Source organism: Ochotona princeps, chromosome 20, assembly GCF_030435755.1.
Source record: "Ochotona princeps isolate mOchPri1 chromosome 20, mOchPri1.hap1, whole genome shotgun sequence".
Lineage (NCBI taxonomy): Eukaryota > Metazoa > Chordata > Mammalia > Lagomorpha > Ochotonidae > Ochotona > Ochotona princeps.
The window spans coordinates 16,029,628-16,173,806 of NC_080851.1; the positions used below are offsets into that span (position 1 = coordinate 16,029,628).

At 42.4% G+C, this 144,179-nt stretch overlaps 4 protein-coding genes and 1 pseudogene across 7 annotated transcripts; 3 read left to right on the plus strand and 2 right to left on the minus strand.

The window, feature by feature from the left end:
* The first annotated feature begins 9,671 nt into the window (after nucleotides 1–9,671).
* Nucleotides 9,672–10,639, plus strand: LOC131482794 (taste receptor type 2 member 9-like). Its single transcript, XM_058678280.1, has one exon. It carries the CDS (start codon nucleotides 9,709–9,711, stop codon nucleotides 10,603–10,605), a length of 897 nt encoding a protein of 298 aa, XP_058534263.1. The 5' UTR covers nucleotides 9,672–9,708; the 3' UTR covers nucleotides 10,606–10,639.
* Nucleotides 10,640–14,303: 3,664 nt separating this feature from the next.
* LOC105941669 (uncharacterized) lies at nucleotides 14,304–29,866 on the plus strand. Of its 4 annotated transcripts, XM_058678122.1 has the most exons (8): nucleotides 14,310–14,503; nucleotides 14,728–14,824; nucleotides 20,036–20,484; nucleotides 23,230–23,314; nucleotides 24,826–24,971; nucleotides 26,205–26,284; nucleotides 27,693–27,724; nucleotides 29,723–29,866. In XM_058678122.1, exons 3-7 carry the CDS (start codon nucleotides 20,068–20,070, stop codon nucleotides 27,721–27,723), a joined length of 759 nt encoding a protein of 252 aa, XP_058534105.1. In that variant the 5' UTR covers nucleotides 14,310–14,503; nucleotides 14,728–14,824; nucleotides 20,036–20,067; the 3' UTR covers nucleotide 27,724; nucleotides 29,723–29,866. The 4 variants fall into 4 exon arrangements, with proteins under 4 accessions (XP_036349599.2, XP_058534104.1, XP_058534105.1 ...); XM_058678121.1 differs by lacking the exon at nucleotides 27,693–27,724 and having other exon boundaries at nucleotides 14,305–14,503; XM_036493706.2 differs by lacking the exons at nucleotides 14,728–14,824; nucleotides 27,693–27,724 and having other exon boundaries at nucleotides 14,304–14,487.
* A 13,371-nt stretch (nucleotides 29,867–43,237) lies between these two features.
* SCIN (scinderin) lies at nucleotides 43,238–96,063 on the plus strand. The gene is made up of 16 exons (XM_004582346.2): nucleotides 43,238–43,696; nucleotides 49,812–49,966; nucleotides 54,538–54,699; nucleotides 65,978–66,127; nucleotides 73,868–73,960; nucleotides 77,560–77,692; nucleotides 78,452–78,540; nucleotides 79,236–79,451; nucleotides 80,291–80,412; nucleotides 82,799–82,889; nucleotides 87,357–87,527; nucleotides 91,106–91,283; nucleotides 91,474–91,595; nucleotides 93,302–93,379; nucleotides 94,828–94,888; nucleotides 95,472–96,063. Exons 1-16 carry the CDS (start codon nucleotides 43,375–43,377, stop codon nucleotides 95,594–95,596), a joined length of 2,268 nt encoding a protein of 755 aa, XP_004582403.2. The 5' UTR covers nucleotides 43,238–43,374; the 3' UTR covers nucleotides 95,597–96,063.
* Nucleotides 96,064–100,442: 4,379 nt separating this feature from the next.
* Nucleotides 100,443–115,564, minus strand: BLVRA (biliverdin reductase A). Its single transcript, XM_012926129.2, has 7 exons — nucleotides 115,266–115,564; nucleotides 110,051–110,172; nucleotides 107,479–107,598; nucleotides 105,388–105,485; nucleotides 103,721–103,828; nucleotides 102,913–103,084; nucleotides 100,443–100,807 (listed from the first exon to the last, which is right to left on the minus strand). Exons 1-7 carry the CDS (start codon nucleotides 115,413–115,415, stop codon nucleotides 100,549–100,551), a joined length of 1,029 nt encoding a protein of 342 aa, XP_012781583.2. The 5' UTR covers nucleotides 115,416–115,564; the 3' UTR covers nucleotides 100,443–100,548.
* An 11,798-nt stretch (nucleotides 115,565–127,362) lies between these two features.
* Nucleotides 127,363–133,321, minus strand: LOC131482709 (gamma-secretase subunit APH-1A-like; annotated as a pseudogene).
* Between the last annotated feature and the right edge of the window lie 10,858 nt (nucleotides 133,322–144,179).

Sequence of the window (144,179 nt, forward strand, 5' to 3'; positions counted from 1 at the left end):
TCTAATTGCTAATCAGCAAAATGCTCAGTAGTTTAATACAATTCCATCAGTTTGCCTATTATTCTTCATGCTACAATATAATTTGTTTCAGATTCAACGTTCTTGGTGGAACCCAGCTTGTTGGTACGTCTAAACCATGGATAGCATCCAGTGCTAAGGAGATCGTGTGGTTCATGCATCTTCATCATGTCCTCTTACAGACCCAGGATGTGAGATTCATGTACACTACTTGATAACTACTCTGTATTGCAATAGGCATTAAAACATACAACTGATCCTTCTACCACAGCGGGAAGCTGGAATTGAAAGCTGGGGTGGGAAATCCATGGATTTCATAACATTCGTGGAAAATGAAATTCAAAGATACAAATAAGAAATGTAAACTATTTCTCAACATAAGCTCCCTCAGGTTTAAGAAACTTTTAAGCAGTGATACTAAACATTAAGTATATCCACATAGTTGCATGAATACTTCTCTTTCCTTCCCAAGGGTTATGTGGTATTTCAGTGCACTGAATTAATAACTTGAATAGCAGATTTAAATTATAAACATTTATTTATGCCATTAAGGAAAACAATAACAAAACTAACTCCTCTGCTACCATGTTTACTTATGTTTCCATAATAGTTTTAACTTTTCAATGTATATTTTCCACAAATATATACAAAGATAATTCATATAAATATGCATTCCAATAAAGATCTATCATCTTACTTATTTCCATAGAACTAAACTCACGTTTACCTATACAGGCGAGTGACTCAACATGTACAACCACACAGTAGCAAGTACAATCTCTGCCCATGTAAATTGTGTCACTTTGTATATACAAACTACATCTATAACAAAATGAAGATTAGATAAATAGGATTGAAAACTATGCTGCACTACTTTGTCTTTAAAAATATATCCCATATGCACTCTCAAGTATTATCTTAAGACTTAAAAAAATGAGTAATCATTTTTCTACATCAAAGATTTAGAAAATTATTTTATGATTCCATTAATAAAGGTTAAGTAATATTATTTTGTTAGTTATAAAAGAACTATAATGTAATTAAATATATACAACAGCTATACCCGGATGATGGATCACAATGAAAAAGACTCCAGTGGAAAAAAAAAGATACATACTTTACCCACTGGTATTCAAAAAAATATGATAACTAGAAAGTTGTCTTTCAAAAATACACAACAAAAATCAAGATATCACAAGCAAAAACACACAATAGGCATTCTTGTTTTTGTTTGTTAACTCATCTCAAGTGATCAATAATGTGTTGCTTGAACCAGAAAAAAATCATCTGCCTATTGAATGTAGATCCATGTTCTGGTCTTCCATTAAAGCTAAATTTTATTGAGTCTGGCACAATGGCTCAATTGGCTAATTCTCCTACTGCAAGTGCCAGGATCCCCTATAAGCACTGAGTCATGTCCTGGCTGCTCCACTTCCCATCTAGCCCCCTTCTTACAGCCTGGAAAAGCAGGGAGGATGGCCCAAAGCCTTGGGATGCTGTACCCACATGGGAGACACAAAAGAGGCTCCTGGCTCCTGCATCAGGATCTGCTCAGCTCTAGCCATTGCAGCCATTTAGGGAGTCAGCCAGCGGATGAAAGTTCTTCCTCTCAGTCTCTCCTTCTCTCTGTAAATCTGCCTTTCCAATGAAAATAAATCTTTTCTTAAAAAAAAAAGCTTAACTTTATCAAATAGTGGACATTGATAATTTCCTGTGCAAAAACTAATTGGAGAAGGTATTCCCTGGAAACCAATCTGGGCATTCCCAGCTGCTTGCTTTGGTGCACAAAAACACTTTTTTAATACCCCCAAAGAAAAAGCTATAACCACTTCTCACTCAACTAACACTAGCTTGAGTCTTACAAACATATTTCAAATTAAAATTAACCTTGAAAACAGAAAAAAATATGCAGTGCCAGCTAAAGGAGTTTTTAATCAGATTATCTCAGATTGTGGTTTGAATGCCATGTTTATTACGATTATTCTCGCTTGATGTTCTTGGATGACACACTTGCCTTACTTTTCCTAGGGAACTGTGTTTGGCTTCCATGTAGTTTGGTGTGGAATTCAAACTTGTAACATACTTAGTTTCTTCAGAAAATAGAGATGCAAATGGTATTGGTACTCCCTTCTTCTTGACCTCTGCAACCAAATGATAACACCCAGAGTGAGAACACAGACAGGTTCATCTCACTGCCTGAAGGTGACTGTGCTCATTAGTGACTCATTTATAGAATAGACTGAGACCAGAAAACCACAGCTTCAAAAAAAATAAAGTTAGTGACCACACGGTAAATCAACATCATTTTATGAAACACTGAAACATCTATAGGAAAATAATTTTTAAAATTGTTGTTTAGCTCAAGCAACAGTGATTTAAGACAGCTTTTAAGTTCAGATGGTAATTTTCCTTTTATATAATCTGTGTAAAATTCAGTCAAGAGGAAACTATTAGAAAGTGATTTTAGGGAAAGAAAAAAAAGTATGTCACCTTCATTTTATCATGTTGGGCAAGATATTATTTCATCATTGTAAAATTCTCTGAGCTTTCCTATAAGGGAAGACAGAAGCTATCTGAAATAGCTGAGGCTTTTTATAACTTTTCTGTCACTTCTTCATAAAACTACTGCCTGAAGCAGAAACATATAATCAGAAATTAGGAAACTCTTGAATAACTAGTAGTATTAGGTTACTCAACTATGCTATAAAATGTTATTGATTCATTCAGGATAAAGTTTTGGAAGAACGTTTTACACACGATAAATTGCACAATATAATGGAAAAAGACATAAGCTGCCGTATCAACAATTCAAATTATCTATTAATACACACAGGATCCCTTTGATAGTACAAACATAAAATAATCAGGACAATTGTTTTCTTTATAAGATATTGAAAGTTCATACAAGCATGGTTCTAGAGTTAAACTTTTGTTTATATATAATTTTTAAAATTTTATCAGGCTTACATTCTTAGACTATCGACCTTTGTCAAAAAAACACAGTTTTCAATTGAAATATTGACAGAACATTTTAAAATGTGTTTTAACCAATGCCAAAATGCTGAAAATTTAATTCCTGCATCGTTCGTCAATGTTCTTTACTCGGGAGACAAAACAAGAAAGATGGGAGGTTGTGTTGGACTCTAGAAAGCAGAGGATGGCTACTCCAGTTCATTTGGAAGGCAGCCTGGTGTAATGGGTGAGTGAGGATCAACACGGTTGGAGGGACAGCCACTCTAAGTCCTTGGAGAAGGAGAGGGAGGGTAGTGGGATGGCAGGGCCTGAACCACTCATTAGTGCAGAAGTCTACTCTAGAAAAGCATTTTTTAGTAAGAGTAGTCTTACTTTCAAGAGATCAAAGGTAGGAAAAAAAACCAGTAGTATAAGATGATGCCAAAAAAAAAAAAAAATACAAAGCTGCTTTTCTTCTTTTTCTGGGCTGGTATAAAACAAGTTTTAGTACTGCTGACCCACATATAAGATATAACCTGGGTTAGATACTTATTTGCCAAATTAATGCAATGGTGATTACAAAAATGTGATGATTGGAGGCATACTATGCAAATGTGGCCCCAGGGACTGAATTAAGAACATGGGGAGACCTGGAAGAATCTCCTGATTCCTGGCTTCAAATTGGTTTAGCTTCAGCCATTGTGGCCACTCAGAGAGTGAATCAACAGATGGAAGATCTGTCTCTCCTTCTCTCTGTAAATATGACTTTCCAATAAAACAAGTAAATAAATAAATCTTTAAAAAAAAAAGAAGTCTTTGTACTAAAAATTTTACATCTCTCCACTTGGACTCATCAGGATGAAATGACAGCATCACTGTAGCTACGCATGGAGATTTTTATTTTCTCTAAATGATGTCTCAAGAAAGCATCAACTGGTTTTCAAAAGAGGAAAAGCACACTTCACTTGAACATTTGTAATCTCTCAGATTGTAAGCAACTGATCTTCAGTCCAGCTAGCCTAAACTATCATAAAAGTTAATGATGAAGTGTGCTGGTAGAGTCCCACCCAAATCATGGCTATTAACTTCCAGTTGCTATCAATCTTTCATTGCAAAAAAAAAATCTCCATAAAAGGAGCAGAAAAGTAGCATTGAACATCTTCTTCCAACAAGTCACTCCTTCTTTTCATTTTGAATCTGGACTGCCTCTAGAAGCACAAAGCCAAGTCATGTCAGAGACTGTATATGGCCACTTTGAATATGAAAGCATATGGAATGGACACTAAAAATAGATATTGAAAATAGCCTATGAAGAATCATTATCAAGACATTCAAATGCTGCGTGTTTATTCAAATTCACTGGGGCAATTTGATTTTCAAACCGGGCTAATAGAAGCCTTTCATAATGTTTTTTAGATTGATCATTCTGAGGTGTGTTATAAACCACAAGTGGAAGTCGTATTATTATTGTATTTCAGAACACGAAACAGCTCTCTTACAGAGGAACTGTGGCTTACTGTTCAAAAGTAATCATTATTGTGCATGGAACTCAAAAGGTATCTCTTCTTCTTTCATGGATTCTTTGATTGAATTTAGGTAAGCTCCCTAATATATTAAAACTAACTTTTTGGGTCTGCAAAAGAAGTAACTCTTTCTTCTGTAGATATAAGGAAATTTAATTTAAGTAAACTGTCATTATTTAGTTGAAAACGTATCATTTAATTCTACCCATTTATTTATTTTCTTATAATATCCCAACTTGGTGCAGTATTTTTATGCTATTCTGCAGTAACTGTATCTTCTGCTATCAGTTTTTCTGACTAAGCAATTTCATGAAGAATGCTATATTCCTGGAAGTGGAGGACAGTCTCTTTCAGGTTGAAGATGTAACACAATATGTGCTGTGTATCTACTATTTCAGCATTCTAAGTACTTTTCTCTGATTCTTTGGACTAAGTCTTTCTTCACTCATTTGCTTTGTCAGGTTTATTTAGCATTTTCCCACTGAAATGAAAACACTTAAAAACGTAAATGCCCCTCTCTCAACTTTGTCTCATCTGAGTATTTTCTTAAATATGTATATGTTATATTCAACCAGTTAATATCAACTAATTTTTATTTTGTTTCTTTGTGCTGCTTTCAAAATACTGCATGCTTCCTCTTGGTTTAAACTATCCAAGTGAATAGTACAGGTGAGTTTTTAATAAGAAAAATGTAGAATATCTTAGTTGTACAACTTGTAGGGAATTGAGCTTTTTCTCTTGTCATTGATTAACTGAGAGTCATTTTAATTTGTATACAAAGTCTTCAAAATAGAATTACAAGAAACATTGTGCTATCAACTGTGATTACAGTCAGGAAGCTGGCTCATAAAGAGGACATTAATACAGTAATCACTGGATCATGAAATCTTGCTCCTAAGTCATGCAAACGCACCTTAGCTGCCTCAAGATCTTAGTAGAAGATACATCTGAAATGCTGACAACGTCAAACTTTCTTTCCTTTTTTCCCCCATTTTTTCTATACATAAAAACACCCACACTTATTTTACCTAAAAGGAAATCCCAGACACTGGATGTGGCCTATATCAGTTCTGTTGACATTTTTTTAATCTTGAATATGTCATTCAACCTTTAGAACTCAAAAACGTCTTTCTCTATAAACTGGAAATTTCCGTAGTAAATTCTGACTCTTTTCTTCCAGCAGTAAGCTTATGATGACTCCTAGCAGTCCTGCTACTCTCACACGAACTTAGTTGTGTCTCATTTTCCATAGACTATTCAATCAATACTATTGATTGAACACTTACATATTATATTGGTTATTTGGTTCAGTAGTTCCTTATCATCTAGATATAGTCATGAATGTTAACAATACAAGCTCAAAATTCTACCACTTATGGATATTATCCTAAACCAAGTATTATTTTTCCTATTTCTGTATGTATGGAAAAAGGAATTACAGTCATTAAACTGGGATTTGCGGTTGACTTCCTGTGTTTGTCTCTGACAATTTTGATGAAGCAACTTTGATAGCACAAGATCTAGAATATATATTTAAAATCACAAGTTTTTCATTTAGCAAACTAATAACAGTTAACTCCAATGCAATGATCAATTTTCTCCAAAACTTATCATTTAAATTTTATGCCTAATGTTTTTCAGAAAACTTCTTCATGAGTGCAATACAAGATGTAGGAAAATCACTTTGGCAGCTGGGTTTATGAGCCTCGTCATCACCCTATTTGAATTTTGTTTCATCCAAGTGATACTAATACTAATCGGGAAACTCTAGTGCGGGCTCAGTCTACATTTAAAAACTATATCCAAGGTCAAAATTAATAAAGATGGACTGTTAGCATATTGAACTAAACTCAAAGCCAAAGGAAAACCAACATGAACAGCAGCCGAAGTATGTGAAGGTAAACCACCACTTCTCCAGTGACCGACCACAGCCTGGTCTCCGCCAGACAACTGAGGACAGAAGGCTGCTGAGGTACGAGCAGAGTCTGTCTCAAACCCATGTAGACTCCTTCTTTTGCTTTTTTTCTTTACTTCAGGTTAAAAACAAAACAAAACAAAACAAAACAAAAAAACAGATTCAACGGGACCAAAAAAGGAATCAGTTAATAAAGCTGACTGCAAACTTCTTAGCAAAGCCAAGGGAGTGAAATTACCAAACCAAAGTACTTCTCTCTCTCTTTTTTTTTAAAGATTTACTTATTTTTCTTGCAAAGTCAGATATGCAGAGAGGAGGATAGACAGAGAGGAAGATCTTCCATCCGATGATTCACTCCCCAAGCGGCCCCAACGGCTGGAGCTGAGCCAATCTGAAGCCAGGAGTCAGCAGCTTCTTTCAGGTCTCCCACATGGTTACAGGATCCCAAGGCTTTGGGCCATCCTTGACTGCTTTCCTGGGCCACAAGCAGGGAGCTGGATGGGAAGCGGAGCTGCTGGGATTAGAACTGGCACCCATATGGGGATCCTGGTGCATTCAAGGCAAGGACTTAAGCCACTAGGCTACTGTGCTGGGCCTTCAAAGTACTTCTAACTGAAAGTAGAAAAACCACTCGCAGTCTTTGTCAGTGATCTGTAAAACTAGACCTACTCACTGGCATATGGTAGACCATCAATGTGCTTTAAAAAATAGGTATTTATGTAGTTACCACCTGTAAAATCTAAACAAGCTGCTCTCTGTGCATGGGAAACATCTGGTCACAAAATAACATGTAAAGTACATCCTAACTGTCCAAGAAATTTGGAAACATCATTTTAGAGTAAGAAGATCCCCATTACCATATTGTTCAAAGCAGAAAAGAAAATGAGTCTCTGAAGGTATGTCAGTCATCAAGTAGTGAGTATTTTAAAATAACATTGACCAGAAGATGATTAAATTCAAACTAGTTTAATGAATTAAAAGTCATCAGTGCGTCCTGGTAAACATTATTTGTCTTTTAAAACAAAGTCATTCTTTAGTAAAACTTTCAGTCATTGGGTAATTTAAAGATAATCTCTCTCCATTTGGCCATTCCCCATCCCAAATCTCTAGCAGCCCTATGTGGTAGTAACTTCAAAAAATGTCCCTTCACATTAACATTTCCTATAGCTCAGAAAAGGTCATTTGCTAAAAATTCTGTTTCCAAAACCAGATTCAATACAACAAATACAGAATAGTTCACATAGGATAGGAAAATCACAAATGCAAATACAACCTAATTAGGTTGTAGCTTAATGTCAATTATAGTTTTAGAATAGATCTTTGTAAGCACTGATCTTTCTCTCTAATTAAATGATGGACTTAGAAGGCAAATGAGAGCCAGAATCCAGATTTTCAAATTGAAATAAGCTCTGGATAAATTCAAATGTCATACAGAATCATTTAGCCCTTAGTGCATGAAGCCAGCTGCAATTGCCCATACACAACAAGTGCAAGCTGGTTTAAAACTAATCCAACAGCTTCTTAAAACACTTATCAGCCATTTGCATGTTTTTTGTTGATTTATTTTATCTAAAAGGTAGAGAAAGAGATGAGAGAAGGAGAGAGGATCAGAAGAATGGAGACAGATATCCACCATCTTTTGGTTGACTGCCCTGAATGCCAACAGCGCCCTGGCTGGACAAGCTGAGGCCAGGAGCTGGAGTCCAGGGTTCCCACATAAATGACAAGAACCCACCGACTTGTGCTTCCTTCCACCTGCTGCCACTCCACACATCAACAGGCTGAAAAAAAGAGATAAGCCAGGATGTGCGCCCAGCATGTCCTGAGGGCACAGAAAACATCGTTTTCATTTGCTAGGCAAAGTCATGGCCCATAGACAAGAAAGACCAAGACCAAAACCGTGGAAAAATGAGTAACAGGGTGATTATACGCATCACAAAGCCTGACTTTACACAGTATGAAGATGAGGCCTGATGCATTTTGGATGTGATGTGCAGAGGGCGGGAGAAGGTGATGATGCTGGCAGCAAGTGTCTCACAGGCAGCAACGACACTTGTTCTCACTGCTGGTGGATACTCAGTCCAGGAGATTCCTGGGTGATCTAAACACCATCAATGTGGACAGTATGTGGAAAATGCAATTGTTTTATTATTATAGTTTTAATCTTGGTTGTTAGTCTTTTTGAAAACATTTCTTTATAGAATCGTTCCTTTTTTGACACATAGGTATTTAGTAACACTTTTAGCAGCAAACACTTGTGGAAGGCTTAATGCTATCTGCCAAACGCGTTTTATACCGTCTTTTACTTTATGAAATAGCAGTTTATTACAACTAGTAGGACTGAAATTCAGCAACATTATGTGAACAACTCTTTGTAATCAAGAGTTTGGTAATGCCAAGATCAACTTCCCACCAAGAAGACTGTGAAAACATATACCAAGGGCCTCCAAAACGTTCATGCAGGGCAGCTGATTAGCCAAGCATTTAAGAAGTCACTTGAGATGCCTGTATTCCATCTCAGGGTGTCTGGATTTGATTCCTTTGGCTCCTGACTCCAGTTTCCTGCTGATTGCAAGACCCTGGAGGGCTGCAGCGGTGAGTCGAGTAACTGGATGCCTGGATCGCGTTCCTTGCTCCTGCTTCAACCCAGCCCCAGTCCAGTCGTTGCAGGAATCTGGAAAGTGAACCAACATGTGAGAGCTCTCACTCTCTCCCTTTTCTCAAAATCAGTAAACAAAAAAATACTTGAAAAGCTCATGGAAAATTAATTTTATGAAAAACTGCATAGACTTCAATAACTTTTACAATAAAATCAATTTATATCCACGGTTGTAATAGGCTTTATGAAGTACTTTCATAAGTTTGGGGAAACTGCAGATTCTTATTTAAAAAGTTACATCCCTGTAACAAGTTTCAGAAATAACTTTCTGTTCTAAGGATATAACTCTTAGCACAAGGGGAAAAAATAACTGGCAAAATGAAAACAACAGTAACTTAAATGAAACATAATCATATTTTTTGCAATACTTAGGAAGAAGGTGAGATAGTGTCATTATGGCAATTTTCCCTAAGATATAATTAGCAGGCCTATCCTTTGTATCCTTGGATTTGTGTTCCAAGTTTCATTTGAAGAGCACCAGATTCAAAGAAGTGTCTGATTTTCTTTCTTAGGAGTAAAACTAATATAAGGCCATGACCCAGGGGTAATCAGAAGATTGGATTTCTTGTTTCCGTCGGCAGTGTTTGGAGTTGGTATTTAAGACCACACACAACGAAGCACTAGGAGTCAACATAAGAAACATGGCCCCCTCTTTCGCAATTCTTCATCTCATCATCATGTCAGCAGAATTCTTAACAGGAATTACAGCGAATGGTTTCCTTATCATCATGAACTGCAATGAACTGATCAAATGCAGAAAGCTAATACCAATGCAAATCCTTTTAACATGCATAGGGATGGCTCGATTTGGTCTGCAGGTAGTGCTCATGGTACAAACCTCTTTGTCTTTGTTTTGCCCTGTGTTTTATAAAGAAAAAGTATATGGTGCAATGCTGGTAGCTTGTTGGACATTTTTCAGTTCTCTCAGTTTCTGGTTTGCCGCTTGCCTTTCTGTATTTTACTGCCTCAAGATCTCAGGCTTCCCTTGGTCCTGCTTTTTTTGGTTGAAGTTCAGGATTTCCCAGGTCATCCTCTGGCTGCTCCTGGGTAGCCTGTTGGCATCTGCGAGCATCGCAGTTCTAAGTGCTGAAGTCTTCTTCTCTACAAGTAGCAAGGACGATGTGCTCAGAAACACCACAGCCGGTAAGACTCAACTCAAGGTAAGAAAAATCAGTGAGATACTTCTTGTCAACTTGGCATTGCTACTCCCCCTGGGCATATTTGTGTTATGCATTTATATGTTGTTCATGTCTCTTTCCAAGCACGTTCAGCGGCTGTCTCATGGTTTTCGGAGTGTCAGCACAGAAGCCCATGTAAATGCACTAAGAATGGTGATAACATTCTTCTGCTTCTTTATTACATATTTTGCTGCTTTTATGACAAATTTAACATTTTTAATCCCATACGGAAGTCAGTGGTTTTTTGTGATGAAGGACATAATGGCTGCATATCCCTCTGGTCATTCAGTCATCATAATCTGCAGCAATTCTAAGTTGCAACAACCATTCAGGAGGATTCTCTGCCTCAGAAGGAAATGACGGAGATGAGGACCAACATGAGAGCCCTCTGGTGTGGGCTCACGGGCCGCACAAGCTTTGTGTGCTTTCTCCCTCTCTGTCAGTCTCCTGTCCATGCTCTACCTCCAGGACACATGAGGGGAATATAATGTTAAGATTGGCTGCATGGAATACCTAGTTTTCTCGGGCTTATATACATACAAATAAGATGATGGCAATATATTTGATTAAATAGTTTTTCTCTTGAAGTACCAATTGTGTTTTGAAAATTAACACATATCAAGACTTCACTTGAGTGGCCAAGGTAAAGACAATATCTCGAATTAGTCCAAGACTTGGCGCAACGTAGAAATGTGATTACACCTAACTGGTTTTCAAATAGACTCTTTAGTACAATGCAAAACATTTGTTCAAAGTATTATCAGCCTTGTACTGAAGCATAGTGGGTAAGGTCGAATGGGTAGGCAATGGGTGCAAGTTGAGCCAGCGTTCATGAGCAGGCATAGACACAAAGTCTCCAGTGTCTCCACTTTTGAAAGAAGTATTTTTTCAGCTGGGCGAAGTGCTAAATTCACTCCGAGAGGGAATGTGCAGGAGACTGCAGATAAAGAAGTCCTGACAGGTGTCTTAGCCATTTCCCAACCTGGAATCTTCTGTGGGGCATGGCAGCAGTCAACATTCTACAGACCTAAAGTAAAAATATTGAATCTGGTTGCTAATTTGAATGAACTCTGCTACTCAAGTATGTTACATATGCTTGCTTTGGTGAAGAAAAAAAATCAGAGTATCTTACTCATGAGTTTTGAATGTGTTCAAATAAGGTGTTTGAATCTACAGAGTTATTTTTGATTCTTTAGCAAAAAAAAAAGATACGGTATTACTTTATTTTTTAAAGATTTATTTATTTTTATTGGAAAGGCAGATTTACAGAGAAAAGGAGAGACAGAGAAAAAGATCTCCCATCTGCTGGTTCACTTCCTAAGTGGCCACAATGGCCAGAGCTGAGCTGATCCAAACCCAGGAGCCAGGGAATTCTTCCAGTTCTGCCATGCAGGTTTAGGGTCCCAAGGCTGTCGACCATTCTCTACTGCTTTCCTAGGTTGCAACAAAGAGCTGGAAGGGAAGTGGAGCAGCCAGGACACGGACTGTTACCCATATGGCTTCTGAGTTTGGATTAGCTCAGCTCTGAACTTTGTGGCCATTTGGGAAATAACCAGCAGATGGAAGAGCTTTCTCTCTGTCTCTCCTTCTCTCTGTAAATCTGTTTTCCAATAAAAATAAATCTTTTAAAAACTACCCACTCTGAAAATGTGCTGTGTAACAGAATGTACACAGTGGAAAACACCTTGAACTGTGCCTGATACACGGCAAACATCAGGTAGGCCAAATTTTGTAACAAATTAAACTTTTCAATTACCACCATACGGGAATCAAGAAATCCATTTCATGTAATTACACTTTTGAAATTGGACAAATAGGGCCCAGCGACGTGGCCTAGCGGCTAAAGTCCTCGCCTTGAACGTGCCGAGATCTTATATGGGCGCCGGTTCTAATCCCAGCAGCTCCACTTCCCATCCAGCTCCCTGCTTGTGGCCTGGGAAAGCAGTTGAGGACGGTCCAAAGCCTTGGGACCCTGCACCTGCGTGGGAGACCTGGAAGAAGTTCCTGGATCCTGGCTCCAAATCGGCACAGCACCAGCTGTTGCGGTCACTTGGGGGGTGAACCATCGGACAGAAGATCTTCCTCTCTATTCTCCTCCTATATATACATATATCTGATTTTGTAATAAAAATAAATAAATCTTTTAAAAAATTGGACAAATAGAAATAAACTTTTGCATTAGCATTTTAGAGGCTCTAAGGGTAAACTGAGGCATTTTAATTTTTCCACATCAAGTCTTAAAGCATTTTGTCCCTCAACAAGTTTGCAAGTAGTAATACTTCATTTCCCACTTCCCATACTTATTGCTCTGATATGTAACTCAAATGGTTTTATGAACCTGAGTTTAAATAACTGTTATTTTATGATCATCTTTCTATATTAAATGTCAGTTCTTTCCCAGTCATGTTTGCTATTTCCAGTTTGAAAATCATTCCCTTTGATAGAGAAGATAATACATCAGGTGGTAGATTATTCAACTACATAATGGTATCAAGTTGATATCATTCCTTTTGTTCAAAGAAACACTTTTATTCTTACTTTCATTCCCTGAGCATAATTTAAAGCCAATTTTATTTCCTCTTAACTTACAGAATATTTCAAACTAGTTACCTGCTATGTGGCAAAATTATTATAGAATGATTTTTATGTAACTTTATGTATAAATATGTTAAGTAACATTCAAAAGTGTACATAGTCCTTAGGTCTAGAAATACAAAAATCAATATTGAGGCTTTCACTGGCCATTAATTTATACCCTTCCAAACTTGGCAACACTGAAAAACATACCCTGTGCATCTCATAGGTGCTGTGTGCAGTTGAGTATCTGCTCACAATGATCTACTCTAAGGGAGAGTTCTAGATGATTCGACCTCTAATTTGAGTCACTTAGCAAAGCTGCATTTCCACATCAGAAAATTCTGAGGATGCCTTCATGAGACCATGAAAGAAAATTCCAGAAGGTTGATTGTACTGTTCATTCATCCAAATGCCCTTCACTTTCCTTTCCATTCTGGTGCCTTATCATGTGAAGTACCATAGGCTTGTTAGCTTTTTAGTTAACTGGTTATAATATTATGGAAACATGAGGCCAGGCTACTATAACAGTTAATCAGCGTGAGCTAAACACAAATAAGACTTGAATATTTGTTTTTCATAAACAATTATTTGTGTTTCCATGCACAATAAAAGGGGACATAACATAGTGATGGATTAATCTAGTTTAAAAAGCTGCAGGAAATTTAATCAATTCAACTTTACTGTTACTTTCAGAAGGAATAACCAGTGTAAAAATGAACACTGGGAAAATTTTTGCTTCTTAATGTATATCCAGTAGGACAAATTGATGTGCAATACTACCACCTAGTGGCAGATATTTCACAAAAGTATTTATGACAAGGGTATCAGCGATGTGATGTTCCTTTTTCTAAATACTGTGATGCTGTACACATTTAAAAATAAAAAATATTCTTAGGAGAAGTAGCATTCTGAAATAACTGCTGATAGTATGAAGGAAAGAGCGAGATAAGCCGGGGATCCACATCAAATTTGGTGAAATAAAGTTGGATAAAGACTGGCAGTGTATTAAACTCAATGGTGGTCACAAGTCAGTCTGACCTTGTATTTTTGAATATCACCAAGAAGTATGTGCTGAGTGAATGTGGGGTTGATAATAAAAACATTTATACATAAATTACATTGCAGAAAGTAATGGGTCGAGCCATAGAACTTGGAAATCTTCATCTGTTTCATGAAATAAATGGAAACTACTCAACCTTTCTAGGATTCTAGCAAAAGCTGAATCTACTTCTTAGACACATAAAACAGGAAACATCACCTTATGATAAAGGAGCTTACTGCACCAACATCGAAGGTAACTTGCAGCACTTCTTCGTACAACTGAAGCACAACACAATTATTTTGTCTCCGTGTCTCTCTTTTTTTTGAGTAATATGCTTGTTTATTAAGTTGACTTTCCAGGCTAAGACAAAAAGAGGGTGGGATTCACGGCCTTGTTGCTAGGTTTTAGGCAACAATCAGAGGGCCAAGTTTCACTTTGTTTCCCTCCTGTGACTTGAGTCCTCTGAATGCCATTTCCTAGCAACCCAAATGAGTTAAACTTACATGTTGGTTTCTCTTCTGACACAGAAGAGAATGTGTCCCTCTGTTCCCCTCAGCCGGGCAGAAAAGATCTGCTAAAATACACTCCTCTGGAAATGCTGCAAAAAGCTCCAACCCCAAATGGTAAGTGAACCTACTGGTTTTCTAAGGAGTGCTCCTGTTTTTGTCTTTATTTGGAAGTCTTCTCATTTCTCAATTTAATGAGCTTTCAGGAATCTGTGTACTCTCTGTTGAGCTAGATTAGGCAGGGCAAATAGTGTGGGTGGTTAAGATCCCTATATCCCTTATCTGAGTTCCCGGACTCCATGTCCATTTCCAACTCCTCATTCCAGCTTCCTGCTAATGCATTGCTGATGGTTCCAGCAACTGGATCCCAGCCACCCACAGGCCCACATCGAAGATCAGGACTGAATGTTCAGTGCCAGCTGTAGCGTCAGCCCACATCCATTGGCACCAGTAGGCGAGTTAGCTAGCAGATGAAAGTGGTCTCTCTCTCTCAAATCGATGAAATGATATTTGAGACAAATTCACTTATAAGAGAACCAAATTATTTTATATAAAATTTTGAAAAAGTCCATAGGTACTAACTCTAGCTTGAAGAAAGAATTGTATTTTCCTTTATACAACTTTACAGATGTGTATGAATTTGTAGCCCAAGGGGTTCAGTGTCAACAGCAAACTATTTCATAATAAGTTTTTCTTGTACTGGCAACATCTATGCATGAAGTGTACCCATCTATCTCTCAAATATTTATTGTCACAAATAACCTCATATATGCAAGCAACAAAAGCATGCACTTTTTCAGTCCGCAGAATTTGTGTTCATATATGAAGATTTTTTTTCCCAATGCTTTTGAGAAATAGTTTAGAGAAAGCTCCCATCCACTGACTGGAATGCTTACAACAATGGCAGCTGAGCTGGGCTGGGCTGGAGCCAGCAGCTGGGAATTCAATCCAGGTCTCTTGCACGAGTGACCAGAGTCAATTGCTTGAGCCATCCATCATTTCTGCCTTCCAGGACCTATATTACTAGGAAACTAGTCAGTTGGCAAGGCCCAGCATCAAACCCCAATATTCCATAATGGGACACATAGGCCACGAGACTAAATATCCAACCCCTAAATAGCAGATTTTAAAGTAGATACCAAAACTATTTTGTGATTTTATAGTCAAAAATATTTAAGAAATTCAAATGGAAGTTTATTTTATGGTGGCTTGTCATTATTTAGAAAAATATGATTATATGTTTGGGTTTTCAGATTTAGTTTTCAAGTAAGAAATATAAAATTTTCAAAAACTGGCAAACATTATCTCTTATGGTTGAATCATATAAAATTAGGTTTTGTGAGGTTTAAGAATGGTTGAACAGTAACAATTACAGCTCAACCTAAAACATACAGATCTGTGCATACACAGAGCTCCTTATCTGTCTTAGGGGTTTAAACTAAGGGGTTGTAAATACTTAACAAAGTACAATTCAAATTACAGCTTCCAATCCCATCATTGTATTCAGAACAAAAAAGATGAATATCTGAAAATGTCTTAATAGAATATTGCCTTTGAACATGTCCTTAAAGTACGACTTCATAAAACAACTGTGCTTACTGAAGGCATATTAAACCATCCTATTATTCCCAATAAGTCATCCTGCATAAAATACAGCTTCTACAAATCAATATTTACCATTAAATCTTTGACTAATAATAATATCACTATTTTCCCTTGATCTATCAACCATTTGATCTTGTATTTCTTTATACTTTTAGTTTTTTCATATAAAGTGAAGCTTATGCCTCCTTCACAGGCTTCACTCACTCAACTAGACTTTCTGGTGATTTATTTACATACAGTAACTGCAAAGACAGGCACTAATGTATGATTCACATAGGATAAAAACTGAATTATACAGGTAATGGCATGTCTTTGAGAAAGTTAATGAAAGTGAAAGTATGCCAGGATTTCATTTTGGTATTAAAATAAGTTTATGTTTTAATTTCAATACCATGGCAAAATAAAGTTGAGGTCAAGTTGAAACACTACAACACACATTATTCCTAACAATAGTCAACTATTTTTCTTCAATAAGCTTTTGCCAATTGCTACAAAGTTCTGTTTTATTCTTAGAGTTCTCAGATTCTCACAGGTCTTTTCTGAAGTAATCCTAATTGCTATATGTGGAGTAGACTTCTGCAGAGACAGCTCCTCCCTTCTTCAATGGCTAGTGTTTGGTTTCCTTCAAACAACCTGCCTCACTGCATCTAACCCTCACTACCATTGTCACACGGTGACTGCTTCATCAGTGTTTGTGATGCTTGCCCTTGTGGCCCACTGGCTTGGCTACTGATGTTCCTACTCCCCTTCTAGAAAGATCCTTCCTTATGGACTCAGCTGCTCTTTTTATCACTACAACTGAAAAATCCCACTCACATTTCTTTTTCCATCAACGTGCTAAATCCTACTGTTTTGCAAAGCTCCACCCACTTTTTTCTTTAAGCTGAAGAATTTCACCCAGCGCATCGCTTCAAATGACATAGGAATGACTTTAAAATTCCAATCCAGAATTGATCTTTCATTCTTCTGCCTACGCGTACATACACACTCACATATTCACATACAGAGACAAGGGGTCTGCAAGAAGTTTATACAAAATCATTAGAAAACATGCACAATAGATTTCTACATGTTCTTGAACCAAAGTAAACTGATTTTTAAAATGTTATTTTCATTTGCTTGAAAGGCAATTGAAATAGAGATAGCTGAAGCAGAGAAACGGGATCTTTCCATCAGCTGGTTCATCCCCCACAAATACCCAAAACAGCCAGGGCTGGGCCAGGCTGAAACCAAGAACCTGGAGCTCCTTCTGAGTCTCCTACATAGGCAGCTGGGACCTAAGCACTTGAGCTAACCCTGCTGCCTCCCAGGATGCACTGTCAGAAAGTGTAATGAGAAGCAAAGTAGCCCAAACTTAACTGGATATCAAATGTGGGCTCTAGTGCCCCCAGTGGCAGCTTAACCTACACAAGTTTACCTTTCAGCTCTACTTGCCATGAACCTTGGAAGAGCTCTCATATTATTATTTTCCTCTCCAGCTGCTGTGGGACTTCCTCTGTTAAGATTTGCTTTGTTCCATTATATATAAACATGTGTAACACATTCTCAATTTTTTTTAAGATTTACCTATTTTTATTGCAAAGATTAACAGAGAGGAGAGACAAAGATCTCCCATTTGCTGGTTCACTCCCTTAGTGGCTGCAATGCCCAGAGTTGAGCTGATCTGAAGCCAGGAGCCAGAAGTTTCTTACAGGTATCTTACGCCAGTGCAGAATCTCCTGGCTTTGAGCCATCCTCCACTGCTTTCCATGCCACAAGCAGGACTCTGGATAAGAACTGCAGCAGCTGGGACACAAACTAGTGTACATATGGGATTCTGGTGAATGCAAGGCAGGGATTTTAGCCACTAAGCTACCACACTGGACGCCCACAATGTGAATTCTAAGGACAAGCCTTAGCAATTACTGGATGGCTTCTCTCACTTCCAGACTTGCCTGACACTTTCCACAGAATTGTGTGATTCAGTCAGCCACTTCCTCCCCAACCTGAGCTGGAGAAGGAGACACCAGGAACGAGCTGCCAGAGTTAACCCACAAAACTGAATTTGAAGGCAGAAATCTGTTAGCACAACACTAATGTATCAAAAGCTGGCTAACTCACAGGGCTTATACTTCCAAGTGTGTAAAGAACATGCATTTTGCTAAAATCTGCTATATACTGTGACCCATTTCTATATCTGCTTGTCCTCCTATATTCGTTTTTGTAGGTGAGGAGATCAAATTACGTTAGCCCCAAAGCCCAGGGTATTAGATTGGATGATTATCTCCTAAGAACTCCTGCTTTGTCTTTGTTTAGGCTTCTGTCATCTCTTGGCTAGATGATGGAAATGGCTTTTCTGCCAACTTTTATTTCTTTACTTTGAGTCCACTTCCACATTGCTACTATCGTGACCTGTGTGTTTAACACACACACACACACACACACACACACACCCTGATCATGTCCTATGTAAACTTCTTCATTCATCCCTTACCCCTCTCTGATAGATTTTAAACTCCTCGGGAGTGTGGCATTAAAGACTCCCACTGGTACAATCCCACCTGACTTTTCCAGCTTGGATTCTCTCAGTGTGGCATGGTTCTCTAAAGAAGAAATGTATCTACTTGAATAATTACAAGACAATTCATAACTTTTCTATGAACAATGATTATTAATTTCTACAGGTTGACACCAGTATTAGCTTCTTAGTAGCTTCCTTCTGTTCATAAATTCAGTTTACTAAATATGAGCATTTAGAATTTGAAGATCCTCAATTCTGATACAATTTTAAAACAACACCAAATGTTAGCCTAAGGCAAAGCAAAGCATCTCTGTCTCAGGGAAGCAGCATTGTAACACAGCTTTCACTTTTTCAAACATATTCTAAGAGCTGGTTATTCTTTCCAAGATTTCAAACTCAATCGCATTGTCCAATAGCACATTGACAAAAAATCCCAAAAGCCTGCCAATAATTCTCTTGTTGCTGAATATCTGATCAGTAGTAATCAAATCCAAAATCTTCACCCATAGGTTGTTATGGCAGTCACTACTGAGTCTGGGATGATGTAGACAGCAGCTCTGTAGGTCCAAAGGAAATAAATGATGGTAAATTACACCCTTTCTATGTCTTAGTAAAATGATTCTTCCTCCTCCACTGGGCAAATCTGCTTATCCTTCAACATCAATCCAAATGACAGCTTTTTTTAAAGTAAAGATATATTTATTTATTTGAAAAGAAGAGAGATCCACCCCTTGCCCCAATCCCCGCCAACAGCCAGAGACAGGCCAGGATGCCTCCAGGGCCCAGAAGCACCATCTGGATCCCTCACCTTGTGGGGCAGAGGCCAGAGCGGTTGGGCCATCACCTGCTGCCTTCCCAGGGTGTCAGCAAAGACTGAACAGAGGCAGAATAACTGGGATTCCAGCAGCCTTCAGCCTTAGGATGCCGGTGTGGCAAAGGCAACCATTTTTCCTCTGGTGTTATTTCTATCTTCCTACTGGAGTTGACTTAATCCCTTCCCTTGCTTCTCATAATAGCACTGTGATACCTATCACATCACACAGGTTCATGTTTTTGTTTCCTTCCTGTCTCTTTAGAGGCTTCTCAGCTATTTAAGCACAAGGGGTTTAAGTCAATCATTTAAAGATGTATTCAGCTGAGAGGCAGAGTTAGAGAGGTGGGAGAGAGAGAGATTCCATTTACTGGTTCACTAAGCAACACGAGTCATCGTCTATTGCCTCCCGGAGCACACATCGGCAAAACACTCAATCCAAACTGGAGGTAGCACTCACTCCCAGGCACTCAGTAAGGGATACAGGTATCCCAAGAGGTGACCATCTCTGTGCAGCACGACAGCCACTCCAAGTCAATCCCTTAGAATACCTCCTGATCCCTGGCGCAATGACTGCTGCGACAAAGGCCTCATAGAAACACCCTTCTTCCCCTCTGCACACACTCCCTGCATTTCTGAGCTTTATTCGGCCTCATACGTCTTTCAAAGACTGCTCTCACCTGGAGAGGAAATGTTGACTCTGCCATTGCTATAGCAACAGTCTTCGCTGATTTCCATGTCTGTCACAGATCTCTCCATGTAGTGCCACAGCCCCAACACCATGAACCCTGACTCCCCCGGGGATGAGAGCGACATCGCAAGGAGGCTGCAGTGTCCCTTACAAGATCGCAACTCCACACGGGGGAAATCTGTCCAAAGACCTGTGCGACCTGCCAAGAAAGTTGACATTTGGGAAATAAAGCCTCCTGACTTCAGTTACAAACTGTACACGTCCCTGCGGTTGCCACAAATACCAACACGGCCTACCAAGGAAGAAAAAGGGAGGAATCAAAGCAAGTTTCCAGAAGCCCAGCTTCAGTTGCCCAGCATAAGAAGTCATCCCAAGAAGGCCGCATCTCCCAAGTTTGTAACCAGATTTCCACATCCAGATTTACAGAAAGCAAAGTTACTGTACGTGAGGAATGGCAAGTTCCCCGCAGGTGTCTACATCAATCCCAAACCACACGAATTCCGGCAGGTACAAAAGAGCCTTTGATTTTTTTTTTTAAGTCACAAATACGTTTTATTTCCTTTTTACTTGTTTTTAAAATTAATTAATTTTTCTTTTTTTTTAAGATTTTTTTATTATTATTGGAAAGCCGGATATACAGAGAGGAGGAGAGACAGAGAGGAAGATCTTCCATCCAATGTTTCACTCCCCAAGTGAGCCGCAACGGGCCGATCCAAAGCCAGGAACCAGGAACCTCTTCCAGGTCTCCCACACGGGTGCAGGGTCCCAAAGCTTTGGGCCGTCCTTGACTGCTTTCCCAGGCCACAAGCAGGGAGCTGGATGGGAAGTGGAGCTGCCGGGATTAGAACCGGCACCCATATGGGATCCCGGGGCGTTCAAGGCGAGGACTTTAGCCGCTAGGCCACGCTACCGGGCCCAAAATTAATTAATTTTTCATACAGTTCCATAGGCTCAGGGATTTCCCCTTCCCCAATTCTTTTCCCCCCACTGATTTCCTCTACAGTATTATAATATTATAATATAATTATAATATTTAAAAACAGTCCTAAATTCATCATGACATGGACTTAAGTGTGTTATGACATTGTAGGTATAGACAATGGCAGAAAGTCCAGCATCCTATCATCAAAATATACTTAACAGTTTCATTAGGAGTTCATCTTTGATTCAGGAATAGAAATGCATACCGCATTGTACCTTCACTTCTCTATATGACAATCTCTTACATAGTTCCACTCTGACTATACATACTTGCATGTCAGATAAGGGTCTGTGTGCACTACTTTTATTCATTTCTTAATTGGGACAGCTATTATATAAACCAAAAAATGTATGTGTATAAGATAGGCAAAACTCTATTTCCTTATTTCTTATGACATTTCACAATTCAGAAGCAGCAAAAAATAAAAGAGAGGCAAGGCCCTTGTTATTGTTTCTAATGGGATTTTATCTGCCAGCTTTGGCTGGACCTGCGTCTGAGGAGGACAGACAGATAAAAACACAATTAAAAAGCAAATGTCAGTGACCGGGAACTTACAAGTTAGTATAAATGAAATATATCCATGGAACCAGTGGATGAACGAGTGAAAAAGGACAAAAGTGAAGATTTTATTATTTCAGTGACTCTGCTGATAGAAAATAAATAAGATATGAGCAAGATTTACAAGAATTTTAAAAGAATAGCAGGAAATATGTAGACACAAAGGAGGCCAAAAGAGAACTGCAATAAAAATCAGTATTTTCCACACTTTGGCCTATAATCTAGCACATAAATATGACTCTTTCAAGATAAAGAGATAAACAATAGGCCCAACACACTACCAAAGCAAAAATAAGAAAAAGAATAGATTTATTCAGGTGGAAAAAAGATCGGATAAGGGCTAAGAGTATGGCTTCTGTGTCATATTATTCCTGCAATATTGATGTATTCAATGAATGTAAGCTGTTAGGATCTACTGAGATTACAGTTAGCAAATTCAACAAGCCATAATGAGTAACTTTCTTCACTGGATCAGGGCATCTACGACTTGCAGCAAATAGATGATACCTTTTGGAGATAAGGAAAGTCAATTAAATATGAAATGTTATTGGCATATTAAAACATTTTTTGCTAACTTACAGTTAGAATTACAAGACTATGTACGTGAAGTGTGCGGAAAGCCTGGCATTTATTGTTTTAGCTAAACTAATTTGTTCTGAGTGAATGGAAAGCAATGTTATAAACGGTGCAACCGCCAGGTGTCAGGATTGTTACAGAACTTTAACAGAAGGTTTTTTTATATTAACTTGGCCTCATATAATGTTGTTAATTAAAGATGGAAAAACCTTGTACTAGGAGTTCTTTCTTTAAAACTTTTACTAATTCTTTCACATTCTTGTGACCTAGGATTGTCCATTAAGAACACAACTTTATCAGCTTGGTATCCTTAAATTCACTGCTTAGGTCACATTGATCCAACTTTAGAGACCTTCAAGATGTTTGCTGGATCTGCTTTGGCAGCACACACATCCTATGTCAGTTCCTATCGCTTCCACTAAGAGCAAAGGTGTATGTGGATCCTAAGAACCCTGTGTCTCCCAGTAGAACACCTGGGTTTGGTAGGCCGACTCTGCGATGCAGTAAAAATGGCGAAAGTAACTGGACCCCTACAGGCCACATGAGACCCCTGGACTGAGTTCCCAGCTGCTGGCTTCAACCCCAGCTGCTGCCAGCATTCAGAGTGAGCCAGTGGATGAAGCTCTCCCTCTCTTAGTCTCTCAGTCTTTCTTTTGCTCCCAGTACCTCTTTTTAAAAATAAAATAAATACCATCTAATGAAACTCTATTCTGTAGTACAGCTTTAAATGAACAATCAATATTTGCTCTCTTCTAGGCATGATAAATTATTAACTTTATTCAGCAATTTTACTATAATGTCATTCTTGAAATAAGTTCAGTGCCATAAATAATATGTAATGCTAGTAAAGCTAAGCTGATAAGTATTGAGTGTATTTTCTTAATTACATATGCTTTAGCTAATTCTGATCTATTTATACAAGGACAATTGAAGTATTGCTGTCTACCAAGAAAAGAAATTATCCATATAGTTTTGAATTTTATTCTTTCAAAATTTTACATACAATTTTTAACTACTACAACAAAAGCCTCAAAATTGTCTTTCACCAGTGAGGTACTTAAACTGGAAAAAATTAAATTCCAGTTACAATAAAACTACTTATTCATAATAGTGCAATCTTCTCTTTATCCATCTAGTACCAAAGTAAATCACCAAACTTTGTGACAACTTTCAGACGGGATCCTTTGGAACTAAACCTAAAGTCACAGCTCTTAAGTACAGGTAAGCTGTTACAAACTTATGAATAGCACAGAAAATAAGCTTTCTGCATTATACAGTAGTAAAGACACTTCAAAGGCAAATAACTAAAAAGATGGGTTTATTAACACTTATTGCCTCTAATACTTTGATAAATCTCAGTGTTTTTTAATTAACTGCAACAACCAATTTATTACCCACAGTTTTTTATAGATGACTGCAGATTGATGAGTTTGTCACTCCATATGTGATGTGGAAAAAAAAAAAAAACAGAATAAAAAGCTTAAGGGGTTGACTCTGGAACCAAGCTGTGCAGCCCTGAACCCACAGTTTCATTGCCCGAGATGGCCTAACTTGCCTATCTTTTGGGTTCCCCAACTGCACCTGAAAATATTAATAGTTCACTTTACATCAAAAAATTGTTGTAAGCATTAAATCTGCTAAAGCCATAAGAAATACACTTAATAATTTATTATATGTACATGATAAATGCACATCAATATTATTTTTAAGGAGTCATTTGAATAGTGTTTTTTCCAGAATTAATTTGTACTCTCCAACATTCTTTTTTTTTTGGATAAGGTGAATGATACATGTGTACTTTATTTTACATATCATATGTCAATTAAGCAATAACAAATCAGTGGTTGTCACTGGATAACAGAATTGAGTTTGTCGTTTTCAAAATGAGAATCAAATGATGTTATAATTGCAAATTTAAGATAACTTATTTACAAACTGAATACATATACTGGCATGACTTTTGTTATATAACCCTTATCTAGATGCAATTAATTGAAATAGAATACATCAACTTTCCTTGCATGTGTTCTGTGTAACTTATTACAGAAGATGTTAAGACTCAGTCCTTGACCTCAAGAACCTTCTAGGTAAAACATCAGGGTAAAATGTAAAAAAAAAAAAAAAAAATCAAGTTACAAAATCTATTTTTAAATGTATTTTTATTGGAAAGACAGGTGAGGTTTACCAAGAGGAGAGACAGAGAGAAAGCTCTTTTGTCTGTTGCCTCATTCCCCAAATAGCTGCAATAGCCAGAGCTGAGCCAATCCAAAGATAGGAGTCAGGAGCTACTTTTGGGTCTCCCTCATGAGTACAGGATCCCAAGGCTTTGGGCCATCCTCCACTGCTTTCCCAGGCCACACACAGATAGCTGGATGAGAAGTGGAGCAGCTGGGACATGAACCGGTACCCATATGGGAACCCAGTGCTTGTAAGGTGAGGAGTTAGCCACTGAGCCATTGTGCCAGGCCATAAAACCCTATTGGTAAGGCACATTGGAACTAGGCTTCCAGTGAAATAAAAAGTACCGTAAGAATCAGAGTTTGAACAGGGATAAAATTAAATCCAGCAAAAGTGACAAAGGGATAAGCAAAGTTTTTTTTATTTGCATCTATAAATTTTCTAGTAATTTAACATCCTTGGGTTCTAATCTCCCAGAACCCTTTTCTAACTCAGAGATTATGAAAAGATGCATGTGTCATTGCTAAGCTTCTCATTTGTCTTCGCATGTCTAGTACCATCAGTAGGCCAGTTACAGAAAGCTGATCAACAGAAGGACAGAAGACAACAGTTTATCACCCACAAGTCTCCTGAATGCAGCTGGGATGCACGGCTAATTTTATCCAAACCACCATGGCCCATTAAATCAGCTTCATTCACGGTAGGTTTGATTCTTTCTCTGTACTTGTTGGGAAATACTTCTATCACTGTTGTCAGTGACTGCTCTGGGGCAGGAATTTCTAAGCTGTTGTAGCATACATATATATGATATTTTTATCTTTAAAAGTCAAACATACAGACACCTCCACTTTATCTTGAAATGCAAGCAGTGGGTTATCTAGCATTTTAAATTTCCTTTTTGTATTATAAAAATAGTTGGTATGGTAAATAGAAGCCTGAGTAATTGTGAGAATTTTACCCAAATTTTCTTGTAATATCACCTGGAGCCCAGAATTTAAGTAACAAAGTATGATAAAGAGGCTCTGTGACACATTCTCTCTCTCTCTCTCTCTCTCTCTCTCTCTCTCTCTCTCTCTCTCTCTCTCCCTCTCTCTCACACACACACACACACACACACACACACACGAACACATATTTTTACCATGACTGAAATTCTACCCTATACTAACAGGATTGTGAGCAATGTGTGTATGAGCAGAACAAGATGTGGATTTGGCATTAAGATAAACTATTACAGCGATGATTTTTAAATAGTAATTTAAGCACAGACACAGGGGGCCTGGAGCCAGTGTTCTGGCACAGTGGGTTAAGCTGCTACTTGTGACCATGACAGCCCATATGAGCACTGGTTCAGGTCCTGGCTGCTCCACTTCCAACCCAAATCCTTGCTAATGTGCCCGGGGAAAGTACTGGACTATGACTATGCACTTGGGCCCCTGCATCCACGTGAGAGATCCCAGTGAGATTCCTGGCTTCAGCCTGACCTGGCTCAGCCCTGGCTGTTGCAGCCATTTAGGGAATGAACCAGTGGAGGAAAGATTCTCTGACTCTGCCTCTCCTTCTTTGCCTTTCAAATAAATAAATCTTTTCAAAAAAGAGAGCGAGAGCAGCAGGTGTTTGGTGCTTGGTCTAGCAGTTGACCTCTGTGTTCCCCACCTCAGTACCTGAGTTCGATTCCCTACATCCACTCTTACCTCATTCTTACCAATGTGAACCCTGGAAGGTAAGAGTGAAGGTTCAAGTAATAGAATTCCTATCACCTTTTCAACAGAGTAGAATCCAGTTCCTGGCTCCCAGACCCAGCCTGTTTTGTTGTAGACATTAGAGGAGTGAACTAGTGGATGAAATCTCTCTTCCTTAAGTCAATTTTTAAAATTTAAAGAACAAAACAGTAATGAATATTCACATGTTTGCTTTCACTAACTCCCTTTAGAGACATAGGAGGTGCTGTGATGCCTATAGTGCATTCCTGGATCGTGTGGAAGAAAAGTGGGCAAGGACACACAAAAGCAGGTAGGCCAGAAATTCAGGATTTGTTCTTGAATACTTATATTAACTACTTTGAATTACCTTTCAATGACTTTGTGAATAAAATACATCTCACACCATATAATAGGAACTATAAATAATTTGTCTCATACTCAAGAGCCTAGTAAGTGAGGCCTTGAAGAATCCAATCCTTCAATCAAATAAAAATTTTTATTTCTCCTAGTTAGAATGAAATTCTAGAAAACTGTCAGAAATGACATCAAGCGTCAGTGTTCACAGACTCTGCAGGGGTTGTTCACATCCTCTCTTTATCACTCCAGGGCCTTTCTAACTTCCCATGGCCAGAGTTCGCGTGCCTTTGGCGCAGAACCTTCTCTGGCAAGTGCAGTTGCCTACTGCACTTCAGAACAACTGGGGGGTTAGCTCTCCCAGCAGAAGCTCTCACAGAGATATGGACATCTGTTCCTTCCTTTCTTCCTCAGTCACCCGAAAGGATGGGTTGAAGACCAGCAATCCCTGTAGCTACTCACAGGTCATTAGCTTTCTTCCGTTCCAACCTCAGCAGCCCAGATTCTATTTTTGCTTTAAGGATCACCTATGCCTTGACCAGGGTCCACTTCTGGGGACATCTGAACTAAGGCACCAGAAAGCAGCTCCAATGTTCCAAAACACCAAAAGTCTCATCCTGACCTCCAGCCTTCCCATGGAACCTTGGGCAGGTTGCTTAGTCTCTGCGATGGTCCTACCCTAGGCAACGGTGAGAGAACTCCAAGCCACACTGCAGCCTGGGATGTCTCCCATCTCCCATGGATCAAGTGTCCTGTGTCATCTCTGGAAAGGAAGTACAAATGAATACAGTGAACAGAATTTGGGCTTGGGCTCAGTCAAAAGTTTCAAATTCTACATAGCTCATCTACAATTGACTGATACTGGGTGACTTGTTTACATCTTCTGAGCCTATTTTCTCAAGTTTTGGAGACTTACTGGAGATAACATCTATAAGAACAACAAAAATTGCTGTGAAAAAAATGCAATTAAAATGTGGAGTTATTTTGGTGCAAAAAAATTGAAATTTATATTATTCTCACCATACACATTTTTCCATGAATTTTTTGGGGGGGCCCTCCTATAAACTGTTGTCCTGTTGCTACAGCCACTCATGCCATCTTGGAGCAATTATTTTGGATTACGCTTGTTAACAGTGTAATACAGTCACATGCCACTTCATGATGAGGATATGCCCTAAGAAATGCATCATTAACCAAGTTTATGGTGAATGAATATCATACAATGTACTTATGCAAGCTAAGATCAGATAGCCGACCACATACCTAGGCTATGTCATACATAACCAAGTGCTCTCAGGACCAACACGAACAAGCAGTACCCATTGATTCTTGCTCTGCTTTATTTCCCTTGTGCTGCCGACCAGAGAACTAGAAGGATCAAAGGCAAAAGCCTGAGGTAAGAGAAATTGCTACAATCAACATTAACAAGAACTGATGTCCCAGGAATGACTACTTATGAACGACATTTTTTTTGCATTCATTTCTGTCCTGGATAAAGAACTCATTTTGTACAGTCCTTGTAGGAGGACTGATCTTCCTTCTCTGCCTGCCTCAGCACACTCCTCTTAGAGTCTAACCTAGTCCCTGTGCAGGCAGCCTTCTTGGTGGGATGACCCATGAAGTGGCTGGAATCTAGGCGTCTGCATTCACACGACATCCATTCATCCTCCAAATGCTGCAGGTACACACGACCCTGTATCATTTTTCTCCTTTCCCTGATGCCGTGCAACAACTGCCTTTTACACTCTGAATAAGAAGCAGGTGTCATTCTCTATGATCATGTGCATTCTCTTAAAACTTCCTGTGGCCTATTATGAAGTCACATGGCCACCAGGAGCACCCACCCATCACAGGCTGAGAGATAATATAGGTTGCCTTTGTGTGTCCTGCAGCTCAGTGAGCATCCATGCAGAGCACAACAGCTGTTTTCCCTCTCTTGTAGGCACCCCCCCAATGTTGCTACGTGATCACTGCGAACACCCAGGAGCTGACTTGGCAGGGACCTGCATGTGTCCTTCACAGCAATCAGAATGAGTACTCTGCAGAGCGTTCACACAGGGGCCAGTGTGTCTACTTTGCAACCGAGAAAGCTCAGAGCTGCAACTGCTTACTTTAATTTGGATGGTGTAGAGGGTAAGGATAGGAGATGTTAGGTTTTGAAAAGCCCTGTAGAAATACACATCTTTTAACAGCTTCTCTATGAAACATAGGAATTCCCATCTCCTAGTGTTAGCTTTAGGGCTTTGCCTTCCTCTTTTATTAAAAGACTTGTTTATTTGAAAGGTAGAGTTACAGAGAGAAAGAGGAGAAACAGTGAGTCAGGATTCCATCTGCTGATTCACTCTCCAGTAGGATGCAAAAACCAAGGCTGGGCCAGGAGCTTCATCCAGGTATCTCATGTGGGTTGCAGGGACCCAAACACTGGTGCTTCTTGGCTGACAGGAGCCCCTACTTTCCCTCACCCAAGCCCCCATAATCCTTCTCTGCACATCTCCACTCTTGGGGTGTTTACAGAGAAGGAGATTTTGGGCAGCATGATGCAGGATGCACTGGGTGTCCTTGACTGTTATGTCCATTAGCACTTCCATAGAACTCAACAATGTGTAGTCACTGTCAGAGGCCTGACTTGCCTCAGTTCACTTCAAACCATGCCATATCTAGCTAGGTACTGTCATCATTATCATCATCATCACTACTCTTCATTTATAATCTAGAAAACTTAAGTCCTCAGCAATTCAGTGTTCACAGCACTTATTGAAGCTGGCACTCAAAACACTCACACTGCAGTTGCAGTGTTCCATCATGGGCACAGTCTTTCTGCCAAGCGTCCAAAACTATATTGACTACTTGGCTAACAGTGTAATTCTCACTCCATACCCTAGTTGTCATGTTCACTTTCTGACATCATTTCATTATGAACTTGATAGTAGATATTCCTATAGTCAAAGAGGATGGAGCAGATGACATCCACAGTCAAATTTCTGGCACCAGAAGCGACCTAGCCAGATCCAGCACGGTTGCCTAGCAGCTAAAGTCCTTGCCTTGTAAGCACAGGATCCCATATGAGCACCGTTCTAGTCCCAGCAGCCCCGCTTCCCATCCAGCTCCCTACCTGTGCCCTGAGAGGGCAGTGAAGGATGGCCCAAGGTCTTGGGACCCAACACCCACGTGGGAGACCTGGAAGAAGCTCCTGGCCTCAGATCAACTAAGCTCTAGCCACTGCTGCCACTTGGGTAGTGAATCAGTGGATCAAAGATGTTCACCTCTGTCTCCCCTTCTCTCTGTAAATCTGACTTTTCAACAAAATGGGTAAATCTTTAAAAAAAAAAAAGTGACCTAATTGGTAAGCTGACTCAGTGAACTATGCTCTCACGTTTCTGCTTTGTCCATTTAGATGGTTGATGGAACAAAACAACGCAGAATGTCCTGCAATTTCCCCTGAAGGTTTCTTAATGAGAACATTGCTGAATCTGGGTGCCATCTTGGATTCCAGAGAAATGCACTCTCCCTAGAGGCATAAGAAAGCTCTTAAACCACACATGGTTTCAGACTGAAGTTACATAATTTGAAGCTCCCTTGTTACAACATGGGAGACCATTGCATCCAGCTTTTAATATTGTGTGTGTGTGTGTGTGCATGTGTGTGTGTGTGTATGTGTGTGTGTGAAAGCCGATCTTTCAACTGTGAGTGGAAATGCTGATAAAAGTTGTACTTTCTGTTTATGCCAAAAAAGACATTCTAGTTTCAAGTTCAGCTAATAGGAAGCAGACACCTCAGAATGTAATGTCAACCACCACATTTCTTCCTTTAAGGCAAGTTCTGGAAATATTTTCTGTTTGTATCCATTGCGCAGTCAAGGATTTGCTCTGTATAGCACACATTCTTGTAAAGGACAACTATTATACTGTGTGTGTGTGTGTGTGTGTGTGTGTGTGTGTGTGTGTGTGTGTGTATGAGAAAAAGAGAGAGAGAAAGGATAATGGTTAAAGGTCAAAAGAAATTTTCCTAAACAGAGATCAATGTAGCAGAGCTGAAGTACACCAAATACACAAATCTTCATGTCTAAGACTTTCAAATAAACATCCCCTTAGCACTGCACTCCAAACATCATTCCAGATTCTTAGATCCTGACCCACAGCGATCTTCTTGAGATCTCCCCATAATATCTAACCATCCTCTCAAATTTGCCATATCCAAAAACTCAACCCTAACAGTTTCCATCCCCTTGGTCTACCTAATTTGAATGAATAGTAACTCCACTGCTTATTTACCAGGCAAATAAGTTAACTGTAATAAAAAAAATTGTAAAAATGTATAATTATCCTTGTCTCCCTTCTTGTAAGTCCAAATACTTTTCACTGCTTACCGTAAGAACACCAGACCGAAGCCCTGCCAATACGTGCCTGAATTATTACAGTAGGTTCATGTCCCATGACCTCTGGGAAGCCCACACCTCTTTCAGATAAGAGCAGTTTTTGACCCCTTTACAAAGCAGCTCCTACCCTGCCCTCTGTTCAAAACCCTCCAGCCTCTTTCCATCTTAGGCCAAAACCTCTGGTCCTTCCTTATTCTGGTCATTTGCCCACATTCATCCCCAACCACTGTCTTCCCACTCACCGAGGACGTACATGAAGGCGGGGACTTTGAGATGTGTCAACTGCTATATCCCAGTTGGGCAATGCCCATTCAACAGCTCAACGAACGGCTTCAATGAAACAGTCAAAGAGCTGCCTGAGATACAGATGCACCTCACTTTCCACTCGCAGGAGTCCAAGACCAAAGTCGTCCACTAGCAGTTGAGGAGATCAAATCGGGACTTCCAAATGAACATGGCTGCTTTCATCTATCAAGCATGTTAAAAGTTTAAGATACTTGCTCAGAGCTGCTGGCAGTGCTGCCTGGCACTGGTTTGAGTTCCAGCGACCCCACTCCCATTCCAGCTCCTAAGCTGGTATAGCTAGAAAGCAATGAAGGATGGCCCAAGTGCTTGGGATCCTGTTGTGCAAATAGAGCTGAATGAAGCTCACAGGCTCTTGGTTTAAGCTTGACTCAGCCCTGGCTGTGACTGTTTCTCTCTCTCTAATCTGCCTTTCAAATAAATGGATAAATCAAAAAAAAAATCTGCTCATTGGCTCATTGCACTTGCACTTGAAGTGAAGTGACCAAGTTCTGTCATAAGAAACAAAACATTTAGGGAAAATACTCGCACTTAAAATATTGGCAAATCTGTCTTTTCATCAGAGTCAAATAAAAACATCAGCTTAAGCTTCAGGCTTGCAGAAAACACTAATGATCAAATGTTCAAAATAGCATGACAGATGGCCCTACACATTCACATCTGTCTTTACATACTTGCACTCACTGGAAAATGACCATGCTTCAAAATTCTGGTGTATTTCTTACATTGTTGCTTAATGTGAACTGCAAATATTCCTTTTTGAGAGGAAAAATTAGGTTTGGTGCAACGTTAATTTTATTCAAAAATCAAATATGCATAAGCTAGAAAAATAAACCTAAAATACTTACATTGTATTAGAAAATAATTTTCTCCATATTTTTATGTATGTCTACAATTTATGGTTTCTTTAGCAGGTAAAACGAAACAATGCTGATAACCACATTAATAAAAATTAAAACCACCTTTTCAAAAGACATATTAATCATTTAAAGTTTTTCTCCAAATTTGCCTATTCATATTTTTATATACACATACATAATTCATTTATACACATAAGACGAATCAAATAAAATATATTTTCCTACATAAACATAGCCAGTCAAATGAATATTTGCATGTACAGAGGATATGTAATGACAGAATATTAAACTTCATCATTTTGTGAAGTGAGTTAAGCCAAATAAGAAGCTGCAGAGGCTTTCTCAGACAGAACTTAGAAAATATATATATAAATATTGATTATTATGTATTTAAAATAATGTTTTGAATGCCTATGATTTCAGGGAAAGCCAAAAATATTTATAGGAGGAAACTAAGCATGAAAACAGTGCCAGCTACTTATAACTCACTGGGTGGGACACAAAGATTAGTTACTCCTCACTGGGGTATGGAAGATTTCTCTGCACACCCCTCCTAAACATGCTCACCTAAACAGTTGACATATATCCTGTTACAATTATAGAGTTAGACCACCTGAAAAACAGCCAGGTTCAGCGAAAACATGCTTCAACGCTATAAACTGCTAAAGACTAAAATTAAAATAGGCATGAGACAGCTGAATAGCAATCTATAGCCATTTTAAGGTGTATAGAACACGGTTGAATATAAACCAAAATTGAAATGTCTATGAAGAAGTCACAGGTTGTGGTTGAGAACCTGCATTTTCCTAGTAACATATTAGTTAATCAATACCATGTCAATTAATGTCACAATGTTGTAAATGGTTGGAAATATTATGTTGGGGCTTTTAATTGATTGGGATGATACTCTGCCGGCTCTACCTTCAGACCAGAGATGGTCTCACCAACAAACCATTGAACTTACCAGGACAATAAGATGCTGGACTTTATGTTTGGTAAATACCTCCAATGAAAGAATGTCAACTGAATTTGAATTATGGAAATGCAACAAGGTGGAGCAATCTGCCGTGGGGGGAGGGTGTGGGGAGGGGCGGGGGGAATCCCAGTGCATAAAAAATTTATCACATAATGCAATGTAATTAATTTTAAAAAATGAAATGCAATAAAAATATGTTTAAAAAAGATTTCAGCTTACTTTAGTATTTCTCAAAGACAGTCTTGTCTGTAAATTAAAAGCTTTTGAGTATCTAAAAAAAAAAACAGTGCCAACCACATTGCTTAATGCAATGCGGCAGCAAACTGGCACCAAATGAAGCAATTTCAGACCAATCACCCACCCTTCACATTCTAATTAAGCTACCCTAACCTCAGGGGTTTTCCTTGGAGGACCTTCGTTTTCTCAATACCAACGGGGGACCATAAAATGAATAGTTTTTAAAGGTCTATCTACTTGTCAATTTCTGTCTGATTTTATATGCATTTAATTGGCTATCCATGTACATAAAACAAAGCTATGTATTATAATCACTATGTACAAAATCACTTTATATGTGGACTAAATAGCAGAAGAGAGAAGGTAAAGCCATAAAATTATTAGCAGATAATATGAGAAAATGTTTCAAGTTTAGTGTGGAAAGGGTAGCTAAAGACACACGGACATACTAGGCAAAATATCTGTAACATCTATTTGAGACAGAGTTAACATCTTAATTCTTTGTAAATTTTGTTTATTGGAAAGGCACAGACAGAGACTGACACTGAGACTGAAAACAATGTGGCCCAGTCATGCCGTGGGTGACAGGGTTGGAAGTGACTTCACATAGTTGTCTCCAGCACGCGCGCCTCTTGGTCAGCAGGAAGGCGGGGCCTGGGCTCCACAGTGTTGCCAAGGTCCCAAAGAGTGTAAGTCTCTCCCTACCCCATCACTATGAGCAATTTTAGGTCTCCTGATGCCTTTTTAATAAAGATCGGGGCTCCTTTCCTTCTCCAGCCGGAAGCAGTTGAATTCTAACTTTGATCTCTGCCCTGTCTGTGGCATCAAATGCAAGGTCAGTGAATTTAAAAGATTAAGATCCTATTAGATAAGAATAACATTCTTTCGGGAAACCATTGACATTTGAATGTTGAGAAAGTTTTTTATTTATCAGATTTAATTATGGCCTTGCTGAGAATATGAATAAAGCACTTAAAGCAATGAAAAATGGTCTTCAGTTACATAAAATTATAGAGCAATTATGAGCAAATTCAGCAGTTGATAAAAGCGAAACCTGCTGGTTCACTCTCCGAAAGGCCGCAATCCCCAGAGCTGGGAGAGGCTGAAGCAGTCAGCCAGGAGACCCAGCGAGGTCACCCACTCGGGTGCGTCCTCCATTGCTTTCCCAGGCACATTAGCAGGGAGCTGGCTTAGAGGCATTGCAGCCACAACTTAAACAAGTGCCTGCTGTTAGCTCTCTAGCCGGCAGTCTAACCTGATGTACCACAGTGCTGGTTCTGTATTTCTGTTTATGAAGATTTTAAGCATGTTAAAATTTGAGAGAGCTTTCGGAAAAATAACTCTAAAAATATTAAATGATATTATTGTCAGAGTTATGTGGAGACTATCAGGCACTTGTTGTAGAGTAAAAAGAGCAGTGTTTCTCAATGCTAATTCAAACCAGATGGAGTTAAAATCCAGAGGAAATAGTTTCCCAATGAGAAAACTTTGTATTTTTTGGTGAATTTTAAGGGCAGCTTTCAGAATCCTTTTCAGTTTTGCAAATACTTTTCCAAGAAATTTTGTTCAAAACAGTCATTGTGTCAAATTCACCGCTCTACACTCTAAATAAAATAGAAAAGCTCTTCCAGAGCAAGTAATAACAGCTTCTCTTTGAGCACTTTCTGCAAATGTCTACTTACTTGTTATACACATTTATATGTAGATCAACAATGCGCTTATCTTGTAGTGAATGCATTTGATACAGATTCATCATCACGTTATTGGTGGTTAGGTTGAAGAAGTTACTAATTTACCCAAACCACACAATTTATAAATGGGGCATCTGGAAATCAAACCCAGGTATGGGGGGTTTATTTGTTTGTTTTTTGCCTGCCTTCATTTTGTCTTTTGATTTTAGAGTCCAGGTTCTTAATCACATGCTTAGGTCCTTTATAATTTAGGCATGCCAAGGATAGATAACAGGTTTCAAACGGTGTTTAGTCATAATTTTTTTCACTGAAATACCAGCTCTGCTAAACATGCCTCCTAAATTACTTAGTATTTTACTTGTCTACACAATTTGGTGAACAAAGAGAAATATACTTTTATTCTACTTTTTCAGTTGAAGAATGTCTTTCATTATGTTTTCTGGAATCAAAGAACATCACAAATCACAGATAACTCATCCTTTCACACAACTGCACAAAAACATGCAGTTTGTTCCAATAGTTGGAACATAAAGTAAAAATATTCAGATTCAAACTATTTTTCTTTTAATGAGACAGACACTTTTTTTTCTATTTTAGTGCTATTTTCAAAACTTTTAAGACTGTTTTTAACAGCCGGGTAGAGCGCTTTTTCGGTAGATTCACTTTAAATCTGATAATTCCAAGAACAAAAGGTGATGCTGTTTAACCTGATAATCTGCTTGAGTCCTGCAAATGAAAGATGAACTTCACCCTTATCTAAAAAATAAGCTTATTGTAATTGATAAGAGAGGTGAGGTCTGAGAATTACAGCAGAACTAGAGTTATGAAGCCTCCCACACCAGGCGCCTCCAGAGTAGCTCACATTGGCCTGCCAGTCTCCTAATTTAGATTTTAGCTTTCATAATTTGAAATGCTTATATTGTCATGAACTATCATCGTACAAGTAGAAATACAGGTTACTAATTTTATTTTTGATAATATTTGCATAGTTGATCAGGGTGGGAAAGATCGAGGGTTAGGGGCAACTGGGTGAAACTGTTGTTTCCAAATTTTCTTTTTCTTCCTCCTACACCTGGAGGAACAAGACACAAGTGGAGAAATCCCAGCCTTCCAACTGCCCCAGTACCTGGGGATGGGGAACGGCCACCCAATATCAACCCAGGGTCCCTAATGTGGAGCATGCTCTTTGGGTTTTGCTTAAGTAGTTTCAATAGTTCTGGAATGCTGAAGATCCTGCCGATCCAACAATGAGGAACACCTTCCTAGATCCATTGGCTGATATAGTCCACCTTAGAGTCTCCATTCTCCCAGATATTTGCTGTCATCTCTCGACTGGGGTAGTTGTCCAATTTGTTCTGCCCTCTTTCCTCTACTATGGTACCAGATGCTGTCTGCAGGCCCCAATGGGTTGCCATATCCTCCATATGCTGGACATGCCATTCAATGCTTCATCTTTTCCACGAGGAGGCGCAGTTCTGATACAGGCACTCTACGGTCAGTCCACCGATACTGCAAATTGAGTCAGGGTGGGTGTGGGTTCATCAGGCTGACAAGTGCTGGGATGAGGGGCTAATCCTGTCAAGTAGACTGCAGAACCACCTGGAGTGCAAGATCCAGGAATAGGCGTGGGCCCAGTAGGGAAACTGTAGGCACCTTTCTGATGGGCTGCAATTCCCATTGGTGAGTGGGGTTGGTTGGGCTGAACTAGGCTCCAACGCCCATTGATGTGCCCAATAACTGAATGGATTGTGGGGCAGATTGGACCAGTCCACTGCACATGCTGACAAGCACAGGAGCTGGGAGCAGACCTGGTGGGGATTACCAGGGGTCACTCCGACTAGGCTGCAATTCCCACTGGTGTATGTCAAGGCTGAGTGAATAGTGGGCTGGGTTGGTCTGGGCCACAGCATCCATTGGTGTGCTTAAGAAACGGGGTTGGAGACAGAACTGACCCAGCAATTACAGGTTACTAATTTTTAACATAGCAAGTATTTTAATATAGAAAATATAAACATTTATAAAGTTTTATTTTTATTGCAAAATCAGATATACAGAGAGGAGGAGAGACAGAGAGGAAGATCTTCCATCCAATGATTCACTCCCCAAGAGACTGCAATGGCCGGTGCTGCGCCGAACCGAAGCCAGGAAGCAGGAACTTCCCCCAGGTCTTCCACGTGGGTGCAAGGTCCCAAGGCTTTGGGCCGTCCTCAACAGCTTTCCCAGGCTACAAGCAGGGAGCTGGATGGGAAGTGGAGCAGCTGGGACATGAACCGGCACTCATTTGGGATCCCGGTGTGTGCAAGATGAGGACTTTAGCCATTAGGAAATATAAATATTTTAATATAGGAAATTCTCCCTGAAACTATTCCTTAGACATTTCCATAGATGAGTCAGTTGCACTCCCTAATCTCAGTAATTGATCTCTGTGCTGCCTTTTAGAAACAATGACAAAATGTCATCTTCTTCGCAGAGTTACTTGACAATAATTAAGTACTCCTTACTCAGTACTTTAATTCAGAAATTGCATGGGGAGAAATTACACCTCCCGAGAAAGCCGTCCCACACAAACTCAGCGGAGAAAGGTATCCATGATTTCCACGAGTGTGGGAAAGCAGGCCACACCCCTCAGCTGTTTTGAAAAAGGGATTCAAGTGTTAGTCCTGAGCATGGCCTGGCAGACGGCACCATGCTGCTTATATATCCAGCTCTGAGAGCTTTTGATTCATGTCATTAATGTTTCAGGGGGGCAATTATGGCTGAAACACACACACAGCCCAAGTCAGTTCTATTTTGAGACAATATTTTTGATGAATAATTTAAAAATATATAAAAGTGGGCCTAAAAGAATAATGAGTCTCTCTAAATACATCTATCAACATCAATGATTACGCTTTGGCCAATTCTATTTTGTCCACACCTCCCCAACTTTATTCCTGAAATACTTCAGAATCAATATCAGACACTGCATCCCTTGATTCCTACAAGTTTCTTTTTAACCTCTTAGATTTAAGGTCTATATACGCTGCAACTTTCTGTTGTCATTGTTTAAAGAATTAAACATTGTGATTACCATGGCCATAATGATGAAAACCACTGCAAATAAAGCTCCACAGAAACAAACTCCTTGCCTCATTTTTCTGCCTTCAAGCTCTTTCCCTTGATTCAGCAAGCAAACACGCTAAGTGTGTTGTTGCAAACTTTAAAATTAGGCAAAAAAAAAAAAAGAAAGGGAAAAAATATATGCAATATATGATATATTATTCTCAATTACTTGGAAATTTTATAAAGATAATTTGGAAGCTTAACAACATTTCTGCTCATAAGAATAAGCATTTTCCTACACATTCTAAATCTAGATGGCAATAAAATAGTGAATTAGTAACCCAGGTTTCAGAGTTCATGTGAAACACTCTAAAGTAAAGCAATTTGGTGTGTTTTTCCCCTGAGGTGGTGAAGTATGGGGAAGGTCACATAGGTTAAAAGCATGCCCAGGAAAAAAGTAGAATTATTTTCAGACTATTGGAATTATTATTTTATCTCTAATAATTTCCTCTCTAGGATCATTAAGGTCTCCCTAAGATCTTTTAATCCCTAAGCAATTTTAATTAATAATGTGTGAATATTAAATATCAAATACTAACATTTTATACAATTTATCACTTATATATAGAGTTACTTAAATTTTTCTCACATTATTTAGTTTGTTTCACTTTGGAATTCTGGATCTCACAGACTTGACTTGGTATTAGACCCTAATACATGATTGGCTTTTATTAACTACCAGTGTGTCTGCCCTCGTGTGTGTGTTTTTAAATTTTCTTAAAGATTTATTTATTTTTATTGGAAAGGCAGACTTACAGAGAGAAGCAGAGACAGAAAGATCTGCCATCTGCAGCTTTACTCTCCAAAGTGGCCACAGCTGCCGGAGTAGCTGAGCTGATCTGAAGCCAGGAGCTTCTACTGGGTCTCCCACCTGGGTGCAGAGTCCCAAGGCTTTGGGCCGTCCTCCAGTGCTTTCTCATGGCACAAGTAGGGAGCTGGATGGAAAGTGGAACAACTGGAAACGAACAAGTGCCCACATGGGATCCCGGCACATGAAAGGCGAGGACTTAAGCCATTAGACTATTGCTCTGGGCTGTGTTCTTTATTTCATAACTGTTCCTATTCTTATCTCCGCCATCAGTTCCTCCCATCTCTACCAGGCACCTGCTCACATGTAATCAACATATACACTTCCAAGCTACATTCCACATGGTTCAGGATTTATACAACTATGTACATCTATGAAATTAACTTTTATGGATGTAAGTATGCTTGTAACTACAAAATAATTCTTACGTATGCTATTCAACTTCCTAGTTTTGAACTTCCCTATAATGCTATTCCTTCCATGTTCTTAACTGCTGCTACCACTGTGTCTTACACACACATCAGTTATCACATTTTACTCATATCATATAATTACCTACTTCTGATCTCCTAGATTGTATCCAAGTCCATTCATTCCTGATAGCAATCCCATCACTCAGCGTCCCCACTTTGGAGAGGAGAAAAATGAGGTGCAGCGTAATTTTCACACAGGTGGAATTGGCAGAGGGGGAAACTGAACCCACTTCCTTTGGCTGGAGAACCTGAGTTCTTGACCAGCAACACAGGTGAGTGGATGAACTGGATCAGACAGATAGAAGATAAAATCTGACTACGTCAGTGCCAACTCAAAACTTTGAACAGTATAAGCATTGAACTTCTTTTTAAGTCAGTTTGATGAGTCAAAGACAACCATTTGCTTCTTAATGAATATAGTGTTTGTCAAGAAAGACAACAAGCCAAATGACTTTGGATGAATGTAATCCCCAAAATGACCTAGCATGTTAGGTTCATCAACGAGAAGGATAGGTTTAAAAAAAAATTTTACATTGTTTTCTGCCTTACCCATCGAAAGAAATGATCTGAGAAAAACTACAATCAAATCATAAGTGCTCTTATCATGATCTTAATGTTGTTTCAATGCTTTCAAACTACAATCAAATCATAAGTGCTCTTATCATGATCTTAATGTTGTTTCAATGTTTTCAAAGCATATCCCCAGTATATATGATTAGGGATAATTTTAATCAAAATTGCAGTTGATACTTTCAAACCTGGCTTCAGTAAACACAAGTAACTATCATAATGATAAAAATGTACAAAAACATTCAAATAAAAATAGTAGGAAAATTATAAGTGATAACTCATCTTTCATAAACTGTCCCAAGTATCTCCATGTCCAAAATCACCTCTGGGAAACAGAAGGGCTTCCTTCCGTCCTCAGCAGGCCCGGGCGGTGGGTGTGAGGGCCTGGCATCCACAGACCCGGGGCTGAACGGCTTACGTCTGGTCCTTATAGGTTTAGGGGAGCAGCTGGGTGACTCACAGCTCTGTTTGCCAGGCCTCAAAGTACAATACTTTCAAAAATACTAACAGAAGGCATTTTCAAAGCTACTTCCAATCTGGATAGTCCCTAGATTAGCCCATGGTTTCAGGGAAACCTCAAAAAGCCGAAAAGGGGAACCTGATAATGAAAGGAATACTAGCAGAACTGTTTAACTGAAGCTCCTAAAAGGAATGCTGAGTGAGAACGAGCAAGAGGAAGTGATGTCTGGCCAGCGGAAGGAAGATTCCATCAAGCAGCCTTCTTCTCAGCCTTAGAGAACATGTCAGCTTTCAAACATCTGATCACCTCTGTCTCCCATTATGTTCTCCAGCTGTGACAGTCAGGTGGGACATACTCGCCGAAAAGCTAAAGTTACAGGGGTCCGGCGAGGTAGCCTAGTGGCTAAAGTCTTTGCCTTGCACGCCAGGATCCCATATGGGCCCTGGGTCTTGTCCAGGAGGCCTCGCTTCCCTACTAGCTCCCTGCTTGTGGCCTGGGAAAGCAGTCAAGGACGGCCCAAAGCCTTGGGATCCTGCACCTGAGTGAGAGACATGGAGGAGGTTCCTGGCTCCTAGCTTTAGATCAGCACAGCTCCAGCCATTGTGGCCACTTGGGGAGTGAACCATCAGACGGAGGATCTTCCTCTCTCTCTCTCTCCTTCTTTCTATATATCTGACTTTACAATAAAAATAAAATGAATCTTTAAAAAAACTATACAGTTTCTATTTGCACACACAAACTTAAAGGCAATGTTGTGATTTAAAATCACGGAGGTCCAAGAGCCTTTCACTGTCTCTCTGTTGGTCATAAGCAATCTCTCATAAGTACATTTCTAAAGTAATAAAGTAATAGAAAGTAATAAGGACATTTTCTCTCATTACTCAGGAGTTAGCACTGGCCTGTGTAACAGCCATTCTATAATATCAAGAAGAAAGTGCCCAATCAACCGTTAGAGTCTGCTGTGGCAAATAGATCTTGAAAACATAAATCACCGCCAACAGGAGAATCCAGGACCATTAAAAACCTCAACCTTGGTGCTCAGTCCAGAATTACGTCTTTACTGTCCCCACCCCAGTAGAGAAGTAACAATCACCATAAGTAATTTTGAATCAACTGGTCCTGCAAGGGAAAATTCAATACAAAATCTAGCTGACATGTTCGCTAAGGCTGAGAGGAAGGATGTTTGAGGAGGCTTTCCTTCTGGCCAGACAGCACTTCTCTACCTAGTCTCTTCCTGACTCAGCATTCCTTTTAGGAGCTTCAGTCACGCAATTCTACTAGTATTGCTTTCATTCTTAGGCTTCCCTCCTTTAAAAATTCTATTTTACATGCTATGGGTAGGAAGGTTGGAAAGCACTTCCTTCAATCTGTTTTCATCTTAAGCAACCCCCAAACATTCAGAGGCTCAGGAGCTAAGGGCCCTTGCTGATGGTTGACTGTGCTTACTGGTGATGTACTCAGGGCTCATTTAGCGTGACAGTGCTCCACGCACTGACTCCTGGTTCCATGGCTGCACCCTCAAATCATGGGCTGAATCACACATTAAGTATCATAGTTTAGACTACCAGAGAAAGAAGTGCATCATAAATTACACTTTCATTATTTAGAATACACTTAAAGCAAACAAACAACATATTTAGAGCACGTCCCCCTCTCCAGGAATAAAAATGCATTTCCTATCTTCCGTGTATACAGTTCACTTCAATAATTCTGTGGCCATTCCGTGGCCTTATTATCAGACAGTGATAGAAGTAAGCTAAGTTGCCTCTCATCCCTGGGACTCTATAATTCATGAGCCTTTTTTTAAAACCAAATGCTCTGATGATTTGCACAAAGACTCAATTACATCACTTGATGCTCATTTCTCCCAAGGGTTACACCATGCAATCTTTCGCCTTGGGCATTCGCACTCTAGGACACCGGCGCTGAAGTCAACCCACAGCCCAAGAGCTCAGTTCTCCCGACTCCTGCAAAAGACACAGGCTCTTCTTGAGAGTGTGAGGACCCGGACATTCATGAAAAATAAATACACGTTCATTCCAAGCCAACAACTCAGTCACACCTGTTCAGCATGTATCTGCACAAGTCAGAGAATAAAATAAGGAGCCTTCAATCTTGTAAGCAAAAACACACATCAGAGTGGTCATTGCTACAATGTGAACGCACGCCAAGAGCATCGGGAGCGAGAGAGGATGAAGTGAAACGCAGGAAGGGAGATGGCGATATACTGGCAGCTACCGTGAGACTATAAACAAGCAGGAAAAAAACCTTGCAACAACGTGAGGACCCTTTGCCACAAACGCTGCTTTGAGTACTTTTCCATCTGTGTTCTACAATGCTCACCTTGCAAAAAGCAAAACCTGTCCATCACACAATGAGAAATTATCACCCTGAAGCCAGCTAACAGGTGACTCGAACGGGAAGCCAAGCAGAAAATCATGGCTACAAACAGTCCTGCCTGAGAACGCCCCAAGAGAGCGGCGGGTGTTTTTGTTTTCTCTGATTTTCTTGGCTGGAGGAGGCAGATGGCAAGAGACCTTAACTACAGCTCACCAACTCTTGGGGATTTAAGAGCGCCAGGCCCATTAGGGGCCAGACAGCCGAGAAACCCGGCATGCGCTGTTCCACGTGGTATTTTCAAGCCCATCACGAATGAAGACACTGGTCAGTGAAACGATGGACTTGATGATTGGAAAGATCATTATTTTTTCATGCTTTAACATTCTTCCTTCCATTCATGACTGCTCTCTAAGGGCGGTTGCAGAGGAAGACTTGTTCTAAGACTTGTTCCAACACCTCAAAGAACAGGTCTTACTCCAGGGGAAGCTGTTCCTGCCTCGCCTCATCTTCGCCCTCTCTACTTGGCAGCCAAACCCAGAAATAACCAGCCTAGCGGGAAAGGGGGCAGTGGTTGCCCAGCAGTGCGTGGAGGTTGCAAAGGGAGGAGTCTCTAGCCGACCTGTTACATCTAGTGCACATCACCAGGGAAAGCGTCTTCCCTTGGCTGAGGGGACGGCGCGGGGAGGGGAGGGAAGATTTCCAAGAGTTTCTACCAATTCCCCTGGAATCTCGGGGTTTCTGCGAGGCTCAGTCCTCTCCTGGCCCAAGAAAGGGCGTGGGAGCAGCTGTCACCTCCTAGGGAGCGACTCCTGCCCGGGCACGCAGCCGGCCTGGAGGCCCCGCCTCCCCGAATGGTGAACCCTATAAAGCCGCGGCGAACTGGGTCTCTCCCGGAGGCCTGGGTCCAGCCCGACGCCAGGGTCAGTCAGGTGCCCGCGTGCGCCTCAGCCAGCAAGCCTCGCGAGGAGGGAGCCATGGCCCGGGAGCTGTACCACGCCGAGTTTGCGCGCGCGGGCAAGCAGGCGGGGCTGCAGGTGTGGAGGGTCGAGCAGCTGGAGCTGGTGCCGGTGCCCGAGAGCGCCTACGGGGACTTCTACGTCGGGGATGCCTACCTGGTGCTGCGCACCGTCCAGGCGAGCCGGGGCTTCACCTACCGCCTGCACTTCTGGCTCGGTAAGGGAGCGCCGTGCCCGCGCCTCACCGACGCGGAAGCAGGGGTCTGAGATTTGCTCACTGGAGGAGGGTACGGGGTGGAGGGAAGCCGGAGGAGGACAAGACGGGAGACCCTTCACGTCAGCCGTGAGCCCGCGGAGCCTCCTCCGGCGCGCCGTCCACCTTCGGCGCCGCGGAAGTCGGCTCGTCAAACGCGGGGGCCCAGGCCGGTCCGGGGTGGACGCCCCCCGGCGGCTGCGACCGGCGTCAGGGCCGGTCCTGAGGCTCGGGCCGGCTCGGGTCCCGCCGACCGCTCCTCGGCACGCGCGTCTCACCTGGCGCGTTTCCCCGTCGGGGCGGGGATGAAGTGAAGCGCGTTTGGAGCCGCGGCGGGAAGGTGTGTCGTTCTCCGCTCCCGGCCAGAGGCGGTTCCTCTTCTGGGACGTTCTGCACCGGGAGGGTTTCTGCCTGCGCCTGGCTGCTTGCAGGTTTGGGAGACAACTCCTCTGTGGACCAGGAGCCGGCGACCTTGTATGGAAACAAGGTGGCGAGGGAGGAGGAGAAAAGGCAGACATCTTCTCTGTCAATACTTAGCTCCACATGACTTGTTTTCAGCGGTGAGGCGAGTCTTGGCGGTGTTGTGTCTGCGTTTGTCACTCTGAGCAAGGACTCAGTGTGGAATAGAACAGCCTCTGGTGCCGTCGTATTTTGGGTGGCACCAGGTGCCAGGCCTCGGGGACACTGGGCCTTGTGTGTTCTACTCTTTCCACCTTCTACTCTCACTCGTAAACATCCTGAGTGTCCGGCCTCCCCCTGGGAGGTCTTGTGCCACCGGGCACACCCTGCTGACAACATGCCAATTATCTGAGCTTTTTGCCTGCCCCGTTTAAAACTAGCTTGCTTCCCACTCTGAATTTCATTGTGGTGTTGAGCTCATGGGGACACACACACACAAACACACACGTGCACAAAGCCCCTGATAGCTCACCTTTTCACTTCTAACATGGGGAGATTTTAAGAAAGTGATAGAAAACATTGAGAAGTGAGTTTTTTAAATGGCACGAACCTGGGACTGGCATTTGAGAAATGAGGAATAATTATACTTAGAGGAAGGTGGGACTTGTAATAGTAACATTTGATGTTCCAACTTGGGGCTTGATCACAGAGTTCTAGGGGAGGGCTGAACCCATGTTGATTTCCCACTGCAGTGTCGTTGTTCCTACAGTGTGATGACAAACAACGGTCTGTCTAGATTTTGCTCCAGAAAGCGCTCACACCTTCATGTGCGTGTGTGCAGGCATGAATTGGTGCCAGGTAGGACAGCAAGGCCTTGGCCCAGTCTTTCTTCCCAGACATTAGGTCTAGAGTGACTGAAAGTGTCTTAAAAACCCACACTGGCTATTTGGGTGAGTCGGTGTGTGGAGGAACTCTATACCCTGACATAGACAGAAGTTGGTCAGAAAGCTACAAACAGGCTTTGAGCATAACTTTAAATGTTATTCTTTCTTATGCCAATAGTCCCTTATGCACTGTGGTTTGTAGGCTTAGCAGACTCCCCTTAAGTGTATATTTGCTACTTACCAGTTTAAAAACTCCAGTAGAAAGTGGGGCAGAAACAAGTTACCATCTTAAAGCCATGCGAATACAAAATGTATGGTGTGTTAGCACAAGCTAATTTATTCAACAGTTATTCAGCAAGACTGGCTCTACCCGGGGCACCTGGAAGGAGGGGAGAAAGATGAATAGTTTGTGAATCTTCCTTGAAAGTTTATCACCTCAAAGCTGAACCAGAACAAAAAGTGACATAACACCTGAAGAATGTGATAATGTGACGGAAACGTGAATTACCTGTGGTTGTGGGCAACAGAACTTTAACACAGAGCAGGAGAATGAAAGAGGAGGATTCTGTACCGAGAGAGAGAGTGGAGCAGAGATAGAGGTGTGAGTCCCAGAGGCCACACCATTCCCGGCTGGCACTGGCCAGCAGCTCTTCCCACTTCCTTGGCGTACTCGGTTCAGTAAGTTGTGAAGCCTTGGTGCCAAGGAATATTACTCAGCCAGAGAAAGGGACAAACACATCAGCTAGGATGAATCTCCAGGGAATCACTGGGCAAAAAGCAAAAGCAGAAAAACAAGACCCAGAGGTTGTACACTGCATGGTTCTGTTTGCGTATGGTTTTGAAATGTTGGAATTGCAGGTTGGTTGTTGCGGGATGTGGAGGGAGTAGCGAGCCAAGGAGACAGGAGAGGGTGGAGGACCACATGAGTGGTAAGGAAGGACCACATGAGTGAGCCTTTGGTAAAAGAACTATCCTGTACAGGCATCAGTCACAGTTAGATGAATTTCAGCAGGTGATAAATGTTATAAATGTGTACACATCCACAAATGAGAACATGTGAAATCAAGGAAATACTACTGCAATACGTGGGTCATGGCAATACCCTAATGCTAGGATGTTCTGTACTGTGATAATAGTCAGTGTACTCTAGGCTGCTAAGTCATACTACAATTTTACAAAATATTATCAATTGAAACCAGGTCCACTGACCTGTGTGTCTGTTTTCTGCCAACACTGCCTCTGAATTACTGTAGCTGACATCAGGCTTTTATTTTATTCATCGGTTCATTCCTTCCGCCCAGTGCTGGTCAGGATTATTTTGGCTTTTCTAGGGCCTTTTCCCTAAAAGTTGTAGTAACAAATTTGTGTATGTCTGTAGTAAGCTTTTCATAGACATAATGTTCCCAGATTTGGTATCATGAAGCACAGTTAGGGAAGAATTATGTTGAGTGCTGCAGTCCACGAGCACCGTGTCTTGGATTTCTTTTTTAATCAGCAGTTTCTCATTTATAGATTATCATTTGAAGATCCTATCCATACCTTAGAACATGTATCTGAGTGCTTCAGTGTTTCTGGAGTGATTGCAGGTGGCAGTACCGCTCATTTCCATTTCTGCCTGTTCATTATGTCTTGACACAAGTGGGGTTACTGTTTGCCATTGATCTCCCTGGTGTCCACTCTCTGGCTGAATGTACTTAGGAGATCTGGGAACTTTGTGAAAGATTCTTTAGATTTACTGTGCAAACAATCTTACCTACTCTCAGTAGAGATCTGTAGTCCTTCATTTCCACTCTGTGCCTTTGCTTCTTTCCCTGGCCTTCCTGCAGTGGTTGTTCCTGTACTGGGCACAGTGAAGCACCAAGTTAATGTTTGCCTGACTCTTCGTCTGGGGACAGCATCCCATCTTCCAGCATGAGCTGTTACATTAATTCTGCTTCTTGCCCATGTTGTTATTATTATTAATGAATGAATGCTGCAAAATCTAGTTTTAAAGCCTGTCTTTTAATTGGTGGCTTTTAAAAAGTTTACAATTATTTAATTGGCTTGAAAAGCAGAGAGGGGATTGGCATGGCAGCTTATCAGGCTAAACCTCTACCTGTGGTGTTGGCATTTCATGAGGGTACGGTTCGAAACCTGGCTACTCTACTTCCAGTCCAACTCCTTGTTCATGCACCTGGGAAAGCAGTAGAAATGCTTGTGACCCTGCATGGGATATCCAGATGAAACTCCTGGCTCCTGGATTTAACTCTGCTGTTGCAACCATTCAGCAAGTGAACCAGTGGATGGAAGATTTTTCTGTATCTGCTCTCTCTCTCTGTAACTCTGCCTTTCGAATAAATAAATCTTTTAAGACATAGAGAAAGAGGGGGAAATAAAGAAAGATATACAGAGACCTTCCATTCACTGGCTCAGGCCTCAACTGCTCATGATACTCCGTGCTGGGCTGGGCCAAAGCTAGGAGACAGGAATTCAGTCTGGGGCTCCCACCTGAGTGGCCAGGTTGCAAACAGTGGAGACTTCCACCTGCTGCCTCCAAAGGGTGTCCATTAGCAGGAACCTGGGATGCAGGCAGTGCAGGGACACAAGCTCACAGCACTCCAGTATGTAATGGGTCATCCAAAGCATGGCTTAAACACTGCACTGTCTGCCCCCTTCATTTGTCTTACTTTTAAAGTTACCATATCCTCAAAATGATTTCAGGAGACTTATAACATATGTACAAGAATAATGTAAAGAATTTAAAGTATTCATGCATTGTCATCCATCAGCAACATCACCTTAAAAGGATGTTAAAAGCAGAACTCACTGGGGCAACCCAAGTGAAATCATCAGCATAATTCATCCACAAATTTCTTAAGTTTCTGAACATTTCCTAGAATTTCATCATGACAGCTGAATTTTATTTGAATTGTCATAGTCGAAACTGATACTGGCTTCCTTAAAGCCGTATAGCCATTTTCAGGCGAAAAAAAAAATGTTTTTCAGACTAATCATCTTCCCTAGCCTCACACAGTACACAAACACCAACAAAGGAGAGCATAATTTAATCATCTTATTTCCAATTCATTCATTAACCTTATGCCTATCCAGTTACATCTACCCAAAGAGATTCAGGTTTGAACTTGTAGTCAAGTTAGGAATGTTTATGCCAAATATATCATATTTAACACCGTTGATATTAACCCTGATTAAGTGATAATCTTTTGGATTATCTCTGCATACTCTCTACACCTTCACTGCTGTCTTCAGTGTTGGGGAAACGGGCAGAACTGCAACACTAGAGTCCTTGCAGACTGTAGAATTGCAAGTGTGTTTTTCATGTGTGTTAAACACGTTTGTGCACAGAAGCATCACACATTCTTATCCTATCACATCCTCTTGCTGTAGCTGCTGGCTTATGTTCCTGAGAAGATTCTTACTCCACAGTGCACACTTGAGAGGGAGGGAGAGATTGTAAAAACTTCTACTTCTTCCTTTAATACAGCTGGCTGATTCCCTCACTTGATTTTGAGTGAATATTCTCAACTTGGGCTGCTCAGGTTCACTATAGTGTCACAGCTTCTAATGTATGCATTTTCCATGGTGAATATTAACATACCATGATCACCACAAAAGTTAATGAGCCTGAGTATTAAGGAAAAAAAATTAGCAGTATGTCATGGTTTCTAAAAGTTTGTGTGTCATAGTTACACAGACTTGTGCCTGGATCCTTGTCTGTCAAGGTCACCTCGTGATGTCGTGAAGGTGACAGACTCTCAGCTCCTAGGGAATCAGGAGAGACATGGTCGGATGCAGGTTGTACATCATAGGATTCCATGGAGATGAAATAAGGTCATCCGTGGAAAACACCAGCACAGTGCCTGGCCCATAGGAGGGTACTGCAAATGTATAAACGTTGGCTGTTATTATTTCTAGAATCATTTAAGATTTCCCTGTTTTTTTCCCCTAGCTCAATGTGATGGGATTTTGACTGTGTGTGTGTGTGTGTGTGTGTGTGTGTGTGTGTGTGTGTGTTTTAATGAAAGTTGTGTCCTCCTTTGGGCTGTCTTAGCCCTGGCTGTCCCATACACTGCTGACATTGGTTCTTACAGATTGTTGTGTTGTCCTCGGTCAGATTGTCTGGGTGGGATCGCCACTCGATTGGTGAATATGAGATGAAAGGTGTGTGAAATTCCTGGTGCGCCATGAAATCCATTGGCCTTTCATAAATGCTAGCGTTCTAGTCCCTTTATTTAATACCTCTTCTCATTTAGACATCGTTTCATTCAAACAAAATTAATAACACTGTGAAGAGGGGAAAAACAGACTCAAATATGGGGAAAAGTCCAGTTATATTCATTTCAATATTCTAAAAGAAATCAATTTCTGGAAGTTTTTGAATTGTGGCCTGTGACATTAATATTCTGCATAGATATGAACATATTTATACATGGTAAGCCTAAAAACAAATGCTAATAATCATTAAGCTAGTTAGAAAATATTTTTGTAGCTTAAGCTTACTGACTGTGTCGGATGAACGTTTAACCTAACGCTTTCTGGAATGCATTGTAACTTTGAACAGCGGTGTATCTTTTAAATTATTTTAAATGGAATGGGGAAAGGCAGGAATAAAATATACATATTTTTAATCTATTAGCAAAACAGCATATTACACGGTGCTAAGAGGATTTCCTGTGGGTCACTGATAGTGTTGATGGAGAATGAAAACAAGCATTTCTGATTCCTTTCATATGAGAAATACTGCCATCACCCGGTTTCTTGCTTGGTAATTAAGGTGATATGGCTTGTTATTTCAGGAAAGGAGTGCTCCCAGGATGAAAGCGCGGCCGCCGCCATCTTCACTGTCCAGATGGACGACTATCTGGGGGGCAAGCCTGTGCAGAACAGAGAACTTCAAGGCTACGAGTCGACTGACTTCATTGGCTATTTCAAAGGAGGTCTAAAATACAAGGCAAGCCACTCCCAGAGTTTCTGTGCTTATTCTCTTTCTCCTCCATCCATACCTCGTGGCCTGTGTGAATGAATGTTCATTGAGAACAGGAATCTGAGGGTTTCTTTTTGTTGTTTGCTTTTCTCAGTTTTTTTCCCCAATTATGTGTTCCCAGTACCTGTTGGACATATGGTCAGTGCTTGATAAATCTGAATTGGATGACTCAATTTGTGAAATATTATGACTTCATTTATTTTGGTAGCTATTTTTTGTGGTGTTTTCTTAAATACTTCTATGATATAGAAAGGCAGAGCTATGTCTGGCTAGTTCCCTAAATGCCTACACTGGCCAAGGCAGAGAGAGGCCGAAGCCAGGGGCCAGAATCTCAATCCAGGTCTCTGATGTGGATGGCGACGGCTCTTATGTGAGCTGTCACCTGTTGTCTCCCAGGTTGCACATTTAAAAAATTTTTATTTATCTATCTGTTTATTGATTTATTTGTTTGTTCATTTATTTAATTGGAGAGGCAGATGTACAGAGAGAAGGATATACAGAGAGAAAGTTCTTCCATCCACTGGTTCACTCCCCAAGTAGCTGCAATCGTTGCAGCTGAGCTGATCTGAAGCCATGAGCCAGGAGCTTCTTCCAGGTCTCCCACATGGCTGCAGAGTCCCGAGGCTTTGGGCCGTCCTCCAGTGCTTTCCCGGGCCACAAGCAGGGAGGTGGATGGGAAGTGAAGCAGTCAGAAAATGAACCAGTGGCTCTATAGGATCCCGGTGTATGCAAGGTGAGGATGTAGCCGCTAGACTGTCGGGCCAGGCCCCCGGTTGCACACTTGCCATAATCACAAATGGCGCTGGCTTGAATCCAGGCGTTCCGATATGAAATGCAAGCCTCTTTCCCACCGTCTTAATTTCTAGGGCTGATATCACTCTGATGGGATAATTTTGAAGAATGTCCAGAACCTTTAAAAAAAAACCTTTTTAATATTTTGTGAAGTTATTTCAATAGTAATTTTTGGTAATTTGAGTTTTAATGACTTTAATTTTTGCTATTTAAAAAATCCCTCGCATTTACTGCATAAAACCCAAGCTTTGGGAATCTCAGTTGTTTAGAGTAGCTTAATGCAGTATTTACATCAAGCACAGTTTTACTTATTACAAACAACTATGAATGCATTCCCAAGTAGTGTGGTTTGAGCTTAGAAATGATAGAGAAGAAACCAGGGTGCTAAAAATGCATGGTTTGGCCACACAAGGTTAATTAAACATAACTGCCCGTGAAAATACGCGATTTGCAGTTCGTTAGCTTTGCTTCTGACAATAACCATTGAAAGTGAAGACTCAGATAGCTCAGGTGCTTTACAGCAACCTTCATTAAGAATTTTTTTTTTCTGGAATTCTTGCAGTAAGCTTTACACAGTGATCATTCTTCATGATCTCCTCGCCTCGGCTGATGTGTAGTCCATTAAAGTGCAGGGAATCCCCCACCAGAAAAGCATTCTAGAAGCTTTTCAGAATTGGATGTTTTCCAATGGTTTCTTAACTCCCCCACTGTCCCAAGTTAGCTCATAACTTTAGTGAAGACTGAAAACTTGAGAACCAAGCCAAGATTGTGACTATAATATTAAATTTTCCTCATAAAATGCTAGAGTTATTTTTACCTTTATCTATTCAGAGCTTTGCTTGAATGTTTTGTGATGCCTTTGAGATCAAGACAAATACTTACAGATTCTCTTATGTCTTGTAATCATTCTTTAATTCAGAAACCAGTCTAGATGGAAAACTGTTAACTCTTATTTAATAAACACGAGTTCTTCTAGTTTATGTCAAGTCAATGGAACCAGCATTTTAAATGGGCTGGTCCCACAGTTACTAAGACCAGATGCTTTGGCGTGATTTATGTCTCTACTGCTGAACCCATTTTGCTTGACTCATTTGCCTTTAGGGTAAGAGTATAACCTTCCTGTATTTGGGTTTTTTTTTTTTTTTAAATGTACAATGGATATGACAGTAGTTTCCTCATGCAAATAATGTAAAAATTAAGGATCAAATTAAAAATATATCTATACCATACTCAGGAATTGTGTTGTTAATAATCCTGCTGGCTAGTACAGGGCTTTTAAAATGAAACTTTTGAATACATACTCGAAAGTGGACAGGATTCAGTCTATTTCCAGTTATTGAATAATTACCACCTAATGACAAATATTAAAAACCACCACAAATCAACATTTTTTAGAAAGATTTTTTTTTCTAGCGATCAAATGTATCAGCAAAACATTCTGTTCACTACTTATTAATGACATTGAACAGATGTTGATGTGGACAGTTGTGACTACAATTGATAGGAAATGTGGGAGCTGAAGTGATTTATTACCCAGAAACCAAAGATGATTGCATTATGCTTCATTTTATCCCTTTATTATTTTCAAACTCACAGGCGTGTGCTCATCACCTCACATGTATTATCACGTTTAATATAAACAGCCATATGGTGAGGTTTCCATCATGACTGCCCTGTTCAGATGAATGAAACCGAGCTTGAAGAGGCTGTAAGACTTGCCAGGATCTCGTAGCCAGATTGTGTTTGTGGCCATCTGTCTGACTTTAGTGCTCGAGCTGGTGATTGTTATACTCTCCACATAAATAAATGATTCAACTGTCAGGGAAAAATTAGATTATCCTGTAAAAAAAAGATATTTTGTCTGAGGTGAGTGCAGCCTGACAAAGCCTACCTTTATCAAGTCAGTAAAGTCATATTTAGCTGCCATGAGCTAGAAACGCTAAGGCTGACTTCCTATCTCGCTGGGTTGACCCTGTCATTTCCCTCAGGGGCCTGGGAGGGATGCATAAGGGACTATCATCTATCACTTCTGCCTTTTGTTCAGTGTCTGGCTAATCTACTTCTCAGAAGCTGAACATGGCCCTGCCCTAGCGGGAGAACTTGTGCACATATTTGGTTAGAGATCAGTCACTTTTCTGTTATTCTGCTTGTAATAGAATAAGGCTGTAAGTTTCTAGTGTAAATTTGAGCAATATTCATGGGAAAGCTGCTTATTCTATATAATATAGAGTTTCTTTTTTGTATTTCTGTGGCACCAAATACTGGGTTGCAGCGCTAGTTCAAGTCCATTTTCAGCTTCCTGCTGAAGCAAGCCCCAGGAGGCAGCAGGTGGACAATGGATCTAGTAATTGAGTCCCTGCTGCCCACAGGTGAGACCACTGTGGCCATTTGGGCAGTGAAGCAGTGGATGGAAGCATTCTCTGCGGATCTGTTGGTGGGGTGAGGAGAAGGTACATGTGTATCTGTGTGTGTGAGTCTGTCAAAAAAAAAATCACCTTTAAAGATAGAGTGACCCACTCTAATGGGTCACTCTATAAAATGAGCCAGAATGTTGTATATGTATTCTAGGTCTAAGACGACTATATTTTTATAACTTTTCAAAAGCAGATCACAACAAAACGCTTTGAGTTACTGAAAAGAATGAAATGACAGAAAGCAGAATATAATGAAAATGTGAATTTATTATATTGTGTAGTAGTTCATCCAGTCAAGAAATTTTAAAAATCTCTATAAAATTATAACCTGGAAAATTATTACATATTTCTTAACATTCGAAGCTGTAATTATCCTGATTGAGCACTTAGTCTATACTAACAAAGCCTTTCTATTCATGATGACCCTTTCCTGAAGACAATTTTATAGGCGATGGAAATATAAAGAATGTGTCTAATATCGAGCTGAATTTCTCATTTTGGGTTGATTCACATGTTTACATAAAAAATTGAGAGTTGGGTTATTTTGTAGATTATTTATACAGCCATTTTTTTCCTTGTAAGTATAGGAGGCCTTTGGTGTGTCAAGACAGAATTTTAAAAATACTTAAATTATATACGTTAGCTCATAATTACTTATGGAAAGGAAATAGGGTTCTTAATATTTAGAAGAAAAAATGAAAGGTAAAAGATGTTGCAAGTAATGCAAGAAGATATAGTTGGTACAGTTAATATTTTTTAGTTTTTTTAATTCATCAAGGCTGAATTCATTTTAGTTGGTGATGTACAGTCAAGATATTGCATCTCTTCTAACTTAAGAAAAATACTCAGAGTTGTTAGGATCAGTACTAGTCAATTTAGTAAACTGTAGAAAACAAAGACAACCCACCCAGGCCAACATTCAACCCGTTTTCTCGACCCTAACCCAGTGCTTGAGGGACTGCTGTGGCCTCTGCCCCTCCACCCCAACAACCTCCTACAGCCTCCTTCTGTTCCTGACTACTCTCCCACTCACCAAGGGCTTTGAGAATATTTAGTTCCCCAAAGGCAAGAGCCACTCTTCCTCTTGTTGTTAATGCAACAGTTTGCTCTGCCAAGGCTCTCGGCAAATATTTGCATTTTTAAATTGAGCTGTTAAAAACAATACAAGGAAAACACACAAATACATCTGCTAATTTATTATCAAGAAATTCTCTGGTGGCTATCTGATCTTGGCCTGAAGGCACCCACACCTGTGGTTTTCGACTTGGCTGTGTCCAATTGGAGGCACATTCATCTTTGTTCTGTGCTGTCTGTCTGCCCCCACCTGAGCAGGCTGGAGGTGTGGCATCCGGACTCACTCACGTTCTCACCAACGACTTGACGGCCAAGCGGCTCCTCCACGTGAAAGGCCGGAGAGTGGTCAGGGCCACGGAAGTCCCCCTCAGCTGGGACAGCTTCAACAAGGGTGACTGCTTCATCGTGGACCTTGGCCCGGTAAGTGCCCTAAACACAGGAGCTAGCCACCAGAATATAACCTGTTTTCCGATCAGATCAGTTGTACTTGTCATTGGAGATGAACACAATCATATGACTCGTTGGCAAATATTTAAGTGACACATAAAGTAGAACTTCACAATTTGTACTTTTCTTTGATAGTTTAGAATAAAGTAGTCATTTAGTTCTTCCTCTCATAGAAAATAAGTTGAATAATTCTTCTTGTGTTTCCCATTCTCTCTGAACAGAATTTCCTCTAATTATTTTTGTCCTTAATTGCACATGGAAATATGTAGGTTGTGGGGGAAACTGATTCCCCCAGCATTCAAAAGTTCTGGAATTCAAAATGGACATCAGTGTAAGAGTCTAGCAAACAGTTTGATGTTATTATTCTGTGTGTTTATATGTATATGTTCATACATTTACATATATACCATAGTACTGTACACTTTTCAATTATGTTAGGATTATAGATTATTGCATGGGCAATAGTATATTTTACTTTTTTCCAGGTCAGGAGAACCCCTCCAATGCCAGGTGTTCTTTTTAATCCTTATCACCATGGCAAAATATTGTTGCAAATTCTTATGCTAGATTCTAGCAGGTAGCACTCAAGTTATATCTTTAAACTTTGTAAGGTTTTCTGGGTAGACATAAAGGATGTCGCCTACTGTTGAGAAGTCATGTGCTGGGGAAAGAATGCAGGAAAGCACAGAGTATGTTTATGATTTCCTTCCATTTCTTCTCCAGATTGTCATTCTCATCACCACATATTGGTCAGTGTTCTAAGTGACATTCCTAATACTTCATTGTCAAGAGTTACTCAGCAAGTTGACCTAACCTCTGTTGCTTCAGGTAGCATCAAGTTTGCACTGCCTGTATATAGTTTGCTCATGCTTGGATGGCCAGTAAATGGTGAGGTCAGAATTAGACTCTGTATATCTGATTTCCCTTCTGGGCCTTTTATTCTATCTCCTTCAGCGATATTTTGGGATAAAGCAGCAAAGAAAGACCAATAGAGTTTATTCCATGTGTATATAAGGATTCTGAAAATGGAACTATAGAGTGAAAGTACTATTTAAACGTATTAACACTGCAGTAGAGCAGCGATTAAATGCATTATGGTGATCAATGCTTTGGAAAATGACCCCAAGGTATAAGCTTCATCACCTTCTTTAAATAAGAACATGTCTTCATTTTCATTATTGCCAAGGTATAATCTTTCTGGGGTCTCACTGGGTTGTGTGCACTGCAGAGATCATAACAATATTCACACCCAGTGTGCAATTCTCAATATCATAGGTAGATGTCTAACCTTCTCTCATTCCCCCAAAAAGGGTAATACATTTTGCCTGAAATTCACAGTTCCTGTCTTGGGAAAGTTTTTTGTTTTTTACTTGTTTGTTTTGTTTTGTTTTGTTTTCAGTTAAAGAAGCTAACATTTTTTCCAGAACAGGCTTAAGTTCTGCCCTCAGATCTAAGCAGTAAACAAATATGATTACATCCTTTCATTCTCCAACCAATTAAAAAAAAACACAAATTGATGGTCATGGGTACCATGAAAGTGCATGGTTCTGAGAACAATTGCAGTATTCAGTCTCTCCGGTCTATGCATAATAATCATCTACCTCCACTTTCATCTTTACCGCTTCATTTTAAAGACCTTTGTAAGTCATAATACTTTTACGTGTAAAATAACTTTTTTTTTCATAGAAAAAGGTCACTTCAACCCTCACCCAAATTACCGTAATTATCAAGGTGTTCTCTAAGATCCCTAAACAAGAGTAACAATTTTCAGTGATAATTCATTTTATTCATTCATTCACACTTCCAGTGATAGCATAGTTCAATATCTTCATTATTTGCAAGCATTAATTTTTTAAAAAGCTATATGCATCATTGAATTGCTATAAATAAATACAATAACCAATTTAATTATTATAAATTATGGACAGATCATTATCTTCTGTGAATGTTCACGTCCTCCTTTATTTTTTCACATCTGGACTCTCATTTCTGGTTCCATGTCTGACTATTTCTAGCCTAGTCTGACTATGATTCAGTCTGATCTGACATATGGTCACATGGAGGAAGAGGCAGCTATCATATCATCCCAGTGTCAGAAGGAAGACAAAAACCTTAGGGGATGTGAACACAGCATGCACATTTGTACTCATTCAGCTGTGTTCTGGAGCTGGACTTAAGTTTTCTAGTCCTGGATCCTTGGTTCTCAAGAATCATTTTTAATGTTTTTATATTTTTGTTTTTGTTTTAGAAAGTACACATATGTAAGTTTCCATCTAAAGTTTCACTCTCCTAACTCCTGCAATGGCAGGGTCTAGGCTCAGGGCCAGACACAAGAGCTTGGAACTCAATCCAGGTCTCCCATGTGGGTGATAGATATTAAGTTACTTGAGCCTCTCTGCTGTCTCCTAGGTCTTCTTGGCAGGAAGTTGGAGCCCGGATCCAGACCTGGGAATTCAACTCACATACTCCACTTGGGATCCACACCATTTTTAATGGCTAGGCATGACCCACCTTCTTTTCATTACATTAGGCTGATTGAGTATGTAAGGTAATTAACAAAATATGTTTGAACAGTTCTAGTATCTTACTGAGTTCATAATTGATGATGCTTCCTCTGCCTGAGGTTCTTCTGAAAATGACATTATTCATTGAATTATTTATTATTTTGTGGGTCATGTTTTAATTGAGTTTACATAGTACACTAGATGGAGTTGTGCTAGATTAAGCTATCATTCAGGTGACATACATTCTCTTTGTTTAGGTAGTATCAGTTGGTAAAAGTACAACCCACAAATCCAGGCTCACTCAAAGTTTAAAGACACTCATCTATTTAACAGTAAATTTTCTTTATAATACATAATTATCTTTAATAACTCTTAAGTTCTCTGCTGTGCTCCTGATTTAAGAGACAGATGGAATAATTCTGTTGCAGAAGTAGTTAAGAAGTAGTTGTGTTTTTTTACAATTTGAAAGTTACACTCCAGAGCATAACCCAACAGACACTTAAAGGAATACTCAGTGACCCATGGTATTACTAACCTTTAACCAGTTGTGAACTTGCCAAAGATTTCTAATTGGTGATAAGATCATACAGTTACCCTGAGGAGTTTATCTGGAGGTGTGTCACAGTAAACAAAGAAGGACTAAAATTTTCTGTACCATAGTATTCAAATGACAGTCCTTGAGCTAATTATTTAAAAACTACCTTCTATATCAGAGGGCACAAAAGAAAGCCAGTACGGCTCCTGCAAGTTTATGATACTACCCAAGTATGAAAACTGTAGATTAAACATAGGAAGTTCTCATCTAAATTAAAGCCAGATAAGCTAAACTTCATAGCTTGCTCATATTTAAAAGTTGTCAGCATTTTTTTTATAAATAGTTACTATTGTTAACATGGTAGCCCATATGCCTTGATAATACTTGCCTTTGATAGGGTTCTAGGCTATAATAGATACCGGCTATGCTTGGCTGTGAAACCTCCTCAACCTGAGGCACAAAATTATAAAGTTACCAATTTAGTCCACTTGAAAGTTAAGAAAAGTATCAAAAGAACTTTATGCATGTATCTTATACCTAATGGATTGTTATTAAATGATACTAAACACAGCTAGATCTTAACAATTTGTAACTGACCAAATCCTTGGAAAACTGCTTTTGACCTATATATTTATAATGTTGCTGGATGTATTAATTACTATTTTCCTACTGCTTTTAAAGACATAATATATTTTTTAAATTAATGCACTCATTACCATCACATCTAAGCCTATCACAACCAAGCAACATGTGAAAAACTGCAGCATGTGAGCGACAGAGGGAAGCGTTTATACTCAAGGTCATAGAGCAGGTGTTAGCTCTCAAGGAGTGTCAGAGTCGGTCTCTAGACGGAATTGGGAGAATTAGGTTTTGCAGGAGCAGAACTCCTGTGGTGAGTTAGTAACCCCGATGTTCTGTCTTCTGCTCCCTAGTGAACTGGTCAGGTATGCGGCTTTGCCCTTTGTATGACCCGCCCCACCTCTTGTTGTCATGCTGCTTTAAAAAAAAAAGCTATCTTCACTTCCTCATTTGCCAGGCAGGCTCAGAGGCTTTCACTCCAGTACTGCTTGGGAACTCTTCCTGCTTGCTCTGGGCTGCAGTGACCTCTGCTAGACGCTGTGGTGGGTGCTGATCCGTTCAGCACTGGTCGTTATTCCTGTCTTCAGCTTGCTCCTCCTCTGCCTCTCCTGTCTTCCTCCCCTCCACTCACCTCTTTCTCATTCTTGTTTGCATAGTTTGCCCACCTTCTCAATTCTTTGTACTAATCTTGTTTTTTTTCCTTATTGATTCTTACAAATCACTTTTAGTATTGTGGTTCCAATAGTTATCAATCTTTTAATTGCCTTTGTATTGAATGTACTTTTCTTCTCTCCTGTTCTTAAGAACATCCTTAGGATATTATGAGATGCTTCATGGAGATATTAATATTAAAATTTCGAAGCATTTAATTTTCAATTGCTATTTCATTTTGTGCATTCTTCCTGAATCAACTCACCTTTACCTATAGTTTCAGTGGCTACCTATTGGTAAATCTGTGTTACAGTCGAGCTCACACCACCCACCTGAACTGCTTTTCAGCATCAGATCCCCTCATGATAATCTCAGTTTATGTGTGTTCTAAGGGCCTCAAGCTCATCAATCCTGGGAAACAGAGCTCATCAGCCTCACCCTCTCATTTAAAAATGATTTCTCCTCTTAATGTCCATACCCTGTTCATGGGACCACCATTCACTCAGACTCACAAACTCTAAACCCGAGTCATCCTGACAACTTCTCCACATCCACATCCGGTTGATTACTCCCTAACTCTGCTCCGCCACATTCATATCTCTTGTGTGCTTCCTTTCTACTCCATCACTGTTGATATTATCTGCCAGCATCATGCATGAAGCATTCACGTGAGGATCCATGGCTTTTCTTTCCACAGTTATTTCCTTTGCCTACACTGCTCTCCTCTTTCCCTTGCCAGCACTCAATATTATTTCATCTTTTAATTCAACTCAGATATTGACTTCTTCACAATTTGTTACCTGGTCTCTTCCTCTTCAACTTCTGTCCCATATGGATTCCTTAGCTTTATCTTGACTTCCAAGCCCCACCAGAGGCATACCTGTAAACACTGCCTACATTGCTTATCCTTTTGTGTATCCACCTCACTCACTTGGCTGTGTTCCTACATAAAGCCCCAAACCTGCAGTCACTTACCAAATGTCTTAGTAAATGTATCTCAGCCCAGTGTAGAGCATACAGCCTCATGTGACCATTCATCCAGAGAGGACATTTTCTTTTGTCATCTATAACTGTGTTCCCAATCTTCTAATGCCACAGGATGGTTCAAAACAAATTTTCCTTATTACGGTGAATTTTGTTAGCCATCAAAGTAATTCAGACTTATCCCACCATTTGTTTTCCACTACTCCAAACTTTGCCATTACAGCATGGGAGGAATGAAATTGAGAGTACAGATAGGTCTGGTTTCGAATCTTCACTCACCTGTAACCCTCCCTAGGACAGACTCCATAGCATGTATTCTCAAGCCTTGAGCGCTGGCATCTGTCCCCAAGACATTTGCTCGAGGCTACCCAGAGACCATCCATACACTCATTCTACTATCTTACCTACAAGTCAGTTTTAATACCTTTCCTGGTTTGACCAGCCACTACTGCGTGCTTCTCAGGAACTCGGCTTTGATTTTTCCATGTCGCACTGGAGTGACAGGATGTTTTGTTGATACCACATCAGTGTCCCTTGGCCCAGCTGCTCAGGCAGTTGACCACAGTGTTTTCTGCTGTAATGCTCAGACTCAAGGAAGACTGGCTGACCAATCAACAGGGAGGGGGAAGTGGGGAGTCTGGAAGAGGTATGTGGGGAGTCAGGGAGAGGAAGTGTGCTGAACTCTTGTCAAAGCTTCACTGCTTCTGGTCAGGTTCCCTGGTTCTCTTTCTTTCTGAAACTAAGTAGTCCTGCACTACTTCATGCTCTTGCTGGCTCTGTGGTTCCTACAATATACTCTAGGACCTGAAACCAAGATTCTGCTTCTTGGTGTGCAAAGCCAACTTCCTTAACAGCATTCTCACTCTGATTCCTCAAAGAATTCACTCTCACAAAAATCAAGCTTCTTTTAAGCTAATACTGTGTTAACTTTCACATTGTTGTCTCCATAGGACTCACAATGCTTAGTTTTAACTAAAGACAATAAAATCTTCTTGGTCTGCATAAATTTCTCCTTACTACAAAGTGACACATACCCCCACAGATATATAAGAAGAAAGCCTGAGAAAATAAGAAAAGATAATAGAAAAGATAGAACTTACCTTAAAATTCTGTAACTTACTAAATACTTGGTATGTGCTAGGTGAATACGCAAGGGTGAATATTAGAGTGGGTGTTGACTTCTAAATATGGTCCATTGTAGGAATGAAGAGTAGGACAAAGAAGGCTCAGAGAAGCGCTGCAGTAGAGCTGCAGAGGCACTGTAAATTGGAAAATGGATGAGGTCCTAAGAAATACAGCCCTTAAGGCCTTAGGACTTATTTTTAATTTTCAGTCATGAATTCCTGTGAGAATCATTTAGAAGTTTTAAAAGTGATGATGACTTCTAAAAGATTCTAAATCTAGATTTAGAATCATTATCAAAGATTTAGGTTGCAACTTGATATAATTTCTTTTTATTGAAAATGTAGTTTTTAAACCCTGCCTCTGCTTATTACAATGTACAAGAAGTTTACTTTGTACATTGTACAATATAGGAAATGGCTTAAAGGTGCTAGACAGTTCGGGATTATATGCATGAAACATAAATAAGTCAATTAATAACATGTGACAAATGGCCTTTTTAAAGATTTATTTTGTTTGAAAGGCAGAGTGACAGAGATGGAGAGACAGGGAAAGAGATCTTGTATCTGCTGGCTCATTTATTAAATAGCTGTAAGGAGCAGGGCTGGGCCAGAGCAAAGCCAGGGGCCAGGAATTCCATTCAAGCCTCCATGTGCATGAGAGAGGCACAGTGCTTGGACCATCTTCCACTGTGCTTTGTAAGGTGCAGTAACAGGGAGTAGGATGGCATCTTCCACTGTGCTTTGTAAGGTGCAGTAACAGGGAGTAGGATGGCAAGCCGAGCAAGCAGGAATTTGAACCGGGGCTCTGATATGGATGCTGCTATGTCAACCAGCTCCTTAACCTGCCTTGTTGCAATGCCAACCCAGAGATAGCATTTAATAAAGTAGGGCAGTAAACTTTGGTTTGTCAAACACTTCAGTTTTTACAAAGGAAACAGTTTTGTACACTCTGGTACAATGGAAGCAGCATTCCTAAAGCTGTTCATTTGGTGCCAGTGAATGACATCGCAAGCAGTAGTCAAGCTAGAATTGGCCAAGGCCCTTGCCCTTTCCTTATATCTGCAAAGCGTAGCTAAGTGGTGTTGCTGACCAATGCTGTGGGCTATTCTCTCTCAGCTCCTCTCCTTCACTAGTGCCTTGCCCTAGTTCAGACGCACTAGCTTCCTTGCTAGTCATCGAGGTGCCATTGACCCTGCTCATTCACCTTCCATCCTTAATTCAGAAATAATTTAAAATATATATATATTGAGAGAGAGGATCCAAGGATGCCTTGCAGAATGCTGAGCACTGACCAGGTCAAAGATATAAAGCACAATGACTTCAGCATGAATATGAACAGGACTTGGGAAAATGGAAACAGGCTGAGAGAAAGGCACACAAAATCACTGTGATAGCTACAGGCTGGGATGTGGAGCCCTGAGAAATTAAATAAACAGAACCCTTTCTCTGTCCAAGAAGCCTGGCTGAGTAGCTACAAACACTGTTTTTACCTCCTAATGCCACTTAGTTTTTCACTGACTGAGCTAACTCAAGTATGGAGTATCTCGAAGAAAGCCCAATATAACATTAAAAGAAAACTTTCTCATACTTATCCAATGCAGAAGTTTCCATTTCAAAGGGATGAATAATTTATTTAGGATATTCCAAGTTTTTAATTCATTACCCAAACATCAAACCGTAATACTCACTTCTGCACAATTATTTTATACTTGTCCTTTTTCTTAAGTTCCTAAAAGTTGTAAGTTATTGTTATGGTCATTTCTACAACAAATAAACACAATGTCTTTTAAAATTAAAAAACATGTAAATATATATGTATATTAAGTGTGATTTCAAAATATGCACCAAATTTTGGATAGTAGAAAATCATAATACTTCTAATTAATAACTTTTGCATCAATAACTTGTTGAGAGGGTATTTTGGATAATGTGGTTAAAGAAAATGTATTATTACTTTTTAGAAAATATACATGTCTCATTGCAGGATGTTGACTTGGGTTGACTGTGAGGAAATGACAGCAATTAATGTGATCATTCAGAATCTGAATAAGTCGATTTTTAAACTCTGAAAATAAAAATAGTAATTCCTGGAGTAACTCACCAATAGTATCATTTTAAGCTAGGCTTAGAGAATCTTCGGACTAAATTAACATTGTCTTTATTTATTAAAGATTGATTGATTGATTTGAAAGACAGGGTTTCAGATAGACAGGGAGAGAGAAAGAGATCTTCCATTCATTGGTTCGCTCCCCAGGTGGCTAAGAGCCAGGAACTTCATCTAGATTTCCCATGTGAGTGTAGGGGTCCAAACACTTGAACCATTTTTCTCTGCCTTTCTTAGGCTGTTAGCAGGGAGCAGGATTGAAGTGAGACAGCCAGGATGCAAACCAGCACCTATATGGAAACATAGCCTTATCTGCTATGCCACAACACAGTTCGCTAAAGGTATATTTGAATGAACTTCTATATTTAGTTAACCAGACCTAAGGTCAAAGTAAACAGAATTAAAAAAAAAAAAGAAGAAGAAGAAGAAGAAAGAAAAGAAAAAGCCTGCACAAGAGTTCTGGGCCTCCATTCTCCTTTTACAAAGTTTTAGAATAAGTAACTCCGAAAAGGACAGAAGAGTAGCAAGGCTGTGTTTTATTCCTTCCTCATGTTATGAGTCAACATCACACGCTGTTTGGAGCCCCTGTGCACTGGATTCTGAAATGTTGCTTCCACTCAAGAGCATCATTGAACACAGAGTTTTTTCCTCTCATTTCCTGTTCTTTACTGCTGTTGGGTGCTCTTTGATGTTTTACTTTATTAACTTTGACCACATGATTTAAAAGAATTTTTTTAGAAATGTCTGGTTTTGGAAACCAATAGATTTCCCTCCTCAAGTGTGGTTTTTCCATAAATATCACCCATTTGCTTTTATTTTTGTTACTGGTGAGTCAGACCAATTACCATTAGTGGGTTGTTTTTCATTTGTCCTTTTTCAGATCAGTTAGGCTGATTTGGGTCTTCCTTAATAGTGTTTTTTTTTTTTAAAGACTTATTTTATTTTTGTTGCAAAGTCAGATAGATATACAGAGAGAAGGAGAGACAGGAAGATCTTCCGTCCCATGATTCACCCCCCACCCAAGCGACCACAATAGCCAGAGCTGAGCCGATTCAAAGCCAGGAGCCAGGAACTCCCTTCAGGTCTCCCATGCAGGGTTCCAAGGCTTTGGGCTGTCCTCGACTGCTTTCCCAGGCCACAGACAGGGAGCTGGATGGGAAGCGGGGTCGCCGGGACTAGAACTGGTACCCATATGGGATTCTGGCACATTCAAGGCCAGGACTTCAGCTGCTAGGCCATCGCGCTGGGCCCTTCCATAACAGTTTGTGTAACAAGAGTTAATTATAGTTCCACAAGACACTATGAGAGGGCGTGCTTAGGCAGTACACACTAACATTCTGATAAAATTAAGTGGACTTTGTTCCAAATTGAATGGATGCTTCTTTATTTACAGGAAGTATTTATGGTCCTTTGCAAACAAACATCGCACTCGGGGCTGAGTTGTTAAAAGCCTTTGAGTCTTAGAGGGTAAAAAATTAACACTGAAACCAAGTTTTCTTTATGGTTTTCAGTGTCTAGCACATCTACTTAAAATTTATGAAAAGTTTTTAAGCTAAGTGCCATGACATAAATATTAAAACACTAGAATAAAACTTTTATTATAATAAGACATAGTAACTTGCCACACCAGTTCAAACTTTTTAATTTTAGCTCTCTGTGGAATTTCGCCTTTTAAGCCTATTCCCTACTAAAAAAAACAAAACAAAACAAAAACAAAGCAGGTTTAGTGGAATTACAGAGAGAAGTTTATTCCAGCTTGGTGCCAATTGAATACAAACTTTCTCTGTGCACAGAGAGGTTAAGAAGTCCTAACGAACTCCGTCTGAATAGAGTGAGTGTTGCCCAGTACAGGTTATTAATAGCACTCTACACACTTAGTTGAGCACAGTACCGCTCTGTTAAAATGAGATATTTTAAATGCATCATCCACAAATGATCCAAAGTAAATTGTTCAAAGTTAATGAATTGCTAAATTCTATTTAAACTTTAGAAGCAAATTTTAATGTGCTGATGCCTCATTGAAATGAACTAAATGTGCATAAAAATTTAGAGTGAATGAAGATGGTGGTTTAATTAATACAACTCTAATTCTGACTTAGTAATTTATAATTAATTATCACATTTTTGTCCAAAGTAACCATTAATTTAAGCTTAGCTGCTGAAAAAATGTCATTTGTTTATAGGTGGCAGTGTAAAATAAGGTGAGAAGACAGTGAATGTAGCAGGGATCATTTGCATATCAAATCACTTTTTTGTAACATTTCCTTTTAGTGATTTGGCTATCTTTATAATAAAGGGAAAACCTCACTTTAACAGAATTTGACTATTTTATGAGTAATTCTTAGAAGATGTATTTCTACTATTTTAAGGGGCATGGTCTCTAAATACTGAGAAGATAGTTCCTATATCTAAATTTCCCTGTGACTCTGGGGGTGTTAATGGGTCTCTGCACAGCTTGCAAGACAAGACCACCACATCTCTCTCTATCTCTCTCTCATTCTTCCATTCTAACTCTCTCTTTCTCTGCCTTTCAAATAAATAATTAAGTGAATGTACCTGTGTTTTGATATACAAATAAGGACTTCTTATCTAATATAATATTATTTTGAACTTCATAAATGTAAAATTTCATGTTAATGATGTTTTTATAAACGATCTTGTTTCTTTGCTAAGCCAAATCGAGGAAGTAAAAGTTTAGTAGTTCAGTATTATTTTACATCTGTATCTGTATGCCTTACAACCACTGTACTCAAATCTCTGTTTCCTTTAGGAGATTTACCAGTGGTGTGGTTCCTCATGCAACAAATATGAGCGTCTGAAAGCAAGCCAGGTCGCCATCGGCATTCGGGACAATGAAAGGAAAGGCAGATCTCAACTGATTGTGGTGGAAGAAGGAAGTGAACCAACAGAGCTTATAGAGGTAAGGGTACTGCACTGAGGGTGTGTGTGTGTGTGTGTAACACAGAGAATGAGGGTTTCAGTGTATTTTCTAGTACTGAGACTAAGCTAAGCTAAGGTCTGAAGACACAACCAGGGAATCCAAGTCATAGGACTAGGGAGAGAAGGTCGCGGGTGTTTCTCTCACTGTTGGTATGACTGTCAATGGAAACACTGCCCTTACCTTCAGCTGTAGATGAGGATCAGAAGACGGTGATACTGTCCAAGTCCCGCTTCATAACATTAGGTAATGGGCTGAAGGAGCTTACATGTTTTAAAATTTTATGTTAGTATCTGTGTAACAATGAATGAGCCATGCTGAATTTCCCATATTTTTTAAATCCAAATTCATTTTGTCCTTCTCATCCCTTCCCACTTCCAATAATCAACATTCTGTGTTCATATTGAGATTTTTCAATTTTGTTTTGTTTTGAATTCTGGCTCTTACATGGAAAGCAGAACACATAGTATTTGTTTTCCTATGTCTGGTTTATTTTACACAGCTGAAGTCTTCTAGTTCATCCATCTTGTTACAAATGACAAGAGTTCTGTCTTTTTTAAAAACTGAATATTTCCTCGTGTCTATCTACTACATTTTCTCTATCCATTCATCCGATGACGATCACTGTGATTGATTCTGTTATCTTACTGTTGCGAACAGGGCTGCTATAAACATGGTGGAGCAAGTATCCATTTGATGCAATGAGTTCATGCCTGTTAGAAATATACCTGGGAGGGGATTGCTGAGTCACAGAGCAGTTCTGTTTCTAGATGTTTAAGAAATCTCCAGGGGCCGATGCCAGGGATAAGCAGGCTAATCCTCCACCCTGTGGCACCAGCGTATCTTATGGATGCCGGTTCATACCCTGGCTGCTCCACTTGTGATCCAACTCTCTCCTTTTGGCCTGAGAAAGCAGTGGAAGATGGCCCAAAACACTGGAACCCTGAACTACTGTGGGAGACCTGAAAGAAGCTTCTGGCTCCTGACATTGGATCAGCTCAGCTCTGACCGTTGCAGCCATTTGGGGAGTGAACCAGTGGGTGAAAAACATCTCTATCTCTCCTTCTCTCTGTGAATCTATCTTGCAAATAAAAATGAATAAATCTATAAAAAAGGAAATCCCCACACCATTTTCACATCTGCTGTACATTCCTGTTGATAGGAATGGCCGTATTACTTTCTTTTTGAAAATTATTTTAACAGGATGAGGTGACATCTCAGTGTGGTTCTCATTTGCATTTCTCATGTCAAGCACCTCCCCCAATGGAGTCCTGCTGCCGCACAAATGCAGCACATCTCCTGGTCTTAGAGCATAACACTGCCAACCTCTGGCTTAGATCACGTGCTTGCTGTTTCTCATGATCTCCTAGCTGTTTCTGGGGAACTCCAGAGGACAGCTCTCACAAGTACTCTGTTGTACTTTGGAAGCCTGGAAATTTGAGTTGCCTGAGATATTAACTTAGTCAACAAAGTACATGCTTTAATGCTAAGGAACAAACAAAAAAGGAAAGGGTGTTTTCGCAGAAGTCACTCTCTCTGTGTGTTTTCCCAATAGCTTCTGCTTCCTTGTTTAGCCATGTTCTGCTTTCCTAAGATTGTCTCATAACTTCTTGGGAAATTGAACAATGTCCTAAATATTCTGAATTCTCTATCGATGTGATATGGTTCATGCCTGACCTGTAAGAAGTACATGTCATCTAATTGAAATAACATTATTATGAAAGCCAAATAGAAAGAGTAAGTCATAGTTTGTCATTCAACAAATTTAAGCGAAGACATCCTAAATATCTTCCATTCTTTCTAGATTAGTCCTGGTGCCACACTGTAAACAGAGAAAAGATGAGGATCAGATGTATCAGCAAATAAGAAAATTTTCCCTTTTGTCTTTTTGTTGCATTGTAATTAAGTCGTTTCCTCTTTCTTGCTTTGCAATAACAACACCTACTATACACTTGAAACCCAAAGAACCACACGACAAGCAGTGCACATTGTGAGGTTAGGATGCTGTCTACAACATTACAGTTGCTAAAGTTATTTATATCTAGCTTTTACTGTTGGTTTCCTGTTTGTGAAACACAATTCATTTGTTGTCGTTTAATTTAATAAATCTGCCATTTGGATTTAATTCAGACATTCACTTTGTTCCTTATCAATTTCATCAAGTGAGGGAAGTTGAACTATCTGAACACAGATAAGAAGGACTTACAGTAACAGAATAGTTAATCATATGCTACAGTAAAATGATAATATGTCAAGTACCCTTCTTCTGTGTCACACTAAAATTCAATATGAAGTTTCCTGACTTCCTGAGAAGGCACCACTTTTTATAAAGTTGGCTTAAATTCATACAGCTTGGCAATCCTATCTGAGTGAGGTAGCTTGCCTTTTAGTTTGCTGTTGAACTGGAAGAGTAATGATAGAAGCCTTAAATAGGATAATGTAATTCCAATAACTACGTCATGAGCAACGTAAGGGAAATGGGTCAACCTTCACTCACAAAGTCTGCATCTGAATTGATAAACTGATAGAAGTATCAAGCTAGAATGGCACACTCCTACTATTCATTCAAGCATTCTTAATACTAATGCTAGTAGTAAGCAAAATATAAATAAAACATAAATAGTCAATAAAAAATGACAGGGTGGTTATGTTTTTTCCAGTGACTATAAGTCAGTTTCTTCTTTCTCCTTACGTTAATTAACCCACTCGGATATCAGAGGATCAGAATTTTGCTTCAGTGAGTCCCCCTTCCTTCTATTCATTGTGTAAGTTAAATGATTTTGACTGTGTATTCAGAGTGACATTAATTTTATATCAGTTTCCTCTTGCATCTTATGCCTAGAATTGTACAATCCCAAATGCTGAAATATCAAGTCTTCAACATTTCATAATGCCTGTTTTCTTAGTATTTATTTTTTAATGAATAGTTGTTTAGTATCATGGGAACTGTGCTGACACATTTAAGACAGAGACTAGATCGTGCTACTAAGCACTGTCTTTGTGGAGCTGAGAACGATAGTGTTGGAGCTGAGTTGTATTAATCATTATGGTGCAAATCAGTGTTGTGCTATTAGAATTGGTACTGTTTTTCATGGTGTCTAGTACATTGTAATATTGCAGTTGCATCATTTTGGAAAAAACTTACAAAAGTGACAGTAAAGTAGCTTTTTTTTAAAAAAAAAGAAAGGATTTATTTGTGTAAATGTAGTCTCCTGCCTAATAGGAAATTCTGTGGCTAGGATATTCTCTAGTATCTAAGAATCCTGAAAAAAGACACTAACCTGCTACTAAAAAGAAAAGACATTATTATCTACATACAGAGAGGTTCCATACAATGATCCTGGTATATAGGATTCTGTACCTTGTATAACTGGAGAATGAAATATTAATGTTACTGAAATGAATTTACAACAAGCTACTGCCAAACTATGGTCTGTAAAGGCAGGGAGTAGTGGTGGATACACATTATATCTGTAAAGAAACTCCAAAGGAGGGAGGAAATGTGTGTGTCCCCTTCCTCCTCCTCGGCCTTCTCAGCTACTCCCTTGCTGACTGCACGGGAGACTCTCCAGGTTCTGACTAGAGAACGACTTATAGTCCTGTCTTGATTCTGTAGTCTTAAATCTAAGCACAGAGACTGTTTTATAAAAGCATTAGATCACGGCATGAACAAATAGTAAAGTATAAATGCACTAGTGGATGTATGGTGAGAAGTTCCATGACAGGGCAGTGTTGTACAGGGTCACATAAAAAGGCGACTATAGTATTTTGATCTGAACAAGATTTGATTATATGTAAGAGTGAAGAAAAATACAGGGTGTAACTTTTGTTGAACCCTCACTGTGTGCCAGCAATAGTCAAACGTTTTGTACGTGTTAGCTTGGTTAATCCCTGTGATAATAGATAGTTTAAATGTGGATCCAAGATCGCAGAGCCTCTTGGTAATGACTCCATCAGCTGGGACTATCTGATCCTGCCAGTGCAAGGGGTGTGTCAGTGAGATAAGGGAGTGCCTCACACAAGTGACTGTAACTATAAAAATGCAAAGGGCAACTTACAAGTGCCTAATCAACCCCAGATCAGACAGAAATGCCCAAAGGTCTAGGTCTTATGAGAAGAAAGGCTTAGTTATCCCCACAAAACACAGATGGCCTGAAATCTGTACCTGGGATTTTGACATGGGGAAACTTCCAGATCTTGAGGCTTGATGGATTACTCAGAGAAGACATCCCAGGGGGAAGATGTGCATTTCAGAAAAGCTTGCCAGACCTGCCCTGATGGTTGATGCCACTGAGCAGTTGAATCATATTGCCAAACCTTAACAAAGAACTTTAAAATATACAGTGCTGGCACTTCCATCAAATTGGACATGTCGGAGTCCAGAGATTGAATTCAGACATTGACAGTTCTGCCCAGATAGTCCTAATACCCTTACAGTGAAGACTCATTTTAAAAATTTTTTGTGCTTCTTTCCACGCTTGGATATTAAATGCCTTCTCCCCCATCAGAAAACCTTTAGTATACTAAATTTCCCTTTATTTGGTGTCACTAAAGAGTTCAAGTTATTTCGAGGCTGAGAAGCACATCCTTGAGAGAGCAGCAGCATGTCGGAATTAGGTGGAGCAGGGTCAGCGTGGCCCCTGCCTTTCCCCTAAAGGACCTATTTTGTTTTGATTTTTAATCTCTGTGGGTCTTCCCTGTTATCAAATGTTTGTGTTACATACCTAAGGCACAAAATGCCTTGCAGCCAAGTAAATAGACCATAACAAAAGGGGGTTGTTTGACTCCTGAAGTTTGCTTCTGTGTTCCATATACCTTCATATGATTGTTTTCTGGTGAAGGAAAGCACAAACATTACTGAGTAATTAGAATGTTTGCTCTTGAAACTTGAGGCTCTTCTTTGTGTATGGTGAAAATAGAAGTGGAGCCACTCACACTGAGATGATGCAAAGTGCATATGGAGCAGCTGCTTCAACACCCTTTGGGCACCAGCACCTCATATTGGACTGCTGGGTTCTAGTACTGGCCTCACCGCTGGCTCCGGATTCCTGCTAAGGCAGCAGGTGTTTGGATCAAGTATTTGGATCCCTGCCACTCGCGTGGGGATGTGGACTGAGTGCCTGGGGAATGAGCTAGCAATAGGAGCTCTCTCTCTCTCTCTCTCTCCTATTAATTTGACCTTTGACCACTATTTCCCCCATTTCTTCCATATCCCAGCTCTGGTAGCAAAGATTCTTTTGTTTTCATGAGTTTGACTGTTTTATAATCCATGTGTAGTGAAATCTTGTGATATTGGGCTTTCTGTGTCTAGCTCATGTCATTTGGCATAATGTCTTCTAGGTTCATGCATGGTGTTGCAAAGAACAGGATCTCTCACAGCAGTAATGTGCAGTGAGAAGCCTTCCAGCTAGTGTGTAGGACAGCTTGTAGGATGACAAGGTGAAATAAGAATGATGACAGTGTGGAACTGACAGGAGTGGCTGTAACCCATGATAAGAGGAAATAGGGCCTTCACCAGCGTCAGTGGCTGGGGTTGTAGTGGCAGCCTACAGCACCAGCGTCACATGGGGGAGCTAGTGCTCCACTTCTCCAGTGCACATGGAGAAAGCAACACAAGATGGTCCGGGTGCTGAGGCCCCTGCCAGCCTTGTAGGAAACCTGGAGGGAGCTCCTGGATCCTGGCTCCAGCCTGGCCCAGCCCTCACCAAAGTGTCCATTTTGGGAGTGAACCAGCAGATCCAATATCTCTCACTAATTCTTTCTCGTTCTGTCCCTGCAACTCTGTCTATCAAATTAAATAATCTTTTGTTGCTTCACAAACATTTTTTTAAGAAGGAAAGAGCAATCAGTAATGCTGACCATTACTAACTATGGAATTTAATGACTAAATGGGCAAGAGATTCAGAGTGAAGGAGAGGAAGAATTAAAGACTAAATTTAAGTCCACTTATTTTAACGAAACTGGAGATACACTGACACAATAGAGAATTACACATGATTTGTAGAAAACAAGTTCATCTTAGGGCATGTTACATGTTGGCAGTACTTTTAAATGGAAATTTACAGAAAGGAACTAAAGGAAAAGAGCTACAAACTTGAATGAATTTTTGGCTAGAACAACAAAGAAAATTTTGAAGTCAAATAAGACTCCTGTGTTTTCTTGTCCCTCATATGCTGTTTCACATGCCAACTCCATGAGCTAAATGCTAGTCACATAGTTAGTCTAGAATAAAAATATCTTAACTCTAGGCATGATCCTACAGGTGGAGGAAAAGAAAAGCTCTATTTACACAGTTTATGGCAAAGAGCAAGACATATGATACAGTCAATAAAGTAAACATATGCAAAAACTATAATGTTTTTGGAAAATAAGATGAAGAAGTAAATTTGTTTTTGTGCAAAAAAAATGAAATCTATGCATATGAAGGGTCTTCAGAAAGTTACTGGAAATGTTTATTATAAAAAACAATATGCATGGGTTTCATTTCACTTGTTTGGCACCAAAATAAGTGTCTTTTAATTCCATTTTCCATTAATTTTTCAAAGTACCTTCATATTTATTATACTGTTCCTAAGCAGAATGTAAAATCCTTAGCATTTGGACAAAATGACTGGAAAAACTCGTATGTTTGGTAAGTGTTTCTTAAATCATCCCTAAAGGTATTTGGAGTATACAGCACCCTTGTACTGATGGAGTTAAGCCTGATTTTGGTAAATCCTTTGGGTTCAGTTCCCAACTGGACTGTTGTCCCTTGAGAAGCTAATTAAGCTAACTGGATAACATGGGAATTGCTGTCTGAAAATTAAAAGTTAGGGTATGTCCCAAGCCCCAGAGTTAGCTGGTCCATGGAGATTTTCCAGCATTAGGTATGCCCTGAGCCTTAACTGTTTATCCAAAATTGCTGTCCAGGTTGGAGTGCAATTGCTGAGGGCATTAGACATCTCTGACGGCTCTTATGAACTGTATGTGAAAAAAAAGCTTTTGTTTACTAGTGTTTTAAGTTTTGGTGTGCTCCTACCTTTAACACAAAAGAAAAAAGCTTATAATCATTTAGCATGTACAATAATTGAAATATTTTGTTGATGATTGTATGTCTTGTTCCCAAAGGAGATACGTTCTGTTCTCTATGGTTTTACCCATGCGCTTAGAAAAATTAGATTTGTGTGCACTTTTATTGTACACTGCTCTTCTGAAGGATACATTTTCAGGCACTGTATTATAGGGAATGCTGAATATAAATCAGTATGTCATTCTATGGTAAATATCCGATCTATATAACGCTGCCTTTACCTTTTCTAAACGTGAATGTATACTGTACTGTTATAACATGTACTTTATTTAGAATAAGTTTATATTTTATACCTGTCCTTAACATTAGTAGTATTTGTGCCAGTTAATAATTTGGCAACTTAATTAAAGTGTTTTTCAATATGTGCTTGTGATTTACAATAAATAAATTCAAAGACTCTAATGTTTTTTCCTGCCCAACACTTCACTTGAACCCTCCAGTTACACCACATGTGCAAAGAATGCCTCAGGCAACAGTGCCAGCCTGGTCAGAATTGAACCTGCCACTGCCATGGTTCTGACCCCTCAACTTGCTGATTTTAATTCCAGTTATTTTGTAATGGATGTCTGAAGAGTGAGACAGCTTACTGTTATTCTTAATCTTCCATGATTCAGTGAGAAGTCTTTATTTGATCCATGTTTTCTTTTTCCTAGGTCTTAGGGGAAAAGCCGGAGCTCCAGGATGGAGACGACGACGAGGACAGCAGAGCTGACCTAAGCAACAGGAAGGTGGCCAAGCTCTACATGGTGAGCTCACTGAGGAGGGGGCTGTGTTTCCACCGTGCTGCGGGTGGCCGGGGGCCTGTACTGGCAGGGACTGTCCTCAGGGTTCATCCCTCTCACTGCCCTCCAATGGGAAGTCTATAGGGAGGATCTGCTCTTTGCTGTCGTTTATTTACTGAAAGTATGCTTTTTTGTGTGTGATTTTTAAATTAGAATAAACATCGATAGTACTTTATTTTTTAAAAAAATTTTGAGAGAGTTTCAGAGAGAGAAAGCTATTCCATCTGCCAGGTCACTCCACATACGGCTACAACAGCAAGGGTTGGGCCAGGCCAAAGCCAGCAGCCCAGTCTCCAGAGTGGATGGCAGGGACCCAGGCAAGCACTTGGCCAGGCCATGCTGCTTTTCCCAGACTACCAGCAAGGAGCTAGATCAGAAGTGGAGCAGTCGGCTCAGGATCCAGCACCAAGATGGGATGCCAGCATTGTTAGTGGAGTCTTTTCCTGTTATGCCACAGCATCTGCCCCAATTCTATTTTACTATAGAAATCTGCAACAATGTGTTTTAATATATTATATAGAAATAGTTGCTTAATTTCTAGAGTAAATATACTGTGCAAATTTTTTTCCTGTAAGTTCTTGATAAGATTTCATTACTTTCACCTTATTATGACACCCTCTTTAGAAATATGAAGACATCCTTTATTAAGAGATAATAGACCTGTCAAGTCAAGCAGCTGAAAGGAAAGAGTAAAAACCAGCTTGTCTGAGGCAGCGACTTTGACCCGCCCCACCCTGTGGTCAATGACTAGTCACATGTCTTAGGTTTTAATTTTCTTATCTGAAACAGTGATAAAGGCATTGTATTAGGGGATGACTCACATCCTCCTCAACTCCATGCTTTTACTGTTTTAATTGCTGGTTAGCATACTGGAGACTGCAAAAGAGAGATCCTAGAGATGTTTTTATTAATTTCCTTGAAAGGCTGAATGAGATACACACACACACACACACACACACACACGCGGAGAGAAAGAGAGAGATCTTGCAACAACAGGCAGGTCTAGGCCAAGTTGAAGCCAGGAGCCGAGAACTACATCCTTGTCCCCACCTGGATGGCAGAGATCCAGGTACTCGTGCTGTGTCCTGCTGCCTTTCCAGGGGCATTCAGCAGGAAGCCAGATGCCAGAGTTACACCTGTCCCCTTTTCCCACTGCCCCAGAACACCACACATTTCATTCCAGTCCCGTCCGTTGCAGCACATAAACACATAAACAGCTGATGAGGGGTGGATCATAATCTCCCTGCACTTAGAGATTCTCTCATCTGTAACAGGAAGGAGTTCTGTTTAATACCGTCAAAGGGGCTTTCTAGTTCAGGAAATCTGGTTTTGAATGAAGATCACTGGCTTGCATGGTGTAGTTCCTGTTTATAATGGGGAAGTTCTTTCTTGAATAGCAAAGCTTCACAACCATCATTTCTATATGAGCCACACAGAAATTGCTATTTAACTACCTCATGGCTTCCTTACTTTAGAAAGAGTGAATTCCTATTTTCAACATCCTTCACCGTTTCATTTTATACCATCTCTTGAAAGGCATTATGGACTGAAGAAAATTTTCAATGGGAAAATGTTAAGCCTGGATCATGGCTCCCTCTAGTGGAACTGCACTGTGTGCTTCCAAACATAGTTTTTTTAAATGTGGGGTAGCCAAAGGAAGTTGGAAGCAGAATCATCTGGGGTACTCAGACTCCACCCTGGTGCTGTGAATCTTTGCCTCTGGTGGAGGAGAACCCTGGGATCTGGGTATTTGACAAGTATCCTGTCAATTACATTGCAATCCACAAGCTGACTTGGGGAAAAAAATCACTAAATTCTAACATGTACATTCAAGTCATTTCAGTGCCTTAGCACCACTGTGCAGCCTTTTTCTTTTAATAAATGCATTCTAATCATTTTCAAATATGACAGAATAAATCTGCTGTGATAATTTACAAAAAAATGTAACTTTCAAAGCCTGAGTTAGAAAACATCTGTAAGCAATACCTGGAATGTGTCAGTACCTTAGCACAGGGACCATCCTTCACCTAGAGGCCCCTCAGTAAAGGCTGACTGGCCGAAAGGTTCAACTTCAGCTTTCAAAGAAATGTGTGATGTGGAATTCATTGTACTTCTCTTAGGATTTTCTGTAAAATTTTTATTTTCCCCGCTAGATTTCCTTGAGTCCCCAGTTAACTGTGTGTTATGCCCTCATGCTCCCCAAAGTAGGCCTCAGTATGTCGGTGGCACTTAGTGAAAACCTTTGGTTTTGCCAAGATGAGAAATGGAAGCTCAGAAAACATGTGACTGGAGGAAGATGACGATGGAGCTTGTTATGGCCCAAAGGGAAGTGGTAGCTAGGGCTGCAGGTCTTTCCACTGCTGTGGAGTTTATGTTGCACCTTATTGGCCTACATTTACCACTTTAAGAACTGTTTGAGCATGTCCTGGGTAAAAAGCACCTTATGAAGTAAATGACATAGAAATATAAGTCAGCATTGCAAATCTTGTTTAGAGAGAGGTGGAGACTGGCGAAGCCAGTATCATTTCTGTCCTCTGGGTTCATATCGTCTGTAACATTTTTTCAAACATTTTATTTATTTGAAAGTTGAAACTATAGAGGGATCAGAAGAGACAGAAAGAAACATTTTCCATAGCTTCTGGGTCTCGTGCATGGGTGGCCAGGGCCAAGGCAGTTGGGCCATCCTCCAGCTGGTACCAATTAAGGGATGCTAGTGGCGCTGGAAGTGGCTTTACCTGCAACACTATGATGTCAGCCCCTGACTCGTACATTCTGATGGAGTTTCTCAGCCTTGCTGTTTGGGCTGTTCCGTGCAGGGTCAGGTGTCCAGCAGCCTTCCTGACCTCCATCTGCTGAGGGAGCTGCTGCTGAAGACCCTTCTGCTGACTAAAGGGCCTTAGGCAGTAGACTCAGAGCTTCCTGAGATCCTAACAAGAGCTTCACAAGGACACCCTTAGATAGTGGGATTTGGTTTTGTTTCTGTTGTTGTTGCTGCTGTTGTATTGTTTTGTTTTTGTCCGGGTCCTAGATTTAGCTTTGCCTAGAAGGATTTTGATTTTCATATATTAATATGCATGTGTATGAACTGTGAGCTTTTTGTGTGTTTACAGTGAGTATAAGGTTGTTACAGACTTGTAAAGATTGATTTAAAATGTCAAAGACACGTTCGTATGAGGCGCGTCACGTGGTGGTTTAGCACATCTGAGCACCTGGAAACAGTCACCTTTACAACAATCACTGTTATTTTCCGATGTGTGAAACACAGTGTCAAAATCTACGCTTTTATCATTGTGGTTCCTTTACCTCAAAGGCTTTTGAAAAAGATCTTTTAAGATAGAATTGGGCACATGGGTTATTATTTTTTTTGTCTGCTTGTTCCCTTGATCACTTTATTGGTATATACTTTACATACCATAAAGCTCGTGAGTTCAAAGTGTGCATTTCAGCAGTTTTTCACTGCTTGTAAGAGTTATGCAGTCATTACTGTAATTTTAGAAGGTTTGAATCATCTCAAGGCAAACTATGGCAGGACAAATCTACTGTGTTCATGGTTTTTATATCAGGTTTCAGATGCAAGCGGAGCCATGAAAGTGACCGTAGTGGCCGAGGAAAATCCCTTCTCAATGGCAATGCTGCTTTCTGAAGAATGCTTTATTTTGGACCATGGCGCTGCAAAACAAATTTTTGTATGGAAAGGTAAAAGATGTTATTTCTATTATAGCTGCATTTCCAGGTTTCAGATACTTCCTAAGGGTGAGTAAAACATCTTTTGTGATTTAGAAAAGGACAGTTTACCTGGTGTAGGTAGCCGGGCAGTGGGGACATCCACACCTCACGCTGGAGCATCCTGGCTCCTTACTCTGCTCTTGCTCCTGACTGCAGCTACCTGCCAAGGCAGACGCTGGGAGATAGCAGTGATGGTCAAGAAATCATGTTGCTGACACTGACTTAGGAGTCCCAGGTGGAATTCACAACTCAGACTTTAGCCACAGTGTGGCTCCAGCCTAACCTGGGCCAAGCCCTTGCCAGTGCAGGCATTTGGGAAGTGAACCAGTGGTTGGGCATGCTCATTCTCTTTCTCTCCATCTCTCTCATTCTCTCCCTGTCTTCCTCTCTCTACATCTCTGCCTGTGTGCCTCAGATTAAAACACAAAATCTCTATATTTCAGATTTGATCTATAACTCCCTCACATAAAATTCAGCTCTATCTGTCCTACTAGCATCATTTACCAGGGATTGTGTTATTAAATATGGCATTTTGACTAATACAAAATGATTTTTATAAATAGCATTTATTATTTCATTGTCACATACATCCAGCATAGTAAGAAATTTTTGAAATTCTGTCAGTGGAGAATTTATATTAAATTGTAATTTTATTTGTGGTCTATAAACATTATGTCATCCTATATTTCCATTAGTAAAATTGTTTCTTTAATTTACCTTGTGTTTTAGGAAAAGATGCTAATCCTCAAGAAAGGAAGGCTGCAATGAAAACAGCTGAAGAATTCCTAGAGCAGATGAATTATCCCACCAGTACCCAAGTATGTGTAAAAGTGAACTGGAAGAATGGGATTTAAAGCATGGGAGTGCATGACATCTGCTCAACATTCATGAAAGGACTGAGTTCAAAGTATTGCACACATGTGAACTCATTCCCCAGTGTGCAAACATGTCACGTGTCCTTACTGTGTTAGCTGGTGGGGGAGATCAGTCGATAGGGCTGCCAGCTGACAGAGCCCACTCACTTCCTCCACAGCTTTCAATTCAACATGACCCACCTTGGAGCAAGTTGTGCAGATGAGGCCTAATATTCAGATAATACTTGCTTTCACAAAGATCAGCTCAGACACTAGCTACTTACTCTTTTCCTCTCCGAATCTCCCAATTCTGTGAGTTCCTCTCATTTTGGTATTCTGACTCAAGCAACACCTTGCAATAACTTCTTTCAGGTCAAGCGCTTTGGTAAACCAAATGTAGAACGACAAATATAGTTGGCTTCTGTAGTGAAAGATGCAAGAACTTTATTCTTATCTCAGACATTCACATCCTGTGGCAATTACTTTTGTTGTAAGGAAAGCAGGGCTGGATTACTTCAGTACCCTGGTGCCTGAATTCATGTCTGCAGTTGGAAGAGCCCAGACAAAACATCTTTCCATTTCCCTGAGTATTTCTCTACTGGTACTGTTTTTCCTCAGTCTCTCTTCTTCCTACTTACTGTTGTTATTTTAAATTTCAGATTCAAGTTCTTCCAGAAGGAGGTGAAACACCAATCTTCAAGCAATTCTTCAAGGATTGGAAAGATAAAGATCAGAGTGATGGCTTTGGGAAGGTTTATGTCACAGAGAAAGTGGCTCAGATAAAGCAAATTCCCTTTGATGCCTCAAAGTTACACAGTTCTTCACAGATGGCTGCCCAGCATAACATGGTGGATGATGGTTCCGGCAAAGTGGAGGTATTTAGCTATTCTGTGACACAGTGCCGTACTATAGGCACTTAAACAGCATTTAGTCCTCATGGTTCTCGAGTGGGAGTTCTAAGATCGGTTTCCCTGAGTTTGTTTTCTAACACAGGAGTTTTGGTGGGTTTTAGGGAGATCTGTTTCCTAAATCATGTATGGCTGTCTTTTCCTGGTGTCCTGATGTGGGAGAAAAGGAGCTGGACAGCAGTCAGGGGTCTGATTTGTAAGAGCACTAATCCCATTTGTATGGACACTACCTCATGACTTAATTACCTGCCAAAGTCCCTCTTTCTAAAACCTTCATATTGGGGTTGAAATCCTAACATGAATATTGGGGGGGGGGAGGTACAGACATTCAGTTCACTGCGTTGTATTTATTATTTGAGCACAATTAACAAGCAATACCTGAGAAAACAATAGCTTCATGTCAGACCACAGAGAAAAAATATGTGCTATTTCATCAACAATAAAAGAGAAAAAAAAAATGAAAAACACTTGAATTTCCTAGACTGAATGCTAAATTTGTTAGTCTACTTAGGTGTCAAGTTATTTTCATTAGTTGATCAAATGATAGGCAATTTTTAAGCTCCAGGTTTAGGACTGAGGTAAATACTGCAGCGGACACAAAACAATTATAAGCACTTAAAAGACTAGTATACAAACTGTCAAATTGATAACAATTTCTTCCTTTCTAATTAATTCATATACTAGTTAGAAAATTCGTTTAAAGTTGTTTAATGATCAGCCCAAACCGAAAATTATTTACAGCTGGTGAGAAATGTTGCTAGATAAATAAAATTTTAATCTTTGCATCCATACCCTATCCCTTCCAGATCTGGCGTGTAGAAAGCTGTGGTAGGATCCCAGTTGACCCAAATTCTTATGGTGAGTTCTATGGTGGCGACTGCTACATCATCCTGTACACTTACCCCAGAGGACAGCTTATCTACACGTGGTAAGCTCAGGTTCCACAGGAACCAGATTTTGCTTCCAAATATTAATTTCCATTCCAAATGAGTGAGGCTTATGTGGCATTCACATAGTATTTTTGACATTATTTTATAGCTGCTATCCACGACACAAGGAGTTAGAAATTTTTCCTGTGTAGTCTGGGAAAGAAGTTTTGATGTCTTCAATAGCAGCTCTCTTGGTGAACATGTAGTTGAGTATCTTACCTTGTATGGCAGCTAATACTCCAGCAGTCAGGGATGGGTGCAGTGTCGTCATATGGCTACCGCTGGGGTCCCTCTGGACTGCACCTGCAAAGTTGTGCTTAAAAAGAAACTGCAAGAACTGTTGTGACTCCATTGCCTGCTCCAGAGATCTCAAATGGATGAGTCTTCATGCTTTGTCTTCTTAAAATTCCCTGTAATGGAGGGAATATACTAGAATATTTGGATTTCCCTCTTACATAGGTTTGTGTGATGGTTGGAGTTAACTGAGGTTTGGGTTTGCTTAGAATCAGTCTGACAGCCATACTCACAAAGGAAGGACCAATGCTCAGACATGTAGTGTAAGGATATCTATCGTACTATGGTGTATTAACAGCTGGAGAATATGCAACATTCCCAGGAAACTGGATTGGAAGCAGGGTAGCAACAGAACGACAGGTTGTAAGGAATGGAAAAAACAACAGAGTGGAGGCTGAGCCCAGTTTCCAATCTGGGTGTTGTGTGAGCAGGAATTCCTTTACAGAGGACAAGTTTAGTCCACACCTTAAACAATTCCCAGTGAAAAGATCATATTGTTAATAGTTCCTATGTCTGGAGGATAACTGGAGACTCACTTAGTTTTCTTCTTCTGTTTTTTGAATGTTTAACCTTTCTGTGATGAGAATGTATACCTTCTTCAGTTATTAAGATACTTAAGAATTATTTTGTGTGTTTGGCATTTAACAAAGTAGATGTTGGATAAATAAATTTGCTGATGTTATATGGTTTGTGGAACTACAGAAGTTTCTGTAAACATAGTAAAGGAGCATTTATAAGCCAATCTATTGAAGACTGGATTTGCAAGGAAATATTTTTCCAGTTGACTTGATAATTTCCATAAAGGAATGTAAACAAAATAAGTCTGTGAATGAACAAGTTAAAGGTGAAATACTAGAATTAAATTAACTTCTAAATGCACAAATTTTTTGTACTTCTAAAATCACTCATATTGGAAGAGAAACAATTTCAGCAGTGACTTTGCTCCGAAGCATCTATAATTGAGAGCATTGAACAATGGTAATGCTGATCTACTCGAAGTAGGAAATTACATTTTTGGGCAGCATTTATCCTTTTTTTGGATTGTTTTTATTTATTTATTTATTATTGGAAAGGCAGATATATAGAAAGGAAGAAGGGTGACCAGAAGATCTTCCATCAGATGGTTAACCCCCCAAGCGGCCACCACAGTCTGAGGTGACCCAATCTGAAGCCAGAAGCCTGGAGCCTCCTCTGGGTCCCCCACATGGGTGCAGGGTCCCAATGCTTTGGGCCATCCTAGACTGCTTTCCCAGGCCACAAGCAGGGAGCTGGATGGGAAACGAGGCTGCCGGGATTAGAACCAGTGCCCATATGGTATCCCAGTGCGTGCAAGGCGAGGACCTCAACCACTAGGCTACTTTGCTGGGCTCAGCAGCATTTACTCTTAATGAGCAGCAAGTACCACAGGTTTAGAAATCATGTCAACCATAGATAGTTTTAATGATTTTCTTTGTCTTAAGCACTGGGTTTCAAAATGAGAAGCAAAGAACCAGTGGCTTCTAAAGCAAATCATGTGAATGGAAAACAAGGTTTTGACAGGAACAGGAAGGATTGGAGACAAGGAACAGGTTACTTACTAAGAGCAAAAGGTTTTTGTGACATTTTCAGGGTTGCTGGCGGAACTAAGAAAAAGAAAAAGCGAGCAAATTGAGACAAAGATTGGGTGATATAACCTGCTAGTTGGTTGTATGTTTTTTTTCTCTAGGGTAAACCCAAAATGTAAATTAGCCAGTCTTATCAACAGCTGGAAGCAGAGAAGTCAGAGGGGAGTCACAGGTGATGATGTGCCCCAAGTTTCCTGGTAACACAGACAGCTGGAGGCAGTGGTAATGGTTCAAGTAACTAGGTTAATACCACCAAGCGAAAGACCTGGATTGAAATCTGATATGCCAGTTCAACTATGGCCCAGCCCCGTCCCAACTTTGCCGTTGAAGACATTTGGGCAGTAAATTAGCAGATAGAAGGTTGTTTTCTCTTTCTTTCTCCATCTGTCCACCTCACAAACGAATGATTTAAAAAGTAACAAAAGCCTTCATGAGAAGGTCTTCCAAGTTAAATATAAGCAAGTTTATTTCACTCCTGTTCCCCCAGGCAGGGAGCAAATGCCACGAGAGACGAGCTGACAGCATCTGCATTCCTGACGGTTCAGCTGGATCGTTCCCTTGGAGGACAGGCTGTGCAGGTTGGAATGTTTTTATCCCTGCATCCACTATAAAATCTTTACTATTGCAATATTTAGAGAAAGCTTCCCTTCAAAGCTGAGGTGGGGATTGGACATTTTCTTGACATTCTATTTTCACTTTGGAATTTTAAATATTCTTACTCTTATGCCATATTGATTTTCTCAGATTCTGGAAAAGGATTGAACCAAAGCAAGGTAAAACACCAAAAGTCTGTTAGCAGAGATGGACCTCTGGCCTAGGGGTTTTGGCGTTCAGATCTCACATCGGACTGCCAGTGCTGGACTCCTGGCCCTGCTCCTGCCTGCAGTGTCCCAGTGATGCTAACTAGCCCTGGGAGGCAGGAGTGGTGGCTCAGGTGACTGCGTTCTTGCCACTGTTGTGGGGGATCTGGGTGGAGTTCTCAGCTCCCAGCTTCACACTTAACTCCAGCTTGGCCACTGTGAGTATTCAAAGAATGAGCCAATAGACGGGAGCCTATCTCTGCTTCTGAAACCAATCTTAAGGATGACTATCAACGTATTTGGGAGCCCCTCTTGCACCAGATCTTCCAATTACAATCACACCATGCAACGGTGACAGTCGACACTGATTTTGATCTGTGTTATCAGCTACAGATGTTGTTAAATGTGCGTAGTAGCTCCAAGATGTTCCTGATCCGATCCTCAGACGCCGCACATGGCTTCTGCTACAGAGCAAAGAGGGTTGAGATTGCAGATGGAATCAAGGTGGCTCATCAGCATATCTTTGAAGAGATACTCTCGGCTCACTTGGCAGCCCAGTGTAATGATAGGCTCCTGACAGATGAAACAAGACGGCAGGCAGAGTTAGGGATGTAGCATGAGAAAGGCTCCACCGGCAGTTGCCGACTTTGAAGATGCTCAGGACCCTCCGCAGGGAACAGCCGGCCTCCGGAGGCCGCACAAGGCAAGGCGGTGTCACTCCTGGAGCCTCCCGAAAGGTGTGCCTTGATCTCCATCTAGTGACCGAAGTTATTGCTCTCAAATTTTTTTAAAAGATTTATTTTATTTTCATTACAAAGTCAGATATACAGAGAGGAGGAGAGACAGAGAAGAAGATCTTCCATCCGATGATTCGCTCCCCAAGTAAGCACAACAGCCGGTGCTATGCTGATCCGGAGCCAGGAGCCAGGAACTCCCTCCAGGTCTCCCACACGTGTGCAGGGTCCCAAGGCTTTGAGCTGTCCTTGACTGTTTTCCCAGGCCACAAGCAGAGAGCTGGATGGGAAGTGGAGCTGCCAGGTTAGAACCGGCACCCATATAGGATCCTGGCACGTTCAAGGCAAGGACTTTAACCACTATGCTACCATGCCGGGCCCTACTGCTCCCAATTTATCACAGGGATTAAATTAGCTGGGACCATATTTAGGACTTCCCTCCTGGAGAAAAAGATAAATCTGTTTTTACATTTTAAGTTTCTAAAATCATGGAAATTTGTCCTAACAATGGGAAGAAAGAAAAAAAAAAGGCAACAGAACAGAAGAAGCCCACACAGATACAGTAAGAGAATGAGACAGTGATGGGCTCACTGTCAAGTCAGGAGGGCCAAGGCTGTGCTTTGCACAGGCCAACAGAACTAAACCTGGACAAGACAGCACAGGCCCTAGCTGTCCTACCTCAGATATCAGAACCTTGCCTGCAAGCCCAACAGCCACAAGTGAGCGGGAAGTGGAGGAGAATGATCGCTTTGGGGCCTTTGATCCAAGAACAAGAATAGTAACTATGAAGAATGACTAAACCTCATGCCAAATAACAATTCCATAGACATACAAATAAATCACTTTAGTGAGCAAGTGGACAGGGGTGGAGGTAGGGGTTGATTTGTTTGTCGTAGGAGATGAACTGTCTGGCTCTCGTCCTGTGTCCGCCGGGCAGGTGTCGGCCGGCCGCAGCCCTCTTTGCTGTCCGCTCAGGTTCCGTCATCCTCTCTGTTCGATGGAGAATCTGCTGCTTGGTACAGATCCTTACTAGTAACCATGGGCATTCTTGATCATGGCTAAATGGTTTTCTGTGCAACTGAAGTCCCTCTGAACTGAAGCAGAGGGACTCCATCTTTCTCGAGTGTGCTCCAATGTGCCTACCTTCTCCCTCATCCCAGCAAGGGCGTTTGCTTGTCCCTTGTCCCCAGAACTAACCTAAGGTCTTCCTTTTGTGTGTGCTCATTTTCTCATTGTAACTGGAGCTGGTCACATGGGTGGGGTTTGGGGCCACTTTTTGATAAGGTTTCTGTCTCTGTCATCTGGAAAGTGAATTCCAGATTCTGGTCCACACTGAAGGCACGAGGTGGGTGTTGGGCCAGTCATGGGATTCCTGCGGGGAGGCCCATGTCAGACTGCCCGGGGGCTTGGCTCCTGGCTCCAGCCTCCCATGACACAGAAACCACAAGGTAACAGCTAATGAATCCAAAGTTCTTGGGTCCCTGGTACCCATGTGGAGACCTGCACTGGGCATCTGGTTTCAGGCCTGGTATTTTGGGAAGTCCAATGGATGGGATCTCTCTCTCTCTCTCTCTCTCTCTCTCTCTCTCCCTCTCCATATATGTGTGTGTGTGTGTGTGTGTGTGTGTGTGTATCCTAAAAGCTCTGAAGGCTTGTGCTTTATGTGTGGTATGCACATTTTTGGCTTTGTATTCTCTGTTTTTTGTTGTTTTTTTTTCCAACTGTTTACATGGGGAGTTTCACTAATTAATACAGAGATCAGTTGCGTACTTTAAAAGCGTAAAAATCTAGAAGGAGGAGTCTCGCCTTGGTTTCCAAGTTTCTTTCCATTTTGGTTCTTGGTGTAGATTTAGCATGCAAATTGGATCTGAGTTTAAAGAGGTGCACTAAGGTTTCTGAAGTTTAACCCATCAATCATTAATTATCAAATTAACGGGATGATGGCATGCTTAAATTCATTCCTTTCTATTTCCTCATTAAGCATTGTTTTCATTTCCTGAGTGAAGTATTTCTAGCAAGCTCTATTCATCTATGCCATCTAATTGATGAAGTGTTCCATATCAGAGTCTTCAGAACTCGCCGACATGCATTCACCTTGCATATTCCATCTTTCCAATTGGATACTGAATATACCCATGACTTAACTACAAATTTGGCAATGAAATGATAATATTTAGTCTAACCACAAGGTGGCAGTAATGTACAATAATGCATGAAAAATCTAAGGCCTCGTAACAGGTGCCTTATGCATTGTTTTACTAAGTCCGTTAACAATATTGAAATGTCTTTAATCTATCCCTTTGCCCTCTCATCTGGCTTTTACAGTAGGGGATGGATTATAATCAGTGGTCCTTCTTCTTTTTTTATTATTCAAGTTTATTTATTATTTACCAAGATACAGTTATATGGGTATAAATAGGGGTTATTCTCTCCTCCTCCTCTTGCCCCTCATCCTTTTTCCCTGCCAGTTGAAGTTTGTCCCAGGTATATGAAATGCTGAGGTAACTGTGTTTTTGGGTACACTCTCCTGTGTCTAGCCAATCTCTGATTCTGTGATTGAAGAAATGTTTTTGTAACATATCTGATTGAAACATTCATGAAGGCCCTTGTTTCCAAGCCTGTCTGTAAGCCTCACTCTCTTAGTACAATCAGCATTCCTACTCTAGAAATCCCTGCATCTTCTAAAGTGCAGGGTAGCTGGGACAGCCACATTTAACACAGGGAAGGAAAAAATCGGGGAGGCAGGAAGGCAATCAGGGAACTCTCACGGTGTTTGAACTTTATGTCAAGAAGCATCAGTACTTAAAATAGAAAATTCTAATTTAGTATTTAATGTTGGTAAATGAAATCAAGAGAGCATTTACCATTTATCTTCAGTTTTCTTATTCAGAAAAGTTCCTGTATTATATGATAAATAAGTTGCTTTTATTGAGCTCATTTGCTATTATCATGTCTATACAGAGATAAAAATGGGAAGTATACATATTCAGTTTGTCTGCCAGCTTATAATTTGGGCTGGAAATCTATTTTCGTTTCCCAAATGTGGGAATCTAGAAATAATGAGGTGATTTTGTATTTACTTTTTGAAGCATTCAAACACGTATGTCTTAACCTTATGTGCCAGCTTCAAAGCACGCAGGAATCTAGCGTGTCTGTGAACAGCTGTGAAGTGCTGGTGCTCTTGAAAGGAGAGTAATGTTCACATCAGGTTACAGATATCCAGTACTTAATCTGGTTGTGGGAACTCAATCCAGACCTCTGTATGGGTGGCAGGAGCCCCCACCTCATGATCCACCACGCTGCCTCCCGGGGTCTACATTAGCAGGAACCAGGAGTCAGGAGCCAGAACCACAAAGCAAACCCAGGCCATCCAGGGTGGGACACAGGCAGCTTAACCACCAGGCCACGGCCCTGCCCCACGGCTTTGTTTTCAGAAAATAAAATAGGAACACATTTAGATTTTATTGCTTTCTGGATGATATTTGTTTTCTCTACTTTCCTCTACTCCCAGATTCGAGTCTCCCAAGGAAAAGAGCCTGCTCACCTGCTGAGTTTATTCAAAGACAAGCCACTCATTATTTACAAGAATGGAACATCGAAGAAAGGAGGTCAGGCACCTGCTCCCCCTGTGCGCCTCTTTCAAGTCCGGAGAAACCTGGCATCCATCACTAGGATTGTGGAGGTAATGTTAGGCATTCAGTCAACCATGTCCTGGCTATGTCCCAGCATACCTGAGCCATGGAAAGATTCTAGTCCTCCCTTCTGTAGTTATCCACCATTCATAATAAAAAGAAACACTAAAAACAAGAGAGTTGAATAAAAGGTTAAACTCCAGATACCTGACATCTCATTTTCTTAGTGGAATCAAACCCCAGACAAATGAGTTTTAAGAAAGCTGTATGTAACACATCAAGCTGTGCAGGGCATGAAACAACTTAACACTGACTGTAGAAAGGCCAATGGTGACAGTCAGCTGCCTGACCACACTGGGATGATGTGAGGGGAGAAGCCCTTATTGGGACAAGTGTAACAGATAAAGTAAACCCACTTGGCCACAGTGGGCCAGAACCATAGGTGTGTTGATCAAATAGACTGTCTCTAACCACACCTCCTATTGTGGGGTCAGGGACAGGAACTGCAGGTGCAGACAAAGCCAGCAGGCCCAGGTTTCCAGATGGCTGTGTGCTTTGACCCATATGGCAGTTCAGCCACACCTCAGCTGCTGAGCACCTGTTTTCAGATCCAAGTCTGCAGATCTCTCCCGTATTGTCCTGCATACTCTGTATATCCCCAAACCCGGGCCCATCTTCCACCCCCATCTCTTCACACGAGCCATGCACCTGAGCCTTTCACACCGACAGGTCCCACATATCCCTTCACCCTCGACCCCCTGTCCCTGCTCTCGGCTACCCTCCGCTTTCATCTTCTTGCTCTGTGGCTGCTCTCTGAAGACACGGACTCACACACCGCGCCCGTGAGGGGAAGCTCTTTTCCCTCGCTGTCTGCCTACCAGGGAGTCAGGCATGGGGCTGCAAAGGCTACCTGCCCTCTCACCCTTACCACTCTTCTTTCTCCAACTAGCAGGCCAACTGAGAAAATGAGATCTCAGGTGTCCTGGCTACCCTACCAGCACGCACATTCCAGAAATCCTCCACCTGTACCTGAACGTGAGGAACGTCTCTCGCACGTACTGTTGTCTTGTCCCCGCAAAGCTGCAGCACCCCTGCTCTCTGCTGGGTGTTTGCTGGGTCATTGATTCAGAATTCATAGAGAATATAAACATAATCATACATGAGTCTGCTTTCTGCTCCCTTGCCATTTCACCAACTTATCTGAATCTATACATTATATTCTCTTTCCCTCTTATGCTTTGAAATAAATTGTAAAATTATAATTTATTTACATGCAAAAATGCTTTCCTAAGGATTTCCCTGGGTTTCTGTCTTTCCAGTCACCTTCCCACCTCAGTTAATCCTGTTGAAAGACAATAATCTCCTTTCTCATGTGTCATCAACTTACGCTTCTGCTCCAAATCTTTTACTCTTCACTTCTTTAAAAACTGTGCCTTGAGCCTGACCTTGACCTTCTCAAGTTTCATCATCCCTCCATCCTTCTCATGAGTATGGATCCTTCAAAGAGTGGTCTTTGTTCACTCCCTGTCTCCACGTTTCTATGCCCATACTTTGTAATACTCTTCCAATAAGCTGTCAACCCCGACCACTCCACTGACATGGTGTTTAACTATTTGTCTATGACTTGCCTCTTAACCACAATCAGAAGTCCCCTTAGTCACCCACTAGCGCCCGTCTCCGCCACCACAGCTAACATTTCCTGTCTGATGGAATATCCCTGCCCCAGGTGTCTCACACCACACTTCTGGGGCAGCTTTGTGGAGTCCCTCCTCTGCATGCCACGGAGGTTCTTGACTGTTGCAGGGCTCAGTCTGCTGCTCTTCACAGAGATGTCATTGAGTCAGGTGTCTTAAACACCAGCAAAAGTATTGAGCTCAACTAGAACATTCTGTGCAGAGCTTCTCAACTGTTTAATCATGATTGTTTCTTTTTCCTTTACCCAACTGACGGTTAAGCTCTCCTTATGGCACTCTTGTTGATTTTAGGTGGAAAAGCCAATCAGAATCACCATTGTCCCGTTTCTGATCCTCTCTCTCTCTCTCTCTCTCTCTCTCTCTCTCTCTCTCTCACACACACACACACACACACACACACTCACACACACTGTGTTTCTAGGAGATGGCATCCTGCGTTTGTAACGCCTCTGCTTGTTTCCACACAGCCTGCTTAGTAGCCTCCCCATTCCCGATGTCTCTGAAATGCATGAGTCAGCATCATTTTATAGAACTTCTATCTTCATCTTCTTTGTAATGTTCTTTGTAAATGTTTTGTGTTGGATCTTCTGCTCTAACTCCATGCCACTCTGGGCAGGGGCCTCCTGCCCATGTTTCATCATCCTGGCCCTTTCCTCTGATGGATAAGAAGACCTGTAGACTAGAAATTGGAAGCCCTGAAAGCCTGGGCTGATCCCTGTCATGTTCATCAACACAGCTAATCGGTTCCTCAGGCCGTGCTGGTGCCTCAGCCCTGCTGGGAGAGGACTGTACCCACACCTGCCTCCCCGGCACTACCAGCTGCAGGGACATGTCTCTAAAACTGCAGGCAGCTGTTCTGGCCTCCTCCGGTGTTCCTACAGTGGGCAGGGTCCTGGCCAGTCTGGATTGACGCCTTCCTCCTGGTAGTTCCATGTGATGAGCCGAACAGCATGGCTGGGCATAGCAGATCCCCTTTGCCATCCTCAAACATTTTCTTCATTTCTGGCCCCAAAGTTGCCTTGCTCTCTTTTCCTCCCTGTCTCAGCCTTTCTGAATGGTTCCCCTTCATCTCCTACAGCCTTGCAGCACGGCCTGTTGCACGGTCACACAGAAAGTCCCACACAGAGACCATAACAGAGTCACATAACCGTGTGGCCACACGACTTGTAGAGAGGGTCACAAATCCACTAGGATCCACTTACTGCTGCCAAACCCAAGACTCTTCATGTATCTTTCCTTGGCTCCAGAATGCTGCCCCCCACAAGCCAGGCCCCTCTCACTTCTGTGGGACCACATGGGTGGAACTGGGTTCCCCCAGCAAATCCCAAGCAGGATCCACAGCTTCTCCACTGGATGAACACAGTCATCACTGCCGTGTTTTTAATCCCTTCTAATACATCTGACATCATTTGAACAGTCACTCAGCTGTACCTGAGTCTGAGCCTATAGTACAGTCTCTGCCCACAGTAGACTCCGGTTCCTGTTTGCGTAAGAAAGACAAAAGCTTCCATTTGCTAGCACATTCTTTGGCCAGGGCTGGGCCAGGCCAAAGCCAGAAGCCTGGAAGTCCCACCTGGGTGGCAGTAACCCATGTACTTTGGCCGTTGTCCACTGCTTTCCCAGACACGTTAACAGGGAGCTGGGTGGGAAATGGAGCAGCTGGGACTCAAACCACAGCATCGCAGGCCACAACGTCAGCCACGCCGGACTAATTTTGCTCTTAGATCCTCATGCTACCGTTGGAGGTCGGTTGAGCATTAAAATGACACAGATCAAAGAGTACCTGCTGTAGTGTTGCACACACCACACTGGTGTCCCCTGGCTGTAGGGCAGGAAGCTGTGGATAGTTTGTCACAGTCACGGCTTTCAGGAAACACCTTTACTGGGAGAAGAGCAGTGAATGTGAACCATTGCGTTGTTTTTACACACTCTAGGTCGATGTTGATGCAAATTCCTTGAACTCCAACGACGTTTTTGTCCTGAAGCTGAAACAGAACAAAGGCTACATGTGGATTGGAAAAGGTTCCAGCCAGGACGAGGAGAAGGGCGCGGAGCATGTGGCCAGCATCCTCAAGTGCAGCACCACCAGGATTCAGGAAGGCAGGGAGCCAGGTGTGTACTGTCTCTCTGCTGGTCTTAGGCGTTAAGAATCCCTCTGTTGGTTGCAGACGGGGAGCATGCATGCCATGTGCTATAAGTAACTACTTAATATTGAAGTCAACTTGAGATGTTTATTCATGTAGGATGATCGCATCCCATGCCTCTGGATATGCATTGGATTAAGTTAGTATGTTTTCCACAGAGGAGTTTTGGAATGCTCTTGGAGGGAAAAAGGATTACCAGACCTCACCCCTGCTGAAAACACAGGCTGAAGACCACCCACCTCGGCTTTATGGCTGTTCTAACAAAACTGGAAGATTCATTGTAAGTGTCCCAAGAACAGGGGGATAGAAACTAACAACAGTGGGTGAAGCAACATCCCCATCAGCTTGGACCCCTTCCATCCAGTGTGCACCTGTGACTCTCAGATTACCTGTGTACCATAGATGCTATTCTTCGTGCAGTGTTATGGATCAACAGTGGGTGTGAATGCATTACGAATACTTGTAATTTAGTATATAAATGGAGCTGCTCTTAAAATACCAGCTACTGCACACTTATCACAGTATTCATAATTGTTCATATGAATATGAACATATGGTGGGGTGGCCCAGTTTTATAATCTGACACTTTTTGTGTGGGCAGCAGTCATTTCTGATATAATTCTGTTTCCCAAGGTAACAAAAACATTTACCTTGTTGATTGAATAAAAAGATGTTATGGGAATAGTATAGTCAGTGGAAAACATCACAGAGGATTTATATGTACCTACAAATGCAATCAACAGTAACATTTTACATTTAGGCGTTGATACCAAGCAATTAAATTAAAATTAAACTCATCTGTATCAGTGGCTTGGCTCAGGCTGCTGTGACAAAAATAGCACAGACGTGGTAGTTTAAGCAACAGGTATTTCTCACAGTTCCAGTAGCTGATAAGTCCAAGAACAAATCGCCTTAGATCTGTTGTGGGGGGTCTTGCTTCTGGCTTTCAGTTTTTATCCTACATGGCCAGAAGAGGGCACTTTAGTCAGATTTACAGAGAGGAGAGACACAAAACTATCTTTAATCTGCTGATTCAATGTCCAGTGGCCAGAGCAGAGCTTATGTGAAGCCAAGAGCCTGTAGCTTCCTCCAGATCTTCCATGTGGGTGACAGGGTCCAAGGACTGGAGACATCTGCTGCTTTTCCAGGCCATAAGCAGAGAGCTGGATGGGAAGCAAGGCAGTTAGGACTGCAACCAGCAAACATGTGAGCTGTCAGCACTTGGAGGCGGCAGATTAGCCAGTTGAGCCACTCTGCTGTTCCCTCTTCCTGTTCTTCTAAGGACACTGGTCCCACTGTAGGGATGACTCGTTAAACCTAAGCAGCTCCCAAACACAGAACATGATGATGAGAATGACAGTATGTCACTGCCAAAGGCAATTAAATGAGATTTTATTTTACTAGTTTTCTTTTTGAAGTTTCTGTGTATTGATTTGAAAGTCTGAGTGACAGAAGGAGGGAGGAAAGGAGTAGAGAGAAGAGGGAAAAGAAAGAGAGAGAAAAAGCCTCCATTCCTTGGTTCACTCTGCAAATGCCTGCAATAGCTGGGGGTAGGCCAAGCCAAACTAGGAACCAGGAAGGCCATCCGTCTTCCACGTGGGTGGTAGGGACCCAGGCACTTGACTGATCACCTGCTGCCTCCCACATACAGCCAGAAGAGACTGAAGTGGAAGCAGAGGCAGGCCTCAGTCCAAGGCCCTCTGATCTGAGATACAGAAATCCTAAGAGGTGGCCAGCCCCAAGGTGGGCTTCTACCTTACAGTCTGATTAGAAAGAAGTTGAGTCTTCCCACATGCCAGGACCAGAGGCTAGAGACAAACCAGTTACTGTTAAGGTAAGATGAGTATAATCTGTGTGGCGGGGCAGGCATTTGGAAATGACCGCCAGTTTTTCATGGCGTTCCAAAATAATACAAAGGCAAAGGTGTGTAGATATTCCAAGAGTCACTGCTTTCCTGTTTGGTATGCAGTTTTTCATGTATTGCAGATTGAGGAGGTTCCAGGAGAGTTCACCCAGAATGATTTAGCAGAAGATGATGTCATGCTGCTTGATGCCTGGGAGCAGGTAGGAACTGGGCTACGTTAATTAAACAATATGGCTTGGGCAAAACTAAAACTGATGCACAAAGCAATTTAATGTTTTTAATGTGGAAATAAATATGCAGTTTCTATCATTGCCTTTATAATTTTAAGGGAAAAAAACCTCTTGTAAAATTCACCCACTCCTAATATGGTCATCCAGCCTACATAATCATACTACCTCCATACTTAGAGGACTGCTAGAGAACTCAGAATGCTTCTTGAGATTTGACAAGAAGTCACGGGGAAGCCCCCACCTGGGGAAGAAACTAGCACAGATTTGAATCTACATGGTAGAAGAGATCAGTATTGTACATATCCCAACTTTAAAAAAATGACAATTTGATATGCCACATGTGATAGCTTTGTAAAACCTCCTTACAAACTAATAATAGTAAAAGGGAATATTTAAGTGTGTAAGTGACTAAATTTAAAAAAAAGAAACATGAAAAGCTCCTCTGAATTGGGCCCCAACCTGGAGTCAACCACAGAGCCCGTAACTTGGAGGTCTGTTTCTCGTTGCTAAGCCACCCCATTGTGCCACACCTGTGCTTCTTCATCCGCTGTGACCCATGTTGGAATAGTCATGCATTCTGTCCAGGTGAATGGATCATTTCTTTCCGGATGAGAAATTTTAAACCTCATGTAGGTAAAACTCTTCTGTGCATTTGGGAATTATATTTCCTTATTCAGAAGTATTTATCCTTAATTGTAATGAGCTCTTGTTTCTGGGATGACAGATTCTGTACATTTGCTACATTTCATGTCTGAAAATCATGCTTTTACCTTAAAGTAATATGCCCTGCACCCACATATTCCAGCAGTTTCAACTTAACTGGTTGATTTTTTTCTGCCAACAAATGATTTAAACGTGAGGCAATTCAGGAGAATTTTTTAGTGTGGAAGTTACCCTTTGTTACATTTGACAAAGAGAAGAATGCATTCATTTTATATTTGTTAGCTTAACATTTTTAAAGCTCAATACTTAAATATTAAGCATTATAACACTTTTGTCAAAGTTTCCAGGGCACAATGCCATAAGAGGAAGTGAGAGTTTTGGAGTGCCTATAGACCAGCTCTGTGTCTGGGTGTGGTCTTCCCCCAGCCTAGATCTCCATCTGGGAAATGGGTCTTCCCCAGCCCAGGGAGAAAATGCAGAAAAACACCTGTCAGTTGTTTTTGTGAAAGATCACTTTCTCAACTAAGAGATGAGTATCAACATGGAAGGAAGCATGCGTGTCCATTTGGGTGTGTTGTGATGAGGGTGAGCACTGGAGAAGTGAGTGGACTTCTCTGGGTCCCCCTAGAGCTCCCCAACTTCTGGGCTCGTGGTGAGAAGTGAACAAGCTGGGAGTGTGAAGTACTTTACCCAGTGCCCAGCACCGAGTCAGGACTCCTCAAGAGGTACAGTGTTGCTGTTGTTTCATTTTTCAGATATTCATTTGGATTGGCAAAGATGCCAATGAAGTGGAGAAAACAGAATCTCTAAAGTCTGGTAAGCCAGATCCCATTGACAATGACGGCTGTGCCCCGGCTCTACTGTTACTAAATGCCTGAATGCCTCGTTACAGCACATCTCCCAGAGTTCCATGCCTGAGCTGAGGAGTAGCTTAGCTTCCATCCTCAGAACTTTAAAGAATAATGGTTTTTTTAAAAAATGAAGAACCTCAGAATGTGAACAGAAACAAAATGCTTATCTAATTTAGAATACAAATTTATCCATTTATTCTGAAAAACTTCAGGTCACTTAAACCTTATGACGAGAATAGTAAAACTTTCATAAATTTGATAACAGATATTTTTGCCTCCTTTTTGTGTAATGTTGTTGTCATGATTTTCTTTCTATTGAAAAGTATAACAATAATTAGTCCATAAAGTTAGTTCTATAAAACTTGGAATTCTTTCAGGAAATAATGAAGTTTTCTTGGTGCTTTGCCTACAGATAAGAGATATAAATGAGACACAGTTTATTTTTGGCTACTTGAAGATAATAAAAATTTAATTTATTTTATGGAATAATTTTAGTTCTATAGTTTAACCCAAATGAATTGATTATACATCTTTGCATCTCTTTCTAGCCAAAATGTACCTTGAAACAGACCCTTCTGGAAGAGATAAGAGGACACCAATCGTCATCGTGAAGCAGGGCTATGAGCCACCCACGTTCACAGGCTGGTTTCTGGGCTGGGACTCCAGCAGGTAGTAAACCCAGCCTGAGGAGGCAGCTCTGCCCTAGCTGGGAGAGGAGAAGAGTCTTTTTGCTTATTTAGCTTTAGATAATTGACCTCAGCTAAATGGCTGTTTTTAAAATGTCTAGTATTGGTTTGAAATTCATTTTAGACTGGAATTTTCTTATGCTATTAAGTTAAAATAAGCCAAAGCAAGCTTGGTCTCTTACGGACCAATATCACCTTTTCCCGAAACTGAGGTATGTTTTTTTTGTATAGCACTTTTAAATCTGAGAGGTTGTGAACCACCTAGGGGAACTTTCCAAGTAGGATATTTCATAACTAAGCAGTCATTGCCCTTGTGTTCTTTAATAGGCCAGAAGAGAAAGCCATGCTTGTATTTTCTATGTGTTGTGTTGGAAAGAACTAGACGTTTGCAGTCAGATCTATGTTAATATGGCTTTTAAGACACGATGTAATTTCCCTTCTTCAGTCGATGCGACTTTGATGCCATTAAGTCCTAAGTGTCATTTTCTAAGAAGAGCTTTTTTATTTTCTGCTTTTTTTAGAGACGTTGAAAGCATAGCTTTTATGACAAAGTAAATTGTGTCAATATCCACTTAAGACATACATATGACAGCACCTGTTTAGTACAGCAAAAGATATGCTCAGGAAAACCTCACCGATGCTGGCTTTCTTTATTAAAACACATCCTTTTTGAATGGCTTTGTAGGGTGATTTTTTTTTTCATGTTTGGTGGGAATTAATTGTGGCATTAAGGTTAAATATTTTATGCATAAATAGAAATGAATCAAGTATTTCTTAATTCTTCCTCATTAAGTTGTCAAAATTAAGCAGCTTTCCCGTGGTTAGGTAATTATGAATTAGTCTGAGTGTCATGTAATACAGAAGAAACCTGGGTCCCCAGAAAACAGGAAGTGGGACAGAATCTGCATCCTAAATGCAACAGCAGGCAACTTGCGGGTGGGTCCTGGGGCCTGTTTGAGGAGGAGAGCAGTACTTCTGTGCCAGGGAAGTGGTCTGAAGAAGTGATACTTCCTCTTGGGGGAGTGCAGGGCTGGTGTTTCATATGAGCCCGGCTCCTTTACTGCCCAATGACGAAGGCTGTTGTGGGTCCTGAGGCAGGTGTGGGTGTCAGGACGCCATGGGAAACTGCACTCCAGGCACTGTTCATTAAGGACACACTCATTAGGCTTCTACTAGGTGCTGGGCTCTGTTCTCATCACTGAAAAGGACAAAATCCCAGTGGTACGGACTTCCCATTCCAGGGAAGACACCAATCAGAATGGTATCAACTAAAAGGTATCAAATACATGGGAAGACCGATTCCTTTTTTAAAATGAAGACTTCATTTACCTTTACTTAAAAGGGCTACAGAGAGAGAGAAAGATAAACAAAGAGAGTTTCCATCTGTTGGTCCACTCTCAGCCAGAGCTGAGCTGATCTGAAGCCAGGAGCTAGGAGCTTCTTCTAGATCTCCCACATGGGTGCAGGGGCCCAAGGACTTGGGCCATTCTCCACTGCTTTCCCAGGCCTTTAGCAAGGAGCTACATCAGAAGTGTAGTAGCTGGGATTTGAACCAGCACCTATATGGTAGCACAGTTGGTATCGAGAAACAGGACAAAAAGTTTGTTTCCCAAAAGGTGAAGCTTTAGAAGATCAAATTATTTTGGAAAGAGGATCCAACAGTGCTGAATAGACGTGGCCAGGCCTCACCTTTGCACAGAGGACAGGACAACAAAGGGAGGACTGTGTTTTGGGGAGACACTCTAGGGGAGAGCTTTAGTAAGCAGTAACAGTGGATATTGGCACACCTCTTGGGAGACCCACAATCTAATGGGATTCCCTGCTCTGCCCCAATTCCACATTTGTGCTAATGCCCACCCTGGGAGGCAGCAAATGATGGCTCAGGACTCAGGCACCAGTCACCTGTGTGGAGAACCTGGATCAAGTTTCCAGCTCATAGCTTCAGTCTGGCCCAGTTTCAGCTGCTCTGGGCATTTGGAGAGAGAATGGGCAGACTCTCTGTTTTGGTTCCACTACCTTTCATATACATAAATAAAAATTGAAAAGTAACAAGTGAAAGTGACATGAGCTCTGGAGAGCATGGAGACTTGGAAAGCCAGCATAGAGAGAGGCGCAAAGCTCATGGCACCTCCTAGCCAGACTCTCCAACCCAGGATAGGTAGTTGATGCCCACATGACTGGTGAAAGACAGGCAGTAAAGCTCAGAAGCTTCAATGCATAATCCCTAGTATATCCGGCTCGCACACCAGCACTTACCCCATGAAACCTGGAGAAGGTGCGATCTGCAATCCACTGCTCCAGCTCTTTGTCTGCCAGTGCACCATCTGCTGTATAGCCTGCATTCACCTGTAGAACCTTGGTAAGGACCTTCATATTCCCCAGTACTGGGTCTGTGGCTGTTGGTGCTATACACCCCAGCCTCGCCCAGCCACCCTACAGGATGCAGCAAAAGTCTCAACCACATCCCATAGTTCCAGGGCCATGAGTATTGATGCTATAAGCCCCAACATCACCCATGCTCACCTGCTGGGACCTGACATGTCCCTTCCTTGTCCACAGCATCAGAAATGTGGCTACTGCCATAAAAAACCCAACTGTGATCGGCACTCAACTCTGGGGGCTGAGTGTATACTTTTGGAAGCCCATGTGCACTACAAAATCATGCCACTAAGTCCACTAACAGCTGCACTCTAGACAACTGTGGCACTGCTAGCCACTGCTGTGCTGACCACAGCTGAAGAAATGGCATAGAATCCACACTGCTGGGCTGATACAGAAGCAGAGACAAAGCAACTACCCAGCACACACCAGTGCAACACAGTGCTTATTAATACTGATATGCTGTTGTGAAATGTGTACATTCTGGGGAAGGTATTTGAAATAGAGGTAATTGAGATGCCTCCTAGGTTTTCCATGTTCTATATTGGAGTGTCTGCTCAAAGCCCAGCCTCTCTGCTTCTGATCCAACTTCCAGCTGGTATGCACCCTTGGAGGAAGCGAGTGGTTGAGTTCCTATCCCTTCTCAGTCTTTTGGCTAAGATCAAGTGTAGTTGAGTTCCTGCCATTAACTGGGAGGTCTGAGCTGAGTTCCCGGTTTCTGCTTTGGTCCTGGCCTGGCTGAGTCATTGCAGGAATTTATACAAGCAATCAATAGAATTCTCTCTTTTTTTTCTGTCTCTACTTCTCAAGCACAAATATTCTTCCCAAACAAGATCTATTCTATGTCACTAGTGTAAGAGGCAATTTCAGTATTTTGATGTCATGAACTCGGTTACCCCAGGTGGTAACAGCACTGTCTGCAGACAGGAAATGATGAGAAAATGAGCTGGCTCCTACACAGGTCAGTTAAACTAGCGTAAGACCCCTACAGCCAAGTGCAGCCTTCCCAGCCCCTCCCCTGGAGTAGAGAAGCAGTGAGTGGGAACCGTCTTCCTTTGTGCAAATACAGATTTCATCCACTGAGCCCTGGCGCTTTCCTTTTCAGCTGTCAGGCTCTACCAGCCTTCTTAGGCTCTTCTTCCTTCAGTGATTAGTTCTTTACCAGGCAACCTGACCACCCCCCATCCTGCCTGCTTACCAGACCTGTTTTGTTAATTGCTCCTAATGCACTCCCAGCTTAATCCGTTCCATCTTTAACCCACATTCACCCAAAAGTAGCTGACACAACAGGTCTTAACTTGAGGTACTTATATACCTCTGCCACCTTCTTCCCCTGAAGGCATGTGCTACAGGGTGCTGTGTCCATGCAGTCCACAGCAGGCTGCTTCTCTGAGTGCCCCTGCTACTCCCCCAGGCCACTGTGAGTTCCACTTGCTGAACTGTAAAATCTTTTGACTCCAAAAGTTCATTCCTAGAACTTTCTTCCTACCCTTCTGACTCAAAGTTGAGGTTATCTGAGATCTAGTCCAGACAACCCACTTCACCTGGCAATTTTAGTCCTCTAAAAATCTAAAAAGCATATCCCCTTCTGATAATAAGGATCCATCCTCTCTGAAGTCTAGGGGTCCATAACTTCATTGCTGAGCTGCTCTCTGCCCATGGCAGCACAGACAAGACAGACCAGCCAGGCAGGCTGAGTGGAATGTGGGTCAGTCTTGATTAACCTCTGGAATGATGCATAGAACGGCGGGGAGATCCTGGGCTCTGGCTTTTCTTCTCTGGCTGCAGTTCCCCATGGGACACAGCTGGGCACTATTAGGAAAGCATGTTCACACAGATAGAAAAATGCATCAGGACAGGAAGGGGAAGTGTCTGCTTTTCCCCAGGTTTCCTGTGCCCTCAGCACAAGGCTTTGACAGGTGCACAGCCTTTTTCAGACATGCTCCCTTCCCTGTGCCTGCATCTTCAGCTGGGGCCAGCCCTCCTCCCTGACCCCTCCCAGTGCTGGTCCCTGTCCTTGACACTTCTCCAGGTCAATAGGCACCTCTCTATCATAGGGAATCTGCCACCTCAAATGATTGATGCACATGCCTCGTTCTCTTCAAATACTAAGAGTAAGGACTGAGCCTACATTTTATTAATTTTTACAATTTCTAGCGCCTTGTCTGGTCACCCATTGAAAATATTTTTTGGGAAAAATAACATTCTTTCAAACAAGGAAGTGGTTTCAGGCCAGTGTGCTGTGGTGGCTTGCAGCACGGACAGGGTGTAAAGCCACTTCTGCTTTTCACCACCTGGATGACTTCAGGCAAGATTTTGGTGCACATTAATACAAACAGGCCTTGGAACATCCATCGCACAGGGTTCCTGAGAAGAAGCCAGTGAAATCAGACACATGATGTACGACCCCAACCCCAAATACCATTCCCAACACAGCTCACAACCAAAAACTCCTCCAGTTCACCCAACGTGTTTAATTGTCAGAATAGACATGAGGGTCCACTGGGGACACATGTACAGTTCTGGTTCCAGAGAGGCCTGCTAGTATAGCTCTCTGCTCTCACTTCCTCTGGTGGCAGGATTTCTGGATTTCTTCTGCCAGTCCCAGGCAATGTAGGATGCGTTTCTTTTCAGCAGCCAGTTCCGTCTCAGAGATCTGGCCCAGGAGTTTCTGGACAAATATGTTTTGATCGTTCAGGAAAATGTTCTTATTGACTCCTACATGTGGCACATTCTCCAGGGATCCCGATTTGAAGTGGAAGCTTATATGTCTGTTTCGTTTTAAACCAGGCGCCTTCTCTTCGATCCAGGACAGCGGGCTGCAAAGTTAGAAGCATCACAGTGTGAGAGGTCATGTAGGGCCATGGATGGGTGCTTAGAGGCATCTGACCTCCTGGTCACAGGTCTTCTCCCAGCTGTAAGCCAGTGCAGTAGTTGGGGTGTTAACTTCGTCTCCACTAGCTTCCCAAAGGCCAGGAGTAATGGGATTTCCCGTGTTACTGCCAACCAATCCTTTATTTAGTTTTGCTGTCAAGCATGGAGTTTCACTCAGTGAGTTTGTGTAAACACTAGCCTGTTAATCAGGAGATGTTACTCTGACTCTTAGGGATTCCTCTAGGAGATCCAGATGTGGACAACACACAATTCAGGCACTGAGCAAGACTCCATGCAATCTGTCATTTATATGTAACGTACAGGTTAAGACAGAAAGAATTCTTAGTTTTCTCATTACATTCTCAAAGAACTCCATGAACGCAAACACACGCCAGGGAATACCCTCTCCTGGTTAGCAAAGGAGTTACACTTCCATTCCTAGCTTTCCCTTTAGGCTCATGTCAACACCACAAAAATCTAGAATTCAAATAGACACCACAATCTCTCCTTTATCTGGAGATAATTTCTGTGTTGGTAGCATATAAGAGCTGTCTTATATGTTTATAGAAAACAGAGAAACCTCCTCTTCTATAGATTTTAAAACAAAGTAAATAGCTTCATTGAGTATTCTGGAAATAAAAAACATATAAAATCTGCCCTTTAGGGCCCAGTGCGGTAGCCTAGTAACTAAAGTTCTCGTCTTGCATGCCCTGGGATCCCATAAGGGCGCCGGTTCTAATCCCGGCAACCCTACCTCCCATCCAGCTCCCTGCTTGTGGTCTGGAAAAATAGTCAAGTATAGCCTAAAACCTTGGGACCCTGGACCCATGTGGGAGACCCGGAGGAGGCTCCGGGCTCCTGACTTCAGATTGGCTTTGCTCAGCTCTGGCCGTTACGGCCACTTCAGGAGTGAATCCTCAGGTGGAAGATCTTCATCTCTATTTCTCCTCCTCTCTGTATATCTGACTTTCCAATAAAAATAAAATAAACCTTTAAAAAAAAACTCTGCCCTTTAAAATATTCCTAAGAATTCCATACATTTAATTAAGGATTTATATGGAAAAAATCCATAAATTCTCCTACTAAAATCAAAGTATCTTTAGTTTAATGCAGTCATTTCTAGTATTTCTCTATGTGTATATGGTCGGGTTCCTTGTAAGACCACAGATTGTGCACCACATCCATAGCCCTGTGACTCTGCTCCAATTTACTAGGTTGTTGGGTGACCAGAATAACAATCAATGTGCCATAAGACAATGGGTGCAATGACAAGCCCTAGAAAGATACAGACTTTTCACTGAAATAGAATTGGGCTGTGATAAGCTTTGGAAAAAAGAGCCTACAAACCCCAGAGAGTCCTCTGCACCACCAGATGCCAGAGCCACCTTCCCAGGAGGATATGGCGTTTCCTGCCACACGGTTACTTCCTGCAGCCTACAAACCAAGCAGGGACCAACCAGCTGTGGAAAGCTGTATGTCAGCAAGGCCTCTGGGCTGAAGCCAATGAAATGACTCACTTAAGTGAGCTTAATACTCACCTCAAATAAACCACATTCAGATCAAGCGTAGAATCCTAGACACAGCTGTTAGACTGGTAAATCAGCTAATCAACCTATCAACTAAAACTTTCTGCTTATGATTCAAAATTTTTAAAAGAATGAATTATTGTTACCAACAAAAAGTTGGTCTAACTTTATCCAAAAAATTAATTCCAAAGTCTAGTTTGAAAGCTCACAGCACAGCCCTGCCAATGTTGTGGAAGGTGGTGCAAAAATGAGTTTTACTGAGACTTATTCACTGCTTCATGATGATACCAGATTGAAATAGATTTGAGGTATTCCAAGCAGTGCAATCAACCTAAGCTAATGGGCTGATGCTTGTCTTTATCTCACAGGGTTGTTGAGATAAAGTGAGTCGACGTAACTGGAATCCCAGACCTCTGTGTATAGAAGCACACGACTCCTGTGGAGTGGGCAGCAAGAGTATAGCCCCTCCACCAGAACCCTCCTAGTCACAGGGGACAGACTTCTATGTGTCTCTCGCCACTTACCGCTGACTCTTGGTCTCCAGGTGCACAGTCATCTTCATGTGCTTGTCTTCCTTCTGCTCTTCCAAAGTGGCAGACACAAGGGAAAGCTCCCCAAAGAGGGACACCAGCCAGGTGAGGCGAGAGATGCCACTGAATGAGGGGAAGCCAAACTGCTCTTCTTCCAAGGGGCCAGCTGTGGAGAATGACAGGTGCCATGGGTTCTGGGCAAGCAGCACTGCTGGACGCCAGTAGGAACTAGGGGAGATGCAGGATCGAAACAACAGGCCCATGACCTTGGCAGTGAGGCCTTCCCTTATGGGGTGCAGGTGCGAGACGGTAAATGACACTGATGGAAACTCAGCTGGCCAAATTCAAAGTCTTTTTCCTTTTGTGTTAAATTCAGTTTTGCCAAGAGGTAAATACAGTCCATCCAAGCAAAGGGAATAACAAAACAGTTCCCAGGCTTCTAATATATTCAGTACATGCAAATACACAGACAAATACATACAGACATTGAACATGTGCAGAAATCATCTCCGGCTAGTTAACACTTCAGGATAGAAAATTCTGCCTACAGTGCCGGGGCAAAAACATGAATATGATTGCCATCTCTCACACATTTTGTACCCAAGGCCCACTAAGTAGTTAAAACACTGGAATAAAGAAAAAAGGCAATTTTTATAGTTCAGACAAGCATGGGAAAAGTAAACTGGCTCTGAGTCAGAAACTCATTGGCAAAATGAATGCAAGCTCACATCCTAGAAGGCTAGGAAAGAACCCAGCTGGCCTTCTCACCTCCCCCAGGACTGTGATCTGGCCTAAACCTGACCTGTGAAGAGAAGCGAGCCTTCCAGCAGCTCTTTCCCCATCACTTCTTTCTTCAGGAATGCAAATTCCTCCATCAGGAGTTCAATATGCTCCTCATGCAAGACTTTTCCTGCCGTAATTAAAAAAAGAATTAAAAAGAGGCTCATCATCGCCAGGGTACAGTTGGGTTGTATCACCTAGAGTGAGTCTACAACTGTTTCTCTGCATGCTTTGCAGTCTCCCTTGTGAGATCTGGACGTCTGCAAAATCAGCCATGGCTCTTCAGTCCTGACCAGGATTTGCATGTTGTACACTTGCCAGTCAGCATGATTAGAAACTTGAGTGCCCATCCAGCTTCTTCTAGAGCTAGTTTTTGTCTGAGCTTACAAGTATAATTTCCTGTTACAAAAGCTTTTTGCTGTAACTCCTGCACGTAGAGTCTGTAACTCCCGCTCAGATCTTAAGCAACACTGCGCTTTGCTATGCTACACTCATCTCTGCTGTCAGACACCCCCATTCTGGCACCCAAGGTAGACTCCACTTCCTGCCAGCAATCTAACTTGCGTGACAAACAAGTCAGACCTTCGGACAGACCCCTGAAAGCCCAGAATTCCAGATGTGTGTTCCACTTTTGCATTTTCCTCCTGACGAAGAAGCTGAAAATCCAAAGTTTTTATGTCAGTCACTTTATCTTGTGCTTGCCAGGGGAATGGGTTATACCAGACTTCACTGCTACAGCCTTGTATTTCTACCCACATCCACGTGCCTCTTCTGGGCTTTGGGCTTTCTGGGGTGCTGTAAGCTCCCAAGTGCTTTCTGAGTATTCACAAGGGCGATTTGGACTGTATACCAAGTCAGGATTCCTATGAGGAAGGGAGTCCGGGGAAGGCTTGTTCTGCCCTCTTGATGGCCTTGCTCTCAAATCACCTGTAACTTTGCCATCCAAAATAATGCAACATTTAGGGATGCCAAGCTGGAAAGATTATTATTTCCTTGATTGCAGGTAAATGCTGGAGTAACCTTTAAGTTACATGATACATACATACATATGCATATGTGTGTATATATATATATATACACACAAATATATATATATATATAAGCAGAGATAAGGTTATTGAGAAAGGTCCGAATTTACTGTTCTACCACACACGGAGTAGCACAGGGTTGTCACCAGAAACCAAAACATTTAGCCACTTGTTCTGTGCTTTCCAAATTGCAAAACTGTGAGCTAAGTAAGTTTCTCTTCCTTATAAATTACTCAGTATTGGGAGTGCTGTTACAGCAACAGAAAATGGACTTAACAACTACGGCCAAGAGCTTCTAGAACTAAGTGTAAGTGCTTAATTAATGGGTACTCAGCAGTTTCCAAGTTCCTGCTATACACGATATCTTTAAAAAATAATTGTTCTTTTAGACAAGCAATAGGAAGTTACAGAATAGGCATATAAGACAGTTCCCCTAATTTCTCCATCAGCAATATAAGTGTCACACGCATAAGATCAAAATAAAGGCGTGGCATTGTGCAAATGGGAGCTACTTCCTGATTTTCATTAAAGACAGGCATAAACCTCACCTGAAAGTGATCAAATTCCCATCCACGCTTCTGCTCTCCCCAGACCTCCCCAGATGTGTGTGCCCACCATGAAACTCTAGAAAGAGGCCTGGGTCTGTACAGGCGTATGTCACCTTTCTGCTCAGCCAGCCCCCACAGCTCCTGAGCGGCTGCCAGAGACAGCACCATGGGGTATTCCACAAGGACATGCTTGCCAGCATTCAGGAACTTCCTTCAGGAAAAGAGAAAGATACAGGGAAAAGCACTTCAGAGACACACCCCTGAGATGCTCAGCACAGCAAAGAGCAGGTCATTACAGATGCACTCAAACAGTCCCCTTGTACAAATCTATCATGGATGGGGTGCAGTACTAACGGAGGATGCGCAGGACCTCCCCAGACTAAACACAATCATGGACATAAGCCCCTACTATGCGGGGACAGAATGACTTTCTACCTAGGTATTAATTTGAACATTTCTCTCTTCTTTTTTTTAAATGAAGTACTATTTAACAGTTACTCTGGAAAATAAATATATACACACTAGCAAGTAAATTACCTGTCACCACATGACAACTAGGAAGATGATAAAACCAGTGCTGCCTCGCTCTGCTGGATCCCATTGAAATGATGCCCCGCGTGGCTCCTGACCTGGATCCTGCAGGGGTAGCTGCTTTCCAGGCGACATGTGATAGGAGTGGTTCATATGGAGTTCATATGGGGACTTGCACATTTTGTGGGGCTTTTTTTTTTAAGCTGAGTTCTAATTTTTTATTTTTATGTTTTTGGTATATCCTTTCTCTTTTTTGCTGCATGAGTTTATTTTTTTGAAGATTTATTTTTATTGCAAAGTCAGATATACAGAGAGGAGAGGAGACAGAGAGAAAGATCTTTCATCCGATGATTCACTCCCCAAGTGAGCGCAATGGCCAATGCTATGCCAATCTGAAGCCAGGATCCAGGAACTTCTTCCAGGTCTCCCACACGGATGCAGGGTCCCAAGGCTTTGGGCCATCCTCGACTGCTTTCCCAGGCCACAATCAGGGAGCTGGATGGGAAGTGAAGCTGCTGGGATTAGAACCGGCGCCCATATAGGATCCCAGCGCATTCAAGGCTAGGACTTTAGCCGCTAGGCCACGCCGCCGGGCCCTTTGTGGGGCTTTGTCCATGCACAAAGTTCACCAGAGGAACAGGGTTAGACGGTGAAAGGGAACCAGGACAGAGAAGTGGCTGGATGCCTGACTGTGAAGGCCCTTGGAGCATCAAGCTCAGGAGTGAGGGCTGCATTCCCTAGATGCCAGCATTGAAGCATCCACATGCATGGCTGCATGGGCACTTTGTAGAAGAAATGCACTCTGGTGCCAGAGAAGATTAAGAAGACCCAAAAAAGGAGTTCTCGTCCACTGCAGATGGAGACGGACACAGGGGGCAGCTTGTCCCTGGACAGCCACGTGACGCTAGCTGAGCTGTGGAGCTGTGATTCATGGGGTAGCTGGCACCGCCCAGTGAGCTTCCAGGTCCCACCTGGGGCTCCTGCGACTAGGGTTGGACTCAAGAAATGTTTGAAGGGGTCTAGCCTTTTCCTTCAAGGTGGGGAGGGCAGCATTTCTTTCTCTCTCTTTTTTTTAATTATATTGCATTATGTGACACAGTTACATAGGCCCTGGGAATCCCCCAACCCCTCCCCGTAACCTCCCCACATGGTGGATTCCTCCACCTTGTTGCTGTATTACCTTTCAAATTCAGTCAAGATTCTTTCATTGCAAGAGTATACCAAGCATAGAGCATTTCGTTCCTCCTGCTCTAAAGTCAGTCCTTCTCTTGGAGGACCTTGCTATACCACTAGTCACTTATGGCAAACATGCTACACAATAAAGGAACTCTGTAGATATTCCATGACACTGAAAATGAGAAATATAAACTGCTGGATACTGCTCCCAAGAGTGTTCTGACTGCATGGCCTCAGCTGCACAGTCAGAAGAGGAAGGCAAGCACTGTTCAAAACAATCTCAATGGCATTTCTTGAACAAAGAAGTAAAACATTTTGAATATTTTACCTACAGTGGACTAAGTACTACTTTTGCTGGCCATTTTTTTAAAACATTTCTGCACTTCTAGAGGTCACGGAACAGTCATGATTCCCCCATTGACCGTGAAGACCCTTAGTGGCACTGCAGCTTGCTCATTCTCTTAGTCCTGCCTCACCGTGCAAGGCACTGAACCCACCTGATGTAGTCCTCATGGCTGGAGCTTTCACTGCAGATAAAGGCAGCCTCAACATCCTCACTGGAAAGAGCGTCCTCCAAGGAAATCTGCGGGACCCCGCTGATGTGCCCGAGCTCTCGTCTGTTTCAGAGCAACAGAGAAATGGAACTCGAAGGTGGATCGGATGCTGTCTCAGGTAATATGAGAATCATCCTTCTCCCTACCCTCCCCGCAGTCATCTAGTGAGCAGCTTTTGGATGTGATGAAAGTAATGTCTTCCCTCCCACTTCCGCAGCATTTTCCATTATAAAGTAAGAAAATAAGCCACAGGGCTGCAGTCAAGCGACTTAGCCTCAAATGACCTCATCACTTGAGGCTCATCACTGACAGTGTATAGGACCCAGCTTGCACTGTGTAGGTTAAGCTACCCTCCGAACTCCCAGCATCCCATATGGGTCATGTGCCATGGAAAAGCGGGATAGGATGGCCTGATGCTTAGCCCTGGATAGAGTTAAGAGCCCCTGGCTTTGAAATGGCCCATCCTGGACTGTTTATGACCATATGAGGAGTGAACCAGTAGATGAAAGACCTCTCTCTTCTTCTCCCTACCTCCACTCTATAACTGACTTTCCAATAAATAAGATCTTGTTTAAAAATTTAAAGTGTGATATCCTTTCATCTCATAAGATGAGATGTTTATTGTTAGTTCCAAACATTGATTATGATTATCAAACTTAATCTAAATCTAACACACTAACATCTTGGAGGTTCTAACTGCCTCTGACTTTAAGCTCCTTTATACACTTCATGACCTAGTGATGGTCAGGTACAAGGCTGGTGTTACCGCCTCCTTTTAGTGGAATGACGGAAGTCCGGGTGGGTCATGTGGAGGAAGTATGTGAGGAAGCAGTTTGAGCAATGGAAGGGGCGCAGCGAAATACCATGTGGGAGCTGGCCACCTTCTCACACTGCCTGGGGAGTTTAGAGTCCACCCTCTGTCAATGTTGGCAGCCAGCTGGCATAGGACTCACACTTAAGGGCAAAAGAGAGGTGTCATTTTAGCCTGGAACTCAAGGGTTGTGCTTGATCCAAACGGAGTACAAAAGAGACTTCGGTGCTAGCTAATGGTAATTTTGATCTCCAATTTGTGTGCACTTCCCTTGCCATCTCATAGGGAGGGAGGAGAACCTTGGTCAAGAGAAGATTCCAGCACTTCTGGTTATCTATACTCTTTCAAAGCCTCCTTCAAATACTAAAGACAGGCCAGGTTTTGAGATAAGCAGAGTGGAAGAAAATGGTGCCATGAACTAAAATATGAAAAACCAGCCACATAGACTGTCACAGTAATTACTCATGCTCTATATAAAGATTTAACTGATATTTGCAAAGTACTACGCAATAGAGACAGGCCTAAATCACTTCACTGTGTCCATCCTCAACACAATGTCTTGCAACCTAGTTACCAAGGAATATCAATAAATCGTGTTACACAAGATGATTTTGGTAAGTGACAGATTGTATGCCTGTGTGGGAGTGGAGGAAATATGTGAAGTTAGTGCTGGCAAAAGGAAACAAGATTGTAATTTTGGTTTTGACTGAGTTTTAGGAGATGAATAAATTCTTAAAAGTGGGGCTCACAATTACTAATGGGAAAAAATAGCGTTTAAAAGATGATCTTGGAATCAAAAGGACTTGCGCTCACAGCTGCTTTCCTGCTGTGTGGCCTCAGGCAAATGACTAAATTCTGCATCACAATTCCTTACTTGTAAATCAGGACTGGTAATAACCCTTAGAGTGATACAGCATGTACGTGCAGGAATCTTTCACTGGCGCACACCCGAAGTCTTCTTTCAGGTCAAATCTATCATGTGTTGGTTGGGCCCTTTCTGTAACCAACAGATCACAGCTCATCCTCTCTGCTTTTTCTTTTTTAAAAGACTTATGTATGTATGTATGTATGTATGTATTTTAAGGTATTCATCAATAGATTCTCGGGATCACAGCAAATGCGTAATTACCACATCGCAATTCCTAACAATTCTCGTGTTATTAAGACATTAATATAGAACATCTATGTTTAAGAATGATATACTAGTACAGTTTTAATGATCTGTGATTATTTTAAAATTTCCCCTATATGTTTAGTTATTTCCAAGGCAGAAAAAAAGAAAGGGACAGAGAAATAAATGGAGATCTTCCTTCTGCTGGTTCACTCCCCAAACGGCCTCAACAGCCAGGGCTGGGCCAGGCCAAAGTTAGGATCCAGAAACTCCCAAGTACTTTGACTGTCACAGAGTATGCTGAGCAGCCAGGACTACTCAGCACTTGGCAGTCGGCAGCTAAACCCACCATCCCACAAAGCTAGCCCGTGGCAGTCACCAGCCCTTCCAGCCTAGCCTAGGCTGCCCCCAGCCACCTATCCCAGCAAGCCCAGCAGTGGTCAGTTCCCAGACCAGTCCAAACTTGAGATCCTGTGGGAATGACCCTAAACCCAGTTCTCTGGCTAGGCCTGAGAAATCTCCACTTAGTCCTGTGGCTTTATCTCTCATTGGGGTTTCCCATGAATTACGAAGCACAAGGTGAGTCAAGCCACCTGGACACGAAGCCAATCAAGTTCAGGCAGGCAGAGGAAAGGTCTGGATTCAGTAAGTCCCGTATCCGCACAGAGCCAGCTCTGCCAACACCAACCACCACCACGCCAAACTTCCTCTGTGGCTGAAACAGAAGGGACCAAGGTGAGGTTTAAAAACAGTCCAGGCACCTCGCAGAGAGCGCCGAACAAGGAGCAGTTAGAATCCTGAGAAGCAGAAGGAGACAGCAGCAACTCAGGACACACAGGAAGTTACAGATTGGATGGGTGGGGTAAGACACTTCTGAAGTGACAAGTCAGCTCCACTCACAGCATGCTCCTGCAGGAGCTCTGACTGTGCCACGAGAACCTTCCAAGCCCCCACCATTTGGCTCTCTCCTGCCACCTCTTCAGTGGTGAAGGCAGTTTTTTCTCAAAGCCACATGCAGCCCAAAGAGGTACCTTGGCTGATGACAGGCGAATATGAGACAGTTGGGTGTCATCTAGCAGACCTAATTGTTTAGTGTGACGTTGGCCGACAGGGACAAATACACAAACCAAGATCTGCCCCCTTACTACACAGACCAGGACTCAGATGAACCAAGTCCTCCTTACGGCCTTCTGAGTTCCAACTAACTTCACCCCCTTGCCACAGGGACACCTTACATATCACATAAGCACAATGCTAGAGGCTGAATGCGAATTGTATGACAGTGAAAAATCAAGTCAACTTTTTAAAGTTATGCAACAACTCAGTCTAATCCAAACTGTTGAACATGATCTCTATGTGTCCCTCAAATCCAGTTTTGCCTTGGTGTCAGCAGGTGTAAACCACAAATGTGCTCTCCATCCAGCCCTTCCTCCACCTCTGCTACCCATGGATTCTGCCCCCGCTCCTGCAACCCACTGCTCTGCTCTTGGCCCAGCATTTCCTCCTAGTGTTTGGCAATTTTCTAAATGTCTGTTATTGATCTCTCACTTAATTCCATGGTGTTCATCGAACATTCTTTAGATGATTTGAATCCTTTTAAATGTGTTGAGAAATGTTTTGTGATCCAGAATATCACCTGTTTGGCAAGTGTTCTAGGCACATGGAAAAGAAGCGGCATGATGCTGTTGTGGGGAGAAGGGTTCTACAAGTCCACTTGGTTGGCGGTGCTGTTCAGGGCTTCTGTATCCTTGCTGAATCTGTCTACTTGCTCTATAAATTATTGACAGGTGGTAAAATCTCTAAACATGATGATAGTTTTGCATACTTCTTTCTTCAGCTCTATCAGGTTTTTTTTTTTTTACTGTATTTTGAGTCTACTGTTAGGCATGCATCTGGTGAAGATGATTATGACTTCATAATTACTTGATGTCTATCATTTGGAAATGATGGTTGCTATTCCCACTAATATTCTTTTCCCTGTAATTTATTTCACCTGGTATTAACAATCCATTTCCAACAGTGTTGGCATAATTTTTTCTCACCTTTCACTTTTAACATTAATATGCTTTTATATCTCAAGTAGGTTTCTTGTCAGTAGCATATAGTTAGGCCCTGCTCTTTCATTCAGCATAATAACTTGCACCTTTTATTTGAAGGGTTTAGATAATTTGTATTATGATTGTTGATATTCCTATATTTTAATACAAATCTTGCTATCTGTCAAATCTGTTCTTTCCTATTCCATTTCTGCGCTCTTGAGTTAAAGAAGTATTTCTTAGGCTTTTATTTCATTTGCTGGATGTTTGTTATAACTCCTTTAGGAACTATTTTGAGACGTTTTACTATACATACTTACTTCTCACAATCTAAGGTAATATTATACCACTTCACATGTAAGACCCTTACAGCAGTGCACTCTCATTTTCTCTCAGCTCAACTCTTCACTGTTGTTACACAACTGACTTCTGCATTTGCTAGAAACCTCACAAGACACTGGTCAGGGTCCAGTGTGGAAAACAAAAACCATTCTATGACAGTCATGAATGTCATTTGGCAGTGGGAACATGTTCTGAGAAATGCTTTGTTAGGCAATTCTGTCATTGCGTAGACAACACAGAAAACTAGACATGCTGCCTACCAATATGGTAAAGACACTGTCAGCTTCACAGCCACCACAACCGAGACAACGTGTGATTGTATCCTAAGTAGATAGAATTTTCAGACAGGACACTCAAGGCTGATATGACCCCGGAAGACACTGGGAAAACAGAGCCACAGAAGCCCCCATGGGCCATCTTCCTGCGAGCTTGTCCAGAAGCCATGTGTCCAGAGAGCATCTACAGCCTCTGCTTGGCCTCCAGAGTTTGAGTGCCCATTCACTGCTGTGAAACCACACGTGGGCCTTGGCTCACACACTGGCTGGAACTGGCCCCAGGAATAATTCTTACTTCAGCCATTCCAGTGTCCCCAGAGTGCCTCTAACAGACTGACTTTACAACCAATAGAAGACCCTGGAGCAAATGCTAATCCAGGCTTTTCTTCCATCAGGCAATGTTTACCCAAGAAACAGCATGGACTTTAACCCAAGACATCCCATTTGGATTGCAAGTCTTGTTTTTAATACCTTAAGGTATTCATTCTCCAAGTGCCTGAAATAAACAGGGCTAGGCTGGGAGCCGGAAACTATCTCCTGCATGGGTGTCAGGAACCCAATCTCAACCCTCATCCCTCACTGTTAAAGTTCCCATGACCACCTTTAGGCCAGCACATTCCAACATCTTGAGGTATGGGCCCTTTCCTCTAAGCTCCAGTCCCAAGAAGAAATGTAAACTACGCAGTTCCATCTGGATGCCTCACCCAGACTTTGATCTTCATGCTTTGCTGAACTCCAACCATCCATCCCACTTGACCTGCTGCCCTCTGAATTCTGAGCAAAGGCCAGTAGATCCACAAATCCTATCAGGTACCCTACTTGAAATGCTTGGAATCTCAGGCCAGAGTCCTGCATTTCATAAACATCCTCTGAGATCAGCATGCTAGTTGTAGCTGAAGACCCTCTGTATCCACCCCTTCGGCCACAGAAAATTTTCTTTTTGTCATTCTGCCCTCTGATTTTCTTGCTTCCCCATTCATAGCCGTCCCAGACTCCAGCTGCACCTCAAGATTACTCAACAGTCCCTGGATCCTCCTGCCATTCTGTCAACTGACATTTAATGAGGACAAATTATCTGTGAGATTTCGGGCCAGCAAAAGCAGAGGAGAAACATCAACGGGCAAGAGACAACAGCAATGGAGTTTCGTAGGCGACAGGATTTCACAGGAAGGAAGCATCACATTTCTGGATGGGGGCTCAGAGGACACTTTTCATTCAGCACAAACAGCACACAAACTGGTCGGACATGATGGACTGGCTATACATGAGAAACAGGGTGGTCAAGGATTCAGAAACAGCAGGGCTTAGATCCGCATTCCCTACCCCATCGCTGTTTCACAGAACCATCTGTTTCACACTTACTTCCCTCCCCTACAAGACAGGAGTGATCACAGTATCCTGCTTGTAGGCTTTTGTTAGGATTTAATGGATATGCTTTCTGGTTTTAGTGAACAGCAAACCGAATCTATGCCTTGAAAACTTAGTGCTGAGTGAAAAAATAAGAAAGAGACTTTTAATATATGGGCATAGGTGAGTACCCCAATGTAGTGGATAGAGTGAGATATCCCTCAAGGAAACACAAACTCTAAAGAAGTGACTTAAGGAAGAGTCTGAGAATAGGTGACCAGAAAGACAGGCAGGGGCTAGGGATATCAAAGGGAAAGTTCAAGTGTCAGGAGTGTCAAAAGCTTTCAGGAAAAGGTTTCCACCAAATCTGATGGTGTAGATCCCATAGCAATCTTTTTCAGATGTGCAGCAGTAACAACCATGGGATGGGTCATGGAAGGGAAGGAGGGGTTGGCATTGTGCTGTAGAGCAAGTAGTCTCGGCTTGTGATCCCAGTCTCCCATGTGTGCAGCACTCCAAGTCCTGGCTGCTCCACTCTTCATTAAGTTCCAGCCTAATGGTTTGGGAAAGCAGCAGAAAATGGCCAAAGTGTTTGGGTCAAAGTGCTATTCACAAGGGAGGCCCAGACAGAACTCCTGGTTCATGCTTCAATCTGGCATAGCATTGGCTATTGCAGGCATTTGGGGAAGCAAACCAGCAGATAGATTTCTCTCTCATCTCTCTCTCTCTCTCAATGCTGAAAATATATAAATAATAATACTAACAAGCTACACAGAGCTACTTCTTTCTTTCACGGAAAGGAAATGATGAAGTGTGTAGCCCTATTGCTGCTGGAAGACATCCTATAGTCACAGGAGGAATTGTTTTCTGGGTACAACTCAACACTTGGATTGAGCTCACATCATAACAATATTCAGGTCCTTGAGATAACTAAATCAGCCAACCCTGAGGCCTGCTCTTGATCAAGACTCGACTCACAGCCCTTTCCACTAATGAAGATTCCTTCTACTGTGATGAGATATGAAAGCCAAATGGAAAGGGTAGCCTTCAGAGCAATGACAATATTTTCACGTTTCTCTGTGAAGCAGAGAGTGATCCAGATGCTATGAATGAGGAGGGAGAGAAGTACTGAGTCTAGGGAGAAAGATGAGGACTGGATCTGTTTGTTTAAGGCAAGGAGACGGAATGTCTTGGGATACACAGAAGGCCTTGCTGGCACTGCTGGGGACCCAGAGGACAGTTTCGACACCCCTGCCTTCAGACACACCCAACACCATCACCCTGTGAGGACAGTCTCTGGGTTTGTTGCAGTGGAACCACAGAACAAGGGGAAAGAGTCGCAGGCCTCAGCCCAACAGCAGTTGAAGAGATGAATATCAAGGGATAGGCTAGACTTGGGAAACCATGAAAGCAGGAAGGAGCAGATGGATAGATAAATCAAGAAGAGAAAATCAATGGATGAAGAAAGGGGACATCCCTTGGATAAAAGACCAGAAAGTGAGAGCAAGAAAGAGACAACGCAAAGAAAGGTCCTGTAAACAGACCAAAGCGTGCCCTCCCAGCAACCTCCCCACCCTCAGATTAGCTGCAGTGGCTAAGCTCAAATCTAACTGAAATAGGCTGGACACAGATAACAACTCAGGAGGGCCCTACTCTCACTCTATCACCCAGGGACATACACACATTGGTAGTTGGAGCGGAAGTGTTTTCAAATTGGTGCTGATGTTTCTGGAAGCTCTGTTCAGAGAAGAGAAATGAGACACACAGCAAGAATAGCATCACCAAAGTTGGTCTTTGCAAACACTTACCTCTGCCTCCATCTTGATCTCTTTCTTCAGTGGCTGTGAAGACAAAAACAGAAGTTCAGAACTCTGGTGACACCTGCCAGAAAGGCCGTACAAACACCCCCTACTCAATCTCACTTCCTTCCCCACTGCATCCTGTCCCATCAATCCCATCTTTGACAAAGGCCTTTACCATCTCATGCCCTCCAGTTAGGGGACCCAGGGTGTTAGTTTCTACTCTGGAGCTCATGGTGACCAACTTCTCAGGGGCATCCCCCAGCAATGATTCTGAGATAAGGGCACTTCCATGGCTCTGGACAATTAGAATTAAGGAATGAGGGAAGGAATGAGGAGAAAAGGGGAAACAGGAGAGGGAAGGAAAAGAAGAGACAGTACAGCATAACAGTGATAACAAGCTTTAACCTACATCTGGGGCGGCTTGTTGGGAATGTGGATTTCAGGCCTTTTCCCCCAAGCTCTGACCCAAAAGGCTCACGGCACACTATGATTCTGCACTTGGGTCAGGCATCCAGCAGCTAATGGAGCCACATGTGTAGAAATCCTAGGAATATGAGTAGAATAGAAGGGTCGAGACAATGACCATTTTTATTCATTTCTCCAAGCTGCTAGAAGAGTCACTTGATTTTAACAAGGACTGGGTGGGCGAGGGCAGGACAAGTGGATAATCCTCAGAGGTGGTGGGGAGGGAGCAACATGGACCCTCCAATTCCTCATCGTGGGAGACAGAGGATGGGTGGTAGGCTTCCAAGAAGGCTGCGCCAAGGACTGCTCCTCCGAGAAGGGTAGGCTGAGGCAGCACCTGTCCTGGGATGAGCCATGCAGGCTCTTGCTTGTTTTAGTTAAACATAGGAAAGACAACCAGGAATAATAGCAGATATCACTCCCATTTTAAAATCCCTGGACTCTTAGCAACCCTAAGATTACTGGAGGAAACAATCTCGAGCTGTCCTCTGAGCTTAGTGTTGGAAATAACCCACTCCCTCTTCCCTGATCTCTTCCCATCCTTCCTTCCTGCTATGAGAGCAGGGTCTAGTGACCCAATGTGGTCAGCACATGTGCTGTCTCTACTGCTGCCATGCGGAGTTCTATCACGACTCCTGACACAGAACAGGGAATGTGCTAGAAGGAAAAGGCAGACTGTGACAACGTGAGCAGCTTTTCTTCTGCAAGTCTTGGGGAGGCAGTACAAGTGTGATGCTTTCTTATGCATGTAAATAACTCAAAAGGAAAACAAAAATACTGCGCGTTGACCTAGGGCGGCAATGCCAGAGCCAAGTCAAGGACATCCACTGTGCTGGAATCTGGACCAGGGAGGGCTCGTGCAACTCCACTGTGCTTTCCTTACAATTTTAATTCCACTCATGAATAGTAAAAGAATATTGTTCATCAGTATTCTTATCTATTTTTACTTGCCTAGACCTCCAGATTACTTTTACAACACTTCTGTTAAGTTGAAATAAAACAGAACTGGAACCACAACAAATGTACACATTAAATTAGCATGAATTAATTAGCATGAATTAAATTAGCATGTATTAATGCTTTTTTCCAGGAGAAGCCACTTGAAAAGTAATTAATTTGGAAAAACAAACAAACAAAAAGATCTTGAGTTGATTACTGAATTGCTGCATAATGACCAGTGATGCCAGAGGCTGTGGTCCTTCACTTGAAAGTTTAAAAACAAGAAACAAAAAACTTCGCATAGATAACTTGCTTAAAGCCATTCAAAGACGTCTCCTCTCAGTTCTACTGCAGAAGGTCTGCTCAAGAGTCTTGGTGTCTGAGCCTGTATTTGCTCTGATCAAATAAACACAGTGGACTCCAGGACCCATGGCTGACAGGAAAAACCTTGCTTCTGCCAAGGCTATTAATATTCTGGGAGATGTGAGAATGAATGAAGCCATCCAGTATGTTTTACTTTCCAATGACAATACCAGTGTGACTGAGCTTAACTTCCTGAGACAAAACCCAGACTCAGCTACACAGAGTGGACCTGTACTGTCCCAGAAGATAGCCACCACATGCATGTGATTATTTAAGTGTAAATTAATTAAATACAGAACACTTTAGAATAGCAGAAAATCCTGTTGAACATGCTGGCACACTTAGACTTTCTTTCACCTGGATTTCTTTCTTGCGCATACATTTGCTGTGTCCCCCCCGTCTGGTGATACTCCTGTTCTGTATGGCTTTGTTGCAACTAACTTGGTTCCTTCGTGAGATAGTTTGGGATGTCAGCACTTAGGAGATAGCTGTGTATGCATTACTCTGTTTCCAAGAGCTCAGTCCTGGTATCTGAGAACAAGTCAGCAGTTCAGGGAGTGTGGTCATTTGCTCCCAACGCGGAGCCTCAGCTCCCTGTCACAAAGGACTTCCACTTTTCTTTTTATAAATGACAGGTTATGCGGTGTTCATTATGGAAAATTCCACACATTATATTATTATTTGATTAAAACTGAATTTGAGAGCAAGTATTTGGTCTAGTAGTGAAGGCGCCAGCTTAGCCACCCATGTCCCACATCAGAATACCCACACTCAACTCCTGCCTCTACTGTCAATTCCAGTTTCCTGCTGAGGTAGACCCTTGGAGATAGCAGCTGTGTCCTTGCCACCCAAGTGGGAGACCTGGACTGTGTCCCCAACTCCCAGCTTCAGTCCCAGGACCAGCCCCTGGTCGTGGCAAGCGTTCAGGGAGTGACCCAGCAGGTAAGAGATTTCCATGGCTCTCTGACTCTAGAGTTATTTTAAAAAAAAGCCAACAAACTTAATTTGAAGAGACCTTAAGGCATTTCTCTGTAAAGTAACAAGGTGCATTTTCTTTTTAAACTCCAGCCTCTATGACTAAGTCAGTGTCAGCTCATTTCTAAACTATTTTGTACAATATTAATGCAACAGCAAAGGGCCCGACTTGTTATTGTTGATGCGTCTGAGCAGAATCCTGCACATGCCAAAGAGAATCCAGAATCAAAAGGCCACCACAGCTCCCAAATCTGTGGCTTCCTGCCAGCCCACAATGCTGCTGCAGTTTAATGACAGCCAAAAAATGTGCCTCCAACTGGTGACTCATTTCCATGGGATGCGCTGAAGAGTACAGAGAATGAAAAAGCAGAACAATAACAACAAAAACAGAAAACACGTGCAAAATACCGAGGGAACATTGACAGCTATCCTCAAGAGTTTGGGTACAATTGCAGGCCCCTTCCTCTTCTACGCAACATCCCTTATTATACCTGGTCTGCTATCTGAGTGTGTGTATGTAGCATATTCCGTTAACAAAAGGGCCTACATGTTATCTATACAACTTTTCAGCACAAAAACAAGCAATGTATTAATACCTTTTGTTTCAGTAACTTTAAAAACGGCTTGGAAACACAGCCATGGAGACGACATTCACTATGGCACAAGATCCCAGCATAGCATTCCTTTCCTTGGAGATGACAACAACAGCTAACTCCTACCACGCAGAAACCCCTGTTGTGAACTCTCCATGTTTACTAAGCCATTTCATTTTTATTTACTAAGTAAATATGATTATCCCTACTGCTCTTTTTAAATAGTTTAACTTATTTGAAAGAGTTAGACAAAGAGAGAGCTTCCAGCTTCTGACTCTCTGGATGGCAGCAAAAGCTTGGAAACAATGCCACGAAGATTACGCTAATTGCGGTAAAAGCTCCCAGCACAGTACTATTTGCTTCTTCCAAGTCGCCCACATGGCTGGCAGGGTTCCAAGCAGCTGGGCCATCTTTTGCTGCTTTTCCCAGGCCAGGAATGCAGAGCCGGATCCCAACTGGAAGACAGAGCAAGGAAGCAGCTGCTATAAAGCATGCAGGAGTTGGCATCCCGGGCAGTGTGCTAGCCCTTATGCCACAGAACCCCCACCCAAGTACCCCTACTTCTACAGATGAGAAGGTTAAGCAGCACGTCCATAGTTGGGGCCTGGGCTGGAGCACAGCGGTTTAAGCCCCAAGTTCCACCAGTGGTGCCAGCATCCATAGGGGCACTGGTTCAAGTCCTGGCTGTTCCATTTGCATTCCATCTCGCTGGGAAAGCAGCAGCAGATGGTCTACCTGGGAGACATGGAAACCATTCAGCCACTCCTGGCTTTGGCTTGGCACAACGCTGCTTGCACCATTTGGGAAGTGAACCAGAGGATGGGAGATGTTTCTGTTTCATCTCTCTATCTCACTCTTGCTCTGTCTCTTTAAAACAACAAACAGGTCCACGGTCACACACTTAAAATACAACGTTAAATATTAAATCAAAATAAATATAAAATAAATTTTTAAAATAAATATGTAAAAATAAATGTAACAGTTATGCTTGTCATTCCTGAAGTTGCAGAAACCTAAGCTCCTTGTCAGTCACATTTCTAAGCACTTCATGTTCTGAGTAAACTTTACACAACACTATCCGCAAGGGACTTTGGCAACAAAGCCTGAGAAAGGCGTGTTGTCCAGCTTCCAATGAGGAAAGCATGTCCTGGAAGGGGCTAAGGGCAGAGTCACAGGGTTGGAGCGCATGAGCTCCCCAGCGCCCACGCGGGGGACACCTTGGCCGCCAGGCCAGCTCCTGGTCCGCCCACAGGGCTGCGCGGGGCACGTTCCTGGCACCAAAATCAAGCACATTTTGAAATGAAACATAGATTTCTCTTTGGTGTTAAAGCGATCTGGCCTTGTTGGTGTATCAAAGCCCGTCCCGGCAGAGCACGCCGCGAAGCCGCAGACTGGTTCACCCTCGCGGGGGGCCCGGGTAGGGGCAGGGGAGGGAGGCGTGCCGGGCACTGTGGGCGAGCGCTGGACCAGGCGCTGCCTGCGATTCCTAAGCTGCTGCCCGAGCGCTTGGAACAGCCCTGCTACTGCTCAGGAGCGCGGTGCTCCCGCGTGCGCCTTACCTCCAGCCCTGCACGACCGCGTGGTTCCCGGTGGCGCCAGGACAGCCGCCGCCCCCGCCGCCTCCAAAACGGATGCGCAGCTCCGGCTCCCGCGCGGCTCCCATTGGCTGCCTGCACCAGGAGACCGGGTGGAGGGTCTCCGTCTCCGCCCTGCTCCCCTGCACAGAACGCAGGGGAAGGGTCCACCCTCCTGGCCCCTGGGCCCCACGTGTGGAAGCGGCCAGGCCCCTAACTGCGCGTCTTGTTCCGAGTGGACACCGCAGTCCTCTTCTCCACCCTCCCTCCTACCACGTACCTCTGGCTGGGACTCAAGCGACACCAGCCAAGCCGAACAAGCTCCAACACGGGGTTTTTGCTTCGTGGAAAACGGGAAAGGGACCAAAGAAGAAATTGAAGATCTTGTCTTGCGGCTGGGAAGCCCAACCCTGTTAGACCCGAGTGGGCAGTGGCCAGGGGCCCTCGCCCCTCGACGAACGAAGCCCTCAGGCAGACACGAGACAGGAGACCAAGAGATGCAATCACGCATGAGGCAAGGTTTATTTCACACGGGCTCGTGGACGCTCCCGCCCGTTCGAGCAGGGAGTCGCGCCCAGCCGCACAAACTGAGACTTTTTATAGGATATGGGAAGCAGGAAGCGGGGTTACAGAAGCAGATGCATAGTTACAGAGATCCCATTGGCACCTTTAAGTCACACAAGGCTATGATTGGTACAGGAGCTGCCCCTGCTTAAAGCAGTCTTCAAGAATGGTTCAGTGTCTGAGAAATGGAAACTTATCTCTCTTTTGTAAAATAGAAACTTGGGAAACTGAAACTTACTGTTCCAAGCTCTTGGAAAGCACCCAACGGCTCCTAGCTCTCCATCTCACAAGGTCTTCTGCCTGCAGGCATCCTATTGACCCTTTTTCTGCTGGAGCTAAATTTGGGCTCTACAAACCCTTAGCCCAGGCTCTGTTTCCAGGCCAATGCTTGATGGGTGGAGCTTCAGACTCCTGGTAAGACTTGAGCACTTACCTCCTCCAGGGTGGCAGAGGGCCTGTGACTGGGAGAGCCAGGTGTGCCCCTCCCAGTGCCCACTTGGACATCTGAAGGCTGCTCTGTCGCATCTCCTACAACGTTAGGAGCTGTCTCTAACACGGTTCAGCTAAATGCTTTGGAAAGACTTGCTAAGAAGTGTAAAACTGCTGTTGGATTAGATGTGCACAAGCAACTGCAAATTGTTAGAAAGAAAAAACAGAGTTCTATACTCCAGTTAGTCTGTAAGTACAGCATCTTGAACTTCCCATGAAGAAAGTAAGAAGGAGAGAGAAAATATTTTAAAAAAAGAAAGTAAACAGAAGTGGTTGATGATACTTGGCTTGGTACATACGAAAAAGGTGCTATCAAGCCCTAACCACCAGTTACAAAATCCTGTGAATGCTTTGAATCTACAAAGATTTTTAAAAAGTGAAAATTGATGTGTTTTAAGCTAAAATGTGTGTATTATTTTTTAAGTATCGCTGCATTTTTCCACTTTGGTTAAGTGATCATCTAAACACAGACTACCAGGGTAAGAAAGCTACTAATGTAATGTGGTGGTATAGTTTGCGAGAGAGGTAGGCTTAAAATTAGATATAAATTTTAACATCAGTTCAGTGCACAAAGTTCTAAATTTTTCTTCTTCAACAGTTTTAATTGATATTTTGTGTATGTTTGAACATATGCCTACAGTGTAAAACTCAGAGTAATTAGCATAGCCACCACCTCAAACATTTATCGTTCTAATGTGTTGGGAATATTCAAAATCCTGTATTGTGGCTATTTTGAAATGTACAGTAAGTTATTATGAACTGTGGTGACTCCATTATGCCACAGAACACTAGAACTTAATCCTTCCATCTGACTATATCTGTGGACCCATCAGCCAGTTCTTCCATATTTCTTCCTCCACTGCATCCATCCCACCCTTTGGCAACCACTCCTCTATTCTCTACTTGGATAATACCAGGTTCTGAAGCTGCTGCATATGAGTGGACCCATGGCATTTTCTCTTTATGTGCCTAGCTTATTTCATTTAATATCATGTCCTCTAGTCTCACCGTGATGTCAGTTTTATTGTGTCTGTGTGGCCAAGTAGTATCGGTAATGTACATACATCGCATTTTCTTTGTATGTCAATAGACGTCTAGGTTGATTCTGCATCTCGGGCATTGTGAATGATGCTGTAGTAACCATGCGAGTAAAGATGTCTCTTTCAGAGGTAATCTCCTTTCTTTTGGCTGTAAACCCAGTCATGAATTGCTGGATGGTATGACAGTTCTGTTTTCTGGTTTCATAGTGACTGTACTAATTTATATTCCTCCCAACAATGTGTATGAATTCTTCTGTTGTTGTTTTTTTTAAAGATTTATTTATTTTTATTGGAAAGGCAGATATACAGAGAGGAGGAGGAGAAACAGAGAGGAAGATCTTCCGTCCTATGATTCACTCCACAAGTGTGTCGCAACGGCCGGTGCTGTGTCAATCCGAAGTCAGGAGCCAGGAGCTCTTCCGGGTCTCCCACACAGGTGCAGGGTCCCAAGGCTTTGGGCTGTTCTCGACTGCTTTCTTGGGCCACAAGCAGGGAGCTGGATGGGAAGTGGAGCTACCGGAATTAGAACTGGCACCCATATGGGATCCCAGGGCGTTCAAGGCGAGGACTTTAGCCGCTAGGCCACGGTGCCGGGCCCCTGTTGTTGTTTTCTAAAAATATTTATTTATTTGAAAGGCAAAGTAATGAGGGGAGAGGATGGAGAGAGAAAAAGAGAGAAAGGGCTGGTGAGAGGCAGGTGGAGGGAGGAAGGGAGGGAGAGAGAAAAAGAGGGAGAATATGAGTGAGTCTTCCATCATTTGGTTCACTTCCCAGATGTCTGAAAAAGCTGACACTGGGCCAGGCTGAACCAGGAACCAAGGAAACACATGCAGCAATCAGAAGGTATTGACTAATACTTCGTGTTTTTATTTTATTTTCAAATCCAAGGTTGCTTCCTTCTGTGTGTGGGAGTCTCTGCTGTGTGCCTTCACGTCTAGTGATGTTGTTCTACTCCTTACTCTTTTTTGTTTTTTTTTTTTTCCCCTAGTAACTTCATATGAGAATCAGCCGAGCAGTGTGTGTCCTTGGCCCCTTGACGTTAGGTGAGAGTTCCTACACCCGTGGAGGAGGCAGGGTGAGGAGAGGTCGCCTGACCTCAGCTTTAGAGCACCGTCTTCTGTCGCTTCCCCAAAGTGCTTCCCGATTCCTGCAGGATTACGTCTCCTACTTCCTTGGCCCTTTCTGTTCCTGACAGCTCAGTGAGGATTCTACTGCCCGTGGTTTCTCTTTAATGTGGGACTCTGTCCTCTAGGAAAACTTTGGTTATGAAAGCGGAGAGTTCACACAGCTTAATCAGCTCTGGTCCCCCTACTCCTTTTTGGGACTTGGAGACTTGACATTGACCTTGTGGTCCTTGTGGATGTGTTTGTGCTCATCTGGGGGTTCTCTAGGCCCCAGGACTATCAGAAGACCCTCTGCCAAGCGTCACCACTGCTGACACCAACATTGTCACATCTGCACTTTTCATGCTTGGAATGTTGCTAGGAGGGTGAGTAAGAGCCTGAACTTTAAAGTTACTCAGTCTTGGATTGGAATCCCAGATATGCTGCTTTAATATGTGACTTTTTATTATTATGCGATTGTTCTAGTTTCTGCTTTTTGTTTGTAGGAGTGAGGTCCAAAATTCTTAACAACCAATAGTACCCAGTTGCTCATGGATCACAGCAAACACTGTAACAAACCAGCAGATGGGTTTGCATTTCTGGCTCAGTTGTAACCAGTGGCAATTGGTTTGTAGGATGGGACTATAGTTCTTGCCATATAGATCCATTTCAGTTTGAGAGGAATAAACAGCAAATGTTTATAAAGAGGCATTTGACACAGTCCGTATGGTGTGGTAAGCATTTGATAAACTATATTTATTACTCTGATTATATATCAAAAGATTGGAAAGCACTAATATATATATTTATTTTTTCTGATGGCATATAAGTCTTTATTTCGTAAAATATCCTTATTTTTATGATTAGATATTTGAATATAATCTTTAGAGCAAAACTGGAGTACGTCCATGCAGTTTCTTGCAACAAACATGTAAAGATTTCAGATTAAAGATGGCATTTTGCAAGATATAACAAAGATCTTTTCCAGGATTAAAAGGAAATTTCTTATAAACAAACTAGGATTTAGTTTCTGATCATAGAATGATTGCAAGATAAACAATCTTCAGAAAATACTTTTATACATAAAGACAACAGTCAGAATTGATAATTTCACATCTGAAATGCCAATAGACTGGATTGGGTCCTGCTGTGATTGGGCACCTCTCTCAATCATCCCTTCATCGCTCAGTAGTGCCCCTTACAAACCATGTGATAGTCATCCTCTCCTCTCTCCACCCTCTGCCTTGTCTTCCTAGAGGGCAAGAAGCGAAACAGACTCTTTCATTAAACATGTGAAACACTCCATTATGCGTCAGAATACTCCTGGCCATATCAGATACCTTGGAGCTGGCGCTGTGGAACAGCGGGTGAAGCTGATGCCTGAGACAGCACATCCCACACAGCCTCCTGTAAGTTTACCTTGCAACTCCCTGGGGAGGAGATGCAAGGTAAAGAAATGGGGAACAGTGCTCTCTTAGACAACTGAACAAGTTTATTTTCAGGGTTACAGTTCTTATACACATAGTAAAACAATAAGTTCAAACATAACTCAGAATTAGGTCATGTCTGGGAGCAGACAGTACAAAGACGCTAACAAGATGACTTGGTCAAAGCACTATTGGAAAAGGGAACAGATGAAGAGTACTGTCCATCCTTGATTGACTAGACAGAGCACAGATGTTCGTCTGTCTTCAAGGAGAGCATGAAAGCACATCCAAGGACTCACTGGGGGGCAAGGGTTCCCTCTGGGTGAGAGACCCTTGGCCTCTTTCCTGGAGCCTCTTAACAGGACCCTACAGGCCTCTGCTGTCCCAGCTATCCTGTTGGATATATTCCGACACCCTCCCCTTTTTTGTTTTTTAATGACAGTAACATCAGTGCAGTGTCCAGTCTGTCATCATTCTGAGCAATTAGGCGTCCCTGGAACCATGTGCATCCCACAAGCAGAAAACAGAGACAAATAAGAACAGCTGCAATGGCTGCAAGGGAACCATGGGTAGCACTTCGCCACCAGGCTCTAGGGTCCATCCCTTGGAGGGCATTAGCAATGCCCCAGCTGTTCTACTTGTGATCCAGCTCCCTTGTAATGGGTCTGGAAAGCAGTCCCGAGGACCCTGCACCCACATGGGAGCTCTAGATGAAGCCCCAGGCTCTTGGCTTCCACTTGGCTCAGCCCTAACTGTTGCGGCCGTTTGGGGGAGCGATTCAGAGGATGGACGATTTCTCTCATTGCAACTCTGCCTTTCAAATCATGAAATAATCTCTCGCATAGTAACTGCCCCTTAAATAATGAATCTTCAAAGATAAAAAGAGTCAGATTTTATTTATTTATTTTTTAAGCAGAGAAGAAAGCAAGGAAGAAAGGCCGAGCATTCTCTGTGTTGTTACGCCCTAAATGGACCCAGGAGTTCAATTCAGGTTTGCCTGTGGGTGACAGGAACCATCACTGCTGTCTCTCCAGGTCAGGTTGAGGAGGGAGCTAGAGGCAGGAGCCAGAGCTGGGTCTGCAATCCAGGTGTTTCAGGGAGCAACTTGGTAAGTGTCCACACCACTGCCTCACCTTTCTAAAGTTCTATTTGTGTAAGTCTTAATGAATGCATAACACACCAATACCATAAACAGTACATGTATAAAACACTCCTATTCCTTAGCCCCATGGGGAGTGTGACCAAAAATTTGAAGATTGCTACTCTAGATTAGCTTCCTGGAACAGAAGTATTTGGATTTCAAGTGAGACAAAGCAGGTGATGATGAACGGGAAAACAATTGCTAACTTTTTACTAAGCATTTACAAAGTGCTGGGTGCTACTTCAAGTGCTCGACACACAATCCTCTAACAAATCTAAGGCATAACTGCTCACTTGGGAGCTAAACTATTATTGTCCTCTGAATACTAAGCACCATGAGTGCAGCCTATTACCGTTTTTTCCCTTATCCCTTGGATCCCTTGGTGCACAGCAGGCATTAGATTTGGTTAATCAAGTTTAGTGTTGCCACCCTGCCTAACGGATTTCTCTGTAGGAGTGAGGTTCAGATCGTGGCTAGACGCCACAGAGCCTACAGCTGGAACGTTCTCGGCCAGTGCTGGGTCGCATGCTGAATTAAAAAAAAAAAAAGAAAAAAGAAAAGAAAGAAAGAACACGTCAAATCAGTGAGGACTCCAGAGGCGAATCCCTCCCCGGGGCGGGCCCGAGCGTCTGAGCAGCCGCACCTGCTCCCCCAATCATCGCGGCCCCTTAGCGCCGCTGCACCTGCGGGCGTGCGGAAGTCGAGGCCGCCAAGTCCGGGCGCTCTAGCTCGGCCTGCAGGAGGAACCGGAAGTCTCGACTGCTCGCCAGGGCGCTCGGCTGTTCTCCGCGTCCGGAAGATCGTGTCTGTCACGTTTTCCCGCGGCGCTGTTCCTCTCACGCTGACAGGTTGGCGTGCCCCTCGGGGCTGCGGGTCTCCGTCGCTGCCCGCGCACGCGGCGGACCCGGTGGCTGTGAGGAGACGCGCGGGGCGTGTGTCTTCAGCCGCCTCCTCCCGCCCTCCGGGAGCTCCTTGAGGCTGAGTGGAGTCAGTTGTGGTCTAGCCCTGCAGTTTGGGGGTAGCTTTTTATCCACGGCACGTTGTGAAGAGCTGGGAGGGTCCTGTTCAGGGGAGCCGGGCACTTTTTGGTGGTGGTGGTGGTCCCTAACTCACAGCCCCTTGAGGAGTGCCCTGTCCACGTTGTGGTAGGAAGTTTCTGTTTCGAGGCACCGTATTCTGTTTTTGTTGCTGTCACCCTCTAGGAGTAGGAGCTGGTGCAGACTTGGGTCTGAGGGCACGGTGCGGGACTAAGTGTGTCAGTTAGCCCTGTGTGTGTGTGTGTGTGTGTGCCCTCCAGCCCAGAGCCCCAGTAGGTGCTGTGCACCGACTCTGCCTGTTCTGGACAACTCATGTAAACGAGATCACACGACATGCGACCCGTTTCGATTTCTATCACTTGGCGTTCGCGTTCAGACATGCCTTTGCAAGCATCAATACGACTTTACATTGTTGCATAATGTTTCGTTGTATGGCTCTGTTGCTAGTTCTCCATTGGTCAGCTGGTGGTCGTTTGCCTTGCTGGCGATAATGATGCGATGAACATTGTTTTTGGAATGTTGGATATGCACCTGTTTTCGTTGCTCTTGGTTGTGATATGCCTAGGAATGGAATGGCGGGGTTGTATGGTAACTCTGATATTTTGAAGAACTGCTGCTCTCTCTCTCTCTCTCTCTCTCTCTCTCTCTCTCTCTCTCTCTCTCTCTCTCTCTCTCTCTCTCTCTCTCTTTTTCCCCTCAGCGCTGTCTTATGAAGCTACCTTTCCAGGGGCAGCTCATTGGGGTTCATTGCTTTACGCCTTGTCCACACTTTTCTTCTGTTTCTAGTCATCCTAAGTTGTGGTTTCATTGCGCTATCCCGATAGCTAAGGGGAAGCAGTTGTTCAGTTGTCCGTTTCCCTTTTTTCATATCTTTGTGCATTCAGATCTTTTGCCTATTTTTAAATTATGTTGCAAATTATTTATGTATGTGATAGGCTTTTAGATTATGCTCTAAATTAAAGGCACTTAAGCTGGATTTTGACTTCCCTCTGGGAAGGTGGTCACAGGTTTGTGTGATAATTGGGAGAATGATTGTTTCTCAGAAACCTCTGTGCCAAGCAGGGCTTTGGTGGGGGGAGAGCATGAAGAAACTTTGAGTGGGGACACTTTCTAGAATTTGTCCCTTCTCTATGGAGCTTTGTCGTTTTGGTACAGATTTGTAAGGGCTTTCTGTGTAGGAACATCAGTTCATTGGTCAGCATTTTGGAGAGATTTTCAGTGTGTTTGCCTGTTAACTCTTACTGTGTCAGTGATTTATATTTTTTTATTGTCAGAACTTTCCAGCTTTTCATTGAAAAGATTTCTGAGTGATACTTCAGGCGACCATTTTTAAGTTGAGAGTTTTTAGACAAAAAATGCTGGTTTCCTAGTTAGTGTGATGTTTGAGTCCCTGGCATTAAATTTAATCATAGACAATGTTGACATCTTTTCTCTGCATTAAAAAAAGTGCTATGATCTGCTTCCATTTGGTTACTTCATTTATTTTTCTGTTTCAAACATTCCTGCAAGGGACTTGAGTTCATGCTTAATATGCTGCGTCAAATTTCTGAGCGTTGTGTTGGACAGATGTTGCTAAACGGTGTCCACTTATTTCGGGGCAGCATTTACTTGGAAATCAGGTATATGCAGGATTGAGTGTTAACTGTTCCTTTTTACATTTGTGGGAAGAGTCACTGTAAAATCCTATAACACTTTTGATACAGGTTTTTCTCATTTCATCACTTAAAGGATAGTAGTGAGTTAGGATAGTTTTAGAAGCTGAATAGTTTGGAAGGCTAGGAGATGTATATGTCCCCCTTTCTGTCTCACCCACCCCCCAAATTGCATCTCTTTTTTCTGTAGGATTGAGGCTTCATTTCTTCCTTATGCCATGCCTAGGATTTCATGTTTTTAGGAACTGGTCAAATGCAAATAGCATAAAATTTACCATATTAATATGTGAGGACCCAATTGAGTAAATTTGTCACTTTCAGGTTGTTGGGCAGCAATCTCTACCCTCTGCCTCCAAAATGCTGTGCGCTTCCCAAACTGAATGATACACTGATCCACCCATGTCTGTTTCCCCTCTCGCCCGGCCCCTGGCAGCCTCTGTCCCATGTCTGCTTTCCCTTTGGTCTGGCCCCTTGCAGCCTCTGTCCCGTGTCTGCTTTTCCTTTTCCTCCACCCCGGCAGCCTCTGTTCCATGTCTGCTTTCCCTCTCGCCCAGCCCCTTGCAGCCTCTGTCCCATGTCTGCTTTCCCTTGGGTCCGGCCCCTGGCAGCCTCTGTCCCATGTCTGCTTTCCCTTGGGTCCGGCCCCTGGCAGCCTCTGTCCCGTGTCTGCTTTCCCTTGGGTCCGGCCCCTGGCAGCCTCTGTCCTGCCTTCTGTCTTAATCAGTTGGACTCTCCTCGTGTCTCAGCTCAGTGGAGTCATGCAGTATTTATCCTTTTAGGTCTCAGTGCATATTTTCTATTATCTTCAAGGTTCATTTGTACAGCAAGTATAAGAATATCCTCCTTTTAAAAAATTACAAAGTCCTTTTTTATTAGTCAAAATCACAGTCACCTTGATTAAAAGGATGGGACACCCCATCCTCAGCAGAAAATGATACAGTTTATAGAAAACCTCCCTCCCAACCCCACACCCTTGAGGCTCTAGAGCAGGCCGGCTCACCCCAGAACCCTCCACCTCACCTTGGGGAGAGGAGGGATGCTGGTGGCCAAGGAGGTTAAAACCATTAGATCCAGTAATACCAGTTTCCAAACATGCACGTCCTTTCTTTTTCCCAGGGCCTGGGACCTAGGGGGAAGGGGACAGAAATGAGCCCAGCTATAAGGAGCAATTTGAGTTAGGGGAGGAAAAGTAGCCCAAGGAAGTGACAGTCATTCCAACATTCCTCCTCCCTTCCCCAAATTCAGAAGGAAAAAACAAAAGGGCAGTTGGGATGGTTTTCACACCAAATATGGGTTCCCCTCTGAGACCTGAGAGAAAAGACTAAGATGTCAGTCTGGGGAGGGGGCAGCTGGTCAACCCTGGAGCCGCCATTGCTCTCGTCTCCAGGACAGTAGCTAAGCTGAGTCCCTTTGCTGGGCAGACTGCACTGTCCAGAACTGGAGATGGAGAAATACAGGGTGAGGAGGTCAGGCGGGCAGCCCAGGCCCAGGTGTTTCCCTCTCTTCCCCAGGTTCCCGCAGTCCTCGGGTGGGATGCACAGGGCGGAGAACAGCATCACCTGACCTCCTGCCGCCGGCCTGCAGAGGGGGAGGGGTGAGTCAGAGGCAGGTGAGAGCAGAGCGCTGACATGGCGTCCTGGACAAGGGGAGTGGTCCCCAGCTCGGGGCGGGGGCGGCTACGTGCAGACGCAAACCCACACTGGTCCCGGACTGGCTGAACCAAGGCTGCTCCTGCCAGAGCTTAGAGACTGAAGGTCACAGATGGACAACACAGGGCTCTGGTGGTGGCGGCGGGAGCGGCCAGCGAGGAGACCGAGAATGTGGGCAATGGCCCCGGGCTGGGCTCAGGCATGGGCAGCGGACAGGCAGGTGGGACCTGTTGGGCGATCGGTCCAGGTAGTCAGTCCTTACATGAGAGGCTGCGCTGGATGAAGACCCAGAGCCCAAGGATACCGTGACTGCATAGATGGGCAGCAGGCTGGCCTCATACCAGGAGTTCAGGAATGTCGGTACTGAGGCCAGGGGTGACCGCCAACCACCAGGCCCAGGCCTAGAGCTGTCTACTCTCACAGGCAGCCAAGAACACAACTCCCCAAAAGGTATGCAGCAGGATAATGACTGCTGTCAGAAAGGCTGAGGTCAGGAAGTAACAGGGTGAGTCTGCATGGATCCCAATGACACCTGGCCCCAGAGCATCAGGCAAAATATTGATAACAGAAGACACCACTGATGATACTGCAGGACAGACCAGAAACATAGGCCATCTGGTGGGTGGAGATGGGTGACCTGCCCTCCTCACTCAGCGATGCTAAGCCCTCATCTGCCTTCTTAAGCAGCTTGTAGTAGGCAAAGCAGAACACCTCCTGGAGGAGAACGGAAACAGCAGCACCATAAAACAACAGGCCATGCCGGAGCCAGGCATCTGTGCGATCTGTCACATGGACCAACACGAACCACACCACAGAGGCCAGGAGCAGGGAGACCAGCCAGAACGCCCCTGAGACCAGGACGATAACAGGAAGAGGGTCCCCAGGCACAGTGCGCGACCTGGGCTGAACGTGACAAAGTGCATCTGAAAATCACCGTGACCCCCACAGCGGGGGCGGCGGGGGGGGGGCAGGGCAGAGGCTTGGCCCAGGGAGGCGAATGAAGGAGCCCCTCCACTGGGGCAGTCCGAGTCTGGTGGGATGCGACCCCACGAGGGGCGCAGTGCAGTGTTACCCCCAGACCCTGGGGAATGGCTTTTTTTTTTCTTATATTTATCTACTTGAAAGAGCTAGAGAGAGGGAGGGAGGAAGAGAAAGAAAGAAGAATCTTCCATCTAGTGGTTCACTCCCCAAGTGGCCACAGTGGCCAGAGCTGAGCTGATCTGAAGTCAGGAGCTTCTTCTGCGTTTCCTGTGTGGGTGCAGAGGCCCAAGGACTTCAGCCACCCTACACAGCTTTCCCAGTCCTTTGCAGGGAGGTAGGTGGGAAGTGAGCAGCCAAGACTTGAACTGACGCCCATATGGGATGCTGGCATTGTAAGCAAGGGATTAGCCTCCTGTGCCACTATTCCTGCCCCAGAATGTCCTTCTTTTAAAGGCTAACATCCTATTGTATGTGTATACAACATCTCATTTATCCGTTTGTTAGTCGAGGGACAAGTCACTTGTGCATTTTGACGACTGTGAGCAGTGCTGCTTTCTCCCCTTTTGGTGTGTATCCAGAGACAGAATGGCAGGATTAGGATTATCCTGCCAACCTTTAAAACACTGCTCATGTGTCTCGGTATTTTTTCAATTAACATAAATAATGAGATTCAAAAGGATTGTGTAATTTAGCTATATATTACCGCACATCCCTCCCTCCCTCCCTCCCTCCCTCATGATTTATTTGAATTTATTTGAATGGCAGAGGTGGAGGGAGAGAGTGAGAGAATGTCTCTTGGCTCACTTGCCGAAAGACTGCAGCAGCTGGGTCTTGGCCTTGTTGGAGCCAGGAGCTGTCCTGCTCTCCCAGGTCGGTGATGGGCCCACACACGGCATGTGGGCTGCCTGCAGGTTCCTCCCCTGCACCTTAGAGCAGAGCAGCTGCAGCTGGGCCTCTAGGGGTGCTGGTGTTGCAGGTGGTGGCCCATAGTTTTCTTTCTGAAAATGCACATTCAAAGAGCCGTTCCATGCTTCAAGGGCTGTAGCGGGTTTTTTTTTTCCCCCTTAGGTCTTAGAGATCTTTGAATATTAAAATCACTAGAATTCAGATTTGCCTATTTTCCCAAATCCCAGAATGCTTATGACCCAAGTCCCCGCTCATCCCCACCCCCCTTTTTTTTCTTAATTTTTAAAAATGTTTTTAGTCTTCTGGGGGGCAGATTACCCATCATGAAGGAGTCTGCAATGGGGACATTTCTGTGAATTGGCATAGATGAGGAGGTCTGTGACTTCCTGCTGTCCCACTAAGACATGTTGGCAGTTCCTCTAGTGTGCAGAGGACACTGCTACCTGTGGCAGGCAAGTTTACCTTTACCTCTGATGGGCAAAGTTAGGCTTGTCATTAATTGAACGGGAGCTAAAGTTGTGGCACAGTGGGGTAAGTCACTGTCTGAGGTGCCAGCATCCCTTATTGGAGTGCTGTTTTGGGTTCTGCTGCTCTGTTTGTGGTCCAGATTCTTGCTAATATGCTTGGGAAGGCTGCCAGAATACCACCCACGTGGAAGACCTGGGTGCAGGTTCAGGCTCCTGGCTTTGGTCTGACCCAGCTGTGGCTACTGCAACCAGTCTGTCAAATCTTTCTCCTTCTCTGTTTCTCTTTATCTCCGCCTTTCCAACAGATAAAATTTTATTCAAAACATTAGTTGCACAAAGAGGAATGGCTGAGTTTTTGTGATGATGCTGTTCATTTTTAAGCTATTTGCCTGTATTTGGAATTGTAGTGTTGTGGATATAAAAACAGGTGATAACAAGGCCCACCCAATACTCAGAAAACTACAGTTTCATGCGGCCTGCCAGCTGTGGGGGCAGTGGCCTAAGGGCAGTTCCAAGTCGAGCACGGAGGCTGGACATGGGTGTCCTGCCCTACTGCCTCCTCCCTCACCTCGTGTCTAGGTTCTGCTTTAACATTCCCCGTGTCACTGTCCCTACTGATGACACGTTTGGCTTGTTCGCAGTGTGGGTCTCTTCGTGGTCTACTCTCGTCTGGCCATCCATCCTCTTGTGGGCTCATGGAGCCTTCTGGTGTTTGGTGTCTGCAGGTGCCCTGGAAAGGCCCCAGGGTGGAAATAGATGTTCCTCATTTCTTAGAACTTTGATATCACTTCAGGTCATGTGACTTCCTGCACATCCTGCAAACACCAAGATTACACAAACACTAGACACTCAGCTTTGTAGATGCATGCCCCAGCTGTTTCCAAGATGAGATTGAAGTCACGTAAAAAATGTTGTTTTTTTGGATGTCTTTTGGTTAATTACCTTTCATTGGCCTTTCCTATGCTAGGGGTGAGCTGTAGTGTACACTGGTAGGTTTTGGAAAACCTTTCCACGTGTTTTTAATTAAACTTACTGTATTGTGTTAGGACTTTCTAATTTTGTTTGTGCTTTGGCTTTTGAATTTCAAGTGGTAAAACTTGGCATTTAAATTTTTAATTTTTATCCATCTTAATATCCCATGATACAGTTGATTTTTTAAAAAAGTAGTTTACTTCTCTCTCTCTCTCCTCCTCCTTCCCTCTGTATATCTGACTTTCCAGTAAAAATAAATAAAATCTTTTTTTTGAAGTATTACTTGAGAGAGCGAGCACATCCACTGATTGACTCTGCAAATGCCAGCCATCACTAGAGGCTGGCAGCTCAGCTCCAGGTCCCTGGTGAGGGTGCAGGGCCTCAGTTGCTTGGGCCCGTGCCGCTGTCTGCTGTCATTGCGTGAGCAAGCTGTTGACATCAGAAGCCTGACGTGGTCCTCGAACCCCAGCACTCTGATGCCAAATTATGACAGTTATTTTGGTATAAAGTAATGTGAATGCCGATCCATGTACGGACCTGTGTCAGTTACACCTCCAGAACTGTCACCCTTAGGGCTATCTCTTCATTGTCGCATGTTCCCTTCATCTAGGTAACTGTAACCAAAAAGTAGGGACGTTTCTGTTTCTTAGAGTGGAAATCTCTGTCTTTCGTGATCACTAATGGTTTTATCTGACTGTGATAGTCTGGACAGGAGAACGTCAATACATTTCCAATACATTTCCTTCACATTTTCTTTGAGAAACTCAGAAACTTGACTAGGGGGAAAATTGCTACTGATATCTTCCAACAGGTGGCAGTGTAGTACTACATTGGGACCGATTAATAAAAATTGTGTGGCATCTTGTCAGATGGAAAACAATTGCTCTAAGATTTTATGTAGAAAAAAATGAGACAGTTAATTAAGAACTAATATGTAACTCTCCAGTAAGATCCTATTCTGATGGTGTTACTACTGAAGGAGTTTATGGGTAGTGGTGTTCTGCAAAGCGTGCATGTTTTCAAACAGCAGAATATGAGTTGAGGTTAACCCTTAAGGTTAGCCTCACTGGCAAGAATTTCTTGCTTTAGTGTTTTGGATGAGTCTGTGAGTTGTCAAATCTTACCAGTAAGATTTGAGGTAAGTTTGATGCCCCAGCTTTCTCTGTTCCACATGGGAACCCCATCCGCATTGCCTCTGACAGTTGGTAGCATCCATCACAAGTGGAGCAGATGTGTGCGAAGGATGCAGGTGTCAGGTGCCGGGATCCCGGGTGGAAGGCTTGGTGGAGATGACGAAGGGCAGCGTGTCAGACAGCCACCCTCCCGTGACTCAGAGGTGTGAAATCCAGCCCTTCTGACAAGAGGATTCCCTTCCTGTACTTCCAACAGTGTGTGTCTGACAACCAGGAGTGCTCTTCAGCCAGGTGCTTGGGTGTGTCGTCTGGGCACATAGTGGAGACCACGCTACCGTGTCTGGATCCTGCTTCCTGAATGTTTCCGACTCTTCCTTTCCTCTCTGCTGCCATCAGTCTAGTCTAAACCGCTGTTCTTTTTCACCTGGGTTCCCTTCTTGATTGGTATATATGGCATATGTATAATTCTGTCATATGACACCCTTTTTGAAAAATATAAAATCAGATCATATCCCTTGCCTATTTGGAATGCTTGTACTGCAGAAAAGCCTCCAGTGTTTCCCTTGACCCATGGCATCCTTTGCTCTGACCACGTGAGCTGCGTGCTCCGCTTACCTCACCGCTGCAGCTCGTGCCACTCTCCCCTTGTTGACTGTCCTTCCCGCGTCCCTGTCCTGTTTGTCCTCTGCCTGGAGGAGATGGGGAGGCCAGACGAAGGGAATGTGTCTGTAGGCCAGCAGGCAGTACAGTTCACGGAAACCTGCTTATGGAGTATTAATGGTTGTGCCTCACAGGAACATTTTCATAGCAGTCAAAAACCCAACTTTTTTTGTCTTTTCCACTCAAGTTGAATCTATACGGAGAAAACTTTTATATTCCAGTGCAGAAAAAGAAACTGAGGACCAGACAGGGATTAGCTATTAGACCTCAACTCTGGATAGTCCTTTATCTATTTAGTAGTTCTAAGTGCTGTACTTGTAGTCTCAAAGCATTTAATTATGTGCTTTTTTTTTTCATGTGCATCAGCCTGGCCTCAGCCGTCAGTTGGATCACATGACCATCTAGGGCTTAGGTCCATTTTAGTGACATCCGTGAGAAGCAATAGTTGTGCAGCCTGTAACTGAGTGGCTTGTTTCCCAACAGTGTCTATGTAATTGGGTTTCAGATAAAGGAAACAGGGAGAAATGAAAAGAGATAAATAATAGTTGTTATTTATTAGGAAATGACCCATAATTGAAGGTTGAAATTTGCAGATGGAATGCTGCTACTGAATGCCTCGCCTAATAAATCCCTGTAGTGCATCATTAGGGATTTGCAGGATGCTGGGAGACCAATGAGACGAATCTAGAGTAGGAAAAAACCAAAATGGGTCACAAATGAAGGTTCAGGAATCAGAATGGTTTTGGGCTTCTTTTGCCACCTACACGTGAGAGGGAAAAGTGGAGAAATGTGTTGGTTACTCAGTGGCGTGTTTTTTCGTGGTGCTGTAATTTGTTTTTGTGATTGTTGTTGTGGTGGTTGTTCTAACTCATACCAGTTGTTGACCTTGCTTCATGGCTTCTCAATTCTGGAAATGTGTGTAGTAATGGAGTACTGGGGTCTACCATATCCAGGTGTGGGGACATAATGCAACATTCATTCCTGCTTCCAGATGAAAAATGGATTCCCAGTGAAACTGTTGGACATGTGTTAGACAATGGGACGCTGGACTGTCTGACATTGTCTGTACCAGCAGTGTCAGGATACACTTAAATAAGAGACTGATGGAATTGTGATTCCTTACGAAAGACTATACCATTGTAGTAAATTGGGGAAAATCATGGGGTGGGAGTTCGGGGGTGGGTGAAATTCATGTTTATATGAAATTGTACCACATAATTAAAAAATTTCAAATAAAAAAATAAAAAAAAATCCTGAAGGAAAATGGCTTTTTGAGGACCGAGAAAGGGTCGAGTGCTGTGATGCAATGGACTGAGCTGCCTCCCATGACACAGGCATTCCATGTGGGGGCTGCTTTATGTCCTGCCTCCTTGACTTTCAATCCAGCTGTCTGCCAGTAGCCTAGGAAAGCAGTAGAAGTTGGCCCAAGTGCTTGGGCCCCTTCTCGGAGACCTGGAAGAAGCTACTGGCTTCATCCTGTCCTGACTGTTGGGCCATTTGGGAGCGATCCAGTGGTTGAAAATTCTCTCCTTCTGTTACTCTACTTTTTACCTAATAAATCTTTTAAAAGAAGGTTACTTGAGAGAGAGTTCCTATTTCCTGGTTTGTTCCCTAGATGCCCACAGTGGCTTGTCGGGGTGGTGTGGGTAGTGGTGTTAGATATAACCGCACCAAAACAGCGGGACTACAGAGATCAGAGTGATGATAAATGCAGGCTTTATCGGGGCCTGCTCCCAGGCGAGGCTCACTGGTCCTCTAGGGAGTGGGCCGGCGAAGTCACACCTAAGTGCTGATGGGCTTGAGGTAAAGGTACCTGTTGTCTTCTGATTGGGTGGCTTCGTTTGAATGAGTCCTGGGAGGCTATTCTCCACGGTAACTTTTGGCACTACCTAGGGACTTTTTGCCTGCCCCTGGGCCCTCCAGGCTAACAAGTAGTAGTTGGAGATCAGGAACTCAATCCAGGTCTCCCGATGTGGGTGGCAGGATCCCACCGGTTGATCCATCGCAGTCCCCAGGGTCTGGATTAGGAGGCTAAACTCAAGAGGCAGAGATGGAAGGTGGGGAGCACTCCAGTGTGGTATTTGGCTGTTGTAACCCGTGGCTCAAATGCCTTCTCCTAAAGGAAAGTGATTTTTAACTTAGCATAGCTAAGTATACAATCCTATGGCCATTTAGAATAAAGATAGTCCAGACAAGTGTAAAGTTTCAAAACCTTTTATTTTTCTATGGAAAGCTGTTGGAAGCACCCAAACTGAGTAAACTAAGAAAGACGTGGGGTCCAGGAGACAAGATGCAGTGCATGAGGCGGTGCGGGGAATCCTGAGAACAATGACAAGGAGGTGCCAGGGTGCCATCTGTGCTTCCGGTGCAGCAGCAGCCACTCCAGACGGCGTGGCTGTGGATCAAGACCAGGACACATTGAGGGCTACAAATAACGCAGTGCTTGCTGTCACTCTTCTTTTTAACCTGAGGGCAGAATTCCCAAGTGAGCTGGCCCGATTCTGATCTGTTCTGGGCTGCTTTGACCACACGCTGGGAGAGTTCTGACTCTCCCCCTTGGCTCTGCCCCTGTCTCAGCGCTCAGAAATGTTCTGCTTTGACCTCTCTTAAGTCCTTGAGGGCAGCCAAGGGGAGTTTCAAAACAACCAACTCACAGTGGCTGGCTCTCCTTGCTGTAACCCTGCTGGAAGGTTGATGATAGCAGCGTGCAGACCCTGGGAGAAGCCCTGCTTGCGGCTTGCCCGCGTGTTTTCCAGCATCCGTGCTTTTGCCTGCCGACTGATCCAGACAGGAGTTCTGCTAGGCCCCTAGCAAGCTGAAACTGGACAGCGAGGCTCCAGGCTCCGCTCCCATCCCTCCACCTCTGCCCTGCTGTCGTAGATCAGGCGTCAGTGCCCTTGCAGATTGAGGGCTGTGGCTTCTATTCAGTTTTTGGCAAACCTCGAAGTATATATTGATACATATGTTGTTACATATTAGAAGTGGATCAGCAAGCATTATAAACAAGTATATGATTAACCCAGAGATCGGTGGAGGTTGGACCAGGGTGCTTCTAAGGTCCAGGAAAAAAATCTGTTTTAACACCAGTGGTGAGATACATGGGAGTTTATTGTATTACTTTCTCTTCACATTCACATGTGTGTTTGATATGCATACAATATATAGACATTTAATAATAAGAATCTCGGGTCTGGCTCAGTAGCCTGGTGGCTAAAGTTCTCGCCTTGCATGCTCCAGGATCCCATATGGGCGCCAGTACATGTCCTGGCTGTTCCACTTCTCTTCCAGCTCCTGCTTGTGGGCTGGGAAAGCAGTCGAGGATAGGCCAAAATCTTGAGCTCCTGCAACCACGTGGGAGACCCCAAAGAGGGTCTGGGTTCCTGGCTTTGGATTGGCTCAGCTTCAGCCATTGCAGCCATTTGTGGAGTGAACCAACAGAAGGGAGATCCTTCTCTGTGTCTCCTCTCTATGGATTTGATTTTCCAATAAAAATAAATCTTAAAAAAATCAGATTCTCAGACTTTCATAGCCAGTGAATCAAAAGTCTTGTAATTAATGCTCAGGAACCCCATATTATAAGTCCTGTTCTTGTGTAAAAGTCACTATTGTTGATCTGTTCTCATTGTTTCCCTGGTATTACTAATGCAGTCTGATGAGCACACTAGGTAGTGGGAACTTCTTCCTGCATCTTCTTATCTTGCTCTCATAAGAAAATTGTTCTTTTTTCCCCAAGTTATATTGAAGTGTGCCATATGAGAGGTCTTAAGAAAGTTCATGGGGGATGAAATGTAAGTTGATTTTGGTGCCAAAAAAAATCACAAAATTGATGCCTAGCTTTTTTTTTTCCAGTAATACATTTTCTGTGAACTTTTGCTGATTGCTTGTAGTGATCTCTGATTTTTGGGGGAATCTGTAATGATTCATTTTTAATTTGTTTCAGAATTTCTTAAAACCAAACCACCAGATTTGTCCCCATAGTGAGGTTGTAATAAGTACAGGTTATTGCATGTGCTGTGGAAAGTATCAAAGACCAGACACGCATTTCCTTCCTTCTCTTTTCTCTCCCGCATTCCTCCCTGCTTTCCCATTTAGTATCTAGCTCTCTGCTTTTATTTGATTCATTCCACAAATACCTGCAAGAGCTGAGGCTGGGCCAGGCCAAAGTTAGGAATCTGGAATGCACAGACCCAACTGTGTTGACTTGGTCACCTCCAGGGAGCACCTCAGCAGCAGCTGGAATTGGAAGAGGAGCCAGGACTTGAACCCAGGTACTCTGATACAGGATGCAGGCATTCGAAATCGCATCTTACCAGCTGTGCCGAATACCTTGCCCCTACAGTATTGTTCTTAAATGTAACTGTGCCTGGGATAGCAGAGACAAAAGACTCCCACGTGACCTACTACAGTTTATCACAGTGAAAACCTGGCAGCGTGTATCCCCTAGTGTCTCAGCATCGTTCTCCAGCAAGTATGGTGGATGTTAGCAACTTGGTGTGGTGGAAAAACTAAGACCTGAGTTGGAGGTTTTAGTTACGATCTAGTACTTTTTGACTTTGGGCAAGTTACTTAAGCATTCCTATCCCTATTTTTCCACTTGGATTTTGAGTCGTCAGTAATACCTGCTTGGTTAAAGGAATGGTACTTTATTTTTATGAGCATACTTTGCTCAAGACCGATACCCGAGAAGGATCAATGAATTTTGTCTCCTTTGTCTACCAAAGATCTATCCATTTTACCTCCTTAACAGCTCTAGATGGCTGTAAAGAGGCAGTAGCTAAGGAGACCAGCAGGACACTAAATTCATCTGTATCTTTATTTGTACTTTCGATTATTTCTAGGTTTCTAGAATCCTAAAAGAATTGTGGTAAATTTTATCTCTGCTAGTACTTAGCACTGATTTAATCATCAGCATTCCAGCATCAGTGCTATGGTTTCAATGTGCCCTTCAATATTAATCTATTGGAAAATTAAACCTCTTTAAAATAGGCAAAGTTTCTCTGCATTTTCCTCAAAATCAGATTTTTTTTCTAGATTTCCATTAATTCCTGAATAATACAGTATAAGGAAGAGTCTCAAACCAGCATTTAAATTGGCTCATGGAAGAAATTAGAAGATTAGGAGGCCAGTGTGGCTGTGAAGATGGCATTCCATCTGGACACCAGTTTGTGTCCCAACTGCTCCCCTTCAGATCCAGCTCCCTGCTAGTGGCCTGGCAGAGCAGTGGAGGATGGCTCGGGTCCTTGGGCCCATGTACCCACATGGCAGGCCTGGAATAGGTTCCAGGCTCCTCGCTTCATATCGGCTTTGCTGTGGCCCAGCTCAGCTCTGGCCTTTGCAGCCAGACCAGCTCTCTGTCTCGTCGTCTCTGTAAATCTGTCTTTCAAATCAAAGCTTTTTTTTTCTTTTAAAGGAAGATCACTATAAAAACGCACACATATTAGATTTTGAATAAAAATAACCTGCCATTTCTGTGGAACAAGTTTCTTTAAAAGCATAATATTGAATTAGTCACGAAAGAGTTCAGTTTTTATTCTCTAATTTTGATCAAGTATTGTAACTTGCAAAAAGGAGTCTTCAAAGTAATTTATTTCCGTAAGTCTAGATAAACTTGGTTTTCTGTGTATCTTTTCTTTTGGAGGCGTGAAGGCATGTGCAGTGGGCAGACTTTATGAGCAGAAACTCGCTGGCACTGTTGGCAGAGTGGAATTAGTCCGTGTCGTCATTTCTGGGACTCTGAGGACTAGTTTTGCTGTTCCCCGGCCTAAGAGGTCCCTGCGTCTTTGTGGAGGCCCTTGGAGTAAGGGCTTTGTTCTGTGTGGGGAGACCAGTGTTGCCATGGCTTCGTGTTCTTCACTCGCTGCACCGACAAACTACAAAGACTGTTTGCCATGCCACTTTCTCTTTTCTTTCTTTTTTTTAAATGAGACTATGGTAACAAAACACAGTAATGTTAGTTTGAGATGTAGGAGCTGTAAATTCTGCTCTCCATGCATATATATCTGTTCTTACCACATTTTTACAAAGTTGCCCAGAATTTATCCATTAAATGTTTTTGGTGATGGCACCAGAAATTAGGTTTGAAACTTTAGGTAAGAATGAGTCGGAACTTAAGTTGGGAGGATTTCCCCATGTCGAAGCCAGGTTTCTTTTACAGGTTTTTTTTTTCTCTTGTGTTCTTTGTGACAAAATTCACATAAGCTAATGGATACCAATGTTACCTGTATTGAACAATTATCAGAAATGTTCATTTGCACTGGTGTTGGAAATACTACTTGTGACTTAAGGCTTTATGGGATTATAGTCCATTTTTTTTAACTTAAATAAAATTGCCACCAGATAGTGCACAATATTTAGAGCCTAATTTGCACAAAGTCCATCAAAATTGTTGAGCATCCCAGATTTGCTGACACAGTTGTGATTTTTTTGGATCGTCGTCATAAAATTTTTTTTTAATTTATTTTTATGGAAAGGCAGATTTAGAGAGAGAGAGAGAGATCTTTTGCCCACTGATTACTCCCCAAGTGGCTGCAGCAGCTGGAGCTGAGCCAATCCAAAGCCAGCAGCCAGAAACTTCTTCCTGGTTTCCCACGTGGCTGCAGGGTCCTAAGCAAGGCTTTGTGCCATCCTTTACTGCTTTCTCTGGCTGTAATCAGGGAGCTGGGTGGGCAGTGGAGTAGCCAGGACATGAACTGGTACCCATATGGGATCCGGGCACATGCAAGTTAGAATTTAGCCACTGGGCCATTGTGCCGGGCCCCATTGTCATAAATATTCTTGATCTGTTTCCTCATTTTTTAGTGAGAGGAACTGTTAAAATACTTAAAAGTAAATATTTGTGTAGTTAGCATAGATCTAATTTAAAGAGTGAAGCAGATGTATTCCTAAAATAGTCCCAAGCCAGGATATTTGCGTGTTTGAAAGGAGGGGTGACCATAATCATGCTCCCAAGAATTTCCCACCTCTTGCCTAATTTTCCCTCAACCTATTTCCCAAATGCCTCCAGCCATATCTTCTAAGATAGTCCTAATTCTGAAAGGATAGTGTTTATGATATGCTAATTAGATGTTGGAATGTAGACAGGGTTGTAAATGTGTGGTGTCACTTTGAAGACATCAGATCACCTTCTGTGTAAGACATATTGACTCAATCAGTGCTCTCTGGCAGGATTGTTTAGCATTTACTTTTTGTGGCCTGTGATAGTGGGTGCTGTTTGTGGTGGAGTCACGTGGACGCTCAAGCCATCTTTCAGGACTGGAAACTGCATTCGGAGCAAATGTATCACTTCCATGTTAATTAGTACTTAGAAAACAATGTCTTCACTTTTTAAAAACAAATAGTAGGTTGGCTCTGCAAATCCCACGGTTCACTTTAAACAGATGTAATTAACTGTAATTAATAAAATGAATAGGAACTTTTAATTAAATCTTAATAGCGGCCTTGGTTGTAGCCAGAAACATGCATGAATTTCCGCTCTCGAAGAGATCTTAACTCTGCGTTCCTTGTTGCTGTGCTCCCTGCAGAATTCACCGAGGGGTGGGTTTCAAAGTCTGACATTTTCTGTGTGTGATCCTGGTGTATCAGATGCAGTATTCACTTTTAATGGTGTGTTCTTTTATGAGTGTCTCAATTAATGTCTTTTCCTCCCACTCCTGTAATTTAATGAAGGCAGTCAAGATATAATTATAGCTTTCCTAAACCACCCTTTTCTGAGTTTTCCCAAGCTCTGGATGTATCTTCCATGCTAAAATGAAGCCGTAGGGAATTTGAAGTGTTCAGGTTGACAATTGCAAGAGTGTTTGTATTGATGGAAGGTAGTGGTGCTGAGGACTTAGGACATTCACTTGTGCAGAAACTTAGCAAAATCCATGTGTGAATCCTCATGCAGACAGCATGTGCTTGCTGTACCCTCCAGGCAAAATAATTGTAAAAGTTATTTAGTCATCACAGCCGATAATGCACATTTAAAGTACATTTTGCTGTACATTAATGTCCTTGGAGATTCTATATCCAAAAGTCATGTGCAGTATGTCAAGCCATGGTTCAATTTTCACAGGCCACTAATACAATTCATACAAAGAATGAGCATCATGCAGTTCTTGGAGCAGTGTGACAGGCCTGGTTTCAGCGCCTGGCTGCCTGGCGCAGCACCTCCTAAACCTGCGCTGCCGATATGCTTGATAGGCTCCGTGTTCCCTTCTGTCCCCCGAGTCTTTAAGGTACTGTGAGTGGAAACAGTCAATATCCACAGTATGTCCTAACAAGGAAGCCAGGGCATGAGGAGGTTTGTCATTTATACCAACAAGTTGCTTTTATGACTGTACATTCATAAATTGTTTAGTTTTCATGTCTAGCATTTATTATTACTGTTATCATTTAATGATACAGTTCCATAGGCCCTGGAATTTCTCTTCTTCCCTTCCCAAATCTCCTCCCCACCCCAGTGAGTTCCCCTGTATTATTACTGTAGTGGAGTTCTTCATAAACAGTCATATGTCCATCATTGTAGGCATGGACAATGGCAGAGTCCCAAGATCCTGTTGTCAAGGTACAGTTAACAGTTTGATCTGCAAGTAGAGATGCATACTGCATTGTATCTTCATATCTGGATATGATAGTCTCTATTACACAGTTATACAGTTAACATTTTTAAAAACAATCTTGCCCATAAAATCAGCTTAGCTACTCTTACTAAATTGTGTTTGAATTTATGATTTATCTACTGGGTAAACAAGTGTTTACTATATATTTTATAACTTATTTTTAATCTTGCAAAGCTAGTTTGCCAATCGA

What these genes read in the sequence shown, in the direction of transcription:
- LOC131482794 (XM_058678280.1), top strand. Translation starts at nt 9,709, where the DNA reads ATGGCCCCCTCTTTCGCAATTCTTCATCTCATCATCATGTCAGCAGAA.
- LOC105941669 (XM_036493706.2), top strand. Translation starts at nt 20,068, where the DNA reads ATGAACCCTGACTCCCCCGGGGATGAGAGCGACATCGCAAGGAGGCTG. An exon ending in AACCACACGAATTCCGGCAG is followed by an intron (nt 20,485 to 23,229) that starts GTACAAAAGAGC and finishes TTATCCATCTAG; the next exon opens with TACCAAAGTAAATCACCAAA. An exon ending in GCAAGGACACACAAAAGCAG is followed by an intron (nt 26,285 to 29,722) that starts GTAGGCCAGAAA and finishes TTGTCCATTTAG; the next exon opens with ATGGTTGATGGAACAAAACA.
- SCIN (XM_004582346.2), top strand. Translation starts at nt 43,375, where the DNA reads ATGGTGAACCCTATAAAGCCGCGGCGAACTGGGTCTCTCCCGGAGGCC. An exon ending in CCGCCTGCACTTCTGGCTCG is followed by an intron (nt 43,697 to 49,811) that starts GTAAGGGAGCGC and finishes TTGTTATTTCAG; the next exon opens with GAAAGGAGTGCTCCCAGGAT. An exon ending in CCATCACTAGGATTGTGGAG is followed by an intron (nt 87,528 to 91,105) that starts GTAATGTTAGGC and finishes TACACACTCTAG; the next exon opens with GTCGATGTTGATGCAAATTC.
- BLVRA (XM_012926129.2), bottom strand. Translation starts at nt 115,415, where the DNA reads ATGGGATTGATGGGACAGGATGCAGTGGGGAAGGAAGTGAGATTGAGT. An exon ending in AGATCAAGATGGAGGCAGAG is followed by an intron (nt 110,173 to 115,265) that starts GTAAGTGTTTGC and finishes CTTCTGTTTCAG; the next exon opens with CCACAGAGGAAGTTTGGCGT. An exon ending in CTGGAGACCAAGAGTCAGCG is followed by an intron (nt 100,808 to 102,912) that starts GTAAGTGGCGAG and finishes CTAACTTTGCAG; the next exon opens with CCCGCTGTCCTGGATCGAAG.